The 121,896-nt window shown below is 59.0% G+C and overlaps 5 protein-coding genes across 6 annotated transcripts; 3 read left to right on the forward strand and 2 right to left on the reverse strand.

Annotated features, from left to right (window-relative positions):
• The first annotated feature begins 8,779 nt into the window (after positions 1–8,779).
• Positions 8,780–12,053, forward strand: FAM181A (family with sequence similarity 181 member A). Its single transcript, XM_028507987.2, has 2 exons — positions 8,780–9,909; positions 10,645–12,053. The coding sequence occupies exon 2, from the start codon at positions 10,731–10,733 to the stop codon at positions 11,607–11,609; it is 879 nt and encodes a 292-aa protein (XP_028363788.1). The 5' UTR covers positions 8,780–9,909; positions 10,645–10,730; the 3' UTR covers positions 11,610–12,053.
• A 3,174-nt stretch (positions 12,054–15,227) lies between these two features.
• On the reverse strand, positions 15,228–53,108 carry ASB2 (ankyrin repeat and SOCS box containing 2). Its single transcript, XM_028507171.2, has 10 exons — positions 52,881–53,108; positions 44,167–44,445; positions 36,443–36,541; positions 33,220–33,386; positions 32,252–32,407; positions 29,999–30,244; positions 26,874–27,045; positions 19,706–20,270; positions 18,479–18,632; positions 15,228–15,859 (listed from the first exon to the last, which is right to left on the reverse strand). The coding sequence occupies exons 2-10, from the start codon at positions 44,370–44,372 to the stop codon at positions 15,723–15,725; spliced, it is 1,902 nt and encodes a 633-aa protein (XP_028362972.1). The 5' UTR covers positions 44,373–44,445; positions 52,881–53,108; the 3' UTR covers positions 15,228–15,722.
• A 15,161-nt stretch (positions 53,109–68,269) lies between these two features.
• On the forward strand, positions 68,270–77,510 carry CCDC197 (coiled-coil domain containing 197). Its single transcript, XM_036017565.1, is given in 8 exon segments — positions 68,270–68,533; positions 69,756–69,838; positions 71,376–71,566; positions 73,032–73,137; positions 73,891–74,081; positions 74,354–74,470; positions 77,331–77,373; positions 77,376–77,510. Coding segments are annotated over 8 exon segments (981 nt in total). The 5' UTR covers positions 68,270–68,414; the 3' UTR covers positions 77,507–77,510.
• Positions 77,511–85,778: 8,268 nt separating this feature from the next.
• OTUB2 (OTU deubiquitinase, ubiquitin aldehyde binding 2) lies at positions 85,779–100,748 on the forward strand. Its single transcript, XM_028506323.2, has 6 exons — positions 85,779–86,007; positions 94,293–94,388; positions 95,700–95,818; positions 98,387–98,471; positions 99,057–99,251; positions 99,787–100,748. Exons 1-6 carry the CDS (start codon positions 86,005–86,007, stop codon positions 99,994–99,996), a joined length of 708 nt encoding a protein of 235 aa, XP_028362124.2. The 5' UTR covers positions 85,779–86,004; the 3' UTR covers positions 99,997–100,748.
• Positions 100,749–104,894: 4,146 nt separating this feature from the next.
• On the reverse strand, positions 104,895–120,133 carry DDX24 (DEAD-box helicase 24). Of its 2 annotated transcripts, none has more exons than XM_028508002.2 (9): positions 120,028–120,133; positions 117,878–118,597; positions 114,135–114,656; positions 113,042–113,195; positions 112,005–112,520; positions 110,021–110,096; positions 108,489–108,677; positions 107,105–107,234; positions 104,895–105,449 (listed from the first exon to the last, which is right to left on the reverse strand). In XM_028508002.2, exons 2-9 carry the CDS (start codon positions 118,590–118,592, stop codon positions 105,175–105,177), a joined length of 2,577 nt encoding a protein of 858 aa, XP_028363803.1. In that variant the 5' UTR covers positions 118,593–118,597; positions 120,028–120,133; the 3' UTR covers positions 104,895–105,174. The 2 variants fall into 2 exon arrangements, with proteins under 2 accessions (XP_028363803.1, XP_035869495.1); XM_036013602.1 differs by having other exon boundaries at positions 104,904–105,449; positions 119,782–120,127.
• Between the last annotated feature and the right edge of the window lie 1,763 nt (positions 120,134–121,896).

Here is a 121,896-nt window from a genome sequence, read left to right on the forward strand (position 1 = left end):
ACACCCTTGGCTATGTGCAGCCCGATAGGATATTGGCCCACTGGGCCCGCAGAGGGGAGGCTGGAGAGTCCGGGGGGCTCACCTCCTAGTCGGCCCTGCCCTGGGCCAGGAGGACTCTGCCTGGAGATGAAATTTGGAAACGGCCTGTCATTTGTGTCATCTGGAAATCTGAAAAGACAGGAAGAGGGGAGGCCGGCCTTGGCGGTCCACAGCGCGGCCCTGCGGGGACTCTTGTTAGTGCCCCGGGAGCCCTAGTGGTCTGATCAGCCAAGTGCGAGCAGGTCGGGGGAGGAAGCGTGTGGGCTGGAGAACTCGGCGGGGAGCTCACCGGGAGAGCCCAAGACCCATGGATGCCCCACACCTCGGGAAAGTCAAGGATACGGAGCTCCCGACCCCACACTGGTGCGGTGTTCCAGAGTCCCCACCCCGGCCCCGTTTGTATCCACCGAACCCTCTTTCATTCTTCGGGGAAAACGCAGTGGGTATTATTCCCATTTCCAGACCTTGCTGGACAGCGGGTCCTCGCCCACAGGCCGGGGGGGCAGGGGGTCTCCCTCGTGGCTGCTCTGGGACGCCAGGCCTTCAGTGGGTCCTTGCCCACAGCTAAGGGGGGGGGGGGTCTCCCCTCATGGCTGCTCTGGGACGCCAGGCCTTCTGGGCTTGGTCAACGTCTTTGCCTCCTTTAGGACTCAGGCCGGGGCTCCGACCCTCTGCCCTCCTGCTCTCCAGCGAACGTGCTGGACGAAGCGTGCCCTGTCACTGCGTGTGATGACGGAGTCCGTCCCCCCTGGACGGCGCCCTCCGTGAGACGGGGACCTGGACACAGATCACCTCTCCTTTGTCCCCCTCCGTCCCCTCTGTCCCCCTCAGTCTCCTTGGCCCAGCCCATCCCCGCCGGCCGGTGGCGCTGAGCAGGCGTTGTGACTAGACAGATGGGGCTGTGGGTGGTGCTAAGAGGTGACCAAACGACCTCCCTGCCATCCTGAAGCCAGCTGTGAAGTCCCTGCCTGGCAAAACCAACGTGAGGCTCAGGGGATCCCAGGTGTACGCAGGGGAAAAAGACTAGATCATCCCTGGGTGGGGGGCAGAGGGTGGAGGCAGGGGAGGGGACGGCACAGGGTTGTGGAACCCCTTCAAGGAGCTGGGCGTGGGGGGTGTGGTGTTGTCAGAACTCAGACAGGGCAGGAGCGTGGGCTGCTGACTGTGTGTTGGGGCCACGGACCCAAGGGCTCTTTGGTGCAGAAACTCTGCGCACCTGGAGCAACCCCGAGGGCGCCCTCTTGTGGCCAATGGAGGCCAAGGCCGAGGGCTCAGGGGAGCATCCTGTGTTTCCCCTTGGCCAAGGGCGCAAAAGGTGGGCTCTGAAGAGGGGGCTGGAGGGCTGGTTGGAGTCAGGCTGCTAGTGCTGACCGTGCTGCTCGTTTGCCAGGTTGCTTTGGGCAAGCTGTTCACCTGCCGGCCTCCGTTTCCCCAGCTGACTAACACAGGGATTAGATGACGCGAACAGCTCCCACAGGTGGAAACACCAAACACAGGCCAGCCCGGGGCTAAGCACTCGCAGGTGCTACCCTGACCCCTTTGAGGACGGGGTGCACGGGGCGGGCAGGTGCTGCCTGAGAGGGGGAAACCGGGGCTTGGAGAGGTTAGGACGCCTACCGCTGGCCGCCCGGCTGGTGAGTGACAGAAGTGGGGCTTGAAGCCAGTCTGCGACTCGGAAGTGCCCCCTCTCCTGGGGTTTCTTGTGGTCTCCAGGGTCCCTGCCATCTTTCCCTGACGTTCCAGGTGTCCTCTGGCGAGAGGGAATTCACAGGAGCCATCAGGGTCCTGGCAGGCAGCCAGCACAGGAAGTAAGATTCAGACAGAAGGTCCTGGCCCAGAGCGACCTTGCTCACAGAGCGCGCAGCCTTCGCAGGGGAAGGAGCCGTGGCCGCCGCCTTCCCAGCCTTCAGAGCAATGCTCTCTGGGCCAGGCGCTCACCCTGGGCAGGTCTGGCCCACTCCGGAACTCAGCCCTAACCCGCTGCCCCATGCTGCCTCAGTGTCCCCGGCACACCCACATTTCCGATGGGCTGGCCGGAGTGAGGTTGATAATAGACGCTCCCCCTTGCTCCTCGGGGTGGTGCCTCCCCCCAGGGTTGGTCCTTCGGAAGACACGAATGAGAAGAGAGGAGCAGCCTCAGAGGAGCTCAGGCACACCTGGGTTCAGGTCTCGGGTCGGCCAGTTCCCAGTGGCGTGAGCCTGGGTCAAATCATCGGTGCCTCAGTTTCCCCTCTGTGACAGGGGGCTACTCGGAGGCTCTCCACAGTGTAGGTAGAGGACTTGGTGAGTGAGGCTGAGCCCCTGCACGCCGGCGCACAGTGAACGTGAAGCTCTGACTAGCGCTTGCTGGTCTCGGAGAGCCTCGCTCCTGACGGCCAGGGATGTGGCCTGGAGGGAACGGGGTGAAGCAGACGCCAGGGCAGACGCTCGCCAGCGCACCTGAGGGTGTCCTCAGGCAGTGGGAGTCAGGAGCCCGCCCAGAGCTGAGGCTTTAGACTCCCCTTTTTTTTGGTGGGGGAGGGAGTCGGGTTCTGGATGCAGTTTGCAAGTAGAGCCAAGAGGGTGGGCGTGGGCTAACCTGAGAGCTGGGCCGGGGATGGCTTCGAGATCTGGGTCCCGGCACCTGCAAGGGCAGGACTGCCGTCCTTTGAGAGGAGCACACTGGGGGAGGGGCAGGGCTGGGTGGGCTGGGGGCCAGGAGCTCAGGTGTGGACGTGCAGAGCTGGAGAATTGTGGGGCTCCTGGGGAGAGGGCTGGGGGAGCCTGCCAAGTGTGACTCTGGGGTTTGTGGGAGAGGGCCGGGCTGGAGACTGGAATGGGGCCCACAGGTGGTCCTTCGGGCCCGAGACACACACGGGGGTCTGAGTGCAGCAGAGGTGGGACGGAGCCAGGGGCTCGTCCTGGCCTCACTGGACACGGGCCGAGCCCCCTCTGCTGCCCTGGCCCGGGAGTGGGCTGCATCGTCCAGCCCACAGCTGGTGCCCCCCGCCCCCCACCTCCCTCCTTTCCCTGCATTCTCTTCCCCCGGGACTTCCTCCACTCCTTCCCAATAGTGCTAAAGCTGCCTCGACTCATCCTTTAGCCTGAGAGAAGGGGTCTGCAGCAGCTGGGGCACTGTTGCCACCACCCCTGTCATCCAGAAGTCTTGGTCCTCACTCAGGGTCGGATGGGAACTATCACTGCCAGCCCCTCACGGATGTCTTTGAACTTGGGGCTGGTTGTGGTCCAGCTCTTGGCACCACCTGGTCAGCCCCAAGTCCTCCAGTCACCCTTGAGCCCATCTTTCTCTAAGGTCCCGGCAAGCCAGAAGGGTGACTAGAATTACCCCATTTTACAGATGAGAAAAGCGAGGCCCAGGGAGGTGAGAGGACCTGCCCAGATTGGCAGAGGCAGGCCTGCCGTGTAGTTGTCTGACTTGGAAGGTACGTTACCTCTGTTTCCAAGTGGCAAACCTGCCCCCGGGAGTGCCTGCCACGTGCCGAGCCCTGGAATGTCGCCCACGGGAGCCAGGCTGGCGGGAGAGCTCGGCCTTGGCTCGGGGTGGAGGTGAGGGGCTGCTGGCTTCACCACAGTGACTCTGCCCGCTCCCCCGCCACCCGATCGGGACCCCAGGAACAGAGCGCACAGGCGGGCCTGAACGGCCATTGGCTGATGATGCAAATGTCCCTGTCTGGGGGCAAAACATTACCCAGAGAATTTTCCGAAAGTGTGTTTGGTGCTGGATCTGGGCTACAGACAGAGCTGTGATCAGAGGTCAGGAAATGAAAGTCAGATGTCAAAAAAGAAAAAAAGGATTCCTTTGTATATTACCAAAGTGGGAGGGGCGCTCCAGGTGGGAGGGGCGGGGCGGGGAAGCTGCGAGGCAGGGGACAGGCAAGAGGGGCCGATGGCCTGTTCCCCCTTCTCTGAGGGGTGCTGTGGAGCGGACACGGACGGAGTGCAAACCCCAGCCCCCCTGCTGCCAGCTCAGCGACCAGGAGCAGCTCATGCTTCTACCTCCTGGGCCTCGGCTTCCTCACCTGCCAGACAGGGAGGCAGAGCCCCCCGCCGCCGACAGGTTTTGTCCGTTCACTCATTCACGCATGCACACATGCACTCATTCAGGGTTACATGAAAGGGCAGATACAAAACTCCCGGCACACGGTGGTGTCCGAGGGCAGCTAGGCCCTTGCCCCGTCATGTGTCCTTCAGGAAATCCGTCCCTGGAGGCGAGGGCTCCCCTCTGAGGGTCGGAGGGCGCTGTCTATGCAAAGCGGTGGCGGGAGAGCTGCAGCCGGCCAGGAGCCTGGGCATGGAGGTGGCACCTGCTGTTTGCAGCTGTCCCGACGCTGACTGTTGGAGTCCCCAAGGCAGCTCAGAAGCGGGCCAGTCATTTCACTTTACGTTCCATTCATTCATTCATTCATTCAGAAGGCCTTTATTATGTGCCTACTGCATGCAAACATGCGTGGAGGACAGCCGTCCTCCCTCGCTTCACCCCTCCCACTCCCTGTGGCCACTTCCCGCCTCCAGTGCAGCACACTGCCCACGGCTCCACTCCCCAGAACGCCCGGCACCCCGCCCCCCACACCTGGTCTCTGTCTGTTGAATTGAACCGATGGACTCTGGCCGGGGGAGTGGGGGCGCTTGCGTCCTCGGGAGAGTCACTGCCCTTCCCCGGGACACTGTTTCCTTGGTTAAAGTCACGGGGCGGGTTACCGGAATGCCACGCCTCACACCCCCGGCTTCGCATCCCACGATTTTGACCTGGACTCGGGGGGACACCCAGCGCATACAGCCAGCCGGTCTCTCTCCACACCCGCAGAAGGCAGCACTAGCCGATCAGGGCCCTCTCACTGCTGAGCCCTGCAGGGCCCTCGGAATCTTTCCACGGGGCACCCGCCAGCCATCGCTAATCAAATCCGAGTTGGCAGTTGAGATTAAACGGACGTTTCATTCCTGGCCAGCGCCCCAGTCAGGCGGAGAGACGCATCGGAGAGGCGCCGGAGGACACAGTCGAGGTGATGAACACGTGGCGGGGGGCAGGGCGAGAATGGGGGGGCAGCGGCCCACTGGGGACGCCCGTCAGGGACACAGGGACATGATTCCTGTCCCGTGAGCCCCTTTTTACAGGTGAGACATGCCCAAGACGGGCTTCGCCTGGGCAGCTTTGGGAGCCGGAGGGGAGGAGAAGGGGGACATCGATTCTGGCGTCTCTGTGACGGCAGCTGGGCTGCAGCCAGGGGCGCAGGGGCCGGCCGGGCCGGGCTGTGACACCTCTGGGTCACGGTCTCCGGCTGCTCTGAGGGCATGGCCACACTGGCGTTAAGCCTCAGTCCTGGGGCAAGGTCACCAGGGGGGGACACCCTCGGTGGACACCGGGCAGGGCTTATCTCAACCCTCAGCCTCCCGCCCCGAGGAAACCTGTCCGCTCTGATTACAGCTGACAGCCGGCCTCGGGCTGCTCTGGGACCGAAATACTCCCGTTACGTAAGGGGGTCAGTTACATAAGTCACCCTGTGACGTCTGCGTCCCCCGTCCACGGAGGCTCTGGTCAGGCTGCTGTGTCCCCCGGGCATCCCATCTGAGTCCAGTAGTCGGACCGCACTCGGCAGGGCCGGCATGTCCGCATCTCCGGGCGGCAAAGCCCCATGCCGGGGAGTCCGGGCCTGTGTGCCGGGGACAGGGGGCAGCAGGGGGCAGCACCGAGCATGGTGGTCCTGACCAGGGGTCTGGCTCTGGCTGCCGGCACCCTGCCCCCAGCCCTGTCACTTACTGCCCAGGGGACCTCGGGCAGGCTCTTTAGCTTTGTGCCTCAGTTTCCTCATCCACTGAAGACAGGGGTTGAGGCAACTTGGGAGGGACACAGGACTTCACACGCCTTACCGACTTCCACCGGGTGGTGAGCTCTGGGCAGGCATCCGGTGGCCGTGCTGAGACTGCAAGCCAGGCTTTAGAAGATGAGCATTTCGGCTGTTCTCTCCTTCAGGATTTCCTAAATATTCTGCAGCCACAACAAAGGAGGGCTGACGCCAGGCCACAGTCCATAGCCTCTGGTGTCGAAGTTCTCTGTCATCCAAACAGCTTCCTCATTTTTTATCTGTCGATGGCGAAACACGTGGAAAGTGGGCCTTTGCGCGTGTTACGTGAATCAGCACTCACAGCCCGTGGCTCCGATGGGTTTCCATGCTGCGCTGGGCACCGCATTTTTTAAGGGGCTTCTCTGCAGGAAAGCAGCTTGCAGGCCTGCCGCCTGGACGCCTCCCCAGCCCCTCGGCTGGGCCAGGGCACGTCATCTGTCCGCTGCCCCCTCTCGCCTCCAGTTTCCACCCACATCTGTGCCGGCTGAACCCTGGAAGTGGAGCATGTCCATCACCACCCAGAGATGCACGGTGGGCGGCTCCTCGTAGCTGGTCTGGGAAGCTGAGGACAGCCAGGGCCTGTGGCTCTGTCTCACTGGTGGGCGGGTGGCAGCAGGTGGCTCCTGAGTCATCCACATAAAGTCTATCTCCCCTCCAACACACAAGCTGCCTCGGGGGCAGGGGGGGCCAGCCGAGCAAGCCCACCCTGCGCCCCGGCCCCTGGCACGAAGGAGGCGCTGAGGGGAGTTGACTGGGAGCTGGGAGCCCCTGGCGCTGAGTGGCGTGAATACCTCTGAGGCGGGGCCAACGCAGCTGGAAAGTCAAGGTCCCCGGGACGATGGCTGGCCAGCCGACAGTCGGGAAGGGAGTCTCAGGTTCGCGTCAGTACCACTTCCTTGCCATTCATGGAGCTTTCTAGAACTCCTGCCGTGCCACAGGGGATGCAGTTGTGAAATGGCGGCGTCTCCTGCTTTCAAAGCCTCCACAGTCCCAAAGAAACACAAGCAATTCACCATCGAGTGCAGCCGCAGCAGCCGCAAGGGTCGATGAGGGCCTGCTCCATGCCGAGGCCGCTCTGGTCCCCGGAGACGGAGGGATGAACCAGCAGACACACTCTCCACTCACTCTCCCGGGGTGCACACACGGGCGGGGGTGGCTGGGTGCGGCAAACAACAAGTGAGAAGGAAGTCAGGGGACAGCTGTTTCCAGTCTGCAAGAAAAAAAATCGGTTCAGCGGAGTGGGCCAAGTACTCAACTCATGAAACGCTTAGTGACAAGCTACTCTGTGCAAGACCCCAGGAGGGGTCAGGTTACAAAGGGCTGTCTGTGTTAAGCTAAGGAGGTTAGACTTTTTCTTTGCATCTGTGAACACAGGGCTGGGAGAGTGAGTAAGTGATTAACGCTGGAGCTGGGAGCCTTCCGAGCCGCTTGAGCTGGACTTGGAAGACAGTTAAGAGTTAGGGAAGCAACGTGGCGTTTGTGGGGCCCCCACGGGCTTTGCATGCAGACAGGCCTGCTTCAAGTTCAAGTTCTGCCAGCGATTAGCTGTGATCCTTGGGAAAGTGACTTCCACCTGCTGTTCCTCACTGTGAAAGGCCACGAGAGCACCCTCGTGGGGTCAGGTGAGGTCTTCCGCGTACCGTTACGGGTCATGGGTTTGGTGCACATTAGGTGTCCAGAAGGTATCAGTTAATTCCTCCCTTTCTTCCTCTTTCCTTCTCTTCCTTTCTTCTTTCCCTCTTTCCTCAAGAAGCGGGAGGAACACAAGGGAAGCATAGCACGTGTTAAGAGACAGGGGAAGGTTTTTTCAGGTGCAGACTTGGCCCCCACAGAGCTCACCAGTGTCACCTGCTGTGGGTGTCACTATGGGCTGAGAAGCTGGGGGACGATGTCGCCAGCGGGCAATGTCAGGATGGGCGGAAGCGACCGCAGGTGCCACCGAATCTCAGGAAAGCCGAGACCACGTGGAGCGGCATGAGGAAGTCTGGGTGCCCCGAGAGAGGGAGCAGCGGGGGCAGACACAGGATGCGGAGGAGGCCGGTGTGGGAATGCGGCCGGGATGGTTTGCGGCCGGTCTCCCAGCAGAGCAGGGTGAAGAAGGGGCTGAGCCGCCTGCCACCAGGTGGCACCTGTGCTGGCCCAGTGCACCCGGGCCCCCAGGCAGGAGGCAGCTGGATCTGGGGTGGGGGGGGCTGGGGAGGGGACACCAGAGCCTGCCTGACCCGGTGACCTCGGGCGTTTCCTCCAGCTGTGTGCGCCGTGTGGTTTGGAGCAGAAAGAACATTTCCTGCCCGTCCCAGCTGGGGAGGCTGGGTTATGCCACAGAAACAAGTAACCCCCAAAATTCAGGGGCCGGTTTCATCCATGCAGAGGCTGCTGCCACTCTTTAGGCCATGTGATGGCCAGTGACCCAGAACGCTCCAGTCCAAGGTCACCTCCATCTCAGTCCTCGCTTCCCCAATCCCCACTGCAGGGGACGGGGGTGTGGGGAATGCCTTCCCCCACCCCACCACCCACCATGCGCTATCTCTGCCAAACCCTTCATTTTGCCTGTGGGGACCCTCAGGCCAGAGGGGGAGGGGCCTTGGAGCAGCTGTCTATTGGCCAGCGGGAGGGGGTGGGGTCAGCACTCCTGGGTAAAGTTGGGCCCCACCCTGTCAGAGCTCCCCAGAGAGGAGTCCCTGGCATTTTAGGTTGTGGTGCAAAGGCCTGGGCTGGTGTGTAGACCACTAGCCGTGCATCCAACCAGGGGACAGGAGGAGAAGGTAGCAGAGGAAAGAGAAGGCAAGGAAGAGAAAGGAGAGAATCAGGAGACAGTCGGGGGCCGCAGGGGACCCGCCAGGCCGGCTGGCTTGGAGGCCTCGACCGTCGGCATTCTCCCCGCAGCCTCCCTGCGCCGCCGGCCTCACCTTCCCTCTGGCCAGCTGGTGGGCAGGGCCTGCGGCCCGCTCCGGGCTCCCTTGCTTGCTCAGAGCGGCCCTGCTTGCGGCCCCGCCGGCGTTGGCACGGTGACAGTAGCCAAGTGTGCAAACTTGTGCCATTGTCCCCAGGCCAGGGGGAGCCATGGAGACTGGCTAATATGACACAGGAAAATGTTTGCTGATGGCAATTCTATGGGCTTTGTCCACCTCTTTCTCCATCATGACGACTCGATTTAAGTCCCTAACTGTTTGACTACAAATGCAAGGGGACCGTGCAACGCCAACCTTTTGTCCGGCCGCGCTGAATGGGCAATTCAGGCTTTGTGCAGCTCAATTGAGGAAGCAAACATAAAGACAAGATTCCTGAGAGCTCCGGCCGCCTTCCCATGGATATCCCAGCCCCTCGTTAGCGGGTCCTTCCCGGCTACCTTTGCCCGGCGCGCCTCTGGCCCTCGCAGGCCTGCCGCGGCCCAGGCTTCGGGGCGCGGGGTGGGGAGCAGAGCGAGGGGAGAGCGGAGAGCCACTCAACACTCAAGGACAGCGGCTTACCGTCCGATTGTCTGTCTGCACTGGAGCATGGCAGCTGCGGGCCCGGGGCCCCGGGGGAGGATGACAAGCCCGTCCCTTCTGGGCCCGGCCCCTCCTCCGTCCTGGACTTTTAAACACACACACATGCACGCACACTCACACACGCGCGCGCGCACACACACACGCTGCCCCCTCGAGAAACCAGGGAACTGGGGTCAAGGGGAGGAGGGCACGGAGGCCGAGGCGAGAGTGGAGCTGAAGGGTAGAAATTTACCGGGAAATGATTGCATTTGGGAGCTGTCTTTTTTGTGATGGTCCCCATGGTGACAATTTGTGACGGCAAAGAATGTGGGAACGGGGCGCTGCCGCCTGATTGGGATGCTTTGTATCTGGAGAGGCGCTCCTGATTGGCCTGAGGGGCCCCCCAGCTCTGGGGACTTGTCCTCCATTCAGCCCACTCGAGGGCGGCACAACTGCTTCCAGCCTGACGCTTGCAGCCTGCGGCTGCACGGGCCTGGCCCGGGTCTGCGGCGGAGCCGGCGGGGCCACCTCGGGGGCCAGGGCCCAGGCCGGCACCCTCGGTCAGTGGGGAGGCCGGTAGGCTGGGCTCCACAGGGGTGGGGGTGGGGGGGGTGGGGCAGGCAGGGGCCCAGGGGAGGGGCGAGGGGCTGTGGGAGGTGGCCCAGGAGGCATGAAATTGCGGCAGATGCTTCTGCGGGGGAGTTCCCGCTGCCACAGCCTGAGCTCAGCCCGCCAGGCAGGCCCGGGCTTGAGTGCCAGACAGGGGTCCTGCCTGTCCTGCGTGAGCGCTGGGGGTGGAGCGTGGCACCCGAGGAGGGGGGCGGATGCTGGCGGGGCTGGGGGTGGGGTGGGGGTGGGAGGGGGAGGGCACCACCAGGGAGAGAGGGGCTTGGCTTTGCTCGGAAGCGCAGCAGTCACCTCTGCTCAGAGAAGAAGAAGGCTGCCGGCAGGTCGAACACGTTGGCGGCGTGCTGTGTGGGAGGCACGGCGCCCGCCCTGGGAGCGAGGGCACTTGTGCTCCAGCCCCAGCAATGGCACTAGTGGCTGGGTCACCTTGGGCCGGTCACCTGACCTCTCTGAGCCTCGGCAGCCAGCGAAGGGCCACAGACTCCAGAAGACTGTGCCGGAGCCTGTTGCATCGCAGCTGCTCGGGAGATGCTTGGCCACTCACATGGGTGTCCCTCTGCCCGCGGCCGAGGGGTGCTGGGGCCGGGGCCACCGCTACAGCCGCGCGGCCTTTGGGGAGGGCCGAGCGGGCTGCTCGGGGAGACTCCAACGGCCTCTGTGTCCCGCAGGTCAGCTCTGTGCCCTTCCCTGGAGCTGCCACCTGCTAGCAGAGCCGCCCTCTTCATGGAAAGCCCCGTGCAGTGGCCCCCTGGTGATGGCATCCGACAGTGACGTGAAGATGCTGCTGAACTTCGTGAACCTGGCGTCCAGCGACATCAAGGCGGCCCTGGACAAGTCCGCGCCTTGCCGCCGCTCCGTGGACCACCGCAAGTACCTGCAGAAGCAGCTCAAACGCTTCTCCCAGAAGTATTCCCGGCTTCCGCGCGGCCTCCCCGGCCGCGGGCCCGAGCCTCACCTGAAAAGGGGGCCCGAGGACCGGCCCGGGAGGCTGCCCCTCGATGCTGGCCCTGACGCCAGTGCTGCTGGTGGTGGGGACTGCAAGGAGAAGGCTCTGGGGAACCCCTACGGGGTGGAGTGTCTCTCTAAGGAGCAGGCCCTGCAGGGGCAGAATCCAGAAGCTGCCAGGCCTGGCCAGGTGCCCATGAGGAAAAGACAGCTGCCCGCTTCCTTCTGGGAAGAGCCGCGGCCCACCCACAGCTACCCCGTGGGGCTGGAGGGGGTCCTGGGCCCCAGAGAGGGACTTCCCTGTGAGGGTAAGAAACACTGCAAGGGCTTGGAGCTTTTAGGGCCTGAGATGGCCCTGGTGCCCATGTCCCCGAGGGCACCGGGTGAGAAAGAGCCACCCAAGATGCCCGGGGTCGCCCTGGTGGGCCGAGTCAATGCCTGGAGCTGCTGCCCCTTCCAGTACCATGGACAGCCCGTCTACCCCGGCCCTCCAGGGGCCTTGCCTCAGGGCCCCATCCCCAGCCTGGGCCTCTGGAGGAAAAGCCCAGCTTCCCCCGGGGAGCTGGCCCATTTCTGCAAAGATGTGGATGGCCCAGGGCAGAAAGTTTACAGACCCGTGGTTCTGAAGCCTATCCCCACCAAGCCAGCCATGCCCCCACCTATCTTCAACGTCTTTGGCTACCTCTAGCTGGGCCGGGAGGGCTTGGCCCCGCCTCCGGCCTTGCAGGAGTGCTGGGGGCCCGGGGAGCTCTCCTTGAGGGGAGTGGGCTGGGCAGTGGCGTGGCTTCTTGAGAACCTTCCCTTTCTGCGTGTGCAAACTGGGGAGCGGGGCGTGGTGGGGCGTGGCGGGGCGCCGGCTCCTCGGGCGGGCAGTCGCCTTGGGAGCGGCAGGGCTGGGCTCGCTGGTCCTTCTCCAGCCCGGCTGGGGCCCGGCAGACCACTGTGCCGCCGTCACGGCGCAGACCTCGGGCGGGCAGCGAACTCTGCCCCGGGGCTGCCAGCCGCCCCAGAAGCCCGGGTCCCTCATCTGTCCATCCGCCACCCACTGTAAGCCAATCTCAGTTCTGTTCTTGTTGTTCTTTGTACATATTAAGGTTAAAAGAATAAAGACGTTTCTTTTGCAGTTTCCACACCTCGGGTGTCGTCGTGACGCTGAAGGGTCCAAGGGCCCTGGAAGTACTGCTGCCTATGCCCGGGGGGAAGGCTGCTCGTGGCAGTGATTAGCGGCGGGGGCCCGGGGCTGGGGGGTCCCAGAGCCTGTGCGGAGTCTGGGGATGGTGCTGGTTGGACCACTAGGGAAGGCGTTCTGGTTCTCTGTGTCAGGGACGGAGGCTGTGGGGGGGGGCCTGATCCTCGGAAGGTCCGACTGCTCTGGAGAACAGGGAGGCTGGCGCCAGGGGAGGCGGAACAGCGGTCTTGGCTCTGCTGCGGGACGTGGGGCTGGGCCTTCCCTCTGGGCCCCCTCGGGCCACCTGCAGGATGAGGGCTGGGGCGACACTGGTCCCCTCTGTGGTGCCTGCCACCCTGATCAGGCCTCAGAATCCTTCCCATCATAAGGCTCTGGGGTTAGCGGGCACTGAGGGGTTTCCCACCCTGCCTGCCCGTACCCCGGCTTCCCCCAGCAGCCCACGGATGGCGTGCCCGCTGGGGAGGGGCTCCCATTGGACGTTCTGGGGCTTCCGAGCCACAGAGGCTGTGCGGCAGGGGCAGAAGGGTTCTGAGTGGTCGTCTGGCACACGGGACAGGGAGTCCTCAGCCAGCACCTCCACCTCAGGCGGCTCGGGTCCCAAAGAGCAGGGAGGGACTAGGAACAGGTGCGTGCACACGTCCTCTCCCCCTACCTGCACATCATCACAGAGGCCCCCGGACCCGCACAGCACAGCAGCGTTAAAAACGCTGATCCAGGCTCTGCCGCCCACTAGGCTGTGTGACCTTGCACAAGTTACTCGACCTCTCTGTGCTGAAACGTCCTCATCAGAAAAATGTGATCAAACACAGACCTGCTTCTCGGGTTGTCGTGGGACGGTGTGAGTGCCCGGCTCTCCGAGGACTGCTGCCCGGGGGACCAGGACCTGCGCCTCCCAAGGCCCCTCCCCTGGAGGAAGCGTGATGTCTCGGGGCGGGCGCTGCCCCAATGCACTGGGCCTGGGCCCCCACAGCCTGGCTTCCCCCAGCCTTTCCCAGGGGGAAGCTGCCGGTGCGTGAATCCAGATGCCTGGGGCAGATGTCTGAGAGCAGAAACCTTTACTGCACGTGCCACCTGCCACCACGTGTCCCCGTGAGGGAACGAGCCGGGGAAAATGCACAGCTCGGAAGGCTTCCGTGCCGATGCTCCCCTGACCAAAAGGGGCATCGAGCTGGTTCGAGGCCAAGCCCCGGAAGTCACCTCCTACACACAGCCTCAGTCCCGGCACCAGGCCCGCCGCGCTCCTGCTCACGGGGTGGAACCGAGATCGGGATCTGAAGCGTTTGGTGATGCTGCAGAGATCTCTCTGAGGCTGAAATCCCCCCCTGGGGCTGGGAGACTCTGGGGGTGGGGTGGGGGTCTCTGCGGAGGGCGATGGCTGTAGAATCAACAAGCGGTAGTCGAAAGATCTACCAATCGCACAGCCTAGGCACCACCCAATCAGAAGGACCTTTGGGAGCAGGCCCGAGGCCAGGCATTCACCCTTCGGCTGCTGGGCTGTGGGAGGTGGGGGCGGGGACCTGAGGGGGTCACAGGTAGGGAAGGCACTCTAGGGGAAAGGGGCCCCAACCAGTGGCTGTGACCAACCGACACAGACGTACACCAATAATCCAAGAACCCAGATGCGGCACCAGCACCTCCCGGGCCCACGGGTCCCACCTCCTGTAAGTCAATGGCGTCCACGGGCAGTGGCTGGGCCCCCATTCCCACCTCTCCCACCACCTCCTCAGCCCCACCTCCTCCAGGGGGCGTCTCACTCACACCGCCCCGGGGTGCCTGGGGCCTCAGCCTGTTAGGACCCGCCAGGCCCTGACGCACCCCATGGACCAAGAGTGTACCTGACTCCCAGCCCCACCCCCAAGTGCACCTGAACACCTTTCTGCTCCATCTGGTCACTGACTGCCCTGGCCCCGCCCCTTCCAGGGTCGAACACCCTCAGTCTGGGAGGACGCGGTCTCCGTCAGGACTTCTCCAGGGCCAGCACCGCAAGGCCCTGTGGGACCGCGACCACACACAGGCTGGAACCCCGGGGACTGCTGTGTGTGCCTGCTGGTCAAGCGCCCTCCCTCTCTGGGCCTGTGCTCCCCTCTGGGCCACAGGCGAGTGGGCAGGGCTCTGCTGATCCCCTCTGGCCCGTGGCTTTGGAGTGTCTCTAGGAAGGCTCTTCCCCTGTAGGCAGACCCTGGCACTTGCCAGCTCTGTGGAACGCCAGAGTAGGTGCCACCAAGGCTGTCAGGAGCCCCGGCGATGACAAGCCCACGGCCCCGGAGGAAAGAGTCAGAGGCAGAGCTGAGCCTGCAACCAGGGCCCCCAGGCCTACCCCCCCGCCCAGCTGCTCACTTTCTGAGGGCCAGAAACACAGTGTGACCCGGCTGAGGACTCTTCCGGATCCCGCGGCAGCCCGCATAGGCTCTCACCGGGGTGGCCTGCCTGCCGTGGTGCCCTTGCCACCGCTTTGGTCACACCTGGTAAGTCGCTACAACTGCCATGGAGACCGGCATGCGGGCCTCAGCTCCGGGGCCTCTGATAAGGAGGCGCTTTCTCACCTGCCCCACCAAAGGTGGGTGGGCAGCTCCAGCCTGGCTCACCCCCCAGGGCCTCAAGGGGCTGGAGGAGGCAGCGAAGGGGGCGGGGCCTCATGCCCCTCAAGGCACGACCTTGCAAGGGCTGATGAGGACCATCGCTCCAGCACCCAGGCCCACAGCGGCCAGCACATAAACGGTTTTTCTCCTTAGTGTCTCGACTTCTGTGCCGGGACGGGACTGAGCGGGACCCAGAGTGCCAGGGAGCATGCTCACTGGGGACAACCGTCAGGAGACCTGTGTGCACCGAGACCCTGCTTGTGGGGAAGCTCCCGTTTCCCTGGTGACTGACCAAGGACAGGAGACCACCCTCGATAGCTCTGGCTTTTGCAGCGCAGGGAGCTGCCCCTTCTCGGGCGGTGGGTCTCTCCCGGCGGATGAAGCGCACACCCTCTGGCGTCTTCCAGAAGCCCAAACCAAGGCGATGCATTCAGGAGTCTGGGTGCTCTGTCCCCACCTCCACTCCTGCCGTGAGCAGCGAGGGAGACCCAGGCCCTGGGGTGGGGGCCTGATGGGAGGGACTGCGCTGGACAAGGGGGCACCTGTGCAACATTTATTGTACTCAAAGACGCCCTCTGGGACCGAGGGTCTCCTCACCCCCTGTCGGAAGTCAAGGGGAGAGTTTCACAGAGCAGGGGGCGGGGCCAGCTCCGCGGGGAGGCTGTCCAGGAAAGGCAGGCTCGCCCCCTGGAGACCCCCCCGCCCCCCGCCTCCGCAGCCTGCCCCAAGTTCTGGCTGCTGGCCTCTCCCGCCCCAGGAATGAAGGCCCCTACCATTCCTGATGGCACAGCAGGTCTGGGGTCTGCTCATCCATCAGAAAATAGCACAGTTTTCTTCTCCTGGACACAGTCCGTCCTCTGCTCCGCTGGGCACGGCTCTGGCCCAGAGGCCCGGCGAGGTCCCAGTGGCCGCCCCAGCTCAGTGGAGCAGCCCATGGCCTCGTCCATCACCAGGTCCCCCTGGATTTGGGGACACCCCCATCCTGAGATTCAGTGAAACAGTCTGAGGAACACTCCGTCCCCACGTGCCCCGGTTACTGGGTGTTCTCATACTTCAGGTATCTGATCAGCCTGCCTGGGAGGGGCAGCGTGTCCAGGAGTTTTATGCGGTATTTCCCGATGGCCTTTCGAACTTGCAGCCGGCAGAGATGAGCCAGAGGTCTCGGGGGCTCTGGGTGAAGGAAAGAGAGAGATGCTGGTTGGTCATTCGCAGTCTGCAAAGGGTTTGTTCCTTCCTCTGCACACGCAGGCTGACCTCAACGCAGCCCTTAGCCACAGGCAGGGAGTCGGGCCTGGGTTCCGGGTGATGCAGAGAGGCTGGGGCGCAGGGCGGGGTGCGGGGACTAGGCAGCTCCCAGCAGGTCCCAGAATCCCAGCGGGGACGCCGCCTCATACACTGGAGTTGCCTCAGCTACTTAGGGGTGAGGTAGGGACCGGCTGCAACTAATAATGAGGTCGTTAATTTCAACCCTGGGCACAGCATCTGGCCCAGGGGTGGGTGTTTGCTGAATCAGAGAATGCCATTCATTGATTCATTCAACAAACACAAGTCGACCGACCCTTTTGCTCTGCTTGGCTCCGTGTTCAGGTCTGAGACCCAGAGGTGCCGGCCCGGGGCCTTTTTCAAAGGTTCCACACCAGACACCGCCACCTGAGTGGGGTCCTGACAGGTGGGCAGGGAGCTGCCAGGGGAAGGGAGACAAGGGCCCTCCAAGCAGGGGAGACAGCAGCGCCAGGCCGAGGAGGCCAGGGGCCGCCCGGGGAAGACTGGGGTCCAGAGGGGGTGCCAGGGGAGGAGGACAGAGAGGCCAGGCAGCCGAGGTGCTGCCTTGCCAGGTGACAACGTGCCATCCCTGTGTGTCTGACACTTCCGCTGCCTGTCCATCTCAGGCAGGGCAGAGCCCGCCCTCCAGGAAGGGTGGCCCCTTCCTCAGCTGAGCGGAGCCTGAACTTGTGGGGAAGAGGGCACAGGGCCACTGGTGTGCAGAGGGCCCAGGGCCACTGGGGCCGAGCTGGTGACCGGCCACCCCTTAGAAGACTCTGGGCTCATCACGCCACCTCTCAGAGCCTCTTCGGCCCTTCCTCCGGGGATAACAGTGCCAACGTCACAAACCTGGATGACAAAGCATACGGAGTGTTCTGCAGGTGGGGGGTGGGCTTTCCGGTAACCAAAATAGGTACTTGTTACTAAATGTTTAGTTCTGCTCATTTTTCCCTGGGACCTGCCCTAGTTGTAAGGGATTAGCCTTCTCTAGGGAGGACAGGAGGCGGGGACAGTGAGGGGCAAGGCCAACATCCAAGCGTGGACTGCTCCGCCCTCTAGTGGCCATGGAGGGTCATGGCGCCCACAACCGATTATTCGCGAGCTGCGTGTTCAACACTGAGCACCCAGAGCTGTGCTCACTCAAGTCAATGCCTCCCTCCCCTGTCGCCGGCCCAGGAACTCCACCAAGGGTCTCTCAGTTCAAGTGCTTCCCAGGCGTTTGTATGAACGCAAACTCCTGCAGTAGGTTTAGTTCAAAGAGGTGTGGGGACCAAGGAGAAACGTGGCAGGTCGGAGTCGGGGCACTGGGACTCGGGGCACCTGGACAGGCAATAAGCCACCGGGTGACGGACTGCAGCAGCGGCAGGGTGACAGCTCGCCACGAGCCAGTCTCTGCCGAGGGCGGCTCGAACATCTCTGGGCAGATGCTTGATTCTCAGTAGGGGGTCAGCATCCAGTTCCACTGCTTCTGCTTCACCTGTCCAGGTGAGCTCCACAGTGCTTCAGAGGGATTCTCTACCTGGCTTAGCCAGGCTGCCCCATGGACCCCACACACAGCAGCTGGACTGTCACCATGCCCCCAGTGCCAGCATCCTCCCCCCACTGCCGCAGGCACCTCAGGCTCCTCCGTTCAGGTGGGGACGCTGAGGTGGGGTCACCTAGCAAGCTCCTGGCTCCGGAGCTCAGGGGCCTGCCTCCCAGACCGGAGCTGCTCCAGGGGTGGCCTGTGAGCCCGCAGCCCTGGTGCCCTGGGGGTGGGGGGGCATGCGGAAGTGTGAACCCTCGGGCCCTGCCCCGGACCTGCTGGCTCAGCACCTGCATTTCTGACAAGACGCCTGCGTGCTTTGAATGCGCTTTGCAGCGTGAGATGCTCTGATGTCATCATTCTTTCCTGGACCTCACCCTGCTGCCTCTCAGTGGCCCGCAGGTGTGGGCAGCTCATTCCAGACTCCAGGGATACAGTCATACCTCGGTACTCATCAGTTTCAAAACTTGCCAAACCCTGTACTTGTCGCATTTTGACCAGAAAAAAATGTTTCAGCCCCCAGCGCTTGCTCAAGACTCGTTGCACTTGCTAGAACTCGTATGATTCACGGCACCACCGCGCAAGAGAAAATGCTTCATCTCTCACCGCATTCAGTACTCACAGGTTTCGGCGCTCGTCACGAGTTCCGGGACGAACTAATGACGAGTACCGAGGTACCACTGTAGCTTAGGGAGCTGAAATTCTTTAAAATATCCTGGAAAGACTTAGTGGAGGGACTCGGGTTGCTCAAACCTGGGTTTGAGTCCCAGTTCTGCCACTAACGAGCGGTGAGACCTTGGCCCGGGTGACATGGTCTCTCTGAGGGTCGGCCTCCTCATGTACAAAACGAGGAGTCACGGAGACACTGTACATGACACGTGGCACCGAGCCTGGCACGGAGCAGGCGCCCATCAAATGTCAGTAACGGTCCCACGCCCCGAGCCCGAGGGCGGGGCCTGAGCCAGGCAGGGAGACGGGCCAGCATCAGTGACAGCCCCTACCTGCCTTCTCCTTGATGACGGCCCAGTCCTCGAAGCTGTCGATGTGCTCCTTCAGCCGCGAGCAAAGCTGCACGTTGCCCACGTAGTCCAGAAGGATGTCGATGATGGGCCCCGCCCAGCGGCTCACCTCGGGGGTAGACAAGACCTCGCAGAACTGAAAGAGAGCACACACCCGCGCTGAGTCCCCTGGGACCGAGGGCCCTGCCCCCGCAAACTCAGCCCACGGGTGGCAACCTAAGGCTGCTCAGGGCAGGGGGCGTGGGCAAGGGCAGACGCTGGGTACAGCAGGGCTGGGATCCGGTCCCTCCTCCTATCCACACAGGCCTCTGCTGGCAAAGTGGGAGGTGGGCAACATGGGCCAGTGGCATCGCCTCTCCAGCCTCAACTTCCTTGTCTAGGAAATGGGTTTATAACACCAGCCACAAGGGTTTATGAGAATTAAAGTGCTATGAACATGAGCTTTGCACATAGTAGGGCCCCAAAATGATGGCCATTAGCACTATAATGATCTCCAAGTGAAGGGTATTTCTAACTTCCTTGTTATTTTAGGTTCTGACTTTTCATTTTTTGAGAATTTTGCATTTATTTTTAGAGAGGGGAGAGGAGAGAGAGCAAGAGAGGGAGAGAAACATCAGTTGGTTGCTTCTCGCACACCCCCCAACTGGGAACCGGGCCCACAACCTAGCCGTGTGTGGGAGACCTCGTGGTTGGCAGGTGGGAGCTCAATCCACTGAGCCACACCACCTGGGGCAGGTTCTGACTTCTGCAGTCATCACTGTGGGCAGGTGCTCTGACTTTCTGCATCGCACCTTAGACCAGCCTGCTCTCACCTGCATCCCAATCCTGGTGGTTCAGCCTTCCATCCCAGGCACAGGTTGGTGAGGGCGGGGCTGATAAACCCCTCGTGTTTGCAGTGTTCCCTACGGGTACCCTCCTCCACTGTCCCTTCCTTAAATTCTCCAAGACAGCAAACCAAAAAAAGGGATTTCATTGTTCGTGTGAACCCTAAGTTCTGCTACCTCTAATGCACGCTAACCACCAGGCTCCGCTGCCGCCAAAGTGTGCCGACTACTAGTGGACACGCCCTCCAAAGCGCACCAACTACGAGACCGCACTCCCTCCAAGGCCCACGAACCGCCATGCTTCAGCAGTTCAGCCCACTCAGTCCGCACCGCCTCTGAAGTGTGCTGGCCCTGGCCAAACTCCCTAGGCTCCCACACCCCCTACCTGGACCACACTGGGTGCCTTGTCTCCCGCAAGCGCATCGCTGAACCTGCTGGAGGGGGGCGGGGCGGGCGGGTGCGGGCCGTTGCCATACAGGCACGAGAAGCAGGGCTCGCCGTTGCAGCCGAGGTCCATGAGGAACTTGAGCAGCGACAGATACTTCATGGCGAACATGATGGTAGCGGGGAAGGAGGTGGGGTGCGTGGCGATGTAGGCGTCAATGTTGGCGCCGTGGTCCAGCAGCAGCTGCATGATGCGCAGGGAGCCGTGGCGGATGGCCACGAGCAGGGGGCTGATGAGGTCGCGGTTGGGGTCGGCGCCGGCCAGCAGCAGCAGTTCGGTGGCGTAGGCGTTGTTGTTGACCACCGCGAAGTACAGCACGGAGCTGCGACGGTCCTCGTAGAGGCGCGCGCGCTCGGGCGCCAGCGGCGCGTTCACGTCGAAGCGCGCGCCCAGCAGCACCTCCAGCACCTCGTCGTTGTTGCGCTCCGCGGCCAAGTGCAGCGGGCTGATGCCGCTCCGGCGCACGCGCGTGCGGCTGGTCACCGGCAGCAGCATCTGCACGATCCTGCAAGGCGGGGCGGGCAGGCACGAGTCACGGAGCGGCCGGCACAGCGGGGCCAGCCCCTCCAGCAGGGGGTGCTGAGGGGCCAGGCTCGACCACTCACAGCTACTGTACGGGGAGGCACGGGCCCACCGGCAGGGGGCGCTGAGGAGCCAGCCATCCTTCACAGTTACCGCTGTGCCGAGGGTGGGTCTGCGGCTAGCCCTACTTCACAGATAAGGAAACGAGGCTCAGAGAGCTTCAGACCTTCCCAAAGTCGCATAGCCAGGTAGCGGTGGGGCTGAGTGACCATGAAGTCCCCTCCCCTGTCCTGTAAGTCTCAATGTGTCTTATGCAGAAGCCTGACTAGAGCCTCTCCCGGGCTCCCGGCCCTGCGTGTGGCCTGCAGTGGGCTGGCCAGGCGCCGACTGAGGCTGCAGATCCCGGTGTTACTCCCCTGCCGAGCGGGCACCGCTCTCAGCACGCCACCTGCACGCATCCGTTATGCCTAAGAGCCCTGAGGCGCGCTCAAGTACCATCCTCCTTTACAGACCAGGAAACAGGAGCCCAGAGAGGGTAAGGGACTTGCTCAGGGACACACAGCCAGTAAGTGACGGAGCCAGGACATGCACCCAGGTGGTCTGATCCCCTCTAGAGGGAGGGCCCGACTCTTAGCCACCCCTTTATGTCTCGTGGAGCAGTCGGGGTGACAGCAGATACGTCACCCAGCTTTGCCTTCTTCACCACGATGCCTCAGCTGGCCCGCCCCACCGGACCGTCCCTGCAGCACTGCGGGCCAGCCAGAGTGCTGTGCCCTCCTGACTGACGTGGCTCAGGGAAATGAAGTGACTGGTTGAAGATGGTTAAGCAGTTCTGGGTTCTTGACCCCAGGACTCTTGACCCCTTGCCTTTGCTGTCTTCCCCTGGGCCCTGGCCACCTGCAGGGACAAGCTCCTGTCACGATTCCATACCCTAATCCCCCTAATCCCTGATGACAGGTGACCTCACGGCTCCATGTGGTCTCCAAGGAGGTGGCCACGGCGGCCGAGGCCAGCTGGTGCCACCAGGCCTGTTCCCACGCCCCCCTGCCTCCTGGCACGCTGACTCCCCTGCTTCCTGGAAATCTGGTGCCAGCGACCTCCCGCTAGGAGCTCCGTGGAAAATGTTATTATTGTTAGTAACGCCGCGTTGGCCTAAAATATGTGTCTAAAACCTCAAAAGGAAATTCGCACACAGGGGGCTAATTGCCTACTAATTTCTATTTGTGCAGGCACAGGGGGCCTGACCTGGCTCTGGAGAGGTGCTGGTCAAAGGCAGGGCTGGGGGGCTCACCCTGGACCGAGGCCATTGGCAACAAATGCTCACTAACAGCCATAACCTGCCCAAGCTCAGTGGGAAAACAGCGAGAGGGTCTGCCCGGGGCCGCCAGCCAGAGGGGGCTGGTATCTCCGGCAGGTCACAGCTGCTCTCCGACACCCCCCTGCTGCAGGGAGGGGGAGTGGCAGAGAAATGTGGGAACGTGACTGGACACAGCCCAGGTTCCCAGAAGCACCTTCTTAGTAACACAGCCACATCGTCTCGCTGCTCCGCAGCTCCTGCAGGACTGTGCTGATCCGCACGTAAATGTGAAATGCTGGACAGGGTCTGGAGACCAGTGTGTCCACCATCCACTCCACAGAGGGCGGCGCCAAGGCCCGGGTGTGGGGCGGGAATGAGAGTGAGGTTGGACAGGAGGCAGGTGTTGGAGCCAGGCCAGAATGCAGATGTCCAGCAGCCCAGGGCCAAGCCTTTCCATGATGCCACTGACACCAGGAGTGACCACGCTGGTGGCCCTACTAATATCCACCCACACCGTCACCTCCCTCCCCTGGCCCATCCTGCTGGCTGGAGGACAGGCCGGGGGCCTTCCCACGTCTCCCTCGGGCAGCACCTGGGACCACAGAGTGCTTACTGCTCAAAGTGCCCCTTACGGAGAGGAGCAAGGGGCCCACTGCCTGATAGAACCCTCAGGGTCTAAGAGGCTCGGCTCCCTGCCCTTCCTCCTTTCCCCAGCTGGGGCGGGGGGAGCGGTGCCACACCTACCCACTCAGGCCCTGAGACCAGACCACACCCAGCTCAGGGCTGCTTCAAGGGGGCCCTGAGCACCTGCTCAGCAGGCGACCTTGGACCCCAGTCCCAATAACTAAGCCCCTGCCTTGTTCTTGGGACCCACCAGTCACTGAACCCCACTTTCTTTGCTCCAGGAGCTGACTCCCACCAGGATTCTTATCTCCCCAAGGCGGCTGCCCAGCCATGCTGCCCGCTGGCCTGAAACCCAGGCCAGCAGCAGGGGCTGAGCAGCGAGCTTCGAGCCCAAGCAGATGGTCCTTAGCATGGCGGGGGGGCCGCCCGGGGCGGTGGCCCCGGGTAACCCCACCGGCTCTGCTTCTCAGCGCTGGGCCGTCCCATGTCACCGAACCTCTGTGAATTACATCTACAGCAGAGGGGTAACGTAGTACTAGTGAGGGTGAGGATGACGGCTACCCTTTATGGAGGACCCCCTGCCTGTCGTCGTGTGTGCCTTTCTTTCCTAACTGACCGTCGCCATAGTATCTCTGAGCGTTTGCGGCGTCCCAGGCCCCCCAAGTGTGTTACCGGTTTACCACATTTAATCCTGGAGCGGACCCTCCGAGCTACGCACTGTATCTCACCTCCTCTTCCCAACAAGGGTCTCTGGCGTCTCCCGGCCGCCAGGGCGCGTGTGGCACACGGCGCTGCTGCTCCAGGTGTGCAGGCGTCCTGTGTGACCGGGTCACAGCGGGGTGACCTTTGTCAGCGTTCAGCGTAAATCTGACTGTGAGCTCGACTTTCACAAGGGAACCGCCCGCCCACGGACGGCTCTGCTGCCAATGCCGCTGAGCTGCACTGTGTCAGCCCTGCCCCATGTATGTGTGTGTGTGTGTGTGTGAGAGAGAGAGAGAGAGAGTGTGTGTGTTTGTTAGGGGAGGATTATCTCTTCTCTGAGCCCATGTGATGCTCGTGCCAGAGTCAGCAAAGCACCCCCCCCCCACTGCAGTGGGGCACCTGCCCAGGGTGCTCCCAAGGACACCCAGGGCCTCCCCAGCAGGGGGCTGCGGCTTCTCTGGGAGAGGCGGGAGCCGGAGCAGGGGGCGGGTCCTCCGTGAAGCAGGGACAGGCACTCGGAGTGGGGCTGGCTGAGGATTCAGACAGCCGCAGGGTGACTCAGAACCACTCAGGGAATCCCTAAAAATGCAGAGGCCTGGGCCCTGCTGTCTGGGGCCTGGGAGGCTGTGCAGGTGACCCAGGTGCCACACTCTAACGCACGCCCTCCTCCTTTCCCCCAGAAGACACAGGCAGCCAACCAGCTCCCTGCGGGGGACCGGGCCGGGCAAAGTGGCCTGTGCCCAGGCTCCAAGCCTCAGTGTCCCTTTTCATTAACGGGGACACTACTTGCCTCTCCATGTGCTTTATAAGCTGCATTTTAATGAAACGTGCTAAATGTCCTCTACTCTGCCATTTTCCAGAAAGAGTTGTGAGTGGCCTGCCAGGACAGTACAAATTAGAAGTAAAAGAGAAGGAAGATTTAAGAACCAGTGGGTCGGAAGCGAGGTCCAACGTTCATGCCTGCGTTCTGCGTCAGCTGTGAAATGGACTCTGAGAGGCTGCTTCTCCCCCAAGGGGCAGGAATGTGTGGGCGCCTTTTAGGAACGCTGCCCCCCAGCCGCAGCCCCGGCTGCTCGCACTGGAACCTCTGGGGGCGCGAGGCCCAAGCAGCTGGGGTTGCAAAGCGGCCCGGGGTTCCCGTGTGTGGGAGGAGCTAGGGCTGAGGACCGCTGGTTTTGATGATATTCTACATTTGGAGGAATCTTGGGGCATCTGTTCTTGTCTAATGGTTTCTTCATAAATCTGTCTCTGGTTCTAAGCTTTCGTTTCTCAAGCTGCCTTTGCCAAGCTGGAAATTAAAAAAGGCACACATGGTGCTTTGGAGGTGACTGAGACCTTGGTGTCTCGGGGGCCCCTCTCTCAGCCACACCTGAACGTCCCGTGCTCCAGCCAAGTGCGCCAAAGAGACGGCACCAACGGGGGAACGTGGAGACCAGCAGCTGAGCGCCGCTTTCCGGGCTCTGGGACGTCCCGGGCAGCCTGTGGGAGCGGGTGGAGGGCTCGCCTGGCCGTGGGCCTTGCCCAGTGGCAGGAGCTGCTGGGAACCCGACTGGAACCCTTTGCTGGGCAGGCCTCCAAAGGTGGCCTGGTCCCTGTCAGCCTCGGGGCACAGAGGAAAGCGGGGCCTGGGGACGGAGGGCAAAGAAGAAGCAGGGATATTGCTCTGGGAGTCAGCGTGAACCCACCCAGGAGACTAGGGGGGGGGGGCGGGACAACACAGACCAGTCCCAGCCGTGGCTCCAGCAAGGACCGGCCTTGCTCCCTCACCCTCAGGCGCACCCGGTGCTCCTTCAAACTCCCTCCTCCCCCACCGGGACCAGGCGTCTGCGTGGGACCAAGGGGTGCCCAGCGACAGGCCCAGCCCCTCTGGCACAGCCCCTTCTCTCCTCTGGCCGCAGTGTCCTCCTCCCCAAAACCAGAGGTTGGGTTAGTCAGTGGCTCCCCGAAAGCGTGAGCGGGCTGCACCTGGCTGGCTCAGGGACTTTATTCAAAGGTAGAGGTTGGCTCCCTTCGTCCCTGGAGAGGCTGGCTCAGCGGCTCCGGGAGATGTCATTTAAGGCGTGGCCCAGAGTGGCGGTGCTGGTCAGGCAATGTGGGGAGCCAGGGTGGGGGGCGGGGGGGAGGTAGGAGGTTTCCAAGGGCCAGCCCCCCTCCTCTCTTTCACCCTCTGGATCTCTCTGGGGTCAGGCTCAAGACAAACCACGTTTGTTGACTGATGCTGGGTCTTTCTGGAACTGAAGAAAAAGATGCCATCTTGCCCACCACCCCTGCCTGACTCGCTTTTTCTCCCCCAGCTTCACTGGGAAGGGATGGGGTGCACTCTCCCTGTGAAAGGGAGACCGATGCGGACCCCCAGAGCCCCTCCCCTGGGGCGGGCGCTCCGCTGGGTGCAGACGCCCCCTTCGTACCCACGCGTATCCATCTCACCAGTCCCCCCGGAAACAACCCCTGCAGCCCCAGGTGTGACTACGCCCCACTTCACAGAGGGGGACGCCGAGGCTCTGACAGGTTAAGCAACATGCCGAGTGGCCTCAGCAGGACTTCAAGTCCAGATCTGTCCGCCTTGCAGCCCGCCGTGTGGTCTAAAGAAGGCGGGGTTCCCTCTGTGCACGCACTGGGGGTGGGGCACGGAGAGGCCTCTTGGCTTGGCCACACATGCAGCCAGCCTGCAGAGCAGGGCGGGGGGCTCCTTGCGTCACCCCTGCACTCTCTGGGGTGCTGCTCTCACCCCCAGAGCCCCCTGCCTCCAAAAAGGCAGCCCACGGCCCCCACCACGCAGCCGCCTATGTCCCCCTCTTCTCCCTGCCGAGGGCAGGGCTGTGCCATCTGGGGTACCCAGGAAGGGATTTTAGGTGAAGAGGTTTTTATTCATTGTACATTGGTAACTGTAACAATTGAATCGTGTGACAAATGCTTCCTTGTGAAAACAAATTCATTCTAGTTTTTAAAAGAAGTCTTTAGAGGAAAATACTAAGCAATGAGACTACAGCTGTCTCAAACCAGGGGGGAGCCCATGAAGGGTCAACGTCAGGGGAACACTGGTCAAGTGGGCATTCCTGGGCCCTGTGCATCCTGGACGGGCAGCCGGAGCTCCCCTGGGCGCGTCCTCCCTGACCCCTCCGGCCAGTGGTGGTGCCGGTGGATGTTTAAGAAGTGAGGAGGGGGCGTGAGGGAGGGGCATCATCTGTAGCCTGCACCAATGTCTGTGGTGTGAATGCTCCCACCACGGCCAACTCCGGGCTGTCCGTGTGAGCCATCAGCTCACATAAGCTGCTGCGGACAAGCGCTACCCCTGCCTCCAGCCAGGACCACTGCGGAACGCGCTCTCGTAATGTCGTGAGTTTGTGTGTGAGCATACACGTGCACGACCCCTCCCTGCCCTCACCTCGCTCAGAGGACTCACACTGAGTAAGTGCACAGTAAAGGCTCAGCCACCATCCCCAGTGCTGTTTGTGTCACTGCAGGCCTCCCTGCCCGCTCGCTGATGGCCTGGGAGGTCACCTTTGCATCCCCTCCAGAAACACCCGCTCTGCTAGTCTAGTCTAGCCTTGAGGGGAGCTCCTGCAGAACGGGGACGGGTGAATTCCTGCCGTCTGCAAGCCGTGTGACTCTGAGCAAGTCGCTCAACCTCTCTGTGTCTGGCCCTCCTCATCTGAAAACCGGAGCTAACAGTGTCTGCCTCAGTAGGTTTGTTAAAAAGGCCGTTGGAAGGGGAGCCGCCAAAATGACCGAATCAGTTAACAACAGAAGGTGGTGGGTGGTGCCGTGCGTTCTCTGGTTATTACTGTCCTTGTCACTGCGGGCATTGGCGCTAGCTCGCTAACGGCTGAGTTACCACCGTTTTCCTCGTGTCCACCATGGGTGCCCTGCTCTCTGACCTGAGCCTGCCTGGCCCTGTGGGCGGGACGCTGGGGGGGTGTCCCCCAGGGTGGGCAGGGCGGCGGCCAGCGGCCGGGGGCTGACCTGTAGTTGCCCTTCCTGGAGGCGATGTGCAGGGGCAGCATGCCGTCCTTGTTGGCCTTGTTGGCGTCGGCGCCCTGCGACAGCAGGAACTCCACCACCGCCTCGTGCTCGTTCTTGCAGGCCTCGTAGAGGGCCGACGCGCTGTCGCTGGCCTGCGTGTTGATGTCCGCGCCTGGAGGAGGAGGGGCGGTGTTCAGGGCGGTCCCGGCCCCTGTCCCTGTCCCTGTCCCTGTCCCTGTCCGTGCTGGGCTGCGCTGACCGCCGTGATGCCCTGGATCCTTGGAAAGGAGGGGCCCACCCAGAGGACCCCTGGCTCCCTTCCATGACACTGAGACCCTGGGGGGGGGCCTGCCAGCCCGGGCGGGGGCCTCTGGGTGGGGCAAAGCTGCCACGGTGATGCTGGCACTTCCTGCGCACTTACTACGTGCCGGGCACCGTGCTTTACACCTGTCGTCTCTTTGATTCCATGACGGAAGCCCATGGGACCAGCTCTGCTCTTGTCTCTGTGTCACGAAGCACAGGGAACCTGCGCCACTTGCCCCTGGCCGTCCGGCTCACAAGCGAAGGGCTGGAACGTGAATCCAGGCAGTCTGGCGGCAGAGGCTGCCGGAGACCGTCCGACGGTAGAGTTCCCGACCCTCGGTCCAGGGGGAACGCCCCAGGCCCTGCCACGCAGAAGGCCCTCTCAGCTCTTAGGGTGCAAAGCCCCGTTGCCCGTTTCCAAGAAGAAGAGAGGGGTGACTTCCTGTGTCCTTTGAAGGCGGCACTGCTGCGCTAGGCACACAGGCGTGGGAGCTGAGCCCGGGGAGGTCGTGTCCCACCCCTCCTCTGTCTCCTGGCAGGGAGGCAGGGGACCGGCCTGCGCTCGCTGCCCCTGACAGCTCACCGGTCCCTCCTCGCTCGGGGAGGGAGCAGGGCTGGGGCAACAGTGGACGATGGTCAGGAAGAGCTGCCATCGAACGAAAGCCCCATGGCTCCTCGCTCCCAGGGCATGCTGTTTATCTCAGGCGTTCTGGTCATTTCTGATTTCTGGTGACGGGGTTCCGGTCTGCTGGGATGGGCTCAGACTGTTGTGACTGACAAGCACCAGCTGAAGCTGCCGTGTCCTGGCTCACACCCTCCACCCCCCCACCCCCACCCCCATGGCCGTGCGCAGCTTGCAGGGGCCCCGTTTTCTCGCCTGATGACCGGGAACCATAACACCTACTATGTGGGGTAGCTGCAAGAGCTAAGTAACTATCTGCTACAGGCCGGAGGTGCCCCTCCCCCCACCAAACGCCCATGCTGAAACCTGACCCTCATGGTGGCTGTGTCAGGAGCTGGGCCTTTGGGAGCTGATTCCGTCCCGAGGCCAGAGTCCCCATGAGTGGGATCTGCATCCTAATCAAAGGGACCACAGAGCGTCTCTCCCTTTCCCAACACGCGAGGACATGGTGAGATGGCGGTTGTCTGTGAGCCAGGGAGTAGGCCCTCACCAGACACCGAATCTGCCAGCACCTTGACCTTGGACACCTAGCCTCTGGAACGGCGGGGAATAAGCTCCTGCCCTCTACAAGCAGTTCCGTTAGAGCAGCCTGAACAGACTCTGCACCGATGTCCCGCACAGTGCCGGGCACGGAGGAGGCACTTGGCACCGGCATCGGGCCATGCTCGGGGACGGAGGGGTCTGGGCACAGGGTCGGGTCCAGCACCCCTCACCCCCCATCCCTGAGGGAGAGTCGGCCCTGACGGACCACGGGAGCTCTCACAGCCAGGCTCCCTTGAAGCCTGGATCCTGCCAGCATAGCCGACGGCTTGCACAGGAAGAATATTTGGGTTTGAAAGTGGACCCAGCCCATAGAGGGAGCAGACCGGGACCCCGAGTGCCGGCAGGAGAGCCCAGCAGAAAGTTAGTCTGGTCCCTGCCCATCGAGCACCCTGCCCTTTGCCCGAGCGCCTTGCCTGGGCTCCCAGGACCCTGCCCGTGCCCTGTGCCCCTCTGTTCTCGAGCTGGTCCGTCCAGCCTCACGCCCAGCTGTGAGGAAGCGCCTTGGGCCTATTCCCCTCGCTGCCTAGGCCCGTGCTAAGTGGACAGGTATCTGAACAAAGTCCCACAAAGGCCATTCTTGAGGGCTGTGTGGCGGCGGGGTGCAAAGAACACGCAGGTTGGGGTCAGATGGACGTGGTCAGAATCCAGGCTCTGACTGTGGCCAATCATTCAACCTCCGAGCCCCAGTCTCCTTGTCTACGAGAGGGGATCCCGTATGGCTATGGAGAAAACCACATCGGCCTAGTCTCTGTTCATGCATAGCATAGTGCCTGGCACATAGTAGGTCTTCAGCAAAGTATTCCAACTCTGTGCCTGGGTCTGCCTTACCTCTGGCCCCTCTGTTGCTAGAGAGAGAGAGAATCCTCTCCCAGAGAAAAAGAAATCGAAGGTATTCTTGGGGGAGATTAGAATATAATGTTCTTTACCCCAAAAGAATGTGTCATTGTCTCAGGGGCTTCTGCTCCTGGGACACCATAAGGCAATATGGTTTTACTTCCTCTGTTAAGTGAACACCCATTTTTTTTACAGGCAAAGAGTACCAGGGCCTGAGTTCAAATCCCAGCTCTGCCACTAATTTGCTGTGTGTCTTGGAACAAATCACTTTCCCATCCTGGTCCTTGGTTTCACCAACGATCAAGCGAGGAAGTGATCTAGGCATTGTCGGAAGTTCCTGCTGGCCCTGAAGCAGGACACAGTGGAAAGAAAAGTAGCTGGGGTGTCAGGAGACCGGGGGTCTCGCTGGGTCTACCACTAATTCGCTATGTGACTACAGAGAACTCGCTCCCCTTTCTGGGCCTCAGACTCCTCATTTGTGAAACGAGGATGCCGGGTTAGATTAGAGACTGCAAATACGAGGCCGATGTCCCACTCCCTGCCCCCAAGTCTGTGCCCGACTGCAGGCAGCACCTGTGGATCTCAAGTGTCTCCCGCCGAGCCGGGACACAGCCCCAGAATCCTCCTCGCCGCTCTAGGAAGGTGCTCAGTCCCCGTGTGGCCACATGGGGACACCTGAACTTGCCCTGAAAGCTGACCTCTGACGTCCTTCCCAGCTGTGCCCCTTGGGGACTCCCTGACCCAGGGAACCCCTGGCACTCACCGTGCTTGGCCAGGAATCTCAGCGCCTCCATCTGCCCGCTCTGGGCGGCCACGAAAAAGGGGGTGATGCCGTAGGTGTTCTTGGACTCCACCTTGGCGCCTCCGCCCACCAGGATCTCCATGACCTCCAGGTCGTTGCGCGCCACAGACTCATGCAGAGCCGTCCAGCCCCGGTTGCAGCGGTGGTTGGTGTCTGCCTTGTACTGCACCAGGGTCCTCACCGCCTCCACATTCTTGCGCTCGCAGGCTGTGCCGGGGAGAAGCGAGACAGTCAGCAGGGCCCCCGGCAGGACCTGGCCAGCCAAGGCTTCATTTGTTCGTCCGTTCACTCACTCACGCATCGGCCATTCATTCAGGAAATATCCTCTGACTCTGCACTAAGTTTCGGGCCCCGCACAGGATATGCAACGAAAAGTAACAGCCATGCTAGCAAGCAGTGGTGTTTGTTGACACGCGCATACTCTTGGTTATGTGCCAGGCACTCTGCTCTAAACACTTTACGTGATTAACTAATTTAATTCTCCCCACCATCCTTAAAATATGCTGTGTTATTATCTCTTTTCACAGACGAGGATAATGAAGCACAGAGAGGCTAAGTGACTTGTCCGAGCCACACAGACAGTAAGTGGCAGAACTGGGATTCGAACCCAGGTCGTTGGGTCTGGAAAGATCTCTGCCCCCTGGAACGTTCCAGGGTGCCCTGAACTCATACCCCCTTCCAGTGCCACCTGCTTTAGTCCTCTGCCACAGGCAGAAGGGGAGGAGGAGGACGGTGTCATATTCCTGTTCAAATCCCCTCCTCCAAGGCTGCTCACTTCATCTGGGGTGAACTTGACCTTCTGCATACAGTGCGAGTCTCTCTCAACCTGACCAAACCTCCCTTCGGAGCCTCCCGCCTCTCTGGACCCCAAATGTACCCTTGGGTCTGCTCAGAGTTAGCACCAGGGAGCGTGGGTGCCCGTCCAAACCCACTACCCCTGGAAGCTTCTCTGGGCCAGCCAGGGGGCTGCTGAGAAGGAGTGGGGGCTGCCTGTGTCATGTTCCAAATGGGACCCCAGGCAAAGCTCCCCGAATCCCCAAGCCTTGGTGTCCTCGCCTGGAAAGCAGAGATAACAAAACCCTCCTGAGAAGATGCTGTGGGAAGACCAGGTGAGGCAGGGCATGGAAGGTTCTAGCATGGTGCTTAGCATACCGTTGGAGCTCATGCAGGACCAAGGCCCAGGCCTCAGCTGTGCATCACCCAACGTCCTAGGAGCTCTCTCTGGGACAGCTGAGGCTCCAGGCGATGGCTCTGGGGGCTGGGTGGACTCGGGTCCCCGGGGAGACACTTCTACCACAGGCCTGCAGTGGACCCGGCCGCCAGCTACCCAGGGCGTGCTGCCTACCGAGTGCTCCAGGTGCCAGATGCCAGACCCATGGGAAACCAGGGATTTCTGCAGTCTTTCCAAGTGTAAAGGCCATCTCCCTTTTGCAAGACCCTTGGCTGATTGTTTAAGCATGGGGGCACGGACTGGATGCTTTGGAAGGTAGGAGTTCAGGGCATAGGCTGGTGCCCTGCTCCCTGAGTTTAAATTCCCGGTCTGCCGGGTCTGGGTGTGCTCCTGGGTACCTCCCCTGTGACGTGGGCATGCTAGCAGCACCCACCTCCTACGAGGATGACTACGAGGGTGAGTGAAAGGACAGTGCCCAGCATGGAGTCAGCGCTCAGTACATGCCAGCCGCTGTGATTATTCAGGTTTCGACTCGGGGCACTTGCTAGGGTACCCAGTGTCCTTGGGTGATGTGTGGGTTCAGCCAGGAGTTCGTGGTTTTCTTAAACATCCTGGATAAACAAATTCTCCCTCATACCTCTTTGTCTTTGTTTATGCTCGTCCCCTGCTTGTCCAGGCTCAGCGCAGGCACGCCCTCCCGTGGTCACCCTTCCCCCACGGCAGGGCCCCTGCCTGGGCTCCCAGGTGCCTTGAGGCGTGCTCCGCCCCGCCCTCAGGTGCCCCCTGGACTGGGGGAGCACTGGGCATGGACGATTCCTCTCCACCGTGAGCCCTCAGCTCGCCTCCAGCCCATGGAGGACTTGGGAACTGTTGGCTGAATACATGCCCGCAGGAAAGAGCCCATTACCTGGGTTATGCATCCAAAAGAGGCTGCCCCTTTGAAGGAGCCCCGGGGGCAGGGGTGTATTCACCTCAGGAGCAATGCTCCCAAGGGCCCACCTAGGTTCCGGGCGCCTCCTCAGAGAAGCCTACCAGGGGCTCACCTTTGTAGAGCGGTGTCTCTCGGGACTTGTTGGCGATGTCGGGCTCGGCGCCCACCTGGAGCAGGAACCGGAGGCAGTCCAGGTGTCCCCTGCACGTTGCCAGGTAAAGAGCTGTCTCCTCCTGCAGGGTGCGCTGGTCGATGGTTGCTGGGTATTCTGGGGAGGGCAGCCCACTACGTTAGCGAAGGAGGAAGGTCCCTGCCTCTCTCCGAACCGCCCTGCACCCCACACCAGGTGGTCACAGTGTCCTCCCCGATGCCAAGGACAAACTTGCATGGCATCTGCCTGAATTTACCACCCAGACTGCCTTTGTCATCTTGGCCCTGGACTCAGTAGCTTTCACAGGGCTCTTTCAGCTTCCTGGTCATATTCATCTAGCTCAGAGGCCACCTCCTCTGCGAAGCCTTCCCTGGTTGGGCCTCCTCCGTCTGTGAGTTACCCCATCTTTCCCTTACAGTCCCACCAGCCGCTGCTGGAAGCCCAGTCTCGTGCAGCTGTTCCTGCCCCGGAGTGTGGCGGGCTGTCTGGGGTCTGTGCCACTGCAGGTGTGACCCACCCACATCTGGCTTATGGGGGGAAGCGAGGCTCAGAGAGGAGGCGTGATTGGCCCTGCAGCTGTGGGGGACGGTCTCGGCGAGCACAGGCACGGCTGCCATTTTTCCACACCAGTCCCTGGAACATTCTAGAATAAGCTGGCAGTTGCTCTCCCAAAAGTCAATCTTCCCTCAGTGCTTTCCTAGGAATTAGGCCTGCAGAGGCTGGGTGGGTTGGGGAAGGCTTTTGCAGGGGGGGTGACAGGTCATTTTCTCTCTGCCGGCTTGGCGACTTGAACTCTGCCACGGAAGCGGCGCCGTGCCTTGCCCCCTCCCCCAGGCTGCAGGACGAAGAGCACGAAGCTCTGGGAGGAAGGAGCCTGTGCCCTCGAGTCCCGCTCCCGCCTCTGGCCGCACCCAGAGCGGCCGCCTCACCTCGATGCAGGGCCTTCAGGCAGCGCAGCTGGCCGTAGTAGGCCGCCTCGTGCAGAGGCAGCCAGCCCTCCTTGTTGGGCTCGGAGAGGTTCTTCCCCACCTTGATCAGAGCCTTCAAGGCCTCTTCATCATCCTCCTTGATGGCCTTTAGCACAGGGTCCACGGGCCTGTGGGAACAAGGGCGGGCCAGTCCTCAGGACCCGGTGGGGCAGGGGCTGGGCCGGGCGGCCTCTCTCCCAGTGGGAACGCAGGGCCTGCTGGTGGCCAGGAGTGGAGTCGGCTATGGGGGTCACTCTGTTCTGCTGGCCCCTGCTGGTCTGGGGCAGGTGCCCAGCCCCCTTGCAGCCAGTGTCCTCAGCCATACAGAGAAAAATCCTTACTAACCCAGTGGGTGTGCCCTGGGGACTGGCCCTGACCTTGGCCCTCTCCTCGGCCTGCCCGCCCAGGTCGGCCTTCCCCTGTCTCCAGTCATAACCCCTCATGTGACCGCTGGCCTTTACAGCCTCAACTGCTGTCTGTCCCCTGCTGGACTAACAGTCCCAAGAAGACAGAGACAGTGTCTTTCCATCTTTATCTCTCATGGCTTAATTCCCAGGGCCCAGCGCAGGGGCTGGTCCATAATAGCTGCTCAATAAATATTTTGTTCAGGAAAAGAAAGAAAGAGAGGGAGGGAGGGAGAGAGGGAGGGAGGAGAGGAGAGGAGAAGGGGGGGGAGAAGAGGGGGAGAGGAAGAATCCAGAACCTAGGAACCCCAACCATTATTTCACATCTTCATCCCTTCTATTTCCCAAAAGATAGCCTCTCTCTTATCGGAGTTCTGCTTGCTTCTCTGGGAACTGTATTTATATCTCATTCAAAACGTCCATTGCGGTGGCGCCCCTAGAGCATGAGAGGACACACGGGCCTACACAGGGAAAGGTGGGGGGTCTGCATCAAGCCTTGCTGCTGTCCAACCCCCTGCCCCGGGAGTGCCCTGGGGTGGCCCCACAGCTTTCATCTCCAAGCTGGTGCCGGTGCCGTGCGGGGGAACTCGGCTAGAAACGGGTAGAAACGTGGCGAGCCCCTTCGCCTCCACAGGTGGAAACCGAGGGTCCCTTTTAGACAAAGCTCACTGGTGGCAGAGAGAGAATTCGGAGACCCCTCTGTCCCTGTGGGTTTCCGGGGCTGCCTCTAATGTCACACCACGGCCACTTCCACCGGGAGGATTCAGGCGTGTGGTGCCAGCCTGCAAAGGGATGGACAGCTGGCCCCCAGGGGGGTGTTAGCCATAATGCAACCCCTTCCCTGAGCCCAGCTCGCTGACCGAGCACCTTCACCCGGGGGCCGTTTGTGCTGGGAGCACCCCGAGTGAAGGCACAGACCCCCCAGAGGGCGCTGTCTGCCATGAGCCTCTCCCTAAGGATCTCTTCAGCTCCCTCCCCTCCTTGCTCCTGGCCTTTACCCTAACCCCAGCACGTTTAGCAGCCAAAAGACTGAAATACTTGAAGGATGAATAAGTCTGAAGGCCTCGCAGTTTAAACTCTGAATGCCAAAAAGAGGGTTAATGCAAATAATAACTTCTTTGCTTGGCTCATTAACACCACTTCATTTGTTCGTGCATTCATTCATTCATTCATCTATCCACCCATCCATTCATTTGCCCATGCATGCCTGCACTCACTGAGCTCCCTGCCCCCACCCTTGGAGAGTCAGTGAGGACCAGGGCTGCGATCCGCTCCTGGGGAACGTTCTGCATCCACGGTCCCATTTCCCGGCTGGAGAAGTGGGACAGGACCCACCCCTGTTGGGGGCCGGGATAGGCCCGGATGGTCCCCAGGGCCAGCCCCTCTACCCTCCGCCACTTCCTCCAGCGTGAGCAGACTTCCTCCCAGCTCTCAGCCTCCCCGGTTATTAATAGCTTCAGAGCATGGATGCCGGTTGAGTTACAGACCCAGCAAGGACCGTGGGTAACTGACCAGACAAGCCCTGAAGTCCCCATCAGCGCCATCACTGCCACCCCGATGAGTTCCTGTTGCGAGCGAGCGGCCAGAGCAGCCCCTGGTGGGGGCAGGAAAAGCCCCAGCGGGGGGTGTGTCCCGTCCAGGGAACGGAGGTAGGCTGGCCGTTCCTGTGGCCTCGGGGGTGTGCGGCATCATGAGGACGCTTGCAGGACCCGCCACCCATCCCGGGTCTCTGCCAGCCGTGGCCCGGGAGCCCTGGGGCTCTCGGGCACCCTCCACTGATGGCTTCTCCCGTTGCTCAGCTGAAGTGCCTGCCCTGAGAGTGGGAGTGGCTGCTGGAGGGTGGCGGGGGGGTTGGGGGGAGCAGACCCTCAGAGACTAAGGAGCTGAACAGGCCCCTGGAGCCCACTCCGTCCCCTCCAACCTCTCTCACGGAAAAGGGAGCCGCAGTCAGGCACAGAGACTCGCAGGCAGCCACGCAGCAAACCCCAGCGCTGCGGAGACCAGAACCTGGGTCTCCCCCCTTCTCTGCTCAGTGCAAGTCCCACCTGCAGCACCAAGGAAGTGGGGGCTTGAGAAAGGCTGGGGAGGGGAGACCAGGCATGGGCCAGTGGCCTCCTCCCCTCCCTGAGACGGAACTGGGCAAGGGAATGGGGGTTCCAGAGATGGGGCCCCTCTTTGGCTTTCAGCTGCCTCCTCTGGGGTCAGCGTGGGGAGCAGAAAAGCCAACGGTACAGAGCTATTTCCTGTGGACACACCTAGCCCAGCACCCCGGTGCCAGCAAACAGAACCCCTCCCGTAGCTCGGGTTATGCCTGGATTTTAGCACCTGGCACAGACAGAGACAACAAAGCAAAACAAACCCCAGGGTGACAGCAAGGGGTGGGGGGAAACCCAAGACAAACAGAGCTGGAGCTCTGAGCTGCTCGGGCCTCTGCAGTTCCAGGGCCATCCCCCCAAAGCCCCCTCTTGCTGGGTCCCCCCATTCAGAGCCCCCTGGGGCCACCCCAGCACACAGAGCTCACTTGGGAGCACTGAGCGTTCGTTACAATCACAGCATGGCTGGCAATCGCTCGAGGACAGTGTCTGTGATCACCGAGCCCACCTCAGCAGGAGCAGCTGGGCCTCAGGGGGGCATACCGGGGAGGGCTGTGCCTGGCAGGTCCCTTCAGAGTGACCCCCCTGCCTGGGGACTGTGGGCCTGCTTCCCACCCCCACCCCCGCCAACCCCATTTAGGAGAGCGCGCTGGGATGGTCCGGGGGGCAGGCCGCGGGGTCACTTACGCCAGCTGGGAGGTCTTGTTGCGGTTGTATTTCTGCATGACCCCTTGGAAGAGGCCCAAGTGGCCCAAGGCCGGCGGGTTCTCAGGAGGCACCGTGGACCTGGAGGGCGCAGGGCAGCAGTGAAACAGGGAAAAGTACTGTGCATACGAGAAGCGGGTCATGGCCGGAGGCAGGACCTGGGATGGAGGGAGCGCGAGGGAGAGAGGGACTGACTGACAGACAGACGCAGGGCTCTGAACCAAAGCAGATGGCCCGGTCCTCTCTGCGTGCTGGACACAGCTGCTGTGTCTCAGATTATTTTTGGCCCTTGGAGGAAGCCCTGGGAGATTTAAATGACCATATAAGACAACAATGAGGTTAACCTCAACCCCGCTCCTACGGCCCCCTTCCCCAGCCAACCACACGGGAGGCAGATATGAAGCAAGGTGACGCTCTTCGCCCGGGAGGATGTGAGAAGTGTCAGCGGCAGGTCCCAGGATGAAAGGGGCTGGGCCTCGGGGATGGGCGAGAGCTTCATGGGGGGTGGGGACACGGGGACAAGGCTGGAAGGCCAAGCCGGTCTTTGTCCCTGCCCCCGCCTCGCTGGCTCCAGGGTTGGAAACAAACAGTATCAAGGTCCCAGCACATGATGCCCAAGAAAGGCCTTTGGAGCCAGGGCTTGGAGTCAGACCCACGTGGGTTCAAATCCAGGCCCTGGTACTTCCTGGCCGTGTGACCGTGGACCGGCTGAGCTTCTCTGGGCTTTGGTGTCTGGAACGGCCGGTCTCAGAGGGCTGGCGAAGTGCTTGGTGTGAAGCGCTTGGCAGACGGCCATGCACGGGGGGGGGGGGGGGGCTCGACCCTGCCCACCACCAATGTCAGCACAGTTTCGCCTTTCCGAGCTTCAGCACCCTCACCCCGTGGGGCTGTTGTGAAGGTGGAAGGGGCGAAAGGAGGTGCGGTGGCCACTCCTTGATCTGGGTTAGCTGGGGTTGTCCTGAGAACGGGGCCTGTGGCCCAGGCTGGTCCCACGTCCCAGGGGTCGGGCTCTGGCACCGCGGGCACCCCCTACAGGCCCAGCCTGGTCTCCTGCACCCCCTCCAGAGCAGAGCCCCCCACACCGTGCTCCCTCCCCCAGGGTCCCGGTCTCCCCCCACCCTTCGAGCTCTCAGGCCGCCACACCGACAGGCCCTGAGGTTGGAGCAAGCCCTTGGCCCTGCCTGTGCCTCAGTTTCCTCCTTCGCAACAGGAGGCTGCGGGACCACACTGGGGACTTCCTCTCTGCCGGTATAGCCGGCGAGCCTTTGCTGCAGCGACCTCATGCGGAAAGTCAGCGTGTCGGGCAGGTCTGAGAGACCGAGTCCCCTGGCCCTGAACGCCCTCAGGTTCAGGGTTATTTTCTGTGCTTGCTTGTGGCCCCGGCAAGGGGAGCGTGCCGGCGTGCCGGGCAGGCTTCTGTCTCCACGAGGTCCTGGGGGCTCGGCCCCCGTCCTCATGGGTCCATGTGTGGCCTCCCATTTTGTAAAATATCAATTAAATTTCACTACAGTTACTAAGCTCCAAGGCATAGTACCGTGTGCTGCTAATGACGGAAGTATGTGCCGGACACACAGAGTGGATTCTCGTGTCTGGCGTTTCGCTCTACCGTGGGAAAGCACCCGTGCAGCCGGAAAGCGAGAACAAAGCACCTCGTGAAGATCTAACACAGGCAGGTCGGTAGGAACAAACCCGAACGCCTTCCCTCCCAGAGTCGGTGGGGGGGGGCTTCAGCGGGGTGGTGCGCACCGGGAGAGAGCAGACCCCAGCCCGGCACGGGGCCCTCTCTCTGGTGGCCCAGTAATAACAGCAGCAGCGAGACAGCAAGGTGGGGGCGGGTGGCAGCGAGACGGCCACCGTGCCAGCCCCAGGGATCATGCCTCAGGTCCATCGTCCCCGCCACCAGGATGGAGGCTGGGGGTGCACGGGTCCCACTTTGCAGAGGAGGAAATGGACAAACTGAATTCTACTCAACAAGCGTTTCCCAGCTCCGTGCTCGGGCCTGGGGCACAGGCAAGTGGGACGCTTGTTTTCATGGACCCCCAAGGGGTGGGGTGGGAGACAAAGACACTCGCAACCCCAGGGCCCCAGGGCGGAGGCCGAGACAGGGGCAGGAGGACTCGTCCTGGGAGCCCTGAAAGTGGACGTCAGCCACTGGGTGTGGGGGGCGGGCGGGGGGGGCTCCGCGCCTCTGAGCAGAGAGCCGAAAGTGCTGGGGGAGCCGGGCCCCGGCTGGGTTCCGTGCTCTTTCTTCTCAGCGGTGCGGCCCCACTTCCTTCTCAGGCCCAGAGCGGGGAAACCACCTGGCTGACTCATCGGAGGTGAGAGGAGCCTGGCGGGATGTGGGCACAGGTCATGCCCTGGAAGAGGCCCAGGTAGGGTCTGTCCTCCGTGTGGGCGGGCAGGTGTTGGGTCAGGAGCACAGCACGACCTCCGGCTCCCAGCAGCCCCTGTCCTGCAGCCCAGCGGGCCCTGGCTTCAGACTCGGGCAGAGCAGGGAGCAGAGCTCTCATGACAATCCTCTCCCGGAGCCCGGCCTGAGTTCATAGAAGTTTAGGCCCAGCCCCAGGAAGGTGTCAAACTGCGCAGGTGGCGTCCAGGCAACTTACTAGGGGAGGGAGTTAACAAACAGGAGAGTGTGCCATTGCCCGGCACTGTGCCCGAGTCCAGTGTCTGTTCTCTCCTCTGGCCCTGGCACCAGCCCTACATGTGACAGGAATACAGGGCCCGGCACACATTAGGCACCTGATACATTTAAATGAGTGAAACAAAATGAGCAAAGCAAAGCCTTTGGAGGGTGACGTCCCATATGGTAGTCTCAGTGCGGTGCGGCTGCGTGTCGGCCCTCCCGGGCAGGGAGAGGAAGGGCTCACCTGGCGTAGCCACCTCCGCCCCCTTCCCACAGGTCTCTGGAATCAGCCCACCACCCATGAGCATGGCGTCTCGCTCTGCCACTGGCCGAGCTGTCTTTGCTGGGCTGGCCAGAGAGCACTCAGAGCGGAGAGCAGGAATTCCAGCCGCAATGTCTGCCTCCCACACATAGCCGAGATTCGTTGAGCGCTTGCTACGTGCCAAGTCTTGTCATAGGCACACGGCACCAAGCATCTCATTTCGTCCTGAGCCCGTGTGTCTACTTTGTGAAGGAGATGTAATTGGCTCCCTTTTGCAGGTGAGGAAACTGAGTCTCAGAGAAGTTTGCTTCCTCCAGCCTGCTCAGTGAACTCCTATTCATCCTGCAAAGCCCACCTCTTGGGCTAAATGAAGAGACACTTTCTGCGCCCTTCTGAAACGGAGACGAGCCCCTTTGCTGCACCCTTCCTCTACCTCTGTGCCTTCATCCTCCTCGGTCTTCAAGCCCGGGGAGGGCAGGGCCAGGCCTGATTCACACCCAGAGGCCAGCGGGCATGTGCCACGTTAGAAGTGTGTGGTGAATTGTTTACCGGGTGCACACAGCAGCCCAAGCAAGTTCCTGCTTCCTGCTTTCTTCCTTTGTCTTCTCAGAAATGCAACTTTAAATAAAATGCAGAAGTTCGAAGACTGAAGTCCCAGCTTCCTGGACCCGCTCTGGCTGGTCCATCATGGTAACCTTGGGGTCCCTGGTCACCCCTCTCTGGCCAGTGGCGCCCGCACCCTACTTCTCCATGGGACAGGAAGTCGGGTCTGCCTTCCAAGGAGCCCTCAGTGGGCCAAGACTCGGAAGATGATCCTCACGTTATGTTTTTTCCTGGGCTGTGACCTGGCTTCCGTTTCTAGGATCCCGAAGACTCAGGCGACCTTCACGTCCGCAGGTGTCATTTTGCTCGTGAGACGGTAACGGTAACTTACACTCCTAAAGGACCTTGTTGGCTTCAGAGTGCACTCACTGGCTAGAAACGGTCCCTGGGCGTCTACAGTGAATGACCCAGGCTCCTCGCTGAGGAAGAGCTGCCCCCTGGCCCCAAGGAGGTCACACAGTGTAGCTGGGGCCAGGTGATGCCTTGTTAGGGTGACACAAACGTCTGTCTGTCCGGGAAGCAGAGGCAGACGTGCGGCGGGCACTCGGGGAAGAGGTGGGGGGAGGCCTCTTCAAGCAGCAGGATTCCGGGCTCCCGTGCCTTCCTCATCTTATTCTTATTTGCTTTTCATAGGAGCCCTGCAAGCTGGGCTCCGCAAGTTTTTGTTGTTGCCATTTTAAAGAGAACGCTGTTGGGGCTCAGAAAGGTCAATAACTCGCCCAAGGTCACACAGCCAGTAAGCGGTAAGGGAAGGATTCGAACCTCCAGACTCACTTCTCTTTCCACCCTGCTGCTGCTTTGTTCAGGCCTTTATCCGCCCATTCATTCATCACAGATTCACCGGGCCGGGCACCGCGCCGGGCACCGGGCTTCCCAGGAAGGAACCCCGGGAAGGCCCCGCCCTCCAGGGGTGCACAGGTTAACAGCCGAAACAGGGACACTGTGAGTCGGGGTCGGGGAGGAAACAGCCGAGCGAGCGAGTGAGTGAGTGAGGGGGCGGCCTACTTGGCCTGGCCGGGCGTGCAGGCAGGATTTGCTGAGGAGGTGACCTTCAATCTGAGGCCTGAAGGATGAGGAGGAGCTGGCCCTGTGGGTGCCCTGGGGACCCGTGTGATGTCCTGCCCTAAACCAGCCCTGGGTCTGGCCGGGTGGAAACTATGATCTTTGGGGATACACGTGAACGAGGACTCTACCGGCTCCTAAGAGTGACGCCGTGTCTTGCGTGTGAGTGCCGTCCATGTGTCTCTCGTCTTCAGGGCCCCCGAATTTCTGTGGGTGGGAGGTGGAGACCCAGACCCCAAGTCTGAGATGGAGGGGGGGAAGGGAACGGTAGGACCGGCAGAGCCGGCCGAGGGTCAGGACGGCAGAGCGGGGCAGGCTCGGGTCCTTCCCGGCCCGGCCGCGCCCACGTTCTCTCACGCAGGAAACGGGCACGGGAGCACCGGCCCGAGGGGCTTTGCAAGGACTCGGAGGACGGCTGTGTGCTGGGCGTGCGGGGTGGCTCGGAGAGTCCTGGGGGAGGAGGGGAGTCACCGGGAAATCACATCCATGGGGTTTGCTGCCCCAGCGGGGCCCACTGGGCCCAGCTTCCGTTCAGAGACCAAGGGGCAGACAGAGCTGAACCTGGGAGGCTTGGGGTCGCATGGAGAGCGGGGCAAGCCGGTCAGAGGAAGACCAGCACCACGCGGCCTCACTCCTAGATGGACTCCAGTGAACAAACGGAACTAACAAACGAAAGAGAAACAGGCTCATAGACACAGAGAACAGACTGACAGCTGTCAGAGGCCGGGGGGGAGGGGGTCGGGGGGAGGGGCTGCGTGAAAAAAGGGAAGGGGTTAAGCAAAGAAAAAAACTCACAGACACAGACAACAGTGTGGTGCTGACCAGAGAGAGGGGGGTGGGGGAGGCAGAAGAGGGTGAAGGGGGATAAATGGTGACAGAAGGAGACTTCACTTTGGGTGGTGAACACACAGTACATGGTACAGATGATGTGTTACAGAACTGTACACCTGAAACCTACATAATTATATTAACCAATGTCACCCCCAATAAATTCAATAAAATGTTTTTTAAAAAGTGACAGGAGAAAAAAAAAAGTCCTGGCAGGCGTAGCTCAGTGAATTGAGCATGGGCTTGTAAGCCAAAGGGTCGCTGGTTCAATTCCCAGTTAGGGCACATGCCTGGGTTGCAGGCCAGGTCCCCAGCGGAGGATGTGTGAGAGGCAACCACACACTGATGTTTCTCTCCCTCTCTTCCTCTCTCTCTCACCCTCTGTCTAAAACTAATAAATAAAATCTTTTTTAAAAAGCGACAGGAGGCAGGGCTGGATTCTCGCCCCCCTGTGTTGCTTGTGCCTGGGTCTTAGCTGAGGACCGCATGACCTTGGGTAAGTCATTTTACTTCTCTCTACGAGCTTATTTTCTCAGGAGGCGGACGACTGTTTGCACCTGCCCCCGGTGGGTCTCGACTTCCTTGTTCACTAGAGAAAGGAAGAGACCAGGGCCCAGCCGCTCTGTTCTAAGGCCTGAAGCGTGGGCAGGACCCCCTGGTGGGGCCCCCACACAGGGGGGTGAGGGGGGGAAGGCTGCAGAGGCCGAGGAAGCGCCGACCTGGGCCGGAGCCTGGGAGGCTGCCTTCTCTCAGACCCCCTCCTGAGAAAGAGGAAACTGTGGTTGACTTAGTAGACTGAGCTGGCCCCAACCGGAACCAGGGCCTCCCAGGGCCCAGGTCGCCAGGAGCCCCTGGCTCTGGGCTTCTGTTTTTCAGGTTGGGTCCCCACAGGGGACGTCCTCGGGGGCAGCTCAGGAACTTGGAGCCGTCCAGCTGCCCGAGGAGGCTGCCCACTCTCCCCTTGAGAAGGTTCCCTTGGTGACAGACATCCCAGGCCTCCGCGCAGCCCACCGGGCAGAGGTGGCCCAGCCTCTGTGACTGGGAGTCGCTGGGGGACCACCCTGGTAGGCTCGTCAGGGGACAGGCTGAGAGGCACCGTCACCCACCTTCATCCCGGCCAACCGGGGCTGGACGTCGGGAAGGGCTGGTTTATTGTTGTCGCCAATGTTCCTATTACGATTAGGGAAGGAAAGTGTGGTTCAGAGAGGTGAAGTGACTTGCCCGAGGTCACACAGGGAGTCAGCTGGCTGCTGGAGACCGGGAGACTTGAGGTCCATGCCCCAAGATAGCACAGACACAATTGTCACAGCTGGGCCCGTCCCCCTGTCCCCACGTCCCAGTACACACTTGACTGGGACTCAGGGATGGGCAGAAGCATTTTTAAATCTTTGCATTTCTTTTCTAAAAGCATTTATGGGTCAATGTTTAATTACGTTTCTGGCTCCTGTCCCTTACAAAGAAGGTGGCCCCTCGATCTGCACTGTCCCGTACGGCAGCCACGGGCCACCCGAGGCCAGTGAGCCCTTGAGAAGTGGGCGTCTGGGTTAGAGGTGCAGTGAGTGCAGACACACACTGGGCTCCCAAGACTGGCTATGAAAAAACAAAAGAATGTGAGCATCTCTTTCGTCATTTTTATATGGATGACGTGGAGATGATACTATTTTAGGCACAAATGAATCTCACCTGCTTCTCTTCACTTGTCAGTGTGGCTACTAGGACAGGCAGCATGGCACGTATGGGGAGCTGTGATGGTGGCCCGAGTCCTACTTCTCCCGGTGTGACTGACGCTGCTCGGGGTGGTCCTGCTGCTGGGGGCATGGGGTCACCCTGAGACAGGGGGGCCGGGGCAAGGGGGCAGGATGGCCGTGCCGAGTGGACGCTGTTCGCTCCTCCGGCACGTTTCCCAGGGAGGCTGCGCAAATGGGGTTGGAAGCTCCGGACAGACTCCGATGTCGGTTCTGCTGCATTCAAACCTACAGCCAGCCGTGCAGGGCCAGGCCTTGGGCTCTGGGACCAGCCAGTTCCAATCTCTGCAACACCATCTATTCAGTGTGTGACCTTGGACTAGCTGCTGAGCCCTGAGCTTCAGTTTCTTTATCCATAAAGTGCGGATCCAGCCCAGAGCCCCCAGAAAGTCCTTATGACGCAAAGTGCATTAGCCCCTGACACGGTACTTGGCCCTGCCAGAGCTCAGTAACTTTAGATGATAACTGTAAGTCATAAGGCTTTACAATATACCCTAGAGGCCAGGACAGCTTGGTTGGGGGTTAAAAGTGTTCGAGATCTGCCCCTTGTCCAGGCCCCAGACGGCCTCTCCTTGCTTACCTGGTCCTTGGGCACAAATGGGCAGGTTGGCGGTTGGCACGGGTGGACGCAGCGGCCTCGGCAGTGGCTGGACCCCGCGTCTTGTCAGCCAGGCTCTGCTCAATGGCCATCTGGACCAGCTCATCCTCACTCAGGCTGCTGTACAGGCTGTACTCCTCGTTCCCGATGGCGCGCTGTCCGCCCGGGGCGCTCACCTCCGTGGCCATCCTCCTGAGCCTTTCGCCCTGGCCTCCGGGGGAGACCCTCAGTGGGGAGGAGGAGGCAGCCGATCAGAAAGCCCTGCGGGGAGACCCAAACCATCCTGGTCACCAACAGTGTTGCAAGAGAGCTACGTTTACCCGCTGAGAAGGCTGTGCTATCTTCTGGCAGCCGCACACTTTTTACCCATTCATTTTGTTACAGGATGATCTAAGCACTCATGTGTCTACCCATGTCCCCACCCATCTGTTCTCCAGTCCACCCATCTATCAACCATCCACCCCACCACTCACTCATCTGTCCACTTATTCACCCCCCATGCATCCATCTGTCCACCCACCCAGTCGTTTATCCGTCCACACTCCCATCTGTCCACGTATCCATCCATTTGTCCAACCATCTAGTCACCCATCTACACCATCGTCCATGCTCCTCCCCATCTGCTCACCTGTCTGTCCAATCACCCAACATCCACCCATCCCTCCGCTGTCCACCCTCTGATCGTCCCATCTGTCCACCTATCCATCTGTTTTCCACCTGTCCTCCCATCCACCCCGCTATACATCTGACCAACCATCTGCTCATCCGCCACTCTTGCTTCCATTCCACACAGCCTCTGCATACATGTGTGTGTGCTTCGTTACCTGAGAGGTTACTCACTGAGCACCCACTCTACGTCGGGCACTCTTCTAAGCGTTGGTGATACGACAGTGACCCCTGACAGACAAAAATCCCTGCCCTCATGGTGTTTACTCAACGGTGCTTACACTCCTTCCTTCCAACTAGCCAACAGCACCCCACCCCGGCATTCGTCCATTCCTCTGCCCGGTGCTGGGGCTGAGCATGCCGGAGACAAGTCAGACTTGGGCCTGTTACTTAAAACGTCAGGGTCTAGGTAAAATCAATTGTTAAAATAATTCGCCACGTTCATTCCAGGGAAGAAAGAAAGAAAGGAAGGAGGGAAGGAAAGAGAAGAGAAAGAAAAGAAAACAAAAAACCCAAAACTGCCTCAAGGAGAAATGGACTTGGGTTGTGTCAGCTGCTTTTAGGAAATAGAGTAAAAGCAGCTAAGCCCGATTTTCTTTCTGCCTGGCTGGCAGGCAGCGTGACGCTGGGTCAGTGGTTCTGAGCCCTGGCTGGACATTAGAGTCACATGAGGTGTTTTGAAAATGCCAGTGCTATAATTCGGTTTGCTTGACAACTCTTCACCCCTCTCCCTGGAGGCAGAGTCTCCTTCCCTCCGCACTGAAATTTGGCTTGACCGTGGACTTGCTCTGGCCAGGGGATGTGGTGGACATGATCAAGCAGCCGCTTGCTCCACTTGTGCTTGCGCAGTGGGGCCTGCTCTTCTGCCATCGCTGAGAGAAGAGCGCCCCCTGGAGGCACGGCCCTGACCTGGGCCCCAGAGTGAACCCACCTAGGGCAGCCTGAGTGACCACCTGCATGGGGGAGCCCCCCCAGCAGGGTCTGCCTGCCGTGCACCTGCAGCCCCAGGGCATGAGAATAAATGCTCCTTTGGGGGTGTTTTGTGTGCAGCATTCTTGTGGCTCTGATTAACTGCTACCCAAAACACTAGTCCCTGCCCTTCACAAACAGGATAGCCCCATGGCCAATAACCAGACGTAAGGGTGATTAACTTACTGACAGTTTGGGGAAACTTCAAACTAAGACCCCAGGGCGGCACCGCTGCACACCCACCCAAATGGCCCAGGTGCAAAGACGGGAAGCAGCAAGTGTCGGGAAGGACGGGGAGAAACCAGAACACCCGCTCCGTTTGTGGGCGTGTCAAAAGGTGGAACCCGCCGGAAAATCAATGGCGTTTGCTAACGCCGAACAGACCCATGTGCGGTGACTCCGCAGTTCCACTCCTAGCTCTGTGCCCAAGGGAATTATGTGCATATGTCCACCGAGGGACAAGTTCAAGAGTACTGGTAGCAGCGCTGTGTTATTCATAATAAAACCTATTGGATACTCCCCAGATGTCTATGAACATTTGGATAGATTGCTACGTCGTGTGTATTCCCGTGAAGGGTAGTACGCATCGGTGAAATAGACACACTGCCACTACACACGACAGGATGAATGTCACCGACCACAGTGAGCAAAAGAAGTCCAATAACAAAGGGCATAGACACGTGATTCAATTTACATGAAGTTCAAGAGCAGGCAAGCCTGGACTGTGGTGCTAGAAGTCAGGCTAGTAGCTGCATTTGGTAGCACTGCGGTGCTGGGTGACCTTGGTGAGTCCGTCATTGCCTGGGCCCCGGTTTTCTTACTGCAAAAGGAGGATTTGGGCTCACAGGTGTCCGAGAGCTCTTCCAGGTCTAGCTTCTGCATCTCACTGAGATCTTTGGTTTAGCCCTGTGCTATTGAACCCCAAATACTGTCCTTGGGGGTTCCCCAGTGACAACCTCAACAGGGTCGCTGTATGTGCAGAGTTGAGCATTGTTCCTGAGGGAAGAGGGAACCAGCAGGAGTGGAAGGATCTTAGATATGGATGTCAGGAACTCTAAAGTCTAGTTGCAATTCTGCTACTTCCTGGCTATGTGACCTTGGTCAAGTCACTTCCCCTTTCTGGGCCTCGTTCCTTTATCAGTAAGAATAGGAACGAGACGACCCACTTCCCCACGGTATAGGAGCAATTCATGAGCTGAGACATGTGTGGGCAGCTTACAGGGATAAAGCAAGCCATTGGTGGGGACCCCTCCATCCCCTCACCACACGGCAGCGGTCGGCCCTGCTATGGGCCGAGCAGAGGCTCATGGACAGCACTCAGCTGCTGTGCTCTCCCCTGACCAGACGCTAAGGGAGGTAAGGGCGGCCAGCGGATGGTTGCCCAGAGCAGCCGATCTCCAGCAGCCGATCCCAGACTTTCCAGGCCTTCCCCCATGCCCAGGACGGCGTTCAGAGCCTTTTCCACTTATCGATAATTTCATGGCATTGCCCTGACAACAGCCCTAGAAGGGAGGAGCATTTTTTTATAGAATTAACTTATTGATTCTTCAACCCTGCCACTCCTCCCAGGAGGAATTGATGCTCCCATTTCACAGATGAGGCATGTAAGGTCCAGGGAGGGAAGGGAAGGGTTTGCATGAAGACAGACAGCTGGAAAGATAGGATCCGGGGCCCCATCTTCCTAACTCAAATCCAGCGCTCTTTCTGGGAATCCCAGGAACACAGACCCTGGGTGATGCCTTCCCCCTCTCTTGCCCTCAGTTTCCCCTCATCTTCATGCTGCCCAGCTTGACTTCTGAAGCCTCCAGCTCGGGGCTGGGCCGGGTTCCAGGCCCGAGTCCTGGAGAGAGGCCAGCACTCTCAGGGGGCCTCTGGCAGGCTGATGGGGACAAAAAATAGCCTTTCCCAGGGAAGGGAGAGCGCAGCGGGCTTTGCCTGCAGAGGGGGCAGCGCTCGAGCGTGGCCAGCTCAAGGCCAGCTCGGGGTGCCCGAGCAAGAGGGGGCCACCCGTGGGGCCTGGGGGGCTCCTCTTTTGCCTCCTTCGTAGCATCCCAAATGTGGTCTCCAGGGGGGTCTCCACCTCCCCCAGGTGGCATCTGTAACATGAGGACATCAGTGGCTGGGACAGGCTTCCCTGAGTTGACACATGAAAGCACCCAGCACAGTGAGCGTTCTTTGAAGTCGGGCCCCAGTTTCGTTGTCTGTGAAACTGGCATGGACGCTCGGGCCCTCACCGAGCTGCGCTGAGGGTCAATAACCGCGTTTGCAGAAGCGATCCTTCCTCCCCCCGCCCATTTCTTCCCCTCCCCTCTCAAATCCGGACGCACCCACAGACAGGGCAGTGGGGTCTGGCCCCAGCCGGCGGGGCGGGGTCTCTGAGCCTCTCTGGGGGCTTCCATGGGAGAAGTGGCTCTCTGGGTGTCTCATCAACAAATCAAGGGTAGGAAACATGACTGGGAGGGTGGGGGACAGAAGGGACTGGCAGCTGTCCTCCAGGACACCAAGTGCCCCCTCCGCCAGGGACTCAGGTCAAGAATGTGAGCCTGGACAAGCCCCTTCCTGTCCTCGGGCCATTTGCAGGTGGAGGCTGCCGATCCCTCTTCCCACCCTTTTTCTTTCTCCCCTTCTCTCTCCTTGCCTTCTGTCCCCTCCCCTTCCCTGCCTGGTCACCTGACCAGTCCTCCTTCCAGATGCGGTTCGTGCACCTCCTCCACCAGGAAGCCCCCCTGATTTGATGGCTGAGGCACCCTGAGCTGCGTCCAAGGGCACCACTTGCATTCTGTTGCTATTGGCCTGTCTCCCTAGAGAGCCGGGAAACTTCTAAAGAACAGTTTATATGTAGTTATCTATCTATCTATCATCTATCTATCAAAGGCAGTCCTAACAACCAGTGCTTTGGCCTTGCCTGGGCTACACGAAGAAGTGGGGGATTGACCTGGGCTGTTCCTCCGCCCCCACGGTCCTCGACCCTATTCCCTGCAATGCCCGAGAGGTTTATGTTGAAGCTTAGCTTTCGGACCTGCTGTTCCCTGGGACCGAGAGGGTCCCGAGGAGGCTGAGGAGACGCTGCTCGCTGGAGGGCTTGTGGTAGTAACCCAATGACGTGCTCGCATCCCTCCCTGGTCTTACTGCTTTAAAACCTAAACCGTAAGCATAGCTGTGCCCATGGGCCCCTGCACGGTTTCTGGCCGTTTTCGTGTACTGTACCCTTTGACCTTCTCAATCCCCCAGGGTGGGTAGGAGACTAAGATTCTTCCATTGGCCGGATGGGAAGACTGAGGCCCAGGCTGTAAGCAGCAGAGTGGGTGGAGACCGGGCCTGCCTGCTCCCCCTCACATCAGGCCCTCTGACAACGAATATTTGAGCAGCCGCCAGGAGCTAGCTACTCTGGAAGTTTCTGCTCCGGCTAATGGGTGAGCCAACCTTGCGGGGAGGGAGAGGGGAATCGAGTCCACCTCACTTGACCACCACCTCTCCACCCCGCAGAGGGGGCCCGGGTCAAAGCCCCCGGGTGGGCTTCTGCCAGGGAGGCAGTCCTGGCCAGGCCTCTGCTGCTGGGGTCCAGGGCCTCACAGCTGCTGGGAGTTTAAGCCTTGTGTAAGGCCTCTGAAGATGCTGAAAAGCTCCTCCCAGCATCACTAATCCCAGGCTTTGATGCTGGTTACAAGCTCTTGGCTTCCCTCAGGCGCCAGGACTTCAGGCCCCTGAGCTTGGGCCAGGGTTGCTGGATGTTACCAGCGGGGTCTGCTCGGGGCTGCAGGCCTCAGCTGACCCCACGATGCAGGTTCAGCTCCCTGGTGGCTGGAGGGGAAGCTGAGGCCCACAGAAGGCTCATGACTGGCCCAAGGTCACCCAGGGTGGAGGTGACGGCCAGGGGTTTGAACCTGCACGAAGCTGGTTCTGCTCCTCACCCTCTGTGCCTGTTGGAGGTGGGGGAGTGGGGGGGGAGGAAGAGCGTTGACCCAAGACTCCATCCCAAATGGAATTGCCGTGAGTACCAGCTAAGAAAAACCTCCATGAATGTCAAGTTTCCATTTTATTTCTCTGGGCCCCAAGCTGTCGAATCTCCCGGCCCGTGGGTCACCTTAAAGTTGGCCCCAAGTGGAGGACACTGGCCTCCCCTCCCGGCCCAGGGGTCTGGGCCCCACACAGCTACCCTTCCCCCGCCCCTCCTGGCTCATCTCCTGCTCCTTCTCCTTCGGCAGCCAGACCCACCCATGGGGTCTGACCACATGCAGGTCTGGACACAGGATTCCGGGCCCCTGACCCGGCGTCTGCCCAGGGCTCAGGGAGTGCCAGGCCCCACCATCGGTGCCAACGGCCTGGGATGGGAGTGAGGAGGGACCGGGCTTGCTGGTCCAGGGTGAGCTTCCAGCAGCACCGCCCCTCCCCCCCCCCCCCCCCCCATAGCCCCAGTGCAGCTCGCCTGGCCCTGTTTGGGCATGCGGAGAGCAGGGACCCTCACCTTGGCCCCTGGGCAGCAGAAGGTTCTGGAAGCTCTAGCTCCAGACTGCAGTGTGGGAAGGCCTGGGTGGAGCAGGCAGGCCTGCCCTCCCCAGGCCCCCCCACCCCAGGCCCAACCTCAGGGCCAGCTACAAATCTGTAAATCGAGATCACACGAAAATCATCTAAGATCTTTCTCCTTTCTGTCCCTGCCCTTATCTGCCTTTAGTTAAATCTTTTCTTCTCCTCTCTCTGCTTTCCTTATCTCCTCTCTTTTCCACCCCTCTCCTCCGTGTCTTTTTCTCTTTATAAAGTTCAGGCAGGTTCCGAATCACTGACTTTTGTATCACCACTGCCTTCCCCAACATTTCTCCCAGCCACTGAGCTCTGAACGGCTTCATTCATTTTCCTGGGCATTAACTGGCCCAGGAGACGGCGCTAAGGATGAGAGGTCAAGACGCCAACAGCCCTGTGACAGCTGCCTCCTCCAGGCAGCCTGACCCTCGGCAGCTCGGACATGGAAGGACGCTGATCAGGTCCAGAGATATTTTGGGGTCTCCTTCGGGAAGGCGCTCCTGAGTCTAGCCTGGCCTTGATCTGCAGGCCTGTTAGGATGCCCGGACTGTGCCAGGGACGGGCCTTTTTACTGCTGTGTCAGTCCCCTGAGAGGCTGTCGGGGGGCCGTGGCTTTGAATGTGGGCGCTGGGGGCTACTAGACCAAGAGGCCAGGATTGGATCCCCAGCTTCAGCACTTCCCAGCTGTCCGGCTTTAGGAAACACCCTTGACCTCTCAGACCCTCAGTTTCCACGTCCGGAAAATGGGAGTGACATTCCCCTCTGGGAAGAGTCTTTGGGAAGAGTCACTGAGACACATCGCCACAAGCTCGGGGCCCCGTGCCAGGCTGGTAACAAGGGCTGGGTGGACGCTCATGGATGCTGATTGTGTAAGGCCACCAGGGTGGGTTATAGGGAGCCCCTACCCTGGGGAGGAGAAAGAGGACCCCCCTCCCCCACTGGGCACTCACAGCCTGGCCTACATGTGCAAGAACAGGTGATGCAACCAGCACAGTGCCGGGTGGAGGCCCCTGCCAGCCCCCAAGGCCAGCGTGCCATAAACAGGGCTGCCACCAGCTGTCGGGACCCATCCAACTGTTGTGACAGTGGCTGGAGCATCGGCCCCTGGCTGCCGCCCTGCACTCTGCCCCAGGCCTCTGAGGGCAGACGTCCGGGCTGGGGCCGGTGTGCTGGCCCCGTTGGCTCAGCCGGGACCCCTGTGCGCCTCCTCCAGCGCTGGCCTCGTGCATGAGCTCTCCCTTCATGGAGGTGGCTCTTCTATCCTGTGCAGGAGCAGGGGCAGGCTCGGCCCCGCACGGCCTTGGGTCTCCATCATTCACCTGTCCGCCCTGACAGCCACACCTCACTGCCTCCTCATTCCGGTCCATTCCCCTGGCCTCCTGAAGTCAGGTCCCGCCTGCCCTTCCTCTGCTCAAAACCGATCAGGTTATGCCCTGGCCAGTGTGGCTCCGTTGGTTGGAATATCGCCCTATAAACCGAAAGGGTATGGGCCTGGCTCCTAATCAGGGCACACACCTGGGTTGTGGGTTCAGTCCCCTGTCGGGGGTGCATGCGAGAGGCAACAGACCAAAGTTTCTCTCTCACACCAATGTTTCTCTCCCTCCCTTCCCCTCCCTCTACAATCAATAACCATGTCCTCAGGTGGGGATAAAAAAAACAACAATCAGAATATGTTCCATCTTCTTGACTGACCTGGAGGGGTCTGCCTCTGCCCCCAGCTCCCCCTCCCAGATTCACCCCCACTTCTGACCTCCAAGGGCTTTTGCCGGAGCCACACTGCACTACCAACCCACACCCAGGCCCGCCTGACTGTCTGCCTGGGCCGAGCTGTCCCTCCACCTGTGAGTCCCTCTCCCCGCCCTTCTGCCTGATGACATCCCTCCCATCCTTTCAAAAGCCCTCTCCTGGTTGAACATGCCCTCATATTTACACGTGCACACACACATACACACACACACACACACACACGCACACACAGTATTCTTGCATCTCTGGGTTCTCACACAGCATCTCTCCTTGCTCACACTGAGCCGTGGTTTTTGTTTCCAAACTCTCTCTCCTCTCCCAGACCCCAGGCCACTGCAGGCACAGCCCACGGCAACTTGGTGGCTCTCGTCCTCATGATACTGGGCACGCACAGGCGCGCCATAAATGTCACAGGAAATGGGTGCACCCATGCGTGACCATATGTATTCACCCAAAACAAAAAGCATTTCTGAAAGTCATTTGTCTGATACATATTGCCCCAGGCCTGCGAACCAACAATGGCATCATTGAAAACTCCCTTCGCATGTCCATTTTTAGAAGCCCACAGCGGAGTGGTTTCTGAAGAACAACGGCCCACGGGGCCGTCCACGAGAACGGGTAAGCACATGCAAACGGCTGTCCCCCGGATCCGAGAGGAAAGTCACCGGCGTGGTTTCTGACTCCAAGGAACAGGAGAGGGAGACGCAAGAAAGGAGCTCGACGAGAAGTGGCTCCGAATGAGCCAGCCCAACAGCCTCGCTCCAGGTCTGCGTAAGCAAGTGGAAAGCATGCGTTACCTGCTAGGCTCGGAAGCAAGGGCACCGCTCGGGGCTAAGAAAGAGGATGTTCCTGAGAGCGCCTTAATTCAGCACATGCTCCCTGAGCACTCCTTCCCTGAGCGTCTGGCTGCTCTGCCTGGCAGCTCGGAAACGCTCTCCCTTGAAGCCGGGAGTTTATTTCGGGCCCACCGCATGACCAATGATAGCAAGCCAAAGTATAAGATGTTGTGAATCTCAGATTTCCTGTGTGGAGGCTGCACGGAGGAAGCTGTGGCCCTGCCTTCAGCCCCTGTGGGGTGCACCAGCCCCGCGCTTCGCCTCTGAGAGCACCTCGGAGCGTTGGCCCTCCCGTGACGTCACCACTTGTGATCCCTGACATGGAGGCCATATATGGGTATGTTTCTGGAAGTACCCGGGGGGAGTGAGAGGGGAGAGAGCAGCAGAGGGTAAGAGACAGGGAGACGGGAACAGGGACTGGAGAGACAGAACGGGGGGTGAAGGGACAAGTGTGAGGGCGGGAGAGATGACAGGGGGAAAGGAAAGAGGAACAATGAAGAGAGATGATGGAGGGAAACAAGGGAGAGGAAGAGGCAGAAAGCAGAGAGGATTAGGAATAAATGGAGAGAAGAAAGAAGAAAAGGAAAATTAGGAAAACCAGGGAAGACAAAGAAAAGGAGAAACTGTGGCCAGTTAAGGGATGAAAAGGGGGAGAAAAAGGAAAAGAGAGAGAAGAAGGAATGAGATAAAGAGAGCATGAATGGGAGAGGAGAGAGGGATGGAAGAGAAATCAAAGGGAGGAGGGGAGACGGGGAGAGAAAGGAGGGGGACAAAGAGACACTGAGTGTTGGGGGGAGGAGAGAAGGCGGGAAGGAAGATGGACTGAATGAGAGGGATGGAGAGAGAGGGAAGCAGGGAAAGGACTCTGGGTAAATGACCTTTACAGAAACCGCTGGGAGCATAGCAGGTGGCACAGCCTGACGTTTGGAGGGACCAGGGACGCAGCTGCTGGATGCTGTGACCTGGGGCTGGAGCCACAGAGGACGGGGGAACAAACAGACAGACAGACAAGCACACAAGCGTGGGGGCCAGCCCTGGGCGGGGGCATGCAGCGGCAGGGGGCCCTCCCCCCGGGGCTGGGGGAGACTATCCCCTGTTTCTGCAAGGGAGCCAATGGCGCGTGATGCCAGTGCCAAGTGGCCAAGGCAGCACACACAGCCACACGCAGTGAGTGTCCCGGAGCGTGTGCTGAGCGCCCCAGGGGCCTTACCTGCCCCCAAGTGCATCTCGGGTCCCAGAGTCCCTTCCTCTCAATGGGAAGGAATTCAGTTTCAAAGCCCCATTCCCCTCAGAGGATTTACGATTTCCTGTCCATTCAAATGATATCTTACCAACTCAGGCTCAGTAGAATCCAGGAAGCCTTTAGACTCGTGTGGAATATTCCACTGGAAAATAAATCTCAGTGAATGCAGGGTTCCCTGGGGTCAGGCCAAGGTTCTGGAGGTCGGACCTGGTACTGAGGCCAGGAGGACAGCATCTGTCCCTGGCTGTCCCCCAGCTACGCTGGCACCTGCTGAGCTGTGCATCTCTCCAGCTGGGACAGTCCCCTCAAGGTTAGCTCAGGCTCAGCCCCTCCCAGACCACGCACCATGGTTGGGGTACGAAAGAAGGGCGGAGAGGGGTTGTCCGATGCTCTGTACTGTCTGGGGATTCTCCTTGGCAATAAGAAGTTCTAGTGGGCTCCATGGATGCATCCCTGGGGTCCTGCTGCTTCAGTGGCTCCACGCTGGGGGCGGGCACAGACCCTCTGCGCTATCACAGGCCCCTCCCCCCGCTCAGGTGGCCCTCTGCCTTGCCTCTCCCTCCCAGGCCAGACGAACCTCTGGAAGAAACTCACTCTCCAAATCTTGCTGACATACCCCCAGACTCAGCTTTTGCAAATCAGGAGCCCAAATTGTGGGTGAAGAGTCACGGGGAATTCGGACAGCAGAGGAGGGCCTGGCCAGGCACAGTGACCGATAAAGTGACAATGTCACTCCTGTGGCACTCACACGGCCTCCACGGCTAGTGCCGTGGTCATTTCACAGATGAGGGCGGCCAGGCTCAGGGAGGCTGGGGAGCCCGTCCATAGTCCCAGGAGGCACCAGGGATGGTTTACACCTGAACCGGGTCTGCCTGCCACAAAGCCGATGCTTTATCCACAGCTCTGCCCCCCGTGTCTCAGGGGATCCCACTGTTGGGGCAGAGCAAGGGGTCTCACTGGCTTAGGAATACAAATCGGTGACTGGGTGCTTCCCCCACCCCCTCCTCTTAGCTCCGCCCACTTGGGGGGAGGCTTGGTGCTGCGGGTACAGGCTCTCCGAGCCCAGCAAAGGGGGGCTGGCCCAGCGGCTGCCGTCCCAGGTGACTCACCGCCTCCAGCAACAGGTGGGGCTAATTCTGGGGGTCCCAACTCTGACTGCGTGTCGCCACACCCGCTCCTGCCTCAGAGATTCCAATTTCACCCCGTCGGAGCCCAGGCCTGACCCACAGGGACCCCCAGCTCCCCGTATTCAGGGGGAACACACCCCCACGCACAGGAAAGTGTGTGGGAGCGCACAGCTCCATGGGATTTCACGCACTGAACGCAGCCAGCATCCGAGCCCACCGGGGAGAGACCATCACCAGCTCCCGGTGCCTCCCTTTGGCCCCTGCCCCCATCTCCGCCCCATCACGTCCCCACGCGACAAATCACATCAGGCACCTGAGAAGCCCAGGCCTCCGTGATCTCTGGAACCCTCCCAGGGTCCCCACCTTTGTGAGGGCCCCAGAGGTGGTTCTGTGGTATAGGCCCCCCGGGGAGGGTGTCTGTGGGGACAGAGAAGGGGGTCAGTGAGGGACAGCTGCGGGGGCAGCCACCACACAACTGGCCGGCGTGCACGGGAGCAAGAAGGACACGATCCCCAAGAAGGAGCCCCCAGGACCCGCGCGTGGCCCCTGTAGGGCTCTGCTCCCCGAATCCTAACCGGAACCTCCCCTCCCTCACTCTCTAGCCCGCTTCCCCTGGTACATCCGTGTCTGTCAAGAGCTTGTTGCCTGTCTGTCCCGTCTAGGACAGTCGTTGTGTTCACTGCTGCCTGTCAGTACCTACAACAGTGCCTGGCACATAGTAGGTGCTCAGTAAGCAACCGTTGCAGGGGTGTGCTCACACTCCAGGCCACACAGCCCCTGGGTGTGATTTGGGGTGGGCCGTGGTGCTGTCTGCCAGCCTCTGCTTGGCTGTCGGCCACACACACGTGCGTGCACACACACACCAGGCTTTCCTTCCTGCTTACTTTCATCTGAATGCCCGTGAATAAGAGGGTGTGTGTGTGTGTGTGTGTGCTGGGGAAGCTGTTCACTGAGCCCCACAACTAGTAAGGCCCAGAAAGGGAGCCACACCCTGCCCATTTTCCTTATGAGGTGACACCTCCTCCAAGGAAGGGGGTTGGGGGGGTAGAGCTGGGATTGGGGTCCGTGCCAGGAGCTGGGACTGCTCCAGCCAGGCAACACAATATCACTGGCTAAAATAAGCACCCCTCCAGCCCTGGGCCCTGGCCCTCGGCCCTGGCTGCCTCTCCTATCAGTTTATTTTGGTTTTAAGAGATGAAGGGGAACAGACAAGACATGGGCAGTGTGCTGGAGGGGAAGGACGGCAGCAGACGGTGGGGGTGGGGAGGACACACAAAGGCCCCGAGTCCTGGGAGGGAGGGAGGGAGGAAGGCAGAGAGAAGTCCCCATTCCTCTCCTTTCTTTAAAATGAGCCATGTGCCCTCTGGGGTGTGGTGGACCCGCAGTGTCTTTCTTCTGGGACTTTTAGAACCCTGCCCTGCCCCCCTGCCCCCGCCTCCCAGCCTAGAGGGCTGAGGCAGACTCCAGGGAGAGAAGACAGTGTTTTCGTTGAAGGCAAGGAGAGTTCAAGCATAACCTTTGCCCTTCTGGCAGTAGAAAAGGCCAGGTCAGCCGCATGCCCCATGACCCCCCCAGGTGTGGGGGTCACACCCCTGGGGTGACTCGTCACCACCAGCAGGGCCCCTGGGGATGGGCGGAGCGCTGCTGGATCCTGGGATCCTGGCCTGGTCCTCTCCAACACCCAGCGTGCTCGCGGAGGGCGGACCAGTGGGGCCTTGATCACAGCTTTCATCACCATTAGCAGGTCCCAGGTGCAAATCCCTTCATGGGACACTGGGCTCTTTGCAGCCCTGGGTCACGGCTGACCGTCCAGACAAGAGTGGTCAGGACAGAAGGCCAGGGCCGTGCCTCAGCCAACACCAGTGTCTCGTGCACTAAATGCCACTCCCTCTGGTGCGAATCTCCAACCACCCCGACCTACCAGCTCAAGGAGTTATCCCGCCCCAGGGGCGGAGTGGGAACCCCGAGGTCCACGCCGGGGCCGCAGCCCTCGGTGTGGAGTCATCTGCAGCCGAAACCCTGGCCCTGGCGCCGTCCGTCTGTGAGCGCTGACTTTCTCCAATGAGTGCCTTGCCCCTGCAGGTGCCCTGGGCCTCGTGGGGACACGCTGGGCCGTGGTGGCCAGCCCTGTGCCAGTGACTTCTCCCTTGCTGGGAGGTGCCGCCCACGTGCAGACACAATGGGCCCCACCTCGTCCTGTTCCCAGCATGGGCTCTGGTGTCAGATGACCCCGGTTCGTTCCCTGCTTGCAGCGGCCCACGCAACCGCCGGGCACCTTCCTGAAAGGCAGTTTCATCTTCGGAGATGGAGACGGGGGTGGTGACAACTCCCTCCCCCATGGCTGTTAGAGGGGTTCAGTGAGACCCCGGGGCTCACAGAGCCCACCCGGGGCCCAGCACTCAGGAGACGCACACCCTTGGGACCTCCCCCACCTCGCCCGTGGGGGCCTGAGTGGAGGAGGCAGTGCCTATGGGTCAGGGGGGTCTGGATCCAACCTGGAGACCGAGACCCCTGTGGGCCGGCTGGTTCACTTGGCGTCTCTGTGGCTTCATCTCACGGTGCCTGAGTCACCCACTGGAACTTAGGAACAAAATTAGACCCTACGTGGCCCACATGCCCCAGTTAGCCGCTGGGAGTTGGTTTTGCACGAATGCAGCCGTGCTCAGAGCGGAGCTGGAGGGCAAGACGGGGCTGCAGCAGGTCCCCCCTCCTCCCGGGGATCAGCCCCTGGCCGTGGGACACTGTGGGGACACTGCACGTCTTGCTGGGTGCCGCGGCTCCTGGCTGGCCCTGGGTCCTCCGGGCAGTGCCGGGGCCACACCTCGGGGCGTGCCCTCCGTAACCGCGGTGGAGAGGAGAAGGCAGAGGCCCTGGAACGCCATCCCCGGCCCGGCCGCTCTGCGGCACAGCTCACGGAGAGCAAAGTCGCTGCTCCAGATCCGCAGCTGTCACCCATTTGGCACCTGCACGGCGGCGCCCAGCTGAAGGGGGGCTGACTGCTCTCAGGCCTCGGCTTTCACCTTGGCCTTGCTCCTTGGGGAATCCAAAGCAGGCCGTGGTGTGACATTGCAGACGTGTCAGCCAGACCTGGCAGGCCGGGCACGGCCCTGCGCTAGCGGTGGTGGGGAGGGCCCGGGTTCTGAGTGTACATATGTTGGGTACGCAGCAGGCGGATCGGAGTCCTGGCATCAGGGGGTGGGTGGGATGGCCCGATGCCCTGATATGCCAGCCGTCCGGGGACCCAGGCCACGCATGCACGACCATCATGGGAGGGAAGCCCCTCTGGGAGTTGCCAGGACTCTGTGATGGCGACACCCCCGTCCACAGAGCCTCTGACCCCACGGAACTGGAAGGGCAGAGAGCAGACTGTCAGAACGGGCAGGGGCTCGGGGTCCGTCTGCTCCCACACGCTGCCTCTGAGGAGAGGGACACCGGGCCTGGAGGGAGAGGAGAGCTGGGCTTGGCTTCGCAGAAGCCCCAGGTTCCAGAAATTCACGACGGTTTTCCCGTCTCCCCCGCCCAAGCCGATGGGGTGATCCCAGTGGCTGTCAACCCCTTCATGCCGTGGACTCTAGAGACCGAGGTGCTGGAACAACTGGCAGGCACCCCACCACGCCAGAGGGGGGCGGGCCCGGAAGACAGGCTGCACGTCCTGCAGGGCACATTTAAGGTTCTTGCTACCCCTGGAGACTCCCAGAAATGGTTGGGGGTGGGGGGTTGTGGTTTACAGTAGACCACAAGCCCTGGGGAGCAGTTTGAGACTTCATGCACGAGCAACTGGAGTGTCAATGTCCTTCTGTCTCCTTGTTCCCCTTCCCAGAGGTCAAGCTAGGGTCACTCCCAGCAAAGGCTCCCTGGTAAGGTGACTGCTCCAGGCGTCCCTGTGGAGTCAGCCCAGTGGCTGAGAGCCCAGACTGGAATTACCTGCCATCTCTGCCATTTGAAAGCTGTGTGACCTTAGAAAACTTACTTAACCTCTCTGAGCCTTGGCTTCCTAATCTATAAAATGAGAGGAAGTGACAGTACCCACATCTCATAGGAAGGTTGCAATGATTTATATTATATACACATATATATATTAGAATAAAGACTTACAGAATGGTACAGGTTGTTATTACCTTAAATATTCTGATAGAAATGGAGGGGATGGTGGTCGGTCGGAAACAGTGGTTCTTAACTGAGGACAATTCCCCCCTAGAGACAGTGGACAGTTCCTGGAGACATTTTTTGGTAGCTATAACTGAGGATGGGGTTGCGTTACTGGCCATCTAGTGGGGTTGAGGCCAGGAATGCTTCTAATGATCCTACGGTGCACAGGACCCCCGCCCCCACCCCACAACATGGAGTTAACGGCCCAAATGTCCACGGTGCCACCGGGGAGAAAGCCTGGCTGGAGGCGGGGCGGGTAGTGGGGGAGGCCTTGTAAGCAGAAGGAAGTCTGCACTGAGTAGGGCAGGAGGTGGGTGGGGCGGGGCGGTGCTCTCCTTCCATTGCTGAGGGTGCCTGTGGATTTCAGGGCCAGCTGCTGTTGGGGGTCCAGGTGTTTGGATTTCCAGTGCTTGTGACTGGGGCAGGGATGGCTCGTTGAACAGGGCTCGTCACCAGTCCCAAAGGTCACGGGCAGAGGGAAATGCAGCCGGGGCTTGAAAAAAGCAGAGCGGATGGGCTCGGCAATCACCGTGAAGGTTGGAGTCTTTCCATGAAGCAGAAGAAAGGGGGGTCCTGGTGGGTCTCTGCCCTGGGAGGGCCAGGCCCCCTGCTGGAGCTGGTGCGTGCACACACGTGCACACGCACAGGCCCCCAGACACACGGGCTCCGATGATGCTTAGATCCCTCGCATAGCTTACATTCTGAAGTCAGGAAGGGAGATGAAGGTGATCTACCAGCTGGCGAGACAGTTGGCAGAGGAAGAAACCTTATAAAAATAAGAACCATGGAAGTCTCTCGTTTTCTAAAAAGGTCTCCATTTCTTTTTCGGTGCACATGTGGGGCAAGAGGCGCCTGGCACATTAAAAGAGCTGAGGCCCAGCCACCAGGGTGCCAGCCTTGGTCCTTCCGGAAAGTTCTATGGAAATCGTTTTCCTGCCTGGAGCCCCAAGAAAAGAGGGAAGGGGCTGCATGGTGGGGCTGCCAAGAACACAGGCCCCTCCGAACTCGAGTGCCTCTCTCACCAGACCGAGCGGCTGCACGCTGCTGCCCCCCACGCACCTCTGTCCTCTGAGACGAAAAACTCTAATTGTGAATCAGCTGGAATTCGAGTCAAACCGACCTCAATATTCGCAACACCAGAAACAAAAAATGGGGTAACAGTGACTTGGGAAGAGTCTCTGAATCCTGGTGTCCGACCTCCTATCCTAGGTCATTTCAAAGGAGCGGCTGTCGGGCGGAATCCCATTATGTATGTGCTTGCTGCTGATCTTTGTGCACGTGGACACGGCCTCACACTCGTGCACGCACGTGGCCTTGTGCACTCCCGGCAAGGCGGACCCTCTGGGAGGCTGCTGGGGGCTCTTGGCACAGGACGATCAGGGGTGAGGAAGGTGAGGGCGTCCGCCACCCCACACCCCCTGAAGGGGCGGATGTGGCCACCTCTGTGTCACAGCCCAGGAGACCAAGCCTCAGAGACCATAAGACCCATTTCCAAGTTCACTCTGTTAAAACAGGGCTTGGACTTCAAGTTCTCTCTCTCTCTCTCTCTCTCTCTCTCTCTCTCTCTCTCTCCTTTCCTTCCCTTCCTTCCTTCCCGATGTTCTGGTGCCATCGACGCTGACCGGTGTCAGCTCCAAACTGCACTGTCATCGCTGCTGGCCTGGCCTGGCAGAGCGTGTGACCTGGACACACACCGGGCCCGCCGACAGCCAGGCCTGTGCCCCGCCAGCCCCGGGCTCCTGGGAAGAGCGCTGACTCTTCACGCTCCTGATGCAGGGCCTCTGTTGTGGCCCTTCTCAGCTGGCCGGCTGGCCCTGGGCCCCCCGGGCCTATAATTAGCCACAGTCCCGGGCCCGGGGATCAGGTGTCCACTGGTCCGCACGTCGCGGAGATGGAATGTTGGGGCCCGAAGATAATCTCCGGGCTGCCGTGCCCAGTGGCCGACCCAGGCAGTCTGGGGCCTGTTGGGCGAGGGTGTCTGTGTCTCCCTGAGCATCCTGCATTTTTCGTTCTGAATCTGGTAATCCCATCTGCAGGCCCCTGAAGGGTGCTCCACTGTGTGTCCCTCAGGTCATGGGGCACTTCCAGCCACCTCTGGCTAGAGGCCTCCGTGGGTTCTAGGTGCGGCACCGTGCCATGCAGAGACGGGGCTCAGGGCTGCTGCTTGCTCGTGTGGGGGCAGCAGGCGGCTTCCCAGGGACAGGAACATAGCCAACGCCTAGAGATGAGAGGGACTGAGGTTTCACCCCGGTTGCCTGGCATCAACCTGTAAACTGCCCCCGGGGTCAGGGACAGAGGCATTCTGGGTCACAGCAGAGTCCGGAGGGGCTGTCAGCCAGGACAAGGGCAACTGGAGAGAGGGGGCTTAGAGGGACCTGGAGCCCCTCTGCAAACTGTGAACTGGGCGTGGGGGTCAGACTGCATTCCCTTTCTGTCACCTTCCAGCCATGGGACTCTGGGCCCCAGTTCCCCATCCGTGAAGCAGGGACAGCCCTTGCTCCAAGGCGGCCTGCAGTGGGGTTAGCCAACGGCCTGCTCGTGGCCCTCGGACACGGAGCAGCGCGGTCAGCACCGGGCTGAGGTCTGCCTGCTTCCTCAGCTCGGCCTCCCGCCCTCTGAGTTACAGAAGATTTGCCGCTGTAACAGGCCTCAGACCCCACCGGCTCAAACCCAGCCGTTCATGTCCCGGAAATTCACACACGGCCGGTGTTCTTTGTCGGCAATTGGCTCTCCTCGCGGTGACGATCCAGGGGCCCGCTCTGCCATCTTATCCCTGTGCGACTTCCAGGGCCGCCATGTCCAGCGTATTCCGGCGGGAGAGGAAGCGGCAGGGACAGTTCCCGCCGGCCAGGTGTGGCAAAAGTAGACATTGCCCTCCTGTCACCCTGGCCAGCACGTGGTCTCCTGGCCACGTCTAACTGCAGGCAGGCGGAGTGAGGTCTCCCACCCTGTTCTCAGGAAGAAGTCCTTCTTGCCCCGGGGAAACGATGGCCCTGGAGAGTCTGGGAGGAGGACCTAGGGGGGAAGGGGACCCCTGGTAGCCCCAGAGAAATGAGGCCACAAGCCTTGGTTTGGGCTCCGGCCCAGGAGCAGACCCACCCGGAGACAAGGATCCACGTGCACACGGCAGGTCGGGAAGAGACCCCACCGTCCATGGCCGAGGAGGAGGCAAGAGAGACAGGAGCAGGGAGTCAGCTAAGACAGGGCATGTTCTTAGGCTGCTACCTCCGTGGGCGGCTGCAGCCCAGAGCTGCAGGGAATTCTGGGAGCCAGTGTGGAGCGGAGCCTCAGAGTAGTCCCATTGAAGGAGGGGGTGAGGAAGCTGGGGTGTTTATACACCCCCTACATCAGTTGGCGGTTGACGGCTGCTCCGGCTGCTCCTTGGAGGGCGTTATCCCCTGGCCCTGGTGGCCTCTCCTGGGGCTAACGGGCCCCAGGCGAGACAAGCAGGTGCAGCGGGCAGAACCCCGGGGGTGTGCACTGAGTGGTCAGGGCGGGAGACCTGAGCGGGGCACCACCGGGCCTGCTACACTCCACAGATGTGCAGGGCTCACTCTCTTGATGGGTGTCCTGAAGGGATAGGGCAGGGGTCGGTCCCAGCCCGCGGCCATGTATGTCGTCTGCCACGGCCCTCCGATGCAGGGCCTCGGAGCCTGGGGGCAGCCGCGGGGCTGGCTGTTTACCTGGCTCGGGGTCCACTGACCTGACGGGAGCCCAGGTCTGGAGCTTCTGAGCTAGAGGCCTTGAAGGAGAGAGTCACCTCCCGTTTCCTTGCTGACTGCTGGGGGGCAGACCCTCCTCAGAGGTCGCCTGGGCCTTTGCCTCCTGAGTGCTGCATCACAGCCTCCTCACCCAACTCCCTCTCACACCCTCCGGTCACTCGGATGTGTGTCGCTCTGCTACCAGCCCCAGAAGATGCTCTCTCTGCCTTTCCTGGTGTCAGTGTCGTGGGATTAGATCAGCCCCACCTGGGGAGTGTCCCTGTCCTACCACCCACCGATCCGGAACCCTGATCACATCTGCAGAATCCCTTTGCTACGAGACGTGACACCATCACAGGTGTAGGTACCGTCCACAGTCGCAGGCCCAGCTGGGGACCTGGGGCAGGGTTACGAGCCACTCCACACTCCCCCCCGCCCCGTCCCCCTCTTCCTGGCTCTTGGGACACCATGCCCTCCTGGGTCTCCCCTTTCCTCACTGCTGGTGTCCTTGGCTGCATTCACGCCCCACCGCCAGCATTTTTAAGAACATCGGGACTCTCTAAAAAATGATAAGAGCGCGCTGGGCCCAGGCCACCCAGGGAGCTGGCAGAAGTCACCCCAGCTGAGGACGGTCAGTCCCTGCTGGGCAGCTCGTGTCCTAGGGGCTGGAGTGGTCATTCCCAGGAGTCTTTGGGAAGTGCTGAGTCACCCTCTGACGGCTGGGGGTGCAGGTGGGGCGGGGTGACCCAGGCAGAACTGGCCCCTTTTCTAGCTTGGCTAGACAGTGTTCAAGCCCCGGCCTGGCCTGAAGTACAATGGAAACAATGGGGGGGGGGCTGGGGACGGCCCAGAGCTTGGATCTGGGGGTGGAATGGCACCAGGCACAATACTGGTAACAATGGCAGCTCCTCTGGCTCGCTTACTATGTGCCAGGTGCGCGGTGAATGCGTCTGTCAGCTCATTTAAGGCCACGACTACTTACGAGGAGGGTCCTATGGTTAACCCCATTTCCCAGAGAAAGAAACTGAGGCTCAGTGAGGCTAAGGGACTCTCCGAGGCCAGACAGCTCCGGACTGGAGAGGAGCTGACAAGCAGGGGTCACATCTGTGACCCTTTAGTGTTTCTGCCATGCTGCAATAGGGCTCCTTCCATCTAACACTAGTGAGTAGTTATAATAGCAAGAGACTGACTCCGTGTGGGGAAGCAGTTGAACTGGGACTAAGGGAGGGGCATTACAAGGAGGGGCATTTGGACGCAGCGTAAGGAAGGATAGATAGAGGTCCTGTTCTAGCCGCCAGAGTGGCCCGGTGGGGAACATGGCCACCCTGGGAGGGAGGGAGCTGCCTGTCGATGAATGTATGCAAGGGAAGAGGTTGCTCTCATTTTCCGAGGCCCTAGACATGGTACTGAACACCTTACCTAGGTCATCTTTAGGTCCTCACTGCTCTATCACGTGAGCACTACTGTCCCCAGCTTACAGATGAGGAAACTGAGGCTCAGAGAGAGGGACCTGCAGATGGTTATGCAGATGGTGAGTGGGGGAGCCGGGACTCACACCCAGCCCTGTGCCTCTCCGAAGTTCGGCTTGGACCCTACATCTACTGAGCGCCTGCCGTGTGGCCGGCAGGGACCGCTGCGTTCTGGTCCTCGCCCCTGGGGAGGTCACATTCCAGGAGCAGTGAGACAGCCCGGAGCGGTGGGTGTTGGACTAGAACCAGACAAGGGTGAGGTGAAGCTGAGAGTGAGCTGGGGTCAGGGCGATGCGGGACGGCCAGGGACGGCCACTGGGAGCTGGCAGCACCTGAGCTGAGACCTGAAGGGCAAGGAAGCGTAGAGAACAGGATGAAGAGCTGGGCCAGCTGTGCTCTGGGCAGAGGGAACCACAGCTGCAGAGTGCCTGGGAGGGTGGGGCAGGGGAAGGCCAGTGGGGGAGGAGTGGCCGAGGCGGGAGCCAGCTCATTCAGGGCCCGGTCAGCCGGGGTTCCACCTCATTGCCATGACGGGAGGATTTTAAACCGGCGATGTGCCACGGACAACTCCTACCAGCTCCAGAAACCACCTCTTACATCTCTAGGACTTTCGCAAGCAGGTGTTAACAACTAGTAGCTTGAAATCAGTGCTGGTGGGAGCGTTTACACCACGGAAAGTGGCAGACACCACCCATCATGCTCTGTCTGTGGGGCGGCTGCACTGTTTACCTGCACAGCGCCGGTTGTAGGCAGGGGAATGGGAGATGGGGTTTGCACTTTAAGGAGCGCGCTCTCTGGCCACTGGGTGGGGAGCGGCCTGCAGGGACAGAGGAGCTGGGGGACCAGCAGGGGAGGAGCTGCACTGGTCCGCAATGGAGAGATGGGGGCTGGGACCAGGGTGGGCCAGTGGATGGATCTGAGTGATTTTGGAAGCGGAACCAGTGGGCCTTGCTGAGACCTTCCCTAGTGCAGAGCGAGGATGAGGGTGGAGGAGCCAGGCCGGGGGTCTCCCAGGAGGAGAGTCCCCCTGGGCCCTGGGACTCGCCTCCTCCTGTACCCAGGGTGGGCAGAAGGGGAAGGGACAGATCTCTGAGAGTCTGTCTCAGTGGAGGGCCGCGGGGATCTAAGCGGTGTCATGTCTTAGCACGACTCCAGCCGAATAAACGGGCCAGCGCCCAGCGCCCCCTCCCGCCTCCCCCCCCAAACTGCCTTCGGGGGCTGACCCCGGTAACTGCGCTCCCTGGCTTCAGCCCCTCCTTCATCAAAACTCTCTCAGGAAAGGGTCCTGAGATGATAGACATTCCCTTTCAACCCCTGCCCCTAAGACAAAGCCTGCAAATCTTCTTCATACCCTTCCAGACTTTCTTCTGTGCACACACACACACGCGTTAATTTTTAAAAATGAGATGATGCTAAGTGTTACATGTGGATTATCTCATTTCATCCCAGGTGCTACTATCTCCACGTTGTATTTCAGGAAGCTCAGGCTCAGAGAGGTTATGTACTTTCCCTGAGGTCACACAGCGGGTCGTCTGGCCTGGCTCCACAGACTCGCTCTGCACCCTCGCCCTCGCTGGCTGCTGGGGAAGGCCAGCCAGGTCCTCGGTGGGGGCCCTGGGGCCGCAGGGCTGTGGGGGTTGGAATTCTGGGCCGGAGGCCTGGTCTGTCTGGCCCGTCCTTCTCCTGTGCCCCGAGACTCAAGCTCTGGGGTCAAATTCCAGCCCCAGGAGTCCTTGTTAAGATGGGTATTTTTGAAGGGAGGCGAGTTCTATTGCCATTGAATTGAGGCTGTGCCCTTGAAGTGGGCCCCCAGCTCCCAAGGTTCCCAGCTGTCTGAACAGACAAGCCCAGCAGATGGAGGAGGGTCGGGAGGCCTGAGACCTGGGCCCCTCACCAGCTCTGCGACCTTGGCAGTTCCCGCCTCTCTCAGCCTTGGTCTTCTCTCTCTTCTAAAGTTTCTTTCAGCCCCAGCTAAGCCCCTGGTTCCCCACCTAAATGGGGAGGGTGGGGTCTGCAGCTGGCTGGGGAGGGGGTGGGGGCAGGAGGAGGAGGAGGAAGAACCAGAGCAGTGAGGGGGCCTCTGAGGCAGGAAATAGAAGAGGAAAGGAGCAGGGTGGAGCTAAAGTGCAGGTTCTGGAGTCTGCAAACCTGGGTTCAAATCCTAGCCCAGCACCTGGCAGGTGCAGGGCCCTGTGTCAGGAGAAGCCACGCTTGGCTCATGTTCTGCGTTGCTGACTCGAAATTCTTAATTCTCTGAACAGGGAGCCCAGCGATTTCAGGTGCACCGGACCCCACAAAACAGGGCGCCAGCCCCTGACGCCAGTTATTATTGGCCTCGTGCCCCTGGCAGCTTCCTTTGCCTTCTGGGCCCTCGGTTTCCCCATCTGCAAAATGGAGCAACACTTCCACTCCCTTGAGGATTGTTCTGAGATATAAAAGGGAGGCTGCAGGCAGGGGGCCAGGCAGGGCGAGTCCGTGATGGGGCCCATCCCTGGCAATTCGGACAGGCACTCTTTAGGGCCCGACAGGAGCAGCCACAGTCTCGCCCCAGTGCTCCCCGGACACTGCTCAGCACCCGGACTAGGGAAACGCCCCAGCGGCAGCCACCCAGAATCAGGGAGAAGGAGGTCGAAGGGCGAGCGCCAGCACAGGCCAGGGAAAGTGGGCAGCCCGCAGCGTGGGGCATCAGGAACGGCCCCACCTCGCCTACCCATGACCAAGCTGGAGAGAAAGGACAAAAATAGCGCACATTTCCCCTAAAGTCCCCAACGCTTCTCCACCCCTTCTCCTCGGGAGCTGCACCCCGGAGGCAGGAGGGAAGGGGAGCCCAGAGCCACGGAGACTCTGGCCCTCGGCCCGCAGGTGGATCCTGCAGCGGACCTATCAGGAGGACAGGGGCCGGCATTGTGATGTCACGCCCCGTGGTGGCTCTGTGCTCCTGGAGTTGTGAGTGAGTCACCCGGGCCCCTTCCTCCTCCCTGTGCTCACGTAGGTAGGTACAGGTAGGTACATTTGATGCTTGGGGGCTGGAAAAGCTGAGCGTGTGGCCCCTCCCCTTCTCTCCTTGCTCCCGCCATGGGCTGGGGCTGGTCCAGGAGATGGCCAGCAGGTGGCACCCTTAGGGAGACCTCCTTTCAGTCATAACTGGGAGCCAGACTCAGGCCAGTGGCCCAGAAACTCTTTGCAAGCCTGGGTCAGAGCTGCCTGTTCGCTAGGCCGCCTTCCCGGCTTGACCATGAGCCTGTTCGAAGTGTCTGTGTCGGCCTCCAGTCTAGCTTGCTCTGTGATGTGGGTTAAAGGCATACGTGGGCAGAGGGGAGGGCGTGGGGATAGGCGACAAAGGTGCCTTCTCCCTGCGGGGGCAGCTTTCCGAACCAGCCCCCGCCCTGACGCTGGGATTCTACCCCGGATGCCGTCGGAAACCAGCACCTGTGGGAGGTCCCAGGCATCCGGGCGCCCTTGGGGCTTGGTGGCGGTGTGTCCGCCCCACTCCTGGGCAGCAGGGCCGTAGTGCCGCTAGGGACTGGTGTGTTTGGCCTCTCCCAAGCTGGGGTGCAGGTCAAAGACCCCGGACTTTGGGTTCACTGAATCCCAAGTCCAAGTCCAGGCCTGCTGCATGCCCTTGAGCCGGTCACTGCATCCCCTCTGAGCCTCCGTTTCCTTTTCTATCAAGGGGCAGTGTCACCTGGCTTCCAAGGACCGTCAGGAGCATCAGAAGGACAAAGCTGCTGCCCTGAGTGTCACTGTCGCCATTCACCTTCTTCCTGCCTGGCCCACATGGCCTTCGTCCTCCAGGGTGGCCTGGAATGGTGAGGGCAATGCCAGGGACCATGGACACAGGCCAGGGACCGGGCCTGAGTGACGCTGGTGACAAGGACACACACCTGCAGGTGCTGTTGCAGGAACTCTGCCAGCTCCAGGCCAAGTACGAGTTTTGCCAGGCCCCGCTCCCCCTCCTCCTCCGTCACCGTCCCAGCACCACCTGCAGTGGGCTGAGTGGCTGGGACTGAGCCAAAATGCCAGGCGCAGGGTGCCTGGAAGTAAGTGGGGAGGGGCCGCCGTGGGGAGGGGGCGGGGCTTGCTCCTGTCCTGCGACCTCAGGCCCTGGGCCAGTCTCAGCCCGCCTCAGGCACCATCTCCCATCGTGAAGGGATGGGAGGGCTGTGGGCGGCCACCCCTGAGCCCCTGTCAGCCCAGCCCCTGTAAAATCAACCTGCAAGATTGTCGCCCAGGTCTGAGTGGAGACCTGTGTCCTAACCAACGCCCCCCACCCTTGGCGGCCCCTCAGTCCCAGGTTGCCCACAGGTGCCTGAATTAGATGCGAATGGACGTGTTTGAGCCATTTGTAAGGAAACCGGTCCAACCCTTCCATCAGATTCTGTAAGGGCCTCCGGCCCCAGTAAGGCTTGGCCTGTGGCTCACAGGGCCCCACATGGTATTTGTAGGAAAAGACTGTTTTTTTCCTGCCTTTCCAGGGTTGTGTGGGTGAGAAAAAGGGGCCTGAGAGGAACAGCTGCTTGCCCTGGGTCACTCTGCCCTCACTCAGAGACACCCCACGTTGGCTCCACCCACCCGCGAGGGCAGGCCTGCTCCGCCCGCTGCCCTTGACTGCTGCTCTCGACTGGGCCCAGAGCGGCTCAGACTGGAGACTCCTCTAGCCTAGGGGGTCCCCTGAGAGTCGGAGGCGGCTGGGGCTGCTGGGACCCCCGACCCCAGCCTGAGTGCTCACGGCATGCTCGGTTCCCCAGACGGAGTCCTGGCCAGCCTGGGAGGGAGGGGTTCTCATGACCCCCCATTACAGAAGGGCACAGAGAGGTGAAATGCCTGCCAGGGCACCAGCCAGCGGGGGCTCAGCCCCCCCCCCACCTGCTCTGTCTCCAGGAGAGGCACCGCAGACCCCCGCACCAGAATGACCCGGCTCCACTCTCCCCGGGCCCCTGCCGCTTTGTGGCTCAGCCTGCTCAGCAGTAACCTGTGGACGGGGCAACTGAGGCCAGCGGCCCCCTGATGGAGGGCAGTGGCCTCCTCTGAGCAGGAGGCCACAGAGGACGGCCTTGTCAGGGGTCCCGATCTGGAAACCTCCCAGCCGCATTCCCATTCTGGCTCACCCCCCCCCCCCCCCCCCCCCCCCGCCGATGTCTCCACAGGCAGAGGAAACTGAAGCGAGAGGTCGAGAAGCACAAGCTCTTTGAAGACTTTCTGATTAAGGTCCTTGAGAAAATCCCCAAGGGTATGTCCGCAGCTTCCTCAGAAAGCCTGTCCTGTGTGTGGCCCCTTCCTGGGCTCAGGACCGGGGCACCGGCCGAGGTCTTCTGGAGCCTCGAGCTCCAGTCGGAACAGGCGTCCACGGAGGCCGACGCCACCGTGTTTAGGAGGGCACAGGTGCTGAGCCAGCCTGCCCGGGGAGCCCCGGGCCTGCCAGCGCCGGCCACGTGGCCCGCGGCAGGTTCCCGGGGACTTGGCCTCGGTAGCTGTACAGTGGGAACAGCCACAGGGAGGGGCACCAGGCGGGCGCACCCTTCAGACACACGCGGCGTGGGGCCCGGCGTTTAGGCAGCGCCCAGTAAGTGCGCGCTGTTATTCCTCCTGTTTCGTTTGTCTTTGGGTTTGGTTTGTGTTTTGCTCTCATCGACTAAAATTACACAGCCATCCGAATGCATTTATGTATTTTGAGTTGCATTATCCTGATTTATACCCGAGTCCACTGTGACACGTGCTGGAAACTTGTGGGGGAAGGGAAGGGGAGACACACATTTTTACTGTCATCATATTATCATTTCAACATCATCAATAATCGTAAAAATAACTATCACCATTTACTAAATATTTAAGCTGTGCTAAACTCTTTAGTAAATCTTTTCTTACTCTGCCTTATGAGTTTCTGAGAACTTTGTATCCGGGCTCAGAGAGGTTAAGGAAGTTGCCCAAGGTCTCCCAGCCAGGAAGTGGTGGGGCCGGGCCTCAGACTCGGGTCTGACTTTGTAGCCACTGCACTAGGTGCTGTGGAGGGAGCTGCGGGAGCCCCGAGGGCTCAGCCCTGGAAGGCTTCACGGAGGAGGCGGCTTCTCAGGAGGCACTGAGGAGTTCTACAAAGGGGAGTGGCACCTCAGGCAGAGGGAAGAGCACACATTTAGGCTGGAGTCACGCCCTGCAGGGTGGGTTTGGGGATGGTGAGCTCCAGTGTGCTGGAGTGCCAGAACCTGGCCAGGGCTGCTGGGAGCTGTGCCGGGAGGGTGGAGCAGCACCAAAGAGCCTTGAGCACCAAGCTGAGGAGGGGTGCAGGGCTCCAGGCCGAGCATGGGGCTTCAAGCAGACCCAGCACCCAGTGCTGCTTGTGGCAGCTTCCTGGTTTGGGGTCTTCCTAAGTCAGCACCTCAACCCGTCCAGAATGCGTGACCATCAGAGCTGGAGACTGCACCACGCAGAGTGGCTACAATTCCTGTCCCCGTCTTCAAGGCTCCCCCAGTCAGCAGCTTCTCCTCAGGGGCAGTCTCCCGCCTCCCTGGGCAGCCTGGATGCAGAATCTGAGACCCCACTAGGCAGCCTTTCAAATGTTGATGCTTCTTTGGAAGAGGCAGGAGGTAGCTGCTGGACCAGCCCTGCCGCGTTAGTGTCTGTTGCCTGGCATCTCTCCACTCTGGGGCTCCGGCTGGAATTCCGGGGCAACAGCAGAAGTCCCATTGACCTTATTAGCATCAGCCACTGCAGGGGGCAGGTGGGAGCCCCGCTCTCCTGCCCACCCATCCCCCATGGCGCTGTCTCCTTAGGCTACAGTGACGGGGAGGAGCCGGAGGAGGCCCAGAAGGAGGGCCTGGTGGAGGCCCTGGTGGAGCACTATGGGAAGCTCTTGGCAGTCAGCCGGCTCGTCCAGAAGCACCTCGAGGCCTTCTCCAAGATGAGCCGGGCCGTCCACCAGAGCCTGGAGGCCTTAGAGGAGAGCCATGATGCTCTTATCCCGGTAACAGCCGCCTGCAGCTGGCCCATTCCCCTTGGCCTGAGAACTGGGGTGATAGGGACCCCCTTCCCGCCCTCGTTCCCCCGCACCCTCGGGAAGGCCTGGAGCAGTGGTGGGCTGCTGGGCGGCTCCTGGTGGGGCTGCCACTCCAAGAGCCTTGCTCCGCAGCCTTTTCTCTCCCCTGCTGCTGGCTGGCTGGGGGTTTCCCCTGAGGCTCAGCTTATGTTTAAAAGGTGTTCTTCGTGGTAGAAAAGCCAGGACTTCTGGATTCAGACAGACCAGGGTTCAAATTCCAGCCCAGCCTCTGACTAGATGCATGACCCTGGGCAAGTCTGTATCCTCTCTGGGCCTCAGTTTCTCCAGTTTCTTCCTCTGTCAAGTGGAGGCAGTGCAGCTTAGCGGCTAGGCTGTTGAGAGATAGCGAAGTCAAACTGTATGAAAGTAAGTGCCCCGGAGAAGTTCTCCCTCTCCTCCCCCCCTCCCTCTCTCTCCTTTCTGGTTAATCTTGTAATAAACAAACTTTCACCAGGAAGGATGGGCGTCGTAGGCAGAAGACACTGCCCCGTCAGAGGCATGGCATGAAAAATGTGCCTGCTGTAGGTGGGGCCTGGGGACAGAGGCAAAGGGGACCCCAGAGGGAGAGGAAGAATGACAGGTTGGTTGATTCTTGCAAAGGACCATAGCAGGACGTCTCCAGTGAGCCTCTTCCCCCTGGTGGCAGCACGGAAACCTACACCCTTCTGTACCTTTTTTTTTTTTTTTTTTTTAGAACCGGCCCCTCTGTGGGTGGGGGCCCTGGGTAAGCATTTCACATGCTTTATCTCAGGTCGGCCTCACCGCAGCACCTCCGGGCAGGTGCTCCTACTCTGAGGGCCAAGACAAAGGCAATGTGTTAGTGCACAGTTAGGTCCCATCTTTATTTAAAATCTTACTATTTTGTTCATCACAGACATTTTTTGCATTAACTTTGATTTTTAAAAAAACACTGCATTAAAATATTATTTATCTTGTGGCTGAGGTTTTTTTTGAGTCGCCCTTACATTTTGCCCCTCAGACCCAGCCTAACTGTTCTTGCCACTTTTGAGGAGAGGAAACTGAGGCCCGGAGAAGTGAGGACAGTGGTGTCTGTCCTGGGTCTTTGGAAGACACCCCGTGAGGCCTGGAGGTGGGACTGTGCTCAAGGCACAGCCTGGCCCCCAGGGCCCTCCCAGTGACCCCTGAGGCCAGGAGGGCACAGGCCGTGGCTCTGGTTACGACGGGGCACAAGGTGCTCTGGGGCTGAGTCGGGATTCCAACCCCGTCAGCCTGGGTGTGCCCCCTGCTGCGTCTCCTGTGCTCCGAGTGGCCCTGACCTCCCAGAATGTTCTCTGCCTCCCACCCCCATCATCACGCAGACCACCCTGGGCAGTGCTTCTTGGGACCTGGGCGGGCTCGCTGCACCAGAGTGACCTGGCCATTGACCCCGCAGAGCCTCAAGGTCCAGCTGTGTCAGCTGCAGAGGAGGTATGACCGCAGGCAGTGGCAGCAGTGGCAGTCAGAACAAGATGTCACCTACCAGAAAGACACGGGCAGCTGTGACGTGAGTCCAGTGAGCTGGCCCAGGGGTGGGGGCAGGGGCTGGGGGCTGCTGTCTCCTCACCCCCCAACACACCCCTCCCCACACTTACCCACTTGCTCTCCATGGTGACTATTAGCTTTCAAAGGGCTTCTCTAAGATGGGGTGAGTGTTACTTTACCGGTGGGAAAACTGGGGCCGCAGATAGTCATGGACCCAGCTCTACCAAGAACCAGAGCTGGACCCCCGTCCCAGGGTCTGGCGTGTGCTGGGTGCCTACTCAGTCCTTCTGTCCTGCTTGTGATTAATAATAAAATAGTAACATTTAAGTGAGTGGCTATTGTGCACTATCTTCAGTAATTCTTGTACCTTGTTGACCAGGGCATGCTTAGGCCTACCCCAAAATAGGCACTCCTGACTGGTCTTGATTATTACCCATTCCTGCTGCACGGATGAGAAAAGCTATGCTCAGATGTGCGAGCCATGGTTGAAGTTCACGACCAAGGGCCAGCATCTCTGAGCTCAAGCTCTCAAGCTGTTTTTTCCTGGACTTGGAAATGTGAACCAGTTACCCTCCCAGCCCCTAGGCCCCACCTAGTCCTCCAGCCTCAGGGGCTGCTGGGAGGACACGGAGGGAGGCCCGGGCACAGGGCTGCTCTGGGCACACTCCGCCTGGGCAGGTCGGCACATGTAAATGTAAGGCCTCCTCCGGCCTGTGGGATCCTAGCTTGGAAGCCGAGGGAGTTGGGGCCTGCAGGCTGCTGACCTCCAGCCACGGAGCTTAGACAGGGAGCAGACTGGCCACAGTCTCTAGAGCCCCTTCTGGTTCTGGGTCTTTTTAAGGTGGGAAGCAAGGCTGCTGCAGCTGAGCGCCACCCTGGAGGCCTGAAGTCCAGCCCTCTGGCGCCACCTGGAGTGGGCAACGCTGGGTTCCCGCAGGCTCCTGCCCAGCCCCTGCCCCAGGTAGGGACCACAGACCCTGGGGGGAAGGGGCTGATCGAAGCCCCTTTGGGGGTGGGGCACAGACCAGGATGAGAAGGTGCTCCTGGCTCCAGGATGCCTGACCTGAGTGAGCCGGGGCCACAGGCCAGGGGCCAGGGGGTGCCAGGAGAGGGCATGAGCCACTGCCTCCCTGTCCTCCTCCTCCTGCTCCTGTTTCTCCTCCTCTTCTTCTTCACCCTCCCACTCTTCCTCCTCCTCCCCTTCCTCCTCCTCCCCTCCTCTTCCTCCTGCAGAACCAGCTGCTCAACTACCTGCACACGGTCATCAACAACATGGCCCAGCAGTGCTGTTCCTCTGCCCGTGTCCTCCCCAAGAGCATGGGCCTCTTCTCCAAGCTGGACCTGATTCAGGTGACGACTCCCTGCCTCCCAGGCCGGCCCCAACCTCAGCCTGTCCTGGGCCCTGGCTCCTGGCACTTCTGTGTTTAGCCCCTTCTCAGCCCCTCCCTCCACAGCCTCCCGGGCACCGATGCCAAGGGGTCTCCAGGTCTCTGTTCGTCTCTCAACAAACTCGTGATGAGCACCCATTAGGTGCAGGGTGGGGGGTGGGTGTCAAGGAATTCCTGGCCTGCCTGGTCTTTATGCGTAACCGCACCCTGGCACACCACACCACACACACACAGTGTACACACCCTTAAAGACATGCCCATGTGCTCTCTGCACACCTAACAACACACACAAACCGTACGCTGACACACCTGCGAACTCACACACTAAAATGCACACGGGAGACATCATGCATTCACACGTGTGCGTGCTGGGAGGGGGCATTTCAGTGACCGAGGGAGCCTGTGTGCAGGATGCTCCATTTAAACCAAAGTCGAAGGAACCTTCCCTCCTTGGGTGCCGCCCCGCTGGGGAGAAGCCCCACTGTTCATCTTGCCGCTGCTGCCGGGACAGAGAGCACGTGACCAGGTCAGTGTCCTCTGACCGCAGAGCATGCCTTTTACAATTTTTAGTAGTTTTATTGTGCTATAACTTGGATACCATCACATTTCTCACTTCAGTGTTTTCAGTACGGAATTGCACAGCCACCGTTAGTATCGAATTCCTGGACATTCCATCACCCCGCAGCGCACTTTGCACTTTGCACCTGGCTGCTGTCCCGTCCTAGAGTGGCTGCCAGTTCCGTCGTGTGGCAGCGTGAGCAGCCCTCCATCCCCGTGAGTGCCTGGATAACGGCCCGTTGTTATGGACAGCCCACGCCGTGTTTACCCGTCCGTCAGGTGACGGACGTTTGGGCTGTTTCTGACTAGTATGAGTAAGGCTGCCATGAACACTCATGAACTCATTTATGTATGGACATGTCTTTTCAATTATTTTGGGTACATACTCAGGAGTGGAATTTGAGTCATGTGGTAACTCTGTATTTAACATAATGTGGAGCACCTGCCATGCTGTTTTCCAGAGTGGCTACACAACTTTACAAGCTTATGGTCATTATCTGAGGCTTCCAATTTCCCCGCTTCCTTGACAACACTTGGTATTGTCTGTGTTTTGTAATTTAGCCATCCTGATGGGTGTGAAGTGCTGTCTCGTGGTGGTTTGGATTTGCATTTTCCTGATGACTCAATGTTGAGCATTTTTTCATAAGGTGTTTATTGACTATTTGTATATCTTCCTTGAAGAAATACCTATTCAGATCCCTGCCCGGTTTTTCATTGGATCATTTGTCTTCATTGTTGAGTTGTGAGAATTCTTTGTCTATTCTGGATACAAGTCCCTCATACGTGATATGATTTGAAAATATTTTCTCTCATTCTGTGGATCGTCTTCTCATATTGATGGGGCAGAAAGCTGTTCATTTTTTTTTGAAATCCGATGTCGCTGTTTTTTATTTGGTTACCTGTGCTTTAGGCATCAAACCTAAAAATCTATTGCCTACCTAATCCGAGCTCGTGAAGATTTATACCTACTTTTTTGTAACAAGTTTATAGTTTTTGCCCTAATATTTAGGTTTATGACCCATTTTTAGTTATTTTTTGTGTATTTTACAAGGTAGGAATCCAATTTCATTCTTTTGCCTAAGGATGTTTAGTCCTCATACCATGTGTTGAAGAAAACTATTCTTTCTCCATGGAATTGTCTCCTCGCCTTTGCCAAAAATCAGTGGGCATCCGTGTGGGTTTGTCTGTGGGCTCTCTAGTCTGTCCCCCCCTGGTCTGGTTGTCTGTCCCCACGCCAGTACCGCACTGTCTTGACTGCTGTAAGTTTTGTTGCAAGTTTTGAAATCAGAAGGAGCCAGTCCAACTGCCTAGTTCTCCATTTCTGAGGTTGTTCGACTCTTCTAACAGGTCCTCGTGTCTTGCACCACGCGTGGATGGGTGGTGGCTGGGCTTCAGGTATGGTGTGACCCAAGGTCAGCGGCACCCCTGAGGACCCGGCCTCGCCATCCTCCCGTGTCTGCCGTCTTCAGCCTGGGCGTCCTCCCGGGTCATACCTGGCTTTCCCCGCGTGAGGTGGGCTCAGTGGAGACGTTCAGACAGCACCCCCAGCTCCTCTGGACCCCAAGCTGCCCAGCAGCGGCAGTCAGCAGGGGGCAAGCCTGCAGCCCACCCAGCCGAGAAGGACTGGTCACGAGAGCGTCGCAGGCTGTGTCAGGGCCACCGTGTGGCCGAGCCTGTTGGTGCCATCTGCTGGGGCTTCACTCCTGGCATGAATGATGCAATTTTGAATGAGGGCACGTCTGTCTAAATAGTCACAGTGTATCCATTTCATCTCCTTCCCAAGAAAAAGGAAGAAATGTCCAGGGGTTCCAGTGGCCTCCTGGAATTGGCACTCAGCCCAGGTGTAGAGCCACCTGCACATGCTCAGCACCGTGCCAGGCAAAGCGTTGGGGGGGGGGGGGCGATACAGGGTCACCTGCCCTCAAGAAATGAACGCCGCTCAGAGAGGGAGGCCAGGGCAGTCAGCGCGTGCCCCGGGGAGGAAGCAGGGGTCAGAGGCAAGAACGCTCAAGGGGTCACACAGCAACGTAGACTCTGCATCCTCCAGCTCTGCCCGCACTGGGCCGCGCAGCCTCAGGCAAGTCTCTTAGCCTCTCTGACCTAGGTTTGCTCATTTGCCAGTCGTCACCGGGACCACGTCCACTTCAGGGCCCTTGTGGAAGCTAAAGGAGATGTAAGGAGATTTTGATGGTGCCTGGGTCCCTGGGAAGTGGTGTCAAGGATGTAAAGAACGGTCAGGTGAGAGCTTTATTCCCCGCCCCCAGGAATTTATGTTGGACAAAAAGGAGACTATGAGATTTATCTCACTGCCATGGAACCCGGAGTGTGCGGCTCAGGTGACAGCCACGAGGGCCAGGGACTCGGAAGCCACCCCAGACCCTTCGGGAAATGTCCGAAGAGCCAAGATTTAATCCCAAGGACGCCCCTCCCGGCACCCTGACTTCGGAGGGCTCCGGCCGGCGCCGACCCGTGGGCGGACAGAGGCCTGCCAGCATCACGACCATCTACTGACCTGCTCGGCCTCCTGTTCTCACCGCCGGCACCCCTGGGTGGGTGGGAGCCAGCCCGGGGGCAGTGAGAGGGTGGGGGGTGCCGCCCCCCACAATGGGGGATTGGCGGGGATTAAGGTGAGCTCTGTCTGGGCCCACGGGTAAGAAAGAGGGGTTCCTGAGTTGGAGGCAGCTGCCAGGCGGGAAGTCCTAGTTGGAGACCTGCCACTAGGGAGCTGGGCCTCCCTTTCTGTCATCGGCGGGTTCCTCTGAGACCCAGGCGCTTCGGATGGCTGCCTGGCTGTAGGGAATGTCTGAGGCACAGGAACTCTCGTAATGAGCCACCGGGGCTGCAGGATGCACAGGAGCTTGCCTTGCACACAGCAGATGGGGAGCACTGAATTTGTAGGAGCATTTCATCACTGGCCCCAGAAGCAGACCGCCAAGCCAAAGCCTTCTGCCCACACCTCGGAGGGTCCCAGAGCGCCTGGAGTGAATGCTATTCTTAGGGGAGCCCCGGCAAGGTGGAGCCCCTTGCAGGCTGGTTTTCCCACCTGTACAATCAGGGGGGAGGGTGTGTAAGGGAGTCCCCTCTCCAGGCTGATGTTCTAGGTCAAGGTTGGACAAGCTTAGTCTGCGTGGAAAGCACTGGTTTGGTTTTATTGTGTCCCTGGGGTAGAAGCATCCTAGCAACCGCCGCAGTGGTGAAAAGCATTCATCGCTGGAGGTCTGCTCATGTTAATTCCTACAGGTAAAAGTTCAGAGCTAAGAGCAACATTTGAACGGCAAACCGTGCTGAGTCAGCAAATTAACTTTCCGAGCGATGTTTTGGAAAAGGTGCTGCTACTCAGTGAGCTAACACCGAGGGTCCGCGGTACCCAGGTGGCGGTGGGAGAGGGGAACGGGAGGCTCGCAGGGGGAGCAGGACTTGGCCACCGAGTTAATTAGGGAGCTAAATGTAATAAAGATGGCTGGGTGTGGTCATGTGTTTTTTTTTTAAAGAGAGGGGAAGGGAGGGAGAAAGGCAGGGTGCAATGTCACAACCCAGGCATGCACCCTCACTGGGGATCAAACTGGAAGCTTTCGGTTGTCAGGCCGGGTCTCAGTCCCCTGAGCCACCCCAGCCGGGCTGTGGCCGGGTCTTAAGAGCAGCGGAAACAAAGGCGATCTGAGGAGGCAGCATTGTTCTGAGTTTCTGGTCTCACCGGCCTTTGTGGCAAAGAGGACATCTCAGCTTGAGTCAGGTTTCGAAAGGAGGAAGTGGGGGAGGGAGGAAGAAAGGGGAGGAAATGCCGGGGGAAGGACTTCCAGTTTGGCCTCAGGACGAAGACCCTGACAGGCAGTCCGAGAAGGTGGGCTGGGAGACCCCCGTGGGGTCCCAAAGGCCAGGCCACGAGGTTTGGCCTCCAGTCACACACAAGGATGTCTTAGTGCGTTCGTGCTGCTGTAACAAAAGACGGTGGACGGAGCGGTTTACACAACAGACGTGCATCTCTCACGGTTCTGGAGGCTGGGAGTCCAAGACCAAGGCACCAGCAGGTCCCGTGTCTGGTGAGAGCTCGCTTCCTCGCTCACAGATGACTGCCCTCCTGCTGTGTCCTCTCCCGGTGCGAGGGGCGAGGGAGCTCTTTCAGGCCCTTTTGTAAGGGCACTAGTCCCATTCATGAGAGTAGAGCCCTCAGGACCAGCCACCTGCCAAAGGCCCCCAGGGCACATCGGGGGTAAGGATTCCAGGGAATAAGCTGGGGCGGGGGGGCATGAACATTCAGCCCATTGCAGAGACCCTCTCACGTTAGTTCATACTCCCTCGGTCCTCTCTCCCCACAACCTCCGCTTTCCAGGGAGATCTAAGCATCCCATCAACCTCCCCGTACCGTGGGTACATGTTAGGCCAGTGATTGTTCGAACAGGAAGAGTCTTCTCCCATCAGGAAGGCTCATCACGGCACAGAGTGCGGCCCCGCCCCAGGGGCTTTGGACCCAGCAAGATCCCAGGTGATGCTGATGCTGCCGGTCCCAGCACCACACTTCGAGAACCGCTGCTTCAGAGTCACGGCTAACCCTCAACACCTAAACCGGGGGTCTGAGCCACCCGGAGCACATCTGCCCTGCCTGGGCTCCCGGCCCCCATCTGCACGGTGGGGCTGGGCCTGCCTTCTGAGAGGGCCGCCCCCACTCCATCGGACTATCTAACCCCCTGCAAGGTGTTGGCTGTAACAGCCCCTTATGGGCCCAGGGCCTGGATCGCAGCTTTGTAGCTTTGCCGGCCAGGGCTCTGTGGAGAGCAGGCTGTCCCCCTGTCTCCTGCCATCCGCCTGCTGTGCACCTGTTGTGCATCTGTAGGTCAAGTTTAGATGGGTTGTCACGCTCCTTGGGAAGCAGGATGATCAGAAGACACCTGGTGTGCCAGTGGCCCTGACGAGCCATCAACCTAAATCGAACAAGGTCCCAGGTGGTTCTGATGCAGATGTGTCTCCAAGCAACAGGGTGAGAAATAGTGTCTAAACATGAAAAAGGAGAAAACCCAGTTCACATTTGCGTGGTCTTCAGTCGGGAAGGACTTTGGAAGCACAAAAGCAACAGAAGTGACACCTGAAAACATGACCACAAAAACATTAAAAATACATCCACCTCAGAACACACAAAAATACTTAAAGACAAGAAACTGGGGGGACACGTTGAGAAATTGGAAAAAGGAAACAGTTTTGACATGAATTGTTCATATTCAGCAAATCAACGTAAGTAAAAATAGCCTATAAACAGGAGAGGCATTTCAGCCCCCTAAAAATAAAACTAAACCATGTAATTTCTGCCCATCTCAAATGTTTAAGCGAAAACACTACTGCTCATAACTGAGGCTCTCCGACCCTGCGATACCCTCTGCGAATAAACTCTCTGGAAAGCAATTTGATAAGAGGTCTCTGGAGGGTTCAACACTGTTTCTGTCTTTGGCTCAGTAATTCTAGGTCAAGAAATTTAAGTTCGTAAAACCAGAGCTGTTTGGTTCCGAATGGCAGAATGCCCAGCTCAGCTGGGCTGAAGCCAAAAAGAGAAGGCATTGGATTTTTTTTAAAAAGATTTTATTAATTTTTAGAGAGAGGGGAAGGGAGGGAGAAAGAGAGGGAGAGAGACCTCGATATGCATGGGTTGCCTCGCATGGTACCCCAACCCTAAGCCCAGGTCTCCGCTAAATCCAATGAGCCACACCAACCAGGGCTGCTTTGGGTTTTAAAATTGAAAGGCCAGGACCCTGGCCTCACACACAGTTAATTCAGGAGCTCGTTGTCAACAGAATCCGGTCTGTCTTTGTCTCTGGGCTCTGCTCTCTATACATTGATTTTATTCTCAGGCTCAGTGTAAACGATAGCACCTCTAATAAATAAAGTCAGAGGAAAAGACGGTGTCTCTTCCCAGTAAGTCCAGGGCAAGTCCCAGAGTTCATGCTGATTGGATCATCTTGGGTCACGTGCCTCCCTTTAAACAAATTCCTGATTGGCCAGGCCTAGGCTACCACATCCATTCTAACCAATCTCTGTCACTAGGAGGGATTCCGTGCTCTGACTGGCCAGGCCTGGCTCAAATTTTTGTTTGAGTTTTAGGGAGGCAGACTACCTTCCCTGGCTGGAGGCCATTCCCCTGGGGCCAGTGGTGTGTGCCACGTGAGCTTCATGGACTGAAAGAAAGGCGCAGGTCCCCCAAAAGGACATCAGAGGGAGGTGGGGCCTGGAGCCCACCAGCAAAAGCAAGAGACGTTTGGTGCAGATGCAACAAGGCGGCTCAAAGGTGTCCGCCACAGTGTGGTTTATAGTAGCCAAACTGGAAACAACCTAGATATCTCAGAGGAAGAGTTCAAGAAATGATAGTTCTGCAACCATAAATTAGAAGCCCAAAAATATTTAACATAAGGAAAAATAGGATGTAAACTAAGTGAAAAAAGGGGGGAAATTTTAAGAAGTAGACTATGAAAAAGTACAAATTGGTAGTTACAAAACAGCCTTGTGGCGGGGGATCACTTTGAAATTACATAAATGTTGTACACCTGAAACTAATATAAGATAATATTGAATGTCAACTGTGATTGAAAAATAAAATTTTAAAAAATGTAAGCAGAAGTTAAAACAGCCAGTCGTCTACCTAGGATGGCTCGGCTGAAGTAAGTCGAGTCCCATTTCGTTGCTTTACAGTCTCTGCTCTATCACGTTGATACTGTTTGAATGAAGAGATGTGTAGGGCAGTGGGGCGGGGACGCGAACCAAAGTGGGCTGACATGATTCAAAATCCTTACAGACTTACTCTAAAAATTTTAAAAATAAAAAAGTAGACTCTACACCCAATTTGGTAAAAATTATCTGTATAAAAGAGAAGAGAGAACCACATTAAAGCGGTGCTTCCAGGTGGGAGGAGCCTGACCCTGGGGAGGAGTGGGGAAGCATTAGACCCACCGGGCAGGGGAGACTGGACTAGTGGTCCCAGGTCCCCACCCCCCTGTGGTGCCATCCGCATCCACATTCTCGCCAGAGGCTCATGGTGGGCAGAGTATTCAGCACCCCCTCTTTGTATTGGCCACGTGACTGCCTTTGGCTGATAGGGTGGTAGAGGTTTATGACTCAGGCGGAGGCTTAAGACATCCTTGTGCAGTGGGGCTCTGCCACCATGAGCTTAGTCACGAGCCTCGGGAAGCCCCTGGTTCCAGAGGAATGAGCCACGTGAGGCAGATAAGGACCCAACCCGAAGCATACGTCCACCGAAATCGTCCACTTCTCAGCCAGCCTGCAGGCCGGAGGGAGAAGGAAATGCTTATCATGGGAAGCCAGTGAAGTCCGAGCTTGTTTGTCGTGCAGCGTGACAGCAATAGCTGCCTGATACACCAGCACCCCAAATCCCGTGCCCCCTCCGACCCCAGGATCACCAGCCTCTGGAGACCGGTCGACCGGATGGACGTCAGCAGTGGTTAGCTCTGCCAACCAGTGCCTAGTCGTCAGGGGTTAGCTCTGAACTGTGGGATCCCAATTGTTTTTATTTTCCCCTATTTATTTTTCCAAAGATTTTGTAATGAGCATGCTTAAACTTTATAACCAGAGAAAGTGCTTTGTTCAGAAATGGGAAAAATTCATTGGAAACCCGCTCTTCTTGGCATCTCACTGATCCTAACCTTTGGTGTCTCCAAGGACAAAACTAATGATCAAAGTCCTTCACCCACGAGAGCGTCTTCAAGTCTCTGAAGGCCAGAGTCTTGGCTCTCTGCACATTGTCTTCAAGTGTGGCAGCTCTGGTTTCTTGAACGCAGCCCCACTCTCTGAATGGGTCTCCTCCACGCATCTCTAGCCGTGTGTACAACATGGCGTCCCCGTCTGAGTTCCCTTCTCCAGGTGAGGAGGTTGGCCGGACGGGAATGACGGGAAACATCTGGAAGAGGCTTCCTTGTCGTGGCCCCAGCTGTAAAGGCGCTGGGCATTCCAGCCCTCCTCCCAGGCCCTCATCTGGGGGACGTGCCCTGCCCAGCCCTGCTCTTGACCCAGGAATGGCCAGGCTACTTTGGGGCTTGTGCTCTGAGGCTGGAAATGTGGCCAGCCCACAGGCACGTCTCAAATGTCTTCAACCCTGAACTGCCTGGCCCTGGTGTGTCCCCCGCTGTTCCTGCTAGGCATCTCTAGAAGATGCTGCAAGGTTTCCATGCCCTTTGGTGCCAAAGCTCACTTATCCCTGGCTGCCAGCTGCTTGGGCTCTCTGCACAATTCAGTACGAAGTGAGGTGCTGTGTTCGAGCCCAGAGACAGGAGCCCTGGCTCCGCAACTGCACCGTGGAAGAGAAGTGTGTAGGCTGGAGCTTCGTCTCCTTGGCCCCTGACTCTCCGTGCCTCCCTCTCCGGGGGCCCCCCTCGCACACATGGCAGGTGTTTGGGAGTGGACGAATGGGTGCGCGTGAGTGAATCAAGACTTAGGCTCCTGATGGCTATCCCCACGGTTCAGAATGCTGAGACCACTCACCGTACTCACCGAGCCCTCCCTGCAACCATCAGCTGGAAGGTGGTGTTTCCCCAGCTCCCTACTACAGAGGGGGGAGCTGCAGCTCAGCACGGTTATGTGGCTCTGCCAAGATGACAGAGGCTGAGGAAGGACGTTAACTCAAGTCGATGACGCCCAGTGGAACAACTGGAACTGGAAATGGTTTGGCGTAAAAAGAGGTAACGTGCACTGGGCACTTGCTGTGTGCCAGGAACCTTGCTGAGCCTGTCGCCACTGAGGCAGCTGTCATACCAGTCCTGCAAGAGCGACTACCCTCACTGCACCCAAGAGGAAATGGAGGCTCAGAGAGGTTGAAGGCTTGCCTGAGGCCACACAGCCTAGGAGCCAGGCCCCACGTCTGTCTCCCTTGAGCTGGTGCCACCGGCTGAAGGTAGTGTAGCCATGCTATGAGTCACAAACAGCAGGCAGGAGTCCTTGGCTCAGCGTCAAATCTGTGTAACAGCTCCCAGAGATGACATCTTCCCCCTGCTTTTTCGAGCTGTAGTTGAGGAAGGATTCCATTACACATATACTGAGATTCTGGGTAAGGCTCTTTCATTTAAAAGCATCACTACTAAAAAAATTTTGAAATAGTGTTTTTTTTTTAATCTCCTAGATGGTCCAAGCCTCTCGTTGAGTGAGGAATCAGAGGCCAGAGAGGGTGTGGAAGTGAACTGAGGCCACACAGCATCGAGTGGCAGAGTTAGTCCAGCCTGCGGCCCAGCGTTGCTGCAAACCAGCCCAGGGCTCCTTCCACGGGGTCGTGCAGGGAGGAGAGTGGGCCTCGGGCCCAGGGCTTGGTGTGATCCTGCACAAGGGTCCCTAGAGGCCTCAACTCACTCAGGATCCTCCTCCTGGGGACCCCGAATGCCTTGGGTGTGGGCTGAGACCAGGCCCCAGGCAATGCCTCCACAAGCACTTCCCTTCTCTCTCCCAGCAGACTCCTCATCTGCACCCCACGTGACCACACCTGACTCAGTCATTCTTCTGCCAAGCGAAGCCTAGCACAGCCTGGAGTGAGTGCTAGGTGAGGAGTCAGGAGTCCGGGGATCCAGCCCAGCTGGGCCACTTCCTATAGGTGAGTGAGCAGCATGGGCTGCCTGGGTCACCCCTCTGGCTTCCTAGGCTGTAAAACACAAAGTGCAGACGCTCTCCCAAAGCAATTAGGGGTGAGGGGAGTCCAGTGCCCACCCCTACCCCTCCTGCAGTCACATACCTGGTGACTTCAAAACCAGCTCTGGAATAGGGCTGCCTGGATTGACCCCCACTGTGTGCTGTGTGAATTTGCCCTCATAAAGCAGAGGTGAGGAAATTAAGAAAGAAAGATAATATAGGTTGAGAGTTTAGGATAGTGCCTAATACACAGTAGGTGCTCAGTAAAAATTAGCTATCAGTCTTATTGCTCCTTGAGCCTCCATTGGCCCCACCCTACTCACCCAGTAGATTGATGCACTTGGAAGATGGTGTCGGTTTGCCCTAGAGACTAGCCCCGGGTGCCTGGGGACAGGGCGGTGAGACTTGGGTGGGGAACTGCTCAGTACCTGCTCCTGGAAGTATTAACACCTGTAAAGGGCGCTTGTAATGCTCTGTAGTCCCTTTCCCCACAAACCTTCTCCCCCTCCTCCAAAACACCTAACAATGTGCCTCAAGGGCTGGTGAGTAAATGTTTAAATGACACATATTCCTCTGTTTGATATTTAGTAGTAACGAGCTGGCCGCGTGAGTCACAAACCTGGTTCACAGTCCGTGCCTGAGATACAACCGCGCAATTCCAGAGGTCCGGAAGCCACCACTCGGGAAATCCATTAACTACAGAAACATTAATTGAGTGCCTGGCAACCTACTGGTTCATGAGTTGGAGGGGGATAAAATGTTATTTAGAAGCTACACAGGGCCAGACAGTCAGTGTTTTGGACACGTGTTCTCTAAGTGTTCATCCTCTGACCCTGAGCAAACTATACTTTATGACCTCCTTTATGAATCCATGAGGGCCAGCTACGCTTCCAGAAGACCTCCATTTGCAGTTTTGGTCAAAAGCCTTTTGGCCTTTACAAATGAAGACCTCTCTTTCTATATTGTGCTAACTCCTTCGTTAGTTAAAAGCTTTCTGTGTCTTTAAAAGAGGGGCGTACCCTGTTAAATGGACCCAAAAGCATAGGCTGAAGGCGCGTGAAGTCCCACCCACTTTCTGTGACGTTTAGTGCTCCGGCCTCTGATTGCTCGCTTCAGACGTCAATCGCGGGGCGTGTGTCTTGCTGGGACACAGTGGAGGTCTCAGCTCTGGTTTTCGGAGCGGTCGGGTGCATTCTCCTCCCCTGGCCCCCACGTCCTCGAAGCCCCCGCCGCCAGACCCATCGGCGAAACCAGCCAGTGACTCCTGCGGCGCCCTCCCGCACCGGATCGCTCCTCGCTGGGGCGGGACCTGGCCCAACAGCTCCGGTCACTATGGTCAGTGGTCGTGGGGAGAGACGGGGAGAGCAGAAAGGGGAGGGGGCGAGCGAGGTAGGCGGGGTCGCCGCTGTGGCGCACGTGCACTCTCGGGACTAGGTTCGGGCGCGAGGCTCAGCTCCCACCGCCGGACCCGTGGCATTAGGACCCCGGGAGTGCTGAGTCGTGAGGGATGCTGGAGGCCCCCGCCCCCCGCCCCGTCCTTCCTCGTAAGGCCCTACAGGGCCCGGGACGCACCCTGCCGTCCCCCATGGATCCTCAGCACAGGGGACCCAGCTCGGCCCCTCTACCCCCCACCCCCACTCCCGGCGCGTTCCTCTGAGGTGTCGAAAGGGTGCCACCCTGCCGGCGCAAGGTAGGTGCCCTGGAACAGGACCAGCACGGGGGGGGGGGGGGGGGGGGGTTGCTCTAGGGCTAAGAGTTGCACCCTCTTTGCTAAGGATCCCCCAGTTTGCAGCTCAGCCATCAGAGACCCCCATCCCAAGCACACGAGTGGACCCTATGGGGGGCACGCATGGCCGGGTCCCTGAACGGTCTCTCCGGCGATCATCAGCAGCAGGTGTTTGGAGTTAGGACTCACGGGCAGAGGCTGCCTCAAGTTGTGAGGCAGGTGAATCAGGTGTTAGAGCTAAGCGAAGACTAGAGGGAGCCCTGGTTCAGAGTCCTGTCTGAGCAGAAAGGGCTCCAGGGCCCCTCTGAGCTGAGCCAAACCTAGGGCCTGAGCAGGTGGGGAAACTGAGGCCCAGACAGGAACGGGGCTGGGACTGACAGTAGTAGACCTGGGACTTGAACCCAAGGCTCTGGACTCATAGTCCAGTGACATCAGCGGGCCTTCCCCACTTGGGGGGGGGGGGCAATCTGCAGGGGACTGGGTATAACTGCCTAAAACCCTTCACCCTGACCGCCCTCTTCCAGGGAACCTGTAGAGTGTAAGGGCGGGTGACCCTTATGGCGGCTTGGGTCACACAGCCTGAGTTCAAATCCCCTCTCAACCCCTTGGGAAGCTGACAGGCGGTGGTTGGTCCATCCCCTCCCTGATACCACTCTGCTCATCTGTGCCGTGGGCTGCTATGAGGCCACATGAGGTGACGCAGCTTTTCCTCTGACGACAGAGTCCTGGAAGTAGGTGTGCAAGGTGCCTGGTTCTTTGTGCCTGGCCCCTTCCCTCCCACATCTGGGCATGGAAATGGGTCACCACTTCCCGGGTGCTGGGGGGCAGGGTCATGGGTCAAGGCCAGGTCATGGCCCCACATGTTCTGGGTGTGGCACGGGCAGCCGGGTCACCTGCGCCAGAGCTGTCCCGGACAAACCAGCTTTTCGCTGGGGTATGGCTGAGGCCTCTGGGGCATCTGGAAGCACCAGCTTCCTGCTTGCAGTGCCCAATGTGTACCTTTCTCTGCCGCTCCTGGAAGGGGCCCAGGTGCTCCCGCGTCACCCACGAGGGGGTGGCCTGAGGTGGGGTAATAATGGGTTTAGCCACCCTGGAGCCGGACGCTGGCATGCCTTCTGCCACCATTAAACAGCAGGGACTGTGGGGGCTGGAACCCCAACTTCTGATCTTTGTGCTGCACCGTGAGACCTCTGATCACCCCCTGGCCCCGTCTGCCCTGACTCATGGGGCCGGAACCTAGAATGCAGGTGGGTCAGGAGCACCAAACCCCCACCCGGTCACTGGGAGGCTTGGGCGCCTCGGAGAGGGATGAAGGGAGCAACCCACTGAGCAGGACGTCCCCAAGGCCCAAGCCTCTCAAATCATGGGGGGCCCAGGATGTGCAGGGTCTGTTCTCGTCCATTCACTTGGCACTTATTGAGCACCTGCTGTTTGCCAGGCACCATGGTGGCCCCTGGGCTGCATGGTGTGGATGGATGGTGGTGTGTGTGTGTGTGTGGTGCACAGAGGAGAATGCTTCTGGAAAACACAGCGTTTTCTTTCCTTTTCCATTTCAAAGTCATGGGCTAAGCATGAGGAAGGGCCCCAGGAAGAAGACACAGAACCCCTGGGGGGCTGGGGTGAGGACCGGGCCCGGAGCCGCCACTGGTGGGGGCTGCAGGCAGCGAAGGGTCTCGGGCTCACTGCCAGTGCGTGCGGCGCCGGGGGAAGGAAGGAGTGTCGGTTGCGAGCAGCACATCCCAGGGCCCTGCGGTGGCTGTGTCCTTCCGTTTGTCAGACAAGACCCCAGCAGGAATCTGGTCAGGCCCTGTGCCGGGCACTGATGAGAAGGACCAGGGCCTGCCTGCCCTCTCCCAGGAGCCGCTGCCTGCTGGTGAAGACAGAGCTGGATACAAGCAACTCCTGAGCCACGGGCCATGGCCTGAGGAGTCTGACCCAGGGCTCCGGGGGCACAGCGGGCAGCCAGCGCCCTCTGGGGGAGCAGGAGGGTTGGCAGGGCTTCACGGAGGAGGGCGTCGGAACTGGTGTGGGAGGGTGTGTCCTTCAGGAAGGGCCACGGGAGGGGTGCGTTCCAGGCAGGGTGGGATAGCATGCTCGAAGGCCTGGAAATCTGGTTAAGAACGGGACGTGCTAGGAAAAGGGGGTGGTCCATGTGGGTACAGGGAGCTGGGGGGGACAGGAGAGTGGAGTCTAGAAAGTAGGTGGAACTGTAAGGGGCTTCACGTGCCATGCTGTGGGGTAGGGTTGTATTCTGCTAATGTGGAGAAGCATACCGATTTTTGACAAGAGACGGCTGACTTTGATGATCTCTCTGGCAAAGGAGTGGATGCAGGGCTGGCGGTGGCCAGGCTGCAGACTGAGACCAGCCCATCCATCCGCTCAGCCATCCGCTCAGCATGCTGCTTCGGAGCATTACTGGGTGCCAGGCACCTGGGATCGAGTCACGACAGGCAGACGTGACTGGGTCCCCTTACAGAGCTGACGTTCTAGTGGAGGGAGGCAGACAGCATGCAAGTCGGGGAGGGAAGCCGCATGCCAGAGAATGCTCAGAAGCAATAAGACCAATCAAGGCAGTAGAGGCGGGGTGGTCAGGGAAGGCCTCTCCAAGGAGGTGACGTCACCCGAGTCACGTGAAGAGGCAGCGGCAGGAGCAGGTGCAGACGCTGCAAGGTAGGAACGCGTGCGTCCCGTCGGAGGAACACATTGAGGGTCATGTGGCTGGAGGTCAGGCAGAGTGAGGTGAGCAAGGCCAGATGGTGTAGGACCTGGGGGGCTGCCCTCCCCAGGTCGAGGGAAGCCACTGGGGGGTATGGAGGCAGGGCGTGCTGTGGGCGGGCTTACACGTTAAGCACCTGCCCTGGCTGCTTAACAGTGGTGACAGGAGCCGAGACCAGGAGCCAGTGGGGGACCCTGTGGCAGCCTCCATGGAGGGTGGAGTTGGTGGCAGCTCAGGCTGGACCTGGGAGCAGAGCTAACAGGGGAGAAAAGGAGGGGAGAGAGGACTCCTGGGCCTCTGGCGTGAGCCCTGCTGGCTGCAGGGACCCTTGGGGGAGCTGGGGACACCTGGGAGGGGAGGCAGGAGTGGCGTGAGAGAGCATTGGGGGGGGGGGGCGCAGTAATTCAGGGGTGCTGGTCAGACTTGCCAGTGGCTGGTGGCTGTTTGAGGCCAGACCTCCAGGGAGAGGTCAGAGCCAGGGACAAGTTCCAAGGGCCCGTCAGCAGGAGGCTGTGCAAGTTCAGGCATCAAATGAAAGGAGGCCAGCCAATGACTGTGACCATTGGGGACCCAGGTGCAGGGTCTTCCCTATTTTCTGAACTGGACAGCAGAGAAGGGGCATTTGGATGGTGGGCTGAGTAATAGCCCCCCGAAGATGTCCCCGTCCTAATCCCAGGGACCTGTGACGAGGGAACCTCGCAGGCAATAGAGACTTTGCAGGTGCGATGAAGTTAAGGGTCTTGAGGTGGGGAGATCCCCTGAATCACACAGGTGGGCCAGTGATGCAGTCGCTGGGGTCCCTATAAGGGGGATGGCAGGAGGGTCGGAGTGAGAAGGAGCCGTGATGGTGGAAGGAAGGAGGGATTGTGAGCCAAGGAATGCAGGCAGCCCCTGGAACCTGCACGAGGTAAGGAAAGGGGTTCTCCCCTGGGGCATTCAGAGTCACAAGGTAATGGTAAGTCCACGTTGTTCCAGTTCCTGGGCCGTGCTAATTTGTTACAGCAGCGAGAGGAAACTCATTCAGGGCTCTACGGCTTCCTAAATCTTTGGCCTCCAAATATTTTTGATGACTCACCCCAGTAAAAATGTTTTGATCATTCCACATATTTGTATATTCTGCATCATCCTCGCAAGCAGACATTTGTAATGGCATTTCCTTTCAGTCCCTGAACCGGCCCACTCTGGAGACCCCAGCCCCAGGCAGGCAAGGCCAGGGCTGGAGCCCCTGAGAGCCTCTGGAAGTGACAGGGACCTTTTGGGAGGGGATAGTGGCCAGGTTCTGGGCCCTGCCGTGCTGGCGGGTGAGGCTGGAGGCTCTAGCCTCTACCAGGAAGGAGCTGGTAGCTGGAGGTCAGGCCACGCCATGAGTGTGGCTTCGGGGTGGCTGGGCCTGTTTAACGAGGTGACTCGCAGCCCAGGGCAGCCCTGCAGAGCAGCCCCAGAGGGAGGTTGGGCTGGCCCAGCCCTGGCATTGCCCCCAGGGCCCCGGGGGTCCGTGAGAGGCCTGCCAGCGCCTCGGAGCCTGGGCTGGAGGATGCTCACGGAGTCACCAAGGGCGTATTGGTGGTTTATAGGCAGGTGTGTGAGCCCGGGGCCTGGCTGTTGAGGAGCCATCGGGTAGTGACAATGAGGCGTGGGCAAGGGCCAGGTGGAGTCTCTTCCCGGAAGGTGAGTGGGTACAGAAGGGAGGGAGCTTTTATTCTTTCATTCAACAAACATCTCGCCCCCTGCTCTGATCCAGGCCCTGCGTTGGGCCCTGGGGAACCAGTCAGGTGGACAGAAGGTCTCAGAGGGTTTGACAAGCCGTCCTGTGCCAAGGGAGGCCCCTGTGGCTTTGGACACTTTGGTGGGTAGGGGCATCCAGGCCCCAGAAATGCTCTTTCCTAGTTGCAGGCCCTTTCCTCTGTCCCGGATGCTGGGTGCAGGAAACGGGGCCACGGGAGCTCATTGTTGGGTAGCAGTTTGGAGTCTTACTGGTGTGGAGACAGGGGTAACCCTAGGTCACTTGGTGCTTCTGGTGGTGAGCTGTGCAGAAACCTAGTTGTCCAAAATCCAGACACATTTGTCCAGATGGAAAGGGTTTCGTAACATCAAAGGGTCCACTGTGAGCCCTGGCCCGTGTGCCTCAGTTGGTTGGAGCGTCATCCTGTAACCAAAAGGTTGTGGGTTTGATTCCTGGTCCAGGCACAAGCCTAGGTTTTGGGTCGATCCCTGGTCCCAATTGGTGCTTCTCTCTGGCATCCACGTTTCCCTTTCTCCCTTCCTCTCACCCTTCCTCTCTCTCTAAAACCAGTGGGGGAAAAATGCTCTTGGGTGAGGATTTTAAAAAAGGCTCCACCGTGAGCAAGGTGGCCTTGGCTGAAGTCAGGTCTAGCCGGTCAGGAGCCCAGGAGGCTGCCCTGCAAAGGCTCTTGTGGTCGGAGGCGGTCTGTCAAAACTGATTTCCACTTGCAAAAATGCGTGAGAATTGTCTCCTTGGGTCGTGTGCAGGCACCAGGGCCCCCTATTCCATTTATTTAATCTTTTTTTTCTTTTTTTTATTGATTATGCTATTACAGTTGTCCCATTTTCCTCCTTCACTCCCCTCCACCCTGCACACCACCTCCCACCCACATTCCCCCCCTTTAGTTCATGTCCATGTGTCAAAAGTTCTTCAGCTTCTACATTTCCCGTACTATTCTTGCCCTCCCCCTGTCTATTTTCTACCCACCATCTATGCTACTTATTCTCTGTACCTTTTCCCCCTCTCTCCTCCTCCCACTCCCCTGTGGCTCACCCTCCATGTGATCTCCATTTCTGTGATTCTGTTCCTGTTCTAGTTGTTTGCTTAGTTTACTTTTGTTTTAGGTGCGGTTGTTAATAACTGTGAGTTTGATGTCTTTTTACTGTTCACATTTTTTATCTTCTTTTTCTTAGATAAGTCCCTTTAACATTTCATACAATAAGGGCTTGGTGATGATGAACTCCTTTAACTTGGCCTTATCTGAGAAGCACTTTATCTGCCCTTCCATTCTAAATGATGGCTTTGCTGGATAGAACAATCTTGGATGGAGGTCCTTGCCTTTCATGACTTGGAATACTTCTTTCCAGCTCCTTCTTGCCTGCAAGGTCTCTTTTGAGAAATCAGCTGACATTCTGATGGGAACTCTTTTGTAGGTGACTGTCCCCTTATCTCTTGCTGCTTCTAGAATTCTCTCCTTCATTTTAATCTTGGCTAAAGTAATGATGATGTGCCTTGGTGTGCTCCTCCTTGGGTCCAACTTCTTTGGGACTCTCTGAGCTTCTTGGACTTCCTGGAAGTCTATTTCCTTTGCCAGATTGGGGAAGTTCTCCTTCATTATTTGTTCAAATAACTTTTCTGCTTGTTGCCCTTCCTCTTCTCCTTCTGGTACCCCTATAATTTGGATGTTGGAATGTTTAAAGATGTCCTGGAGGTCCCTAAGCCTCTCCTCATTTTTTTTGAATTCTTGTTTCCTCATTCTTTTCTGATTGTATGTTTTTTTCTTCCTTCTGGTCCACTCCATTGATTTAAAACCCAGTTTTCTTTCCATCACTATTGGTTCCCTGTACATTTTCCTTTACTTCACTTAGCATAGCCTTCATTTTTTCATCTAATTTGCGACCAAATTCAACCAATTCTGTGAGTATCCTGATCACCAGTGCTTTGAACTGTGCATCTGATAGGTTGGCTATCTCTTGGCCGCTTAAAAGTATTGGCTGTGGGGTTTTGATTTGTTCTGTTTGAGCCATTTGGGGGGGCGGTTCTGGTCACACCTGTTACGTATTGAGGGGCGGAGCCTTAGTTATTCACCAGGGCCAGGCAACCCAGTCGCTGGGTTGTGACGTTGTATCTGGGGGTGAGGTCTGAGAGGGAACCACGGGGCTTGCTCTGCTCTCTCTCTGCCCTCTCTAGGACTTCAGTCCCCTCTGCCACATCCCACAAGCAAATTGAGCCCTTCTGGTGCTGGCTCCCAGGTGGGTGGGCTTGTGTATGTTCTAGGACCCTGGGGTCTCCCCAAGTAACTCTCCTGTGAGGTTGGGAGATTGTTCCAGCACCTCGACCCCCCACAGGTGTTTTCAGTCGGTGCTTTTAGGCTTTATTTCCCGGCGCTGGGGCCCTAGGTTGCGCCGTCTGCGTCACTGCCCATTTTCACCTGCTTTATCTGCGTGTGAATGTGTGACTGCAGACGGCCAGCTGCTTCCCGCACCTGGGGTCTGCCACTGGTCCATCAACCGCCCCTGCACGCCTCCAACTCCGCCCCTCTTACCGGTCTGGATGAAGAGTTGTCAGACTTCCATATGGTTCATTTCTCTCTCTCTGTACTGGTTGTTTTTTTGTTTCTAAATTTTTGTTGTCCTTAGTTTTGGTTGTGCGAGGAGGCACAGTGTGTCCACCTATGCCTCCATCTTGGCCGAAAGTCAGGGTACCCTATTTTTAAGTTGTTAACTACCAGTGGCTTTAACTCCAATTCAATTACATTATTTTTGTGCTGCAATCAGAGCTGTCCCTGGGATGGGTCGGAGGCCCAGGTGCATCTCCCACCTGTGCGAGCCCCGAGTCTGGGCAGGAAAAACGTGAGCCAGAGACAAGGGCTGCAGGGGGTTGGCTATTCAGACAGATCTATCTCCTGCACTTTCCCTGGCTCCGTGGCACCTGCTCCCTCTGGGCCAGAGGACTTCTCAGCTCTGGGCCTGGAGGCAAATCCCTCTGGGTAGGAATTGACCTAGACTCCGAGCTGGGCTGCAATGTGAACTTCCACCAGTAGGTGGTGCATCTGGCCAGGTGTTACCGCTTCCGTGTTTCTAGCCTGGGCCTGGTGCGGGCTGGAGGTTCGGGAACTGTTGGATTTAAGAAGGAATGTCTGAGTGAGGCGGGGAGGACAGAGGAGACAGAGGGACAGGGCACGCTCCAGCATGAAGGCGCACTAGGGCTGAGGCATTGTGTTCTATAAAAGGAATCTGTTCCGCAGTGACAGGATGGTTCCTCTCCGTGATGGGGCGCACCTGGCTCCCTGTCCCGGGAACGTGGCGTGCAGGGTCCTCGTCACGCCACACGTGCCTTTTGTGAGGAGCTCACGGTCACTGTGTCGGGCAGCCAGCAGTCCAGAGGCTTTGTCAGTGGCGAAGGCCCATCAGTTGCTTTTGAAATTGTCACAGCTTTGCTGCTTTGTCTTTCAGAGTGAAACATCTTTCAACCTAATATCGGAAAAATGTGACATTCTATCAATCCTCCGGGATCACCCTGAAAACAGGATTTACCAGAGGAAAATCCAGGTGAGGCCAAGGGTCGGGAAGAGTGGGTCCTAGATCAGACGGGCCGGAGTCGGGAGCCAAGGGGACGGTGCCAGTTTGCAGGTTCAAAGGCTTAGCATGTGAACCAGGTTCCTGGGCAAATGAAAGGGCTCCCAGAATATTTTGATGCTGGGCGTTTGCCTTCGTGAGAAATCCTTCAGTTGCAAAACAAGAAAAATAATTAAGCTGGGCACTGTTATCCTACGTGCTTTATTTACCCACTGAAACTTCACTGCAACCTGGAAGGTCAGTGCTTGCATTGTCCACGTTTGCAGCTGCGGAAGCCGAGGCACGGAAGTTAAATAGCAGGCCCACGGCCCCACAGCTAGTGCGTGAACGAGCTGGGATGTGGTCCCTGCAGTCTGGTCACTTCCGCTGCACCGGTCACCACCCCGGAGGGAGAGCCCGCTCCAGCGGGGCTGCCGGAGGGTCTGCCAGAGCAGAGCAGGTGCAGCTCACAGGCAGCTGCTTCTCTCTGCGCCCTGGCAGGACGTCTCTGGGGCAGGAGCAAGGACGGACGGGGCAGCACACCGACTCTCGTGTCCCCTGGGGCGTTCTCGTCCTTCCCTGCCGGCCTGCCTCGGTGGGCCCGTGGGCTCCGAGCCCTCTCGTCCGTGGTGAGAAGGGACTGCACGACCTGCTGGAAACTGTCTCTGCTGCTAGAACTGGAGCCTCATGAGGGAGGCAGCCAAGGGGACTCCAGGCCATTTCAGAGGGAGACTGAGACAGCGGGGATGCAAAAAAAGGGGTGTCACGAGGGGACCACAGCTTTTGAGGCATATTTGAAGGGCGGGCCAGACTGCTTCCTATGTCTGAGAAGGCGCTTCTAGCTGGCTCTGCAGCCCCCGGCCCACCACGCAGCCACGCTGAACCCGTCTCCGCCTCCGTTGGTGCTGTCCACCCGCACCACGCCCAGCCCTCCTGCTCCTCTTCCGAAGGCTGGTGTAAAAGCCGTTGCTCCTAGCCACCCCCAGCGCCTGCCCCGTGCTTCCGCTGTCCTCCTGCCGAGATCTCCTGGCTGCACCCCCACCCTCACCCCACCAGACCATAGAGAGCCTGAGGGCAAGGCCAGGGGCCCCCAGTCACCCCCAGGCACCCCCAGTGCCGGGCACAGGGACTGGCTCAGAGTTTCCATCTGTGGGATGAATGCGAGTTGGGAGACAGCGAAGAAGGGGCAGGCAGGCTGTGGGGGAGCTGGGGTCACCTGGGGGTGGCGGGGGCCCAGCCCTGACAGGACACGGCGGGAGGGGGTGTCGCTGCAGACATGGCCCACGTTTCCCGATCTCCCCACAGGAACTCAGCAAAATGTTCACCGCGATCCGCAAGACCAAGGGGGACGGGAACTGCTTCTACCGGGCCCTGGGCTACTCCTACCTGGAGTCTCTGCTGGGGAAGAGCAGAGAGACCCTCAAGTGAGTGGGCCGAGGGCGGGCTCCCTGGCTCGGAGGCCGCGGTCTCTGTTCCGTCGGCGCTGAACTTCCTCGAGGGTTTTTCCTTGGCACAGGCTGCTCGGCCCAGGGCGTGAGCTGGAGGGCTGCCTGGCAGCCGTGCTGATGTTCGGCAGTGCCCGGCAGCCTGCCGGGTCGGAGGACGGGGCAGCCCGGCAGCGGGGGAAGGCACTCGGGACCTAACAGTCCCTGAGCACTCGGGGCTGGTCTGAGGGCCCTGGCGGCAGAAATCCCAAGGCAGGTTTCTCGGTGGTGGCCCTGCTGACGTCTGGGGCAGGCTCACTCTCGTCCTGGGGCTGTCCTCTGTCCTGTGCTTGGAGGACATTTAGTAGCATCCCTTGCTTCCATCGGCGAGCTGCCGGGACCACCCCCCTTCCCCAAGCTGTGACAATCGAAAGTGTCTCCAGACATCGCCAGGTATCTCCTTGGGGGTCGGGGCGGGGGGGGCAGGTACGGGGCCTGGTTGAGAACTGCCAGGTTAAGGCCGTCCTCTCCCGTTCCCAGTATAGATGACCTCAAAGCGGATAGAAATTAAGCCACCTGTTCCTTGTTTTGAGTGAGTCATTCATACCATTTCCTGAATGACCCACGGGCTGAGCCCCTTTTGACGGACAGTGAGCTATCTCAGGTCACTCCCCACCCCCACCTTCCTGCAACCCTGCAGGTAAGAGGCCGTACAGAGAGTGGGTCTCCCCACCGGCCATGTCCCCCAGAACTGGGACATGCAGAGGCCCTGGGCTCTGAGGTCAGACCTCACTCTCTTGGCTTACTTGCTGTGTGACCTCAGGCAAGTGACCTGACCTCTCTGAGCCCGTTTCCCCATCAGTGGGAGTTGGATAATGTTGCCTAGTTCCGGAGGTTGTCTTTACTGAGCATGGCAGTGCTGGCAAAGCTCACCCCTGTGTCTCTGTCCCTGCCCCACCAGCTCTGTTCCCCTTCACCCCTGCCCTCCCCCTGCAGTCTCACCCAGCGGGGTGCCACACAGGACCCTGGTGGGGCGCTGGGGATGCAGCGGTGAACAGCACACAAAACACCCGGCCTTAGGGCTCATATCCTAGCGAGAGACAGACAGTATTTGATGGGGTGAATGGTGATGCGTGTGGGAAACAATCAGGCAGGGAAGGTGGCCAGGTTGGTCCGGCGGCGGGGAGCGTTGGAGCGGTAAGGGGAGCAGGTCACGTGGGGCCTCGTGGGCCTCCCTAAGGACCTTAAATGTCCACACTGGCGGGGGGGGGGGGGGGGGCGCACCCTGGGAGCAGCAGGGAGGGGTGCTCAGGGAGAGACCCCGAGGAGAGAAGCGGTCAGACTCCAGATGCCTGTGGAGTCAGTGCCGGCGGGGTTCCCTCACGGCGCGGGCTGCGTGTGGGCCGCGTGGCGTGTGGGCGTGTGTTGTGAGTGGAGCGGGGAGCTCCGTATGGGGGTGCCTAGTCTGGAATGTCTGTGAGCCACCAAGGGGGGTGCGCAACCCCGGCAGCGGAATGAGTGAGGCCGGTGTTACCCCCACTTTCCCGTCGAGTAAACCGAGCTTCGGAAAGGTTAAACGACCCGCCCAAGGTCACACTGAAGCCCAAGGTCACACGGAAGCGGGTGTCAGCTGAGAGTCGCAGTGCCACACCCCCCTCCCTCACGTCGTGGGGGCGCGCGCCCTGGCCTGGGTGTCTGCCCCGTGTCTCGTTCATTGCCGTGTCCCCAGTGCCCCCGGCACGGTGCGGGCGGCAGTCACTGGTGAGGAGCGGCATGCAATGGCGTTCAGGGGCGGGGGCAGGAGAGCTGGGCGAGGGGGCGCAGAGCTGTTCGTCCCACCGCCTCTCGGGGACAGTGACCAGAGAGACCCTCACAGTATCTGCACCGCCCACACCACACAGTGGGGAGCCCTCAGCCAAGGCCCGAGAGTGACACAACTGACCTTGACCCCCGGCACGGCCACTGCCTCCTGCCCCTGGCCTAACCTCACTTTGTATGATTTCGAGTTTATATAACTTGATTTTAAATAACAGCTGGCTGAATTCTTGAGAGTGTCACAACTAGTTCTCATGAGTGCAAACCCCCGTTCCCTGGCTGTGGGTGGGGAGAGGGAAAATGCACGTGGCGTGGGGCCGGTGAGCTAGGCGGGGGGCCGTCCTGGACACCGGTGCTGAGGGAGAGGCTGTGGCGGGTCCCCGGGGGTCCCTGTGCAGAAGGAGCTGGGAGCAAGGGAAGCCTAGGTGTGGCCTAGACCGGAGCTGGTGATGAGCCCCAGGGACAGGAAGGAGGGACGGAGCCAAGAGCCCTTTGTCTCGGGCAGGTGGTGACACCTCATTTCCCTCTCCATGACACTGGTGTGATACCCTGTCCCGGGGTCGTGCACCGTGAGGACAGGACAGGTCCCGGTGTGGCCCCCACACAGGTGCCGTGCGAGGCAGAGAGGCCCTCCCCCCGGTAGTGACGTCCACCTCCTCGCTGTGCTGGGCACAGCTGGCTGGAGTGGGTGGCTGCCGCCAGTCCCTGCGGCGCTCCCCGACATTCCCCAGTGAGCACCAGTCTCCCCTTCAGGTTCAAAGAGCGCGTACTGCAGACCCCCAACGACCTCCTGGCCGCCGGCTTCGAGGAGCACAGGTTCCGAAACTTCTTCAATGCTGTGAGTTGCCCTGGGCACGCTGGCTGAGGGACCGGGGCCCTTCACGCTGGCAGGGCAGACAGGAGTGGGTGTGCTGCCTTCACAGCCCGTGGCTCTGGGCTCTGCCAGCCTCCCCTGCTTCTCCTGGCCAGCGGCCGGGGAAGGACTGAGAGCCGCTTCCTGGTTGTAGAGACGTGGGGGGCGGGGAGGGGCCCTGCCCTCCTTCTGGGAGGAGGCGACTGCTTAGGGTAGCTCTCAGGCTGGAAACTCCTCCCCAACCTCCTTCCCGCCGTTTCCTCTCCAGCCCACCCCCTGACCCCATGAACGAGGGTGAGGGGGAACCTCTCCATCCTGACTCCCTAAGTCAGCATCTCGGCCTGAGAGTGGTGGGGGGAGACCCCAACTGCAGTTTGCTAGACATGACTCCGGGCCAAGTCACCCATTAGAGTGTTTGTACTCTACCCCGTGACTTAGCTTTGGGGGGGATCTCAGACTGATGGAGTTCGGCACCCTGACTTGGAGATTTAGAAGTGCCAGCTCAGGGGAGGGCGCCCTGGGAGGGGCGGTGTGGGCCCGTGCCCGCCCTGGCTGACCTGCGGGGGCCAGTTTTACAGTGTGGTGGAGCTGGTGGAGAAGGACGGCTCCGTGTCCAGCCTGCTGAGGGTGTTCAACGACCAGAGCGCCTCGGACAGAATCGTGCAGTTCCTGCGCCTGCTCACTTCGGCCTTCATCAGGAACCGCGCCGACTTCTTCCGGCACTTCATCGACGAGGAGATGGACATCAAGGACTTCTGCGCTCACGTAGGTCCTCGGGGCCTCGGGCTTCGGGGCCTGGGCTCCAGCCCCGGGCTCCGCGCCTCCCTCTGCTGGGGAGACTGGAGCACCGGCATCCCGGCCACCGGGGCACGGGGGCAGGGCTCCGTGTTTGCAGTTCCAAGGGCACAGCCGAGGCAGCCAGAGGCGGCCCTGCTCGAGCTGCCCGAACTGTGTGGCTCTGGGCAAGTCGCTTCTCTCCCCCAGCCTCCGACTTCCCATCTGAGACAAGGGGCTTTGGACGAGACCGTGACATAATGAAGGAGTCACATCTGCCCCGAGATGTGTGTTGTTGACTGTGTACGGTATTCGCCCCTCGCCGACATTTAAACGCTGGGCGCCCTGCGCAGACCCAGCCCCAGGCCTCATTCCCGCCGGCGGCCGTCCGGAGAAGCCAAGTGGCCGGCGTGCTTTGACCCGGGACCACGGAAGCCAGGGGGTGGCTTCCCACGGGCCCTCTGCCACGCCTCCTTCCTAAACCGGTTTTCTTTCTTTTTTCTCTCTCTCATTGTGGCCTTCGCAGGAAGTGGAGCCGATGGCCACGGAGTGTGACCACATCCAGATCACGGCCCTGTCGCAGGCGCTGAACATCGCCCTGCAGGTGGAGTACGTGGACGAGACGGACACGGCCCTGAACCACCACGTGTTCCCCGAGGCGGCCGCCCCCTCCGTGTACCTGCTCTATAAAACTTCCCACTACAACATCCTTTACGCAGCCGATAAACGTGATTAATTTTAGGCCACGAAGTGGAGCCTGTGCCCCTCACGGGGACTGCATTCTGAATGGAACGTCGCGGCTTTTCAATTTTTTTAAGCGGGTTAGACTGTAGTTGGAAACCAGCGCACACGGACTTTTGGGGCAGAGTCCCTGGGAATGAGGCCTACCGATTAGGGACTGCGGTCATTGGGCGATATTTTTAGTATTTGTTTTCATAAGGGACCAAATGGTCTTTAACTCGGGGTTCGGGGGCCAGGGCCCCCCGGCTCTGCCCCAGGTCCCTTGAGACCGCGGGTCAGTCTCCTCCCCTCCCTGGGCCTGCTTCTCCGTCGCCGGAGCTTTCCGCCAGCGCCGACATCTATTTTTGTACAAAAACAAGCCGGGGCCCTCTGGTCAGCCTTTTCACCACGGGCAGCGCCTCTCTCTAAGGGAGGAAAAGCTCAAGGTCGACTGTCTTAAGCGACGTACAAGTTCTATAAAAACGAATCAGCTCTAACCACCTGTCGGGCTGGACTCTGGTGGGCGGCTGGGTGAAGCGCCGGCCAGCCTGGATGCACGGGCTTCGACGTGGTTCCAAACTTCTGTCGCGGGAGTGTTTTCTCACCCCTAACTTCAGAAGGAAAAAGAGACTTTTATGCCAAAGCCTAGAAAGCGGACTTGAGCGGGACGTTCACGTTGTCGGGGCCCCTCTACCTCTCCCAGGGCCAGGACTGCCTGCCCGGCCACTCAGGGTTCCTCCGCCAGCCCCGCCCGGACCACTGCTCAAGGAAGAGGAGAACCTGGCAGCTGGCGGCTGTGCGTCCATCCCCAGCGCACTCTGGAGGGAGAACCAGGTGCTCTGGCTGCATGCGCAGCCGGACTCCAGCCGAGCAGAACGGGCGAGTGTCACAAGGCTGCAGTATTTCTCCTCCCCTCCCCACCTGGCTGCTGCTCGGTGTACGGGCTGGCGAGAGGTCAGGCGGGGGAGAAGAACACGGGTGGGCCGAAGACGCTGGCACCGAGGGGGACTTCTGTGGTGGAGACGGCCCGGGAGTCCAGAGCCCTGGCTGGCGGTCTCCTCATTCATCCACCTGGACATGCCCCGTAACAGCCTCACCGGGCTGCCCCGGGACTTCACGGAGCCCCGGCCGGTCTGGGGCTCTGCTAGCATGTGATCCTGCTCTGCGGGAGGAAACAGAACGCAAGGGCGCGGGGCTGCCCTGTGTGCTGCTCCCTCCATCGAAGGCCCTCTCCTCCCAGGCCCCACTCTGCCGGGATGCGTCAGAACCTGCTGGCGCCGCGGGGCGTGTCTGCCGCCGGCCAGACTGCGCACAGGGCTGGGGGGCAGGCCGCTCCAAGTCCTCGACACGAAGGTCGCGCCAGGGTGCTTGAATTCCAGGCAGGGACGCAGGTTCCTGTCCTGCCGTTGGCTGGAACTTGAACCCAAGGGCTCAGACTGAGTGACACGTCACTTTTCCACTGGACGATAAATCTGACCCTTACGTCTGAATTACCTCAGTGTCCTGCCCTGCTGTGGGCAGGAGTGTGGGCTCTGTGACGGTACACTGGAGGGGGGACGTGTTACACAGTGTGTGGGTATCGGCATCCCCACCCCCAGCCAGATGCCCTGGCACCGCGTAAGCAGCACCAGATGCCACTTCTCTGCACATGTGGCCTGTGTAGCGCTCACGAAAGCAGTTTTCTCTCCGGCAGACCGGCTGGAGAAGTCCCCTCCGAGACTCACCTGCACTGTGCTTCCAGGCCTGGGGCCCACCAGTGCTCATGTGGGACCCCAGTCCCAGGAGAGATCCCGCCAGCTTAGAGCCAGAGTGCCCGAGAGAGGCGGGCCCAGTTCCTCTCTCTACGGCAAAGCACTGCAGAGGGAGAGTGGCAGGATGCAGTGGAACTCTCACGCGAGTGGCCGTCTATCTGAAGACGGGGTTATGTCCCAATAAACCCATTGCGTTGCAAGTATTTCAAGTGGAAAGTGCATTTAATTCACCTCACCAACTGGGCACCCCAGTTCAGCCTAGCCTACCTCACACGTGCTCAGAAGACTCGGCCGACAGTTGGGCAGCTACCTTGAGGTTCATCTCGAGAACCGTCTTTCTCTTCTCCGCAGAAGGAGAGGTAGATGGGTGGGATGAGAAAGCGAAACACAGCATCCCGAAAGTGCCAGCGACCTGCCCGCCTGAGCCCGCGGCTGCCCTGGAGCTGCAGCTCGCTGACGCCGCCGCCACATCGCAGCAGAGCCTCTCACCACGTTTCACCAGCCCGGGAAAGAGCAAAGTTCAGAATTCAGATACGGTTTCCGCTGAATGTGTGCCTCGCACTTTCGTACTATCAGGAAGTCAAAAAATCTGAGTCAGGCACAGACCGACTGTCGAAACCCAGTCACGCTGACAGTCGCTCTCCCCGGATAATTCCCCGCCCCACCCCGTGGAGCCGTCCCTCTCCAGACCAAAAGGTGGGAGGACTATTGCTTTGCAAGTTCACAACTGCGTATTTATTACTTTCTTTCCAAAGAAAAGGTTATAAATCAGTGGAAATATTTGCCAACAAAAAGAACAAACTGTCTTTGCTTTGGACCGGGTCCCTGTCTGAGCATAAATTACCTCCTGAGGCGGCCTGGGTTTGGATCCCAACCTTGTAACTCACTAGCTACGTGACCTGGCCGAGACCCTCCGCCCCGATGGGTCCCACGTGAGTGGGACGCCTGCACACTCAGGGCACCGGTTCAAGGGGAACGGGACTGTGTGTGGAAACGACAACGAGACCCGACATGTAGTGAGTGTGAGCGCTCCACACCCGGCACGGGCCCAGCCCGCCCTTCCCAAGGGTGGCGGCGGGTGCTGCGCGGTGGGGGAGCATGTCACCTCGCCAGTGGCACTGCAACCTCCCCAACAGAGACCTAAGAACCACACACATTCCCTTACTGGGCAGAGATGGGGGCGGGGGTTGTGGCTCTGAGTGGCCGCTCTGGGGCCTTAGGCCCTCCAGCAGGGGTGTCAAACTCCTTTTCACCGGGGGCCACATCAGCCAAGCGGTGGCCTTCAGAGGCCCGGATGTAACTCGGGACTGTACAGACGTCGCTGCTCCTTAACTAGGGGCAAGGAGCTCGGCGCTGCTGCTGGTAGAAACAAGGTGTCGGGCGGGTAAAACAAGGCGGAGGGCCTGTGTTTGCCACCCGTGCCCTACAGCTTCCCAGGGCAGCTGGCGAGAACATTCCCTAGCTTTAAAATGGATTCCCGGACAACTTCTGTCCTGGCTTGTTAGTATTTGGTACCCGCGGGCTGCGCGTGAGTGGGCTGGGGGTGGCGCTCCGCTCCTTGTTGAGCAGAAGGTCCAGACGGATGCTCAGGACGCCCTGCCCTGGAGCTGGAGGCGTCCAAGGACCCTCACTCAGGCCTCACCAAGGCCTCGCCTCCTCAGGTCAGAGGGCAGACGTGCCTGGGAGGCCGGCCTCATCTTTTAACACCACCCCCACCCCGCCATCAACATGCTACCCCAGCAAAACGAATCAATAAGACCTGCTGTGAGGAGTGAGGGCAGGGTGTCAGCGGACAGTAGGGGATCTGTCTGGCCTGTGACAAGTAGCCGGGGACCGCTCACAGCCCAGGGGCTGCCAAGGGACTCCAGCCTCCCGGAACCCCCGTGCTTATTTAGAAAACAGAGTCCCCCGCCATCGTCTGAGGGCTGTCACTCAGGAGAGGACCTCACAGCCCAGGGCTGTCGTCTCCTGCATCCTCCCCTCCGGGTCACTGGCGACACTGGGGAGACGTTCCCTGGCCACACTGCTGTCTTCGGAGACAGAAGCCATTTCCCGAACTTGCTCCGGGCCCACCCAGCTCTGCCGCCCGGCTGCCGTGCGGCCCCATGGATGTGTTAGGCAGTGTCGGCTTACTCAGCGACAAAAAAGGATGCCAAGACTCATGTCTCAGGGCCCTGACGGAGACGAGACGAAATGATAATTGAACCAGCTAACAGTGCCTCGCAGGGCCCGGTACTCGGTCTACACACAACGATGCTGAATCTGAGTTCAGACCAATATCCTGTCACAGTCACCCAAAGGGGCTGAAGGGACGCTGCTGCCACCCTGCCGACCTCGCTGACCTCGGGGCCGAGGGCACACCCGTTCAGAAGCCCAGACTCAGCCGCACAGAAGCTGCGCCTCTCCTGTGGCTGAGGCAACTGCGGCTGGGCATCCAGGCCGGCCCAGAGAAAGCGGGGGTGGTACGGGAGGACCCGGTCCCCTCGGCACACATCCACACCGGGTTCCGACCGGAGCGGAAGGGATGCAGGGGCAACGCAGCAGCCTCTGCTCTCGAGGAGCTCGGCAGACACCACGAGTGCGGCAAGCACTGAATGAGGGGGGTGAGCAGGGCGCCTCGGGAGCCCACAGCGGGCACACACACTCTCCAGGGCCCTCAGGGACCCAGAGGACACAAAGCAGTGCCCGAGGATGGGGGAGGCATCGGGCCAGGGAAAGGTTATGCAAAGGCTCAGGACAAGAGAAGGGGCGCATGGGGGCACGGGAAGCAACCAGTTCTGTCTCAGAGGAGGGGGCAGAGAGGCGAGGCCAGAGAAACGGCCTGGGACCAGGTCCTGACAACCTCACACACAGGTGTGTCTCACATTAAAGCAGCCTGTGCCCCCTCGGAACCTGGGGATGGTGACCTCTTCCCGGCCCGCCTCCCGGGGCGGGTCAGACAAAACAGCAGCTGCCGGCGAGCGGTAGGGAGCTACGGGTTCCGCTGGGGGAAAGCAGGAACAAATGCTGAGGACCCGGGCAGACATGGTTTTACAGTGGTCTGCAACGCTCCGGCCTCCTGCTCCATCCACACTGCCCGGTGGGGTGGGACACCGCCATGTGCCTCCTGCAGCCGGGGGACTGACAGCACCCCCCATATTCCGGCTAAAAACACAGGATGACATGCTAGTTCAACTGCTTTTAATTAAGGAAATCCAGCTGTTTACATACAAGCCTGTAAACACTGATACACGGAAATACGTAAGCTGCTGTAAGAACTCTTACTCCAAAACACACCACAGATCTGCATGAGGTCGCTCCCACCACGGGGGCGGCGTGGGAAAGAGGGAGACCCTGTAATCGGGTGGACAGTGGAACGAACGAAAGGAAAGATGGAGCACTCCCCTGCAACCGCAGGGCAGAGACACGACGTGTGGTCACTGGCAGACCCTGACCGGGGGCCGTTAACGTGCACTCGTGCTGGGCCGTGGCTCTTCCTGCGGCCCCTTCGTTTGTGGCTTCGGCTTCTTCTTCTTCTTCTGTCTGGAGAGGCAGCTCAGAGCGGACTCCCCGTGCCCGGGGGCGGGCCTGAGCGCGGGGGGCTGGCCGGACTGCGTGGGGTACCTGGTTTTCGGGTCCTCCCTGAACAGCGGCTGGGAGAGCAAGTGGCGCAGCTCCTTCCTCAGCACCTTCACGTGCTTCTGTCTGCGGCGCTCTTCTTGCTGGTCGGCTTTCCCGCCTTGAAACACAGCACGAAAGAGACCATTTACTAGAAGACCCTTTCCCTGCACGGAAGAGGCTTTGGAACTCCTGCACGGGCAGAGGTCAAGAGCTCTGCAGAAACTGGTGTTGACGATTCCAACCTAGTTCAAGAGGGACAGACACTCGGGGCCGCTCTGTCCTTTACCTCTCCCGAAAACCCTCTGAGGTGGGAATTATCCTCACCCTACTACAGCCCAGGGAACGCAGAGGTCACCTGCCAGAGGTCACAGAGCTAGCTGTCAAATGGATGGGAACCCAAGTCTCCACACTTGAGTAACAGTTTTCTTCCTACGACCCACCTGCTTGCAGCCCGGGGTCTGACAACTCAACCTCGGCCAGCCCCTCAGGAGGAAACGCCGTCTCTGCCGCCCAGCTCTCCCACGCCCTCCCACTGGCCCTGTGCCGGCCCCTGCAGAGGCGGGCACAGCCGCAGGGCTCCACGCCAGAGCCCCGTGCACCTACAGCCCCAGCCCCAGCCCCAGGCCCGCACTACCAGAGGACCAGCACACTGTCGGCGAGCCCAGCGGTCTGGTTTCCGGCTTCCACACGGGGCAGACAGTAGCACACCTGCCTCCGAGTCTGTTGCTTCGGGCACTGCTGACTGTGCCCACACCCTGCTGGGCCGCTCACCTGTGGGCTGGAAGGAGCACGGGGCCTAACTGGTGGTGTCAGCTCCAGATGTGGTTCTGCCACCTAGACTCGGGAGCTTCCTGGGGCAGGGACCGCACAGATGCACCCCTGAATCCTTAGCCTCGGGCCCACGAAGTGCCCGGCAGTGCAGCTGTTCTCCTACACAAACTGCTTCTCCCCTGTGAGCCCCTGGCTCCCCCACTGACCAGGGGTAAGAGGGTGATTACTCCTGCTGTTTGTCATGAGCGGGTGGACACCAGGTGAGATGACGGCCAAAGTGCTTCATTAGCTTGGAAGACAGGTACAGTAGTGACAAAGACAACAAATAACTTAAGCCCTGGCTGGCGTGGCTCAGTGGATTGAGCGCCAGCCTGTGAACCAAAGGGTCGCTGGTTCGATCCCCAGTCAGGGCACATGCCTGGGTTGTGAGCCAGGTCCCCAGTAGGGGGTGTGTGGGAGGCAACCACACACTGATGTTTCTCTCCCTCTGTAAAAATAAATAAAATCTTTTTATAAACAAATAACTTAAAGTGTATCAAATACTTTCTACTTGCCAGTCACTGTTACAAGCGCTTCAAAACCATTAAGTCAGGCCCTCTTGGCAACAGCCCCAGGAGACAGGTGCTTTACGACCTGCGTTTCATACAGGAGGACGGCCCAGGGACGAGAGGTCAAGAGCCCTGACCTGGCCACAGGGCCAGCTGGGGGAGTGGGCCAGCACTCAGACATGGGCAGCCTGGCCACGGAGCCTGCTCCTGAAATCACTGTCTCTCCCCGACACGTGGGTGGCAGCCGGAGACCCAGACAGACCAGGCAGAGGGAGCAAAGGCTCAGGGTTTGAGGTTCCTCTGGGAGGAGGGCCTGGTGCAGAGAAGGAAAAGGCATCCTGCCCATTCAGACAGGACCCCTGGCAGTGGGGAGGTTCCCACGAGACAGAGGTTGACGGGACCACGGGCGTGAACACACCACGCGCCCGCGCTCCCCTCCCGCCAGCCCGCTCACCCTTGTACATCTCCTCGTCCAGCTCAATCTCCAGGGCAGCGGCCGCCTGCTCGATCCAGGAGTTGTGCAGGCACGCCTGGAAGTTCCGGTACTCCGCCTTCTCGATCTGCCGGGCCAGCTGGATCCGCCCCTGGGCGGGAGGAACAGACAGTGTTCGTCTGCCGAGGGGCTCAGGCCTCTGGGAACCAAAGTCTATCCAGGTTGTGGGGTTTTTTAAGAAACGCTCTGGGGACCAGCGGTCCCTGATGAAAAAGCAGAGGGCGACCGTTACACGTGAGTGTGCACGGGAAGCCACAGGGGCCGGCTTCCGAACCACAGGGGCCGGCGAACACGCTGAAGAGCCTCCCCCGGAAACCCACGTGGCTCGGACCACCAACCTCCACGCGTCCGACGGAAGCCCTTCCCGGGCACCGCCGCTGGCCTCTGCAGCTGGGCCGGGACCCTGAGACACCCCCAGCCCTCGACTGCGGCGTCACAAACGCACGGCACTGCCTTCCCTCTCTTCCACGCCAGGCTTTCAGAAAACATTTCAACCGCCCTCTCGTGGGTGCTGGGGCCAGACAGCGGTCACCGACGCACCAGACCAACAGGAAGGAGCGACCTGGCGATGCCAGGGGAAGGAGCCACGAACAGCCGGGGTGGCCCCCGACCTCCTCACTAACGGGATCCTCTGTACCCACTTTCCACCTGCATCTCCCCCGTGTTTCCCCGAAGTCCTTGAAACGTTCCACACTTTTGCCCCCTCCATCCCTGGAATTTCACCTCCTCTTCACGCCTCCAGGTCTCTGCCCAGAGGAAGCTCAGAGAAAACCTCAGTGCCTACTGACTCGGCCACGCGCCCACTGGTCAGCCCCACAGTGCTCCCTTTGTGCCTGGACATCAGCTCGGGCTTGGCCCGCCCTGCGAGCCAGGGGACCTCCATGCAGGACGCACCGCTGGCTGGCTGGCTGGCGCACTCAGGCCCACAGGAAGCGGCGCCCGCCCAGCCAGTGCCGAGGAAGGTGAAACAAAACCCCGAAGGGAGGAACCACTGGCACCCGCTTCAGGACCGTGACAGACCTGGGGTCCCTGCCCCACAAGACACGCTGACCTCGCTCCCCTGCAACCACCGCACGGGATGGCCAGGCGGCAGCGCCCCCATCGGGAGGAGGACCGGTGATGGTGGAGGCTTTAGCGGAAGGAGGTTCAGGAAGGAGGTTCCTCCCTCTCGGCCACTCACCCTCCCCTCCTCGTGCCCGGAGCAGTGCCCCACTCCGTGTCGTTATGAATCTCCCCAGTTCGCTCCTGGCAGAGCCGCTCTGTAGGCTCTCAGGGTCACACTTCCAAGGTGAGGGCGCAGCACGGCCCCTCCCCCACTAGCAACGGGCTTTTAACTTCTTCTTACCTTGACTGCATCCATGTACTTTGTCTGCACGGGGAAGAATGGGATGTCCTCGTCTTTTTTCAGGGTTTTGTAAATCTTCTTAAAGTTGATCATGTCCTCGGGCCCGATCAGCATCAGGCTGAGACCCTCGTTGGCGGCCCGAGCAGTCCGACCGCTGCGGTGCACGTAAATCTCCGAGGTGCGGGGGACCTGTGGGGGGAGAACCGGGAGTCCGTGTGGGGCCGGAACCACACACGGCTCTTCCCCACAGGGCCAGCCGCCCTCTCGGCCCTGCAGCCAGGACCCTCTCCAGCACCGTGGACTGAGCCCACCCTCGCCCCCACCCCACATGCAAACTGGCCCCGGGTTCACCGCCAGCTCACCGTGCAGGCGCTGCCCTCCCATGCGCGCTGCCCCGGGTCAGGCCCTCGTGGCTACTCGAGCGGAAAATGGCAGGCACGTCCTGCTTGGTTTCCAGTGCTCCCCCCTCTCCCGGACCCAGCCTGAGGCTGCCAGCGTCATCCTCCTGAGTCAGAGTTCTGACCTCTACACCCCCGAAAACATCCGCTGGTTCTTCGTTAGTTCTGCACGGATGGCTGACGACAGTAACCGCAACCACCATTCACTGGGTTACTGCACTGTGCCTGGCAATTCTAAGCACTCTGCACATATCACCCCCCTCACTCCTCAGAAATGGATGCCAAGCGAGTCCTCCTAGGTGGCCCAACTAAGCGGTGAAGCCAGGACTTGAACTGAAGCAGTCCAGCTCCAGAGGCCGTGTTAACCCCTGGGCCAGCTGCCTCTACATTCTGCCCACAGAGAACGCAGCACGGGCGCACTCCCGCCCCCGCTCCCACAGCACACACCGCTGCTCGGTCTCAGCCTTCTCCCCGGGGCCCGCGCCGAGGCACAAGGAGACCACATAAGTCGCTTCAGGTCACACAGCTGGGATTTAAGCCCAGGCAGGTGGTCACTACCACACCTTTCTCCTTCTCTACACCAAGATAATCACTTTCCATGCTAAACTATCCCCATTTCACGGAAGAAACTAAGACCCTAACTTGCCCATATTATGCTGCTTGCCGAAGTCAGAGAGAGGGGGCTCTCTGCTATCACACAATGCCAAAAGGCTCTGAAAATACATCTCACCCGAGCGTTCTGACAACGGCAGCAGCTGGCTGGGCGCCAGATGCCAGCGGTGTTCTCCGCTGCACGAGGCCTCAGGACCAACGATCCACCTCCCTCCCCCAACCTCTGCATTAAAAATCCCCGCTGGCCCGGGGCGCTGCGGCTCAGTGGCCTGAGCACCAGCTGGTGAACTGAAAGGTTGCCAGTTTGATTCCCAGTCAGGGCACATATCTGGGTTGTAGGCCAGATCCCCAGTTGGGGGCGTGTGAGAGGCAACAGATGGATGTATATCTCTTGCACATCGATGTTTCTCTCCCTTTCTCCCTTCCCCTCTAAAAATAAATAAATAAAATCTTTTAAAAAATAAATAAGTAATTTCCCCACTTGATGCTGGGAGATGCCTACAAGCTCCCGGATGCCCCTACCTGGTAATGGATGACGTGCTGGACTTTGGGGATATCCAAACCCCGGGCCGCCACATCGGTTGCCAGCAGAACACAGCTGTGGGAGAGAAAGAAAGCTCCTTAGTAACACCTAAGAGCTGCCACTGATTAAATTCTTACCACCTGCCAAGCACTCTAAACACTACAACCCTTACCAACACCCAGTGAGCTGACACTATTTCTCTCCCTCTTATGGAGTCAGAAGCAGGCCCACAGAGGCACCTGCCCAAGGCACACACGGCCGCAACCCACAGGCCGCCCTCAGCGACACTGAGGACCACCTCCAGTGAACCAAGTGAAGCCACGCACAGTCCAGGCTGGTGGCCGCTCACCTCCCTCCAGTCACACGATGTCCTCACTCTTCCCCAGACATGCCACACATGCCCTCTGCCTTTAAGCCTTTGAACTTGCTACACCTTAGGTCTTTAAAGTTTGTCTTCCTCAGATACTCACAACTCCTCACTCCCTCCCACTCTCTGCTCAGCTCCCACCTGACCAGAGGGGCCTCCCTGGCCGCACGCACAGCCTGCGCGCCCCACACGACTCCACGGTTCACACTTAGTAGCACCCTGCTTCTCAAGGTACTGCTTCCCTCCGCGGGAGTGTGAACTCCGTGGGACTCTGCATTATCTGCTGTGCCTGGCTGCGAAGTGCGCACTGGGTGACACGTGTGGGGTGATGTTTCTTAATGTGTGCATGGCACAGTTCAAGAAAACACCTGAGGTCTGTTTTTAGAACTTAAGCTCCTGGGCCCTTCAAGATCCAAACTCCGTGTATCTATGAAAAAGGAATGCTGAATATGATGCAAACTAAAGTCTACAAAACATTAGACCATTGTTCTAAGTCAAGGTCAGCAGACTTTTTCTGCAAACAGCCAGACTGGAAACTACTCTTGGCTTTGTGGGTGGTAGCTTCTGTTGGAACCACTCAGCTCTGCTGTTACAGTGCAAAAGCAGGTGCAGACAATACCTTAATGAACCTTGCTGTGTTCCAATCAAACTTGACTTACAGAAACAGGCGGTGAGCCGGATCCGGCCCATGGGCCAGTTGCCCAACCCCCGGTCCAGTCAACCGTGAACTCTACCTACCAACATTCGGAAGGAGGTAAACCAGACACTTGTTCCAAAACTAATCACCCAGCAACCTGACAAAAACCGCTGTGGGCAAACGCCAGTTCAGAATCAGCCTCAACTTCCTAGGCCCTTGTCTTGCCAACGTGCCCCCTGCTGCCTGGGCACCAGTCCGGCTCTGAAGCAGACGGAACAATGACAGCACGCAGGGCACAGCGTGAGCTCGGGGGTCTGCCAGGCTGTCGGAGGACCGCTCTGCCAGGCTGAGAAACCCGGGGCAGGCTGATTAGCTTCTCTAGAGCTTACTTCTTTCGCCTATAAAATGAGGATGACGACAGTAAGCGATACTAAAGCTAACATCCAGCAAGTACACACTACTACATGCCAGGCACTGTTCTACACACTTCATATGCATAAATCCACTTGTCTTCATAACAGCCCTCCGAGGTGGCCCCCACCACTGTACTACTACACTAATTATGAGAAACCTGAAACAGAGTGGTAATTTGACCAGCTAGAAGCGGCACGGCCAGGATGTGATCTCAGGCAGTCCGGTTCCAGTGTGCACTCGCAACCATTGATCTACTCTGCGGCGTCTCAAGACCGTCAGAAGTGAGTGCAGTGATGGATCTAAAATGCCAGCACGGTGCTTAATCTACTGCGAAGTGTCCATTATGTTGGGTACTGCTGTCTTCACTGCTCATCACTGAGAAGTTTCTGCTGGGCACCACCTGCAGCCAACTGCATTAGACGAGGGTGAGCCTGCCTCACGCCGTGCAAACAAAGGGCACCTTCTACCGACGAGGCCCCCGAGACAGAAGGGAGCTTCCCCCCATCTCCCTGGCAACCTGGACCCAATGGCTAGAGGTGGGGCCCTAGGGACAGGCCGGACTTACTCTTCCAGGTGGGCAAACTGCTCCAGGTTTCTGAGCCTCTGCTTCTGGTGCATGCACGCGTGCAGGGTCAGCGGCATGATGTCTAAGACCTTGAGGAGCCCCGAGAGGCGCTTGATGCAGGAGATGCTGTTGGCAAACACGAGGGTGCGGCCGGGGTGCTGCATCAGGAAGTAGTACAGATACAGGTCCTTCTCGTCATTCTCACAGTGGATCTTGGTCTCTGTCAGCGTCTCCACGGTGGCTTCCTTCCTTGTGAGGTCAATGACCTTGGGCCTGCCTCTCATGCCGATCTTCTGCACGAGAAGGTCAAGTTTGGCAGTTTTGTCAATTTTCTTGGTGTGCTTCTTGTGAAGGATTCGAGCAGGAGCTTGATGTACCAGGGTCAGTGTGGCGGAGAAAACAAGTGTCTGTCGCTTCGGGTTGTACTGGGAGTCACTGAGCATCTCCAGCAGCTGTGACAGCTCAGCAAAGTGGCCCTTCTCCACCATCCGGTCAGCCTCGTCAATCACCAGGCACCTGCAGATCGGACACCTGCGTCGGTTAGCAGCCGGGAGAAGAGCCATCTAGAGCGGGGGTCCCCAGCCCCCGGCCCCCTGGCCCAGCACTGCTCTGCTGCCTGTTAGGGACCGGGCTGCACAGCAGGAGGTGAGCGGGGGGGTGGGCGAGCGGAGCTTCACTCACGTTACTGTCCCAATGCCACCTCCTGTCCCCCTGTCTCCCCCCGCAGCCCCTGCTGTGGAAAAATTATCTTCTACGACATTGGTCCCTAAGGCCAAAACTGTTGGGGACTGCTGATCTAGAGGAATCGACCACCACCCCCACCCTACACACACCCACTAACCCCACCAGCACCACCACCATGCGGGGGCCTCAACTAATCTCCCCCACGCACGCTCGGCTTTCTGAAGGCCAAGGTCTGGCCGCACAGTACCACCCCATGGCACTCTGTGACAGGAGAAGGCACTGCGCACACGGCCATGTCACCTCAGGCCCCCTTCAGACTGGGGGGCGGGGGCAGGGCAGCCACTGCCTCCCACCTGAGCTGCCGCAGGTCGCTCAGATGAGGGTGCTTTTCCTTAACCAGCTCCCACAGCCGGCCTGGAGTGGCGACCACAATCTCGGGCTGGCGGTTCAGCATCCTCTGCTGCTTCTGCGTGGACATTCCACCAACCAAAATGGCAGTTTTAATGCCTATGACACACAACACATAAGGGACACTGTCACTCCTTCTGACACAGGACCCCCGGGTTAGCAGAGGCAGCCAGTGACCACCAGCACAGCTCCCCCCTCCAGGGGGGACTGCTGGCGCCACCCCCGAGGACTTCCCGGGCCTTCTATGCGCTGGGCCCTGCCTATGTCCCCCGCCTCATCTCCTTCCACTCCCTCCCCTCCAACCACAGCGGAAGCGACACACCTGAACCCGGGCGTGCTCACACCCACAGCTCCAGAAAACTGGGCAGCGCCCCACCGCGACGCTGGAATGGCGCTCCTCGTGGGTGTGACACGCCTCCCCAGGAAACCCTGCCCACCGCCCCCATCAGAGTCAGCCTGAATCTCCTCTGACGCCGACCACTCTCCTCCTCGCTCGTGGAGGGCCCCTCCAGGCACCCAGTGTGAGAGCCACACCCGGCCGCGCGGGCGAAGCGCTCAGCAGAGTACCTCCCGCACAGCAAGAGCCTGGTAACTAACGGCTGCTTTTACTACACAGTTCGAATTCCCACTGAGCAGTGAGTGCTGCCCAAAAGGGGTTCCACGGGAGAAGTAGGTCCTGACGCTCTAAAGCAGAGGTCAGCCAAGTTCTCCCTAAAGGGTCAACGGTGAACACCTCCGGCGTTGCGGTCTAAATGGCTCTGCCGCCACCACTCTCCACGCCACTCGGCCTCGGTGGTAACGAAGCCACCCCCGACGACGGTGTGTAAATGAACGGGTGTGGCTGCGCTCTATTGACAAAAACAGGCAGTGTGCCAAACCCTGCCCTCAGCACACACTGTGTCCCATAGATTAACCTCCTGTGCACCGACAACGGCGTTAGCTGTGTGTCCTTCTTGGGACAACCGAGCCCGTTCCCCTCCGCCACCCCAGCAGCAGGACCCTCTCAGGAGACGTTTAGTAAGTAGACCTGAAGCTCACCTGTAAACCTGGCCACGGCATCCACGTGCTGTTTGACCTGGACGGCCAGCTCTCGCGTGGGGGTCAGGACCAGTCCCAGCAGAGGACGCTTCGGACGCGTTCTGCAGGCTGCAGCTTCGCCACCCGACTCTTGCTCCAGCTCCCCAGGCCGCTCTTCATCGAGCTCTCCCCGCCTGTCCTCGTCCTGTCTGGGCGCCGGCATCTCCCTGGTCAGGGAAGAAGGTCCTTCGCCGGCATCGTCGTCACGGAGGGGCAGCACCTGCTCTGGGGCGGCAGCTCGGGTCTCGGCTCCCGCCTTGCCGGGTGGTGCTCTGGGCTTCGTTCCGGCCTCACCGGGCAGCGCTTCACCTGCACCTCCAGACGCTGCAGACTCAGCTCCGGCCTCGCCTGGCGGTCCTGCCTCGGCTCCAGTGTCGCCAGGCGCTGCCACTGCGGCCCTCAGAGGTGGGGCGGGCTTCTTCGCCTGCCGCTGCAGCACCGCGTGGATCATCGGAATGGCGAAGGCCAGCGTCTTCCCACTTCCTTAGAAGTCAGATGAGCAAACACAAACGGTGTGTATCAGCAGGTGCACATACTGTTGTCCGGGGTTCTTTCTTTCACAGAATAAGGCACGCCTGAAACAGCAAAGTGCCACCCAAAGCCCCTCCACCCTACATAAGTTTCCTTACGGTGCTGAACCTGTAATGTAGGAGCCCGAGGAAAACCGGGCCAACTGGCACTGAAACCCGAGGTCACCAATCATGAACTACAGACAAATGTCCCAGCAATGAAAGCCCCAAGACATGGAAAAGTTGTGCATGTGTGTGTTTCGTTGCTGTTGCTAAGGAACCACACAAGGGGGCGGGGATTCAAGAATGGAAATCTACATCCTACTCTCCCAAGACCTTTCTGTGGCGCAGAAGGAGGGGTTTAAAAAAACATTCTGCCCTGGCTGGTGTGGCTCAGTGGACTGAGTGCTGGCCTGCGAACCGAAAGGTCACCAGATCGATTCCCAGTCAGGGCACATGCCTGAGTTGTGGGCCAGGTCCCCAGTTAGGGGCGTGTGGGAGGCAAACCCATCAATGTATCTCTCATACACTGATGTTTCTCTCTCTTTCTCCCTCCCTTCCCCCCAATCTTTTTAAAAATTGTTGAGTTGATGAGAAAATTTTAACCACCTGCATGAGAAGGTGGTCTATGCTTAAACATCACCAACCCGGCCTTTAAATATATATGGAATCCAAATTCGTATCACCTGGGTGGTCAAAACAAAACAGTCCTGGCTGGCGTGGCTCAGTAGATTGAGTGCAGGTCGTGAACTGAAAGGTCACTGGTTCGATGCAGAGCACATGCCAGGGTTACAGACCGGGTCCCCAGCTGGGGAAGTGTGAGAGGCAACTAGTTGATGTATCTCTCACACATCGATGTTTCTCTCCCTCTCTTTCTACCCCCCTTACCCTCTCTGAAAAAATAAACAAAATCTTTAAATGAGCTCTGGAAGAAAAACCCTTTATCACAGGCCTCAAAAAAATTATCAAAAATAACTTTCAGAGGAAAAGGACCAGCTCTCAGCATTAAAAAAATCCACAAGGAAATGAGTTACTGTTAGCAAGACCTAGAAGGAAAAAAAGAGCAAAAACAGACCCACAATACTTCAGGTAAGAAAAACAGCACTTTTCATCAGAAACAATGAAACTAGAAGACAGAGTAACAACATCTGTCCTTGAAGACTTGAAAAAGTATCTGATAATCTAGACCTCTACACTCAGCAAAAATCTCTTTCAAAATAAGTGCAAAATACACACTTTTTTAGGCATACAAAACCTAAAACAATTTATCACCAGTAGACCTGAACTATAAAAAAATATTAAAGGAAGTCTTTCACGCAGAAGAAAATCTGGACCAGCAAAAAATGAAGAGCACCAGAAATGGTAACATGAACAAATACAAAAGATGTCATTTTCTTATTTACACTTCCCTTTAAAATAGTTGACCAGTGAAAGCAAAAATAATAAAATGTATTTTGGGACTTCTAATGGATATAAAGCACGAAACAAAAAGCACAGACGACGAGAAGAACGGAAATGTCAGAGGCTGCATGGGGACAAAAAGGAGGGAGGCCCGGGAAGGAGGGATTACAAAGGGCTGATGAGCATGTGCACCGTCTACAGGCGGTGGCCTGCCCACAGCCCCCATCTGTCTGAATCTCCAGCCTGCAGGCCCCCAACATTCCACGCGGGGGGCCTGGTAAGAGCTGTGGTGTAAATCCACTGTCAGGCTCCAGTGGATTTACACCCACAGGGGCCCACGACAACCCTGCCCCTCTGCCTCCGGACACCCACTTCCAGGCCCCTGCAGCCGCACCCGTGACGGCACGAAGGCCCCGGGCTAGAATCCGGGCAGTGGCGCTGCCAGTGACGTGGCTTTGGAGACGGCGTTCACCCTCTGTCATACCCGGTTTCCACACCAGCAAGATGCGGATGATAATGGAATTTACCTGGAGCGGATGTGAGAACTTAACACGGGGCCTGGCGCATTTTAAATGCCAAGTCAGCGTCTGAGTTGTTACCACCTCCATCCCCTTTAGTGGGCTCCCCTGGCTCCTCAGGTGGTGTGACTCGAACTCAGGACCTCACCCCCCGCCTCCTGAGCCTCCTTCCAGGAGGCACTAAGTGTGGAGATGGTCTAGTCCCAGGCCACACGACGCAGCAGTCACTAGCCCCATACGGCTACTGAGCACCGAGGATGTGGCTACTCTAATTCGAGCTGTGCTGCGAGTTCAAAATATACATCGGATGTTGAGAACTTCGTGTACAAAGGAATGTAGGTTATTCTCTGGAGCATTTGAGATCTTAGTTCCGTATACGTGGTCAGTTTGGCTCAAATAAACTCTTATAAAAAATAAATAATAAAACAAGAAATGTAAAAGAACTCATTAATAATTCTACATAAATTACATACTGAGAATTTTTTAATATTATTGGTTAAATATATCATTAATTTCACCTCTTCTTCTGTACCTTTTTAACACGGCTCCTAGGAAATTTAAAACTATGCACATGGCTCCCGTTTACATATACTCCTGCTGGTCTAGTTGGACTACCAGATGGTCCAGGCGGTACAAGCTCCTCCCCCCAAGCCCCTAGTTTAGTCCACCTGGGAAGTCCACTTGTCACTCTTCAAAGTCTGGATGGCCCGGAGAGTGAGGCCACGCTTTCGCCGAAAGCCTAGTCCTAGCAGTCACGTAACGCCCAATCTGCCTACGTGGTTACCTACCACACACTCAGATCCTTCCAATGACAATAAACTCACCAACTCCCAGAGTCGTCCTGTGCATCTTTGGACAACTCCAGAATTCGACACTTCTTCCGAATGCTAATGAAGATGTACCTCTCCAGAGGGCTGACCTCGGCCCTACTTTAACCCTGAGCCGTTCAGAAAAGGCTGGAGAACAGGAAAAAAACTACCACCTGCAGCTCACTTACAATGACTGTGTACATTTTAGTCTACTGTGGCGTTCACATTTAACCCAGAGCACAAAAAACGGGTATTGCTGTTATTCCCATTTTATAACAGGGCCTACACTCACTGCTCGGAGAAAGGAAGTGACTTGCCGAGGGTACCAATCGGAACTGGCCGATTGCAACCCAGAGCTGGCTGACTTCCAATCACCTCCGTGAAACACTGCTTTCGTGGCTCTTCTCCCAGCAGCCACAGGCTCCACCCGGAAGCAATCTCGCCCTGGCCAGAGAAGGGTGCCTCACCTGTCTCAGCAGCCCCGAGGATGTCCAGCTTGTCACGGATGGCAGGCGCCAAGGTCAGAGCTTGGATGGGTGTGGGTGCAGAGAAGCCGAGGAAGCTGAGCGCGCGGAGAACTGGCTTGGGGACGAACAGATCCTTCCAGGCCGACACGTCTGCCTTCTGGTCGTGCACTTCGGGCAGCCACGTCTTCACTCTTTTGGGCACCTTCGCAGTAGGAGCCTGGGAAGGCTCTGGGGTTTTCTTCCCTTTCTTTTTCTTCTTTTTCAGAGCAGTCAGGGCCAGGCTTCCTGACGCCACCTCCCCTACCTCTGGCTCTGGACACGCCGGGCCATCTCCCTGGGGCTCTGGCTCCGCATCTTTGACCTGAAACTCTTTCTGGGCATTGGGTCCTTTGGTGTCTACATCTTTCCTCTTCTTCAACTTCATTTTTTTCTTTGAGGAGCTACACTCTCCTTCCTCCTGTCCTTCCAAAACAGCTTGGGCCTTCCTTTTCTTGGGCTCCTCCTTAGAGAAGAGACTGGTGGGATTCTTGGCTGGGGAAACCAACCGGTAATCCGTCAGTTCCTCAAAGCACACCAGGTCATCCATCTGTCCATCTGCAAATACACTTGGGTCGATCTTCACCTGCTTCCATTTTCCCACAACTTTGATTCCCTTCATCTGCAACTTGCCACAGCTTCGAGACTTGGGCCCTGATTTTGTCTCCTTCAACTTCATGGTTGCTGAAAAGGAGAAATGTTCCATTAGGTTGCCAGCTGAGAAGCATGGGGTCTGAGGCAACAAATATTTTCTAAGCGGCCCAGAGGCTATCACGTCCTGCAAGGAAGTGAGGACACAGCGACAGCTCTACCACTGAGGCTCCCGCAGGTACTAGAGAAGATCAGAGGAGGAAAGAAATACACCACAGGCGGCAAACACAAGGCCCACGGGCCAAATCCAGCCCTTTACCTTGTTTTATCTGGCCTGGCACCTTGTTTCTACCCAGCAGCAACGCCGAGCTCTCGCTTAACAGTTAAAGAATAGTTACATTTGTATAGTCCTACAAGTTACATTCAGCCCTTTGAAGGCAACCTGGAGGCTGATGTGGCCCCCAGTGAAAATGAGTTTGACACGCCTGAAATATACCCTCAAAGCAGGCAGCATGGCCTGGAACAGGGGGGACACACAAGGTGGAGCAAAGACACACGAGACAGATCCGGTTTGGATTCCAGATCCAATTCCGCTTGTGTGCCTTGGAAAGCCCTGCTGCGTCCTCTCCGAACCTCAGTGCTCTCATCCTTTAGAAAGGAGGAAGGACCTAATAATAAGTCACAAAATGTTTGATGAAAAGCATGGAGGATAAATTCTGCCCCACCCAAGCCATTCTGAAGGCAGAATAAAAATCTGGAGTTTTTTTGGGGGGGGGGGATAACTGAGGGGAAACCCCTTTATTGAAAGTGAACAGAATTTTCTTCCTTCCCAAGTCTTGCCCCAAGACGGCAAATAAATGTCTGTCCCACCATTCCTGGCCTTTACCAAACGTCTTAAAAACATCCACCTTTTTCATTACATGTGAACTGATTAAGAAATACAGCGTCCTGCAGAAAACGCAAAGGTGAGACCCGGTTCAAAGCAGGACCCACTCGCTAGCTCTGAGGCTATGCTCGTCCTACTGATGATCTCTGGGCCTCAGTTTCCCCGTCTGTGAAATGGGGGCGATGAGGCTGTTGGCTTCATTGGATCCTCACGCGTAACACAAAAAGGTGACGCACGTCAAAAGCCGCACGGCAGGGCGCCTCGCGAGACGAGAGCAGCGGCCCGCTGGAGGGCTCACCCACGGAACCAGCTCAGCTGGAGCACAAACAACCCGAGCTCCACCACGAGAGGCGTGTGCGATGCGCACGCACGTGGGGACGCTGAGCTCTGCCTGCAGATCGAGCCGGGTCCCTCCTCGCGGCGCCTGGCCCCGAGACTGGCGTCGCCACTCGTCTCACGCACGGGCCGCAGAACCGAGCGGAGAAGACGTGGCCGCAGATAGACGCCCACCGAACGGCCCCCGCGCGGGGTCGGCAGTCGGCCGGCCACTCTGCACCCGAGAATCCAGGGGCCGGGGAAGGCCCGCGATGGGCGCCCGGGAGCCTGCCCCCAGCTCCTCCCCAGCCCCGACACGCACCGTGTGGAGACGCCGCCGAGGATCCCTCCGATGTCGGGGGGCAAACCTCAAAAGACGACACAGTCTTGTCTCAGCTGCAGCACCAACCGCAGTTCCGGGGTGGAGCCTCCTCTGGCGCACGCGATCTCTCAGCGGCAGGAAGTCCCGCCCCCATTCTAGACACAGCCATTTGATTCGCTACCGGTTGATATCAAAGATTTCTGCAATTTGGAAGTGGAGAGGGCGGAGGTTCTAGGTTTGGAGGGCGTTGCTCTTCCCTCGATTAGGGGGCAAGGGAAGGTCTCTTTGCTCCAACTGCCGGCTCCGGCGGTGGGACGCAAGCTTGGTTGTTTTCAACTTGTAGTGCAGCTGCTTACCTGTGAGTGTCGCCTTGCAAATGTTTTAGCAATTAATTTGCAACCCAACCAGCCTGCATTGGAGGTGCTGTTTTACGCAGTTTTTTTCTTGCCTCGCCTGTTCACTGATGGTGAGGGCAGGTCCGCGCCCAGGCTTGAACCACAAAGCTAAACTGGCTCCTTTCTTACATGCAGAGAGACCAGCTTCCCAGTCTGGGGAACTGTGGGAAGCCCGAAAGCAGCGGTCCCCAACCTCTTTGGCCCCAGGAATCGGTTTTGTGGAAGACAATTTTTCTGGGGGTGGGGGACAGGGATGGTTTCCAGATGATTCAAGTGCGTTACATTTATTGTGCACTTTATTTCTATTATTATTACATTGTAATATATAATGAGACAATTATGCCACTCACCATAATGCAGAATCCGTGCAAGCCCTGAGCCTGTTTTCCTACAACTAGACGGTTCCACCTGAATGAGGGGAGACAGTGACACCTGAAGTCTGTTGCTTATGTCTAGTCTATTCTGTCATCTTGTTTTGGTGGCTGTCACTGCAGAAAACCCTGCTTCACAAAGGATGTTAGCAATGGAAGCAGGCTTTCCAGTGCTTTTGTGGCCATTTCAGGATATTCTGCCTTAACTTTAATCCAGAACGTACGGAAATTTTAAGTTGTCTCAAACATACTTTTTTTATTGATTATGCTGTTACAGTTGTCCCAGTTTTACCCCTTTGCCCCACCTCTGTCCTGTATCTCCCTTCCCTCCAGCATTCCTCCCCTTAGTTCATGCCCATGGGTTGTGTAAGTTCTTTGGCTCCTCCAGTTCCCATACTATTTTTAACATCCACCGGTCTGTTTTGTACCTACAAATTATGCTTCTTATTTCCCCTCTACCTTCGCCCCCATTTCTGTGATTCTGTTCCTGTTCTGGTTGTTTGCTTAGTTTGTTGGGGGTTTTTTGTTGTTGTTCTTTTATATTGGTTTCTTTTTTAGATTCAGTTGTTGATAGCTGTGAACTTGTGGCCTTTTTGATGTGTGTGGTTTTGATCAGGTCCCTTTAACATTTCCTGTAATAAGGACTTGGTGATGATAAACTCATTGAGCTTTATCTTGTCTGAGAAGCTCTTATCTGCCCTCCTATTCTAAATGCTAACTTTTCTGGATAGAGTAATGTAGGCTGTAACAGGTCCTTGCTTTTTGTCACTTTGAATACTTCTTGCTAGTCTTTTCTTGCCTGCAGTATCTTTTGAGAAATCAGCTGATAGTCTTATGGGAACTCCTTTGTACATAACTCTCTGCTTTTTTCTTGCTGCTTTTGAGATTCTCTCTTTATCTTTAACCTTTGGCATTTTAATTATGATGTGTCTTGGTGTGGTCCTCTTTGGGTCCAACTTGTTTGGGATGCTCTGTGCTTCCTGGGCTTGTGTGTCTATTTCCTTCACCAAATTAGGGAAGTTTTCTTTCATTATTTTTTGAAATGAGTTTTCAATTTCTTGCTCTTCCTTTTCTCTTTCTGGCACCCCTATGATTAGGATGCT

The sequence above is a fragment of the Phyllostomus discolor genome, chromosome 1, assembly GCF_004126475.2.
Source record: "Phyllostomus discolor isolate MPI-MPIP mPhyDis1 chromosome 1, mPhyDis1.pri.v3, whole genome shotgun sequence".
Lineage (NCBI taxonomy): Eukaryota > Metazoa > Chordata > Mammalia > Chiroptera > Phyllostomidae > Phyllostomus > Phyllostomus discolor.

Excerpts from the sequence above, each read along its gene's own strand:
- FAM181A (XM_028507987.2), top strand. The coding sequence starts at position 10,731 with ATGGCATCCGACAGTGACGTGAAGATGCTGCTGAACTTCGTGAACCTG.
- ASB2 (XM_028507171.2), bottom strand. The coding sequence starts at position 44,372 with ATGGCCACGGAGGTGAGCGCCCCGGGCGGACAGCGCGCCATCGGGAAC. Across the intron at positions 27,046-29,998 it reads GAGATTCCTGGCCAAGCACG|GCGCGGACATCAACACGCAG; the intron begins GTGAGTGCCAGG and ends CTCCTCCTCCAG. Across the intron at positions 18,633-19,705 it reads AGGCACCCAGTGTGGTCCAG|TTCTGCGAGGTCTTGTCTAC; the intron begins GTAGGGGGTGTG and ends GCTCTCTTTCAG.
- OTUB2 (XM_028506323.2), top strand. Across the intron at positions 94,389-95,699 it reads TTTACCAGAGGAAAATCCAG|GAACTCAGCAAAATGTTCAC; the intron begins GTGAGGCCAAGG and ends ATCTCCCCACAG. Across the intron at positions 99,252-99,786 it reads TCAAGGACTTCTGCGCTCAC|GAAGTGGAGCCGATGGCCAC; the intron begins GTAGGTCCTCGG and ends TGGCCTTCGCAG.
- DDX24 (XM_028508002.2), bottom strand. The coding sequence starts at position 118,592 with ATGAAGTTGAAGGAGACAAAATCAGGGCCCAAGTCTCGAAGCTGTGGC. Across the intron at positions 113,196-114,134 it reads TGCCGTGGCCAGGTTTACAG|GCATTAAAACTGCCATTTTG; the intron begins GTGAGCTTCAGG and ends TGTGTGTCATAG. Across the intron at positions 107,235-108,488 it reads AGTACATGGATGCAGTCAAG|GGGCGGATCCAGCTGGCCCG; the intron begins GTAAGAAGAAGT and ends CCTCCCGCCCAG.